Raw genomic sequence first — 144179 nt, 5'->3', positions numbered from 1 at the left:
TCTGATAAGAGAAATTTGATAGAGAAGGAAAAAACATACTCTAGGAGTGCAGACAATGAAATGTGGTGGAATACTTTCTTTGAAGACCAAGCCTTCATCCTTGAATGGTTCAAGAGTAACACTATTATTTTGTATTGCCAACATCTTATCCTCGTTCAAAACAAGTTATACAACCTTAGAGTCTACCACCTAAGGTTGAATGTTTAATAAATGTACCTACATGAGAGATGTATCTTAGTGCATGAAGATCTCATCAAAGACAAGAAGAGATCAATCAAATGTGGGTAGGTTTCATACAAGATTTGAAGGTTCGATCCATGATTGCAACTCTTGCTCAAGAGGATCCTCTCAAACATCCATTTTGGATTGCCAAAGTGTAGGTAGAAATTCAAAAGTCTATGCAAGGGTAGGTATCTTCCATTGTTGTGCAATAGTTCAGGACTATGCATGCTAATCCATTGAAAGGAAAATATTCTCGTGAAATAACTGCATGTCCAAAAAAGAAAAGGGCGAGAAGAGACACCAAAACCAACCACGATTGGATGTTCTTAAATTTGTTGGAGTCGACATGTTCATGATTTTCAACTTACAAATAATGGATGCCTAAGGAAGAAGACAATAGATATCCTCTTTGAGAAGGTTTCATCCTATGCAACACATCTTGTTGGACCCTACTCCTGTAGCCTTCACATCATTGCAAATGGAAGGGGCACTAGATTTTCATTGGGATGAAGAGAATGTTCTTGTTGATAGTCTGTAGGAGGATGGATCATCCACTTTTGGATCATCATCAAATCATAACAATGACATTGATGATGATGAATATGTTGATACAGAGGAGGATGCACTTGTAGAGCGAGACGGTGCATACACAAGCTTTGGTTATATAATAGGAATCTCCTAATGTTCATCTTTTTTTGAATATCAGTGTATCTAAAAATTGCCAAATTCTCAATTCCTCTGATGAAGCTAGCAAACCATAAGGACTATGCATTGTGTTCTTTAAAATTATCTAAATGTTGACAAATTTTAAAATTGCTTTAAAAAATACTCTTAATAAATTTAGGATGTTCTTTTGCATACTTTGTTTTCCATAGTGATAGTGTGCAACAATTTTTTAAAATAAGATTAAAAAGTATCAAATTTTTGCTTTTTTAAAAGGAATATTTCATTTAGTTCCCATTTGTGTGCAATGTTACCCACTTTATATGCAATAGTGTTTCTCATTGACGCATATATGAATAATATATCAATTTACAAAGGCCTTTCATCAAATTGGTATATCTTCTAGTTCCCTTTATGCGGTGTTTATTAACACTACCAACTAGTGTTTATCAACACCCCTAGCAATCCATTGCATCCTCAAATAGGATTTATTAACACTGCCAAACATATGATTTTCAATCCCTCTTAATGCTCCCTTGGGTTGCCAACTCTCTTTAGTAAGCAAACCCATCAAAATCTTGAGTATGAGATGAATTTAACAATATGTCATGAGTAGAAATTATTCAAATTAACATAGTTGTGTTCTACACTAAAAGAGCTTCAAATATGTCTTTACACCTTGAAATTCGGGTAACACATGAAAAAGTTACATTACTTTGAAAGGAGATTGGTTTTCATATTTTAGTGTATTTTTTGCTTTATCCCTCCTCATTTAAAAGCCCCCCTCCCTTGGGCGTCACATATTATGAAAAATATGTACAAATCTTAAATCTTGCATATTTTTCAAGGCATATACCTTATATTTGAAGGGTGGGGGGACATGAATTTTTCATATTTTTCCCTTGCATATTTGAAATTTTTAAAGGAAATCCATGCATATTATATATGGACTTGTTCTCCCATATCCTAGATTTTAGATGAGGGTAGTAACATATTACATATTGAGTTAGCGCCCCAGGATTACTCCATGCCAATGTCACTATTACATTTTAGTCCCTAGAAGTAATGAAATTTCTCACAATTAAAAAAGTTGCCCATAACAAACTTATTTCCCATAGTTAATGTAAGATTCCTATGATCAATGCAAAATTTCAAATTTAATGAAATCCATCCAATTTTTAAGATAATTCCCAAAATCAAATTTTTTTCCAACTTTGTCTAATATGGTTTTTAATGGAAGGACATGGAACAACTCACACACAATAAGCCAAGGAATAGGAAAAAGCAATAGTTAAACTTAAATGGGAGGATCTTCCTTAGAATGCTGAAGGAAATAAGACGAGGTAAAATGCAAAATTCAAATTGTTTTGTGATAGGTGCAAATTTAAACATGTTCCTTGATCTTATAATTTTTAGAGAGGGATTGCGCCAACACTCCCCCCACACAAATGAGTGATTATGTGCTAAATATAAAACACCGTGTACAAAATGCAAAGTGCTATGTGTTGAATGCAAAGTGCTATGTACTGAATTCAAATTGCTAGGAGATGTGTGTTGAATGCAAAGTCCTTTGTGTTGCATTCAAATTGCTAAGTGCTAAATTATGTGTTCTAAAAACAAAACATGTGGTTTTATGCCAAATTTATGAAATTGAAATAAATAAATCGTCTATTAACACAACCACTTGCCATATCTAGTTTTTAAAAAAACCTTATATTTAGAGAAAGGGGTAGAAATTAGTGTGCCGATGAAATTATATGGCTGGCCTTCAAATTTGAGGGTTGGACATATGTGATGAATTCTTTTGTGTGAGCTTTAAGAGCATGTCCCCATGTCTTAAAATCCCAACCTCGACGGGCCTGAATCACCGATAGCCCGCTATGAGAGAATCGAACTCCCACCAGTTGCTCTACTGCAAAGGAAAGTCCCCAAGGCAATCAGACAATGATTCCTTTATTCCTTTTCTGATGGAAAGCAATGGAGTCACTTACCAAGGGGTGCCTGAGCCTACTGTGACATGAAGTTGGGGGTAATAAACTTCACATGTGCACCTCTTTACTTCCTACTGCTTTTGAACTGAGTGACAAAGATATTTATCATTGAGGAAGGGACATTAAAAAGACGCTTTTATGCCCAAATACCACACCATACTTTCCTCCCTTAGATGAAAATGAAGATGGTAACATCCCAAGTGATGTTGTACTCAAGCATAGGGAGAAGGAAAGGATCAACAGAAACCATAATGTTAGCAAGCTGGTCTGCGCTAAAGAGAAGAGCGATACATTGTTGAAAGAAGATCTTGCGCCTCAACATGACATGAACTAATATATATCGAGGAGCTTGAAGGGGCTTATTGGGTCAGATGGGTAGGTTTCGAGGAAACATTGCACCTCCTTCATAGATACCTTTACACTTAGCTCAAAACACTCTGTAAACTGTCATTAGACACAGAGGCCTATGACTTTCGATATAGACATGATACCAAAGATTCAAACACATATAGAGTGCACCTTGAGATGGGCTTCGCGCTGATATACATTTCGTATGAAACAAAGAAGCGGACAGAAAGTTATGGGCAGTTTACTAGACGGGGGTAAAAACTGTCATGAAAACAGACTATCAAACACAGAGACTCATAACTTTTTGTTGTAGTATCTGATTCAAGATGTAATAACATAGAGACATGTGCCTTGAAGAGAGCTTCGCACTGATATAAGTTTCATCAAAATGGAACTAACGAGCGGAAAGTTATGAGCAAAACACTAACAGCAGGGGGTCAAACTGTCATGAAAACTGCCCTCCACCCATGCTAATTTCGCCTAAGCAGGATGCTCCTTCAAGACTCCACCTTTATCAACGATCCACCGCTCATAGATTTTACCTAGAAAAGGGTAAGTAACTCCCTTGGTGGCTCAGGAAATGGATAGACCATGTGTGTGCAATGAGCGGCCAAATAGAAAGAACTTTTAAGGCTTTGAAAGAAAGAAAAGGGAAGAGAGACTCAAGAGAGGGAATACGAAGTGATCTTCATTGTCAATAGAGTGAGACTCCACTCCAATGCAACTCAAAATACTACAAACACAAGGGAGAAGAAGAGGTTTCATACGTACAAGAGGGAGCAGAAGCTCCAAACCTACTCATAGAGAGAGAATGCACTAGAGAGAGATGGACTCAAGAGTCTACATAAGAGAATATCTACAAGAGGGAGAGAAGGCTCATGGAAGAGGCTGGAGGAGACTAGAGCTACATCAACATGAGGCCTAATGGTGGAGAGATGATGAACAAGGGAGAGGAGGGCTCCTTTTATAGAGATTTTATCACCCTCCTTCACCCATTTACAATTGCTCCTGTAGATTCCTTTCCCCATCAATCACATAAGCCCGTATGTCACCATCCATGTCCTTTTTGGCTACTCTTGCCATGTGTCCCATCAAAAGATGCTCAAGACTCTTGAAATATTGAGAAAGTCAAGAGTCTCCCCACATGGAGCCCATAGGGACCCTCTCTTTTCCATATGTCCACATCCTCCTTATTCCACATAGGAATTCTAGTAGGATTCCTCTTGATGCCACACTCCTCCACATGCCTTCCACACACTTGGCATGTGGCCTCTCTTATATTATTGGAACACATGGACATGAACCCACCTCTTTATATGACTCACTCTTCCTATTTTATAAAAACCCCATAATATCCCATACACAAATAACTCTCACCCCATACCAAGGTATTTATAATTCATACCTATGGTATTTACAATGATCCATTCCACTCATTCTCTGAATCCCATACAATATCTTAGAAAATAGAAATAATTGAGAGCCGCTAGGCTTTCACTTGATACCCAAACTCTTATCAAACATATAAGAAAACAATACCAATGCCAAATAAAAAATATCAATTTTTGGCGTCAGATCTTTCTCGCCCTAGCAGATCCTCTCTAGTGACAGAGAGGGTCTGCTGGCCCTCAAGGTGGTCGAGCATAGAAGAATTTAAGGTGATACTCATTGGTGCATCCGGGTATCACCATGCCATCAACATCCTCAAGCTGATAGGTTCCATTCGTGAACTTCTTTTTGACTCGATATGGTCCCTCCCATCGGCCGATAAACTTTTTGTCTAGCCACTTATCCAGACGGCTATTAAATCTCATGACCAAATCTCTTTCTGCAATATCTTTCTTCTTGCGTAATTTGGTGTCAAAACGGGCCTTGCGCCTTTTTTGAGAAGCTTCCAAGTTTTGTAAGGCCTGTAATCTACATTCATCCAAGGCTTCTAGCTATACCAAGCATTGAGCATAGGCATCCTCTTGTCCTTTTCTTGCAACAACAGCAGTGCGAGACTATGTATCTCCAATTCAATGGGCGAAATGGCTTCTATTCCATACATTAGTTGGAATGGTGTAAACCCAATAGCTAGCTTGTGTGTGGTTCTGTAAGCCCATAAAACTTCTTCCAAGTGCCTATCCCAATGTCTTTTCTTGGTGTCTACAAGCTTTCCCATTGAATTGCACAACAATCCATTTGTTTTCTCAGCCAAGCCATTACATTGGGGATAGTATGGCATGGACATGCTATGATTTATCTTTAGCTTATGCACCACATCTTCAATTAGTTCATTTCTAAATAAGGTTTCTCCATTAGTGAGAATTTTCAAAGGACAACCAAAGTGTGAACAAATTTGATCAAAGAGAAATTTTGCAAAACTGTGCTTGCCTTGCTATTGATTGTGGCCTTGGCCTCTGCCCACTGAGTCGCATAATCTATGGCCACCAATAAATAATACTTGCCCTGAGATGAGCAAGGGAGTGGTCCCACAAAGTCCAACCCCCACCTCTCAAATGGTCCATATGCTGGAATAGGCTTCAAGGACCAAGGAATCAACTGTCGCCTTCCAAACTTTTGGCATACTTTACAACTTCTACGCCATTCATATACATCCTTATGGAGGCGTGGACAAAAGTAACCTGTATTAAGAATTCTCCTAGTTGTGCTTGCTGAAGCAAAATGACCAGAGCATTCATGACACGTTTCTAGGATTCTCCTAGTCTCCATGGGATGGACCACTCGACGGAGCACCTTATCTTTTTCCAATTTATAAAGAATATCATCAACAATAGTATAGGGACAAGCCTTCCTTACCAATCTCTACTTCTGTTGTGGAGTTAACCCTCGAGGAAACATGCCTTGTTTCACATATTTCTCAACATCTTGCAATTCTAGCCATTCAGTGTCTACCAAAGAAACCACCCCCCGGTCTTGTACTACAATGGCTTGAGTAGCTAACTCATTTGCCCTTTGATTTTCTTTTCTGTTTATATGAACAAACTTGCAAAAATCAAATTGACTACATAGTGCCATAGCCTTTTGATTAAGCTCCTTCAAATGAGGACAAACTAACTTATTATGCATAACCACTTATTGAAAACCCTCCACAATGTGATCCTCAACAAAATCTTCAAAAATAAGTGACCAACCAACACCATGAAAACATTGTGTATACATGCATTCAAGAACCACCCTTCTCACAATTGGAAGTGCACATAATAGCTTCAAGATATTATACTCTTCATCATTTGCATAGCAAAAGAAGTTAAAAAGCATTGAGAATCACCACTCCACTGTTATAGTCAAAAACTACCCAAAGACTCAACTCTTCTCTTCGCACCAAGCTGCCAGTGCATGAACCAATCCCCAATATATCATTGTGCCTGCTGACGACGTTGTCGATTCACCAGCATATTCAAGAGTGCAAACATAAAGGATATGATCATGATGACCATGCGAATAGCTTGAGCACCACCTTCACAATCTTCTAGTTCTCTCAAATGTGCTGCAATCTCTTCTAACGGAGTTCTTTCAAGAATCTTCTTTATCACATTAGAAAACACATGCCTATACTAGGCATAACATCATGCAATCATGTACACCCTAGACCGTTTAGTAAGGTGGGATGAATCCAATACCAAACGTATCCGGCGTCTCCACCAAAAGATGTGACATGAAGTTGGGGGTAATAAGCTTCACGCACCTCTTCACTTCCTACTGCTTTTAAACTGAGTGACAAAGATACTTATCATTGAGGAAGGGACATTAAAAAGAAGCTTTTAGACCCACATACCACACCATACTTTCTTCCCTGCAAGCCGGTCTGCGCTAAAGAGAAGAGCGATACGTTGTTGAAACAAGATCTTGTAGAGCTTGAAGGGATTGATTGGGTCAGATGGGTAGGTTCTGATGAAACATTGCACCTCCTTCATAGATACCTTTACACTTAGCTTAAAACACTATGTAAATTGTCATTAGACATAGAGGCCTATAACTTTCGATATAAACATGATACCAAATATTCAAACACATATAGAGCTGCTCCTTGAGATGGGCTTCGCGTTGATATACATTTTGTATGAAACAAAGAAGCGGCCAGAAAGTTATGGGCGGTTTACTAGACGAGGGTAAAGCCTATCATGAAAATAGACTGTCAAACACAGAGACTCATAACTTTTTGCTTAGTATCTGATTCAAGTCTGATAACACAGAAACATGTGCCTTGAAGAGAGCTTCGCGTTGATATAAGTTTCATCAAAATTGGACAAATGAGCGGAAAGTTATGAGCAAAACACTAACAAGGGGTCAAACTGTCATGAAAACAGACTCTCAAACACAGAGACTCATAACTTTTTGCTGTAGTATAGGTATGATAACATAGAGACATGCGCCTTGAAGAGAGCTTCGCGCTGATATAAGTTTCATCAAAATCGGACTAACGAGCGGAAAGTTATGAGAAAAACACTAACAGGGGGTCAAACTGTCATGAAAACTGCACTCCACCCATGCTAATTTCGCCTGAGCAGGATGCTCCCTTAAGACTCCACCTTTATCAACGATCCACCACTCCTAGATTTCACCTAGAATAGGGTAAGTAACTCCCTTGGTGGCTTGGGAAATGGATGGACCATGTGTGTGCAATGAGTGGCCAAATAGAAAGAACTTTTAAGGCTTTGAAAGAAAGAAAAGGGAAGAGAGACTCAAGAGAGAGAATACAAAGTGATCTTCATTGTCAATAGAGTGAGACTCCACTCCAATGCAACTCAAAATACTACAAACACAAGGGAGAAGAAAAGATTTCATACGTATAAGAGGGAGGAGAAGCTCCAAGACTACTCATAGAGAGAGAATAAACTAGAGAGAGATGGACTCAAGAGTCTACATAAGAGAATATCTACAAGAGGGAGAGAAGGCTCATGGAAGAGGCTTGAGGAGATTAGAGCTATAGCAACATGAGGCCTAATGGTGGGGAGATGATGAACAAGGGAGAAGAGGGCTCCTTTTATAGAGATTTTATCACCCTCCTTCACCCATTTACAATTGCTGCCTGTAGATTCCTTTCCCCATCAATCACATAAGCCCGTATGTCACCATCCATGTCCTTTTTGGCTACTCTTGCCATGTGTCCCATCAAAAGATGCTCAAGACTCTTAAAATACTGAGAAAGTCAATAGTCTCCCCACATGGAGCCCATAGGGACCCTCTCTTTTCCATATGTCCACATCCTCCTTATTCCACATAGGAATTCTAGAAGGATTCCTCTTGACGCCACACTCCTCCACATGCCTTCCACACACTTGGTATGTGGCCTCTCTTATATTATTGGAACACATGGACATGAGCCCACCTCTTTATATGACACTCTTCCTATTTTATAAAAACCCCATAATATCCCATACACAAATAACTCTCACCCCATACCAAGGTATTTATAATTCATACCTATGGTATTTACAATGATCCATTCCACTCATCCTCTCAATCCCATACAATATCTTAGAAAATAGAAATAAGTGAGAGTCGCTAGGCTATCACTTGATACCCGAACTCTTATCAAACATAGAAGAAAACAATACCAATGCCAAATAAAAAATATCAAATTTTGGCGTCACACTATCTCTTAGAATGAACTTCAATTTTTAGTAGTGTCCTCTTGAAACCAAGGGCGAGTTGCGTGGGTTCCTGGGTTCCTCATGGGGACCTGTAAGCAAGCTCGAAATAGGCAAATACAAAAGCATCCTCAATGCATGGGACCTCCTCAAGAGTCTAAAGGAACTTCATGCTTCCTTTCAATGTTCAGGAAAACAAAGCCTAAGCTTAGTATGAAGCCAATTAAAATTTCAAAATTTTGGGTGGTTGGATTCTGAGTCAATATTAAAGACTCTTTAGTTATATTGAGTCAATATTAAAGACTCTTTAGTTATATTGCTGATAAATTCCGATTGACATTTCATATTTCCGGTTTGATTGCCATTTAACATGGAAAAGAGCAGTACACTTTCTTTTTTGTTATAGTGCAAAAGAAAGTTTATCTCCAGTCAATTTTCGGTTGCAATTTCAAATTCGCAAGGTTTCTTTCAACCATGGCTCGTCATCCGAGCTTTGACGATTAAATTGTCAAGTCTCTCGAAGATCAAAAGTTCCATTGAAATTGGTCCGTAGTTTGAAATATGCTAGTCACCGACGTGCAAGGCAAGCTTGCATCTGCAACCAACCCCTTTGCTCCTTGTAGCTTCCGACGATTATACAGAAACTCTCTTGAATTCAGACGAATACATGACGAACTCCACAGTCGTAAGCAGCTCGATTCCGAGTGCTACCAGGGGACTTGTAATACTGAGTAACATCTGGCAGAATTATGGTGGCTTGTATGGTGATTACTACGCATTCATATACGTCGCAGACATGGCTGTTTTGCCCATACTTCTGATAAGAAAATGGGCTCCCTGGCTTCACGAGCCCCTGGAAACATGGTTTTTATCTACTTTTAAGCTTGAGCTGGATGGCATAGCACTCTGGGCGACTCAAAATCTTGACACGCACCACCAATTCCTCGTTCTCTTTTGTGTTGTTGCTGCAGCATATCAGAGGTGGGCGTATATTTCTAGCCCATTTGCATTTTGCACGCATGCAAATGAGCTTCTATACATCTCTTAATTACTGGATTCTATTGCCTTGCAGGTTCAAAGGAACTTGGATGGCTTCGCCCGAGGTCCAAAACCTTTGGTATGGTGTATTCTTGCGACTACTGTCCAGAGCAAGCATGTACACCTTGCTGTTTGCAATCTCTTTCCAATATATTAGGATTCCTCGTTACCATCTCCTACTCTGCTGTGTCATCATATCATTGAGTCGCACCTATGAGGTTTTCCAGCCATGGCTTGCTTCGATTGATTCGCCTCGCACAGTAAGCAAACAGATTAAAAGTGTTGCGGCAGAGTTTGATGAAGAAGCATCAAGGATCCTATTTTATGGTGCTTATGTCTGTTGGCCGTCAGACTTTTCTACTGTCACTCATGCGCGATTGAACGACTTCCAGAGGAGGCTCAGGCCCTCTGGTATGTTCGTCTCGTCAAATTTACTGGACAAGTGCAGTCCTCCAGGCGATTACCAATGCCGTTACTGTTGGGTGGATGGTTCGGGCTTGCTAGTACTCAGCACCGTACTTTGGAGTTTGTTGGGTCTTCGTGATATAGCCATGGCCGAAGACATCTCGCTATTCTGGAAATTTGTTGTTGGATCCTTATATTCGATACGATTTGTGTACATGTCGCTACAAGCCTTGCCGGTATGGGTGATTGGGATGGGAAGGCTCGCACAGATGGTATCAGATTGCGAGAGGGAGGAGGCAGATGTATGGTGGACTGAGCTGAATTCTTGGTGGTTTGAAACTAAAGAGTTTCTGGGATTACTTGTGATGTCTGGCTTTCCATTCAAATACCAGGTGACGCTGCTAGGAACTCGACAATCTGTTTTCCTGTGGTATCTATTGAGCCGTCTAGAGGGTTTAGAGTTGGCAACATACGTTTGCTTTGCAGCTTGGCTCAAATACTCTGTGGATCTCTTGCTCTACAAGCTAGCATTGCTAACAAAATATATTGGATTAGGCGAATACGTCGGCTTAGCTTGCTCCACATTGGAGTCTGCACTTATCAAAATGGTCGTCACATGGCATATGGCCCCTGGATTCAGCTCCATAGGTGTGGAGTTGCTCAATGCAGAGACAGCCCTAGCATCATTGAGGGTGTGCAAGACACGACACCACCAGTGCATCAAAACTGTGAGAGTGGATGATTTGGTGATCAAACTAGAGAATGTTGTCGCAAAGAAAGGTGAAATCCAGGAGCCATGCACATTTTTTCTCTACCCACGCCCTCCAGACATGAATTTAGAGTTGCCTCTCCAAGAGCACCTCATGAGGCGAGCCATTGCCCTTGGGCTAATGAGATGCGCAAGAGTCTCCCTTGAAAACTTAAGGAGGGCAAAAATTAAAGATTCTAAGAAAGGGCTACAAGCTTTGCAAACTCTATTGCGGCTAATAATGGTGTACACCATAGATAGTGATGTTCCTAATCCAAAAACTACCAAATCCATTAAAGCAGTTTCCATTCTAGTGCATGATCTAGTAATGGAATCTGTTGCCCATTGCTGGGCAAGATACAAGGGTCGAGATGAAAACCTTGAGGCAGATCTTTGTGTTTGTATTTCAGACAAAGATTCGTTAATCTTAATGGCTCAATTCAATGTCAGCATGCTTCTAGCATACATAGGGTTGCACAGCACATCTTTGTATTGGCCTTATGTGCAATTTGAATGTGAAGCACTCCGGGAGTGGGTCATTAGTAGGTTTATGGTCTCTCCTAGTGTAATGGAATGTTGCTTTGTATAAACATCATTGGTGAATTGTTTGTGTTGTTTTTGAAATTATTCATTCTAGAGCACTATTTTGGGACCAACCCTTCGATTAACATATTTTAAATAGCATACCTTGTACATAGGGATTCATTTTATGGGAACCCCATCTAATTTAACAAGATAACCATATTATATAAGATTGTTATCCTAGTACCGAAAAGATCAATCACCTGCATCTTTTGTTTTAAGAAAACCGTATTAAAAAATAATAAATATATTACCATCACAATTTTTAAGCACATAAGTCAAACCTATTGCTCCATGAATCTATGGCATTCCATTTTCTTCTACTAATTTTGCAATCTCAAAGATGGGCTTTTGCACTCTCTACGATGATATGAGATTGATTGTAGGCAAGTTCTTGAGCTCTTAGCATTGCTTCCATTCAAGCCATCTCACCTTTATTGGCCACATTCTTCTTAATATTTTTGATTGTTTTCCAATGAGTTTTACTAGTGGGTTGTCTTTGTTCTCCATATTACTTTTATCTATTTCCATAAGGAGTACCTAGATTCAATGAGTAACTAGATTCCATGAGAAGTAATCATGAGGAGAACATAATGGGACTGATCGACTAACTGTTTCTTCCTCCCTTCGACCACTTCTCCCTTGTTCCTACTCCTAACTAGGCTAAACTCCATGGCCTAGCCTACGAGGTTAGATCTCAGTTTGGAGCCTTCATGGAGTTCAGCTTACTCAAAATGAAACTTAGGGGGTCCTTCTCTAGCTTTTATTCATTCTCAAATAATTTTGAAGTTATATCATGCTACTGGCCTTGGCTAGCTGTTTCATAGGCAAAGAAACAAGCCATGGGGCGGCAACTCCCTTTAGTAAGAATACCTATAAAAATTTTGAGTATGAGATGAATTTAACTATATGCCATAAGTAAAAGTTAGTCAAATTAGCATGATTGTGTTCCACACTAAAAGATCTTTCAAATACATCATTACAGCTTGAAATTTGAGTAACATAAGATTATTTTACATGATTTTGAAAGGAGTTGGGTTTTTTATTTTAGTGTATTTTTGTTTTAACCCCCTTATCCAAAAGAAACCCCCCCCCCCCCTTGGGTCTTATAGATTATGAAAAATATGTACAAATCATAAAATCTTTCATATTTTTTAAATTATAGACTTATGCTTTGTGGTAGGGAGGACTTTGAGATTGTCATATTTTTCCCTTATATATTTAAAATTATTTTAATAAATCCATGTGTATTATATATGGGCATTGTCTCGACATACCCTAGATTTTGGACAAGGATAGTAACATAACACATATTGAGTTGGCACCCGAAGAAACAAGCACAATTCAAGGTTTGATTGGATCACTTCAAAATAGAAAGAATTTTTATTTCTTAAAAGATAAGTTACATGTTGGTCTTCTACATCAAAGACATTTTGTGTCATTTTGGCGCCTCCGCTCTTACAAGAAGGGGGATCCTTTTTCCTTGCATCCTCTATACATAGTTTCCCCAAGAGAATTAAAGCATTTTATCACATCATTTTTAGAGATCATTCACCACAAATGGATAATATTTTTTTGATCTTTGAAATTCTCATCGCCATCTTCATATCTTTCTAGACTGATACTATCAATTTTTGTGGCACTAGGTGTCCTTGTGTTTTAATGACTAGAGAAGGATCATTTCGCTATAATTCCGACTAACCTGATCATTTGATTCTATTTCCTTGTTTACCTTCCTTCCTAGTAGTTTTCTTGGCATTCCATCCTTAGTATTCTTTCTCTTGTTTGGGTTCTTTCTGTCCTTTAAATCTCTAGGATTCCTGACAAGGGACCTTTTTCTTTCCTTTTTTGTCTTTTATCCCTCACATGACCCCAGTTCACACTATGGACTCCCTAAAAGATGTCTTCTACACTATCTATCCCACAGTTCTCAAGTGAATTACTCTCTATCTTTGCCACAGTCTTCTACACTATCTATCCCACAGTCCTCAAGTGAATTACTCTCTCTAGTCTTGCAACCCAGCCTTTGGATAGGATGCCCATAGTTCTGAATTCTTATATAGTCATATGAATTATATCATACAATTGGAGTGGGGACCTCAATGCAATGCACTTTGTCCTCTCTCTAAATCACATTGTAAAGTTTCTCTTATCTATCTACATCTAACTTTAAATTCATGTCCACAACATGGCCGTCACCTTTATAACCTCTGTAATATATTTTATGATAGAAATGGACATCATGTAGTGCTATTCCTTTGAATGGTTCTATGACTTGATGAACCATGGGGCAATGACAATGAATGTATCCTCTTGAATTTTATTTTTTTTCCAAAAAGTATCCTCTTGAATTTTTACCTTTGGTGTAGCTTTACTTTATCTTCTTCAAGTACCATGAGGGTATCAATGTCTTTAATCCATTAATTTAAAAAAAAAAGCTCAAGTTTTACACACACAAAATAAGTACATTCAAGACATTCAAAACCATCATAAAAATTATTGAAAACATCATTAAATCTAATGTACCAAAATAGTAGAATTAGCACTACCTATATCCAAGCACCGAGCACACTGGTCAATTAAGAGGCGAGGAGAAAAGAACATTGACACATGTTGTACCTATCAATGTCCCTCCATTTAAAATGCATTAGCATGAAGTAAAAAAGGTGATGACTTTGTACATGTTCTAGTTATGACAAAGCAATAGGAGAGGTACATGTGTCTTGAATCTACTACCACATAGTTAATTTGAGTTGGTCTATTGCAAGAAGGAATGGGAAGGAATGCATTGTCAAGAGAGCTATGTGCACACATCCTAACATAACCTCCTCTATCCTCATGAGCAAAAAATTGGCCACATGGTTTATTTGAAAAGGATTCACCAAAGTGATGGATGTCTTAATTTGAGTTTATTGAATTTACTATTTTATGGTATTGTATTCTTGCAATCTATTGTTTCAAAACCATATGGAAACAAGTGATCAAGCATGCACAAAGAATCACAAGATTCGTAAGAAACCAAAACACCATAGTCCAATATTTGTATTATTAAAATAGGCCTTGATCTGATACAAATAGCTACAGCTGCAAAGGTGCTCATGCAGCAATTCAGTGAGTAATATACAGACCATTCACCTTGTCTTTAGGCACCACACTCATTAAGAGAAGACCCTCACCTTGTCTTTAGGCACCAAACTCATTAAGAGAATACTCTCACCTTATCTTTAAGCACCACACTCATTAAGAGAAACAAGGCTTAACCCTATATAGCCTACTTGATTTAGACTCAGACAATCAACAAAACAAGAACAAGATCTAGAGTCTAGACCTAAAATACTCCTAAGGCTCTAGACAAGTCAGTTTTGGTGAAGCACCTTCTAAACCTATCCCTAGGAACTCGCAAAACTGCTACCCATAATTGGCTCCATGAAGTGGCCTTGCTAGCTCCTCCTCATTTCTCAAAGGCATGCCACTTAGCTCATTGATCATAGCACTCGAGTTACCAATATCTTGTTATCCAAACTTGGATTGAGTTGGTTGGGTAACTAGAGGCTTAAAGTTTGCCTCGTATTTAATGCAACCATGCACTCACGGTTCTAGTCCAACTCAAACTAGCCATTCCTCAAAACTAGGCAGCTAGAGAGTAGGTTTGCATGATGAGGCTAGAGGTGGCCTTGTGTTGCTTCATGGGGAGCTGTCGACGTTCAAGGGACAAGGGAGGCCAATGCAGTGAGGTTGTAGTGGTGGGTTGGAGAACCTCTATTGGAGTTTGTAGGATGAGACAATTAAGGAAGCCGGTTTGCCGCCTAGGATCCTGTCCTAGTGCTCAAGGTTACAGGGAAGTAATATTGATCAGCTCTCATTCTGTGTGTTGTATCCACTCTTCTTCCAATATATAATTTCTTGCTAGAAGGCACACATTTGGGTCAATAATGCCAAGCTCCTCAAATTTGAGTCTATAACTTTTGAATTTTGCAAGAGGTTTGAGCCCACTCAGTGATTGGAATCAGTCAAACACCCAAGAATTCATGCCAATATTTGTGGCCTCAATGATAGCTAAACCAAACAAACATCCAAGGAGTCATGCCAATAGTTGTGGCCTCAATGATAGCTGAACCCTTCAATTATTCCACCAACCACAAGAGCTCTATGTAATACACTGGTAGGATGTCCATGGTTGGCCTCAAAAGTTCCCATACCTTGTCCAATATTTCTTCGCATTCATTTCTCATTGGTGCTTGACCTTACCTTTTGTTGCCAGGTCAAAATCATGGAAATCCCAATCAGATATGGGTACTTCTGCAAGTGAATCTCCTAGTGGGTCCACCAAATGCAAAGTCTCATGAAGTTTGAAAGAAGGTTCTCCTAAACCACTTTCTTCTACAATGGCAATGCCATGGCATGGTAAGACAATGGAAAATAGGACCAACCACGTATCACAAAATTCCATTGGGAAAAATGGGTAATACCGAGTCCTATGAAAAAGGAAGTGACTTGGTGAGTGGTAAGCACTCTTGGGACATTTGTTTATGTACCTATTTTAACACAACAACTAGTGAAAGAAGAACTAGTAGTAATGAATGTCATAAGGCAAGGCTTAGGGTCCGTTAACAAAAGAACTTGTGCCATCATTCAATCCTCCAAGTCATCGCCTATGATTTACTTGGTGATAAGAGGCTATGAGGCTAACCAAGGGCCACTTTCTTAAAAGCTCTATGCTTGTTGTCATCTAGGCCCATGCATTGGGTAAGCTTTGATGGGTGCTCCTCTAATGCACATGGCTTTTGTAATGATGCCTGGATTTGTTCCACAATGGCCACCTTTTCTAAGAGAGTCACATTCTCTTAGTGCATATTGTTCTGATGATAGTAGTAGATGGGGCAGTTGACTCCATCTTTTGCTCATTGAGAGTGCTCTCAACAGAAGCAAGAATAGAAGAAGGAGAGAGAGAGACAGAGAGCCACACAAGTTTGGTGGGTGCAGAACACCCTAATCTTCTTTTTCATTCATTTATATATGTATTTGAGTATTGTACATAACCGGGGTAAAGGCACAGTGACCTTTAACCCCCACAACCTCCCACTTAAAGGACAATGTGCCTTTAAGGGAGAATAACCAGTGAGCATACTATCCAATGCCCATCAATACACGACAATACTCAAACTGCTGACTAGGTAGACTCTTCGTCAGCATATCTGCAGGGTTATCATCTGTATGAACCTTGACAAGCTCTATGCGCTTGTCCTCAAGTACCTCCTTGATGAAATGGTACCTGACCTCAATGTGTTTGGTCTTTGCATGAAAGACCGGATTCCGTGCTAGCTGAATAGCACTCATGGAATCACTATGCAATGTCGGTACACCTGTATGAATCCCCAAATCTCCCACTAGTCGATCAAGCCATATAGCCTCCTTACAACCCTCTGTGGCTGCAACAACATACTCAACCTCTGTGGTAGACAAAGCAATGCACTTTTGTGCACGAGACATCCACGACACTGCACCACCTGCAAAGGTGAACACATAACCAGAAGTGGATCTCCTACTATCCACATGCCTTGCATAGTCTGAATCTGTGTACCGAAGCACACGCATGTCTCCTCTACCAAAGCAGATGCACATCTCCTTGGTACCCTTCATGTACCTCATGATGCACTTAATTGCCTCCCAATGCCTCTTTCCTGGATTAGCCATATACCGGCTAACAACTCCGACTGCAAATGCAATGTCTGGTCTAGTAGCTATCATAGCATACATAAGACTCCCAACTGCTGATGCATAAGGAACCTTGGCCATCATGGTTCTTTCCTCATCTGATTTGGGACTATCCGTATGAATCAGTTTCACATATGGAGGCAATGGAGTACTCACTGCCTTCCCCCCCTCCATATTGAAACGCTGCAATACATTTGTAACATACTCTTTTTGTGAAAGCCAAAGGAGTTTCCTACTCCGATCATGCGTGATGCGCATACCAAGAATATGACCTGCAAATCCCAAATTCTTCATATCAAAGGCCTCATGCAACTTGGCCTTTAATGCATCTAGCTCATAAGTATTCTTGCTAGCCAATAGCATATCATCCACATATAGTGCCAAGATTATCAGGCTATTATCCTTAGCCCTTTTAGTGTAGAGGCAGTGATCAATTTCACTCCTAAAACCTTGGGACCGAATGAAAGCATCAAACTTCTGATACCATTCTCTAGGTGCTTGCTTAAGACCATAGAGACTCTTCTTCAACTTGCAAACTAAATGCTCTTTGTCCTTTTCTTCAAAGCCTTCCGGCTGCACCATGTAAATTTCCTCATGCAAATCCCCATGCAAGAAAACTGTCTTGACATCCATCTGGATAAGCTTCATATCCTCTGATGCCACTAGTCCAAGCATGCATCTAAGTGTGGTCATCTTCACAACTGGAGAGAATATCTCATCAAAGTCCACACCCTTCTCTTGGTTGAACCCTTTAGCGACCAAACGGGCCTTGTACCTAGGCATATCATCACCTGTGACCTTCATTTTGTAGACCCATTTACATGGCAATGCTTTCTTTCCATGTGGCAAAGAAACCAAGTCCCAAGTCTTATTCTTCATAAGTGAACTCATGTCTGATTGCATAGCATACTCCCACTTGCGTTGATCCTCGTGCATCATAGACTCTCTATAGCAAGAAGGCTCCTCACAATCAGTAAGCATCACATAGTCTACCCCTGGAACAAACCTATCAGGCGGTCTAGATACTCTAAATGATCTTCTCAAGAGCATTTCAGCTTGCTGTCCCACTTGCATATCAATCACATTTGGCTCATCATTTCCACCAATAGATGATTCATCATCTACCCTTGATTGTATACCTGTGGGAGTACTTGGTGGTACTATTTCTTGCACATTTGGTGCATGGACAGCTTGCTGTATATCAACATATGCAGGTGGATTCACATCTTGGAAAGTGATTCTCCTCATTTCCACATCCCTCATGGGTGCCTTATGCATCTTCTTCTCATTGAAGACTACATCATGGCTGCGTATGATCTTCTTTGCTTCTGGATCCCAGAGACGATAGCCCATCTCTCCACTTTCACCATAACCCAGAAAGATGCATTTCCTAGACTTAGGATCTAGCTTCTTTCGAAGCTCTCTTGGCACGTGCATATGCCTCACACCCAAATATACGCAAATGAGAGTAAGAGGGCTTCTTGCCACGCCATGCCTCTTCAGGAATACCACCATCCAAACTCTTACTAGGTGATCTATTGATCACATGCACTGCAGTCTTCATTGCCTCAGCCCAAAAACCACTAGAAAGACTTGCATTGGAAAGCATGCATTGCAACCTTTCTTGAATGGTACGGTTCATCTTTTCTGCAACTGGATTTTCTTTGGAGTACGAGGGGATGTAAGCTCCCTCTTAATCCCACGTGTATCACAGAAATGCTAAAAGTCATGAGAGAGATACTCTCCACCATTGTCAGTTCGTAGGCATTTAAGCGTTCTACCTGACTGATTCTCTCAACCAAGGCCAGCCATTTCTGAAATACCTGGAACACATTACTTTTCCGAGCTATAGCATAAGCCCACACTTTCCTAGTTGCATCATCAATGAATGTCACATAGTATTCAGCCCCGCCTAATGACCGTGTAGGCATGGGACCACATACGTCTGAATGCACCAAATCAAGCTTTTTAAACTCTTTCTTTTCCCTTCTTTTATGGGCTGATTTAGTCTACTTCCCATAGAGACAGTGCTCACAAAATTCAAAATCAAAGAAACTCAAATGCGGTACATAACCCAAACGGCATAAGAGTTTCATTCCATTCAGGCTCATGTGCCCCAACCTGCAATGCCACAAAGAAGTGCTTGGCTGCTCGGTTATTGCAACAACATGATCAAATACCCCTGATACATGTAAGGGATACAAAGTCCCACACTTGGCACCCCTGGCCAAAAGCATAGAGCCCTTCTGAATTTTCCAAGTAAAGCCAAAAGTGGTGTGAAAACCAGCATCATCTAGCTGACCCACTCAAATAAGACTCTTGGTCAACTTAGGCACATGTCTCACATGTTTCAAAACAAATGCTGACCCATTTGCAAAAGAAAACTTTATGTCACCTACTCCCACTATGTCACATGCATAGTCATTTCCAAGATGAACACAACCTGTCTTTCCACTGTCATAAGTGGAGAACCATTCCCTATGGGGAGTAACATGGAATGAAGCACCAGAATCCAAAATCCAATCCTGGGAATATGCATCATCTGAAGTGGTAAGCAACTCTGCAGGTAAACTAGACATGAAGAGAACATTATTATCACTATCATGTGTGACTGCATTGATCTCCTCGATCTTCACTTTTCCTTTGTCCTCCCTTGGACTCTCTTCCTTTTGATTTGCACCCCAATTTGCATTCTTTTTCTTATCATTTTGCTCTCTTTTCAGCTTGTAGCAATCCTTTTTTATATGGCCCTTCTTGCCACAGTGGTAACACTCAATGTTCCGTGCCTTGGATTTACTATGAGACTTCCCTCTTTCTTGGGACTTCCCCCTGAATTGTGATCTACCCCTTTGCACATTTAAGGCTGCATCCTGCTTGTTGCCGTCCATAGACTTCCGTCTAATCTCCTCAGCCAATAAGCTACCCACAACATCATCAGTACTCCACCAAGTGCCGAGTTACTGACAGCTGTACGGAAGGTATCCCATGAGGATGGCAATGAACATAAGAGAAATATTGCTTTAGTCTCCGCATCAAAATTCATCTTCTGAGCCTGAAGCTGGCTGAAAATAATATTGAATTCAGTCAAGTGAGAAGCATTGGAGACCCCTTCCTTCATCTGCAGCTCAAACAACCTCTTCATGAGATAAACTTTATTAGAGACAGTTTCCTTTTCATAAGTGGCACACAGTTTCTTCCACAAATCTTCCGTAGTCTGCTCATTTACTACTGTGAAATAAACTGACTCTGCAAGATGAAGTCTAATAGTAGACTTTACTAATGCATCCAACTCATTCCAATCATCCTCAGACATATTTGCAGGCTTAGCCTCAATCCCTGCCAAAGGTTTAATTTGCTTCTTTTGAATAAGCACATCCCTTATCTGTTCTTTCCACAAAGAAAAGTTTGTCCCATCAAACTTTTTAATGTTGAAAAACTCCTTTTCAGACATGGAAGAGGATGCCATAATGCAAATAAAGCAAAATCCCAAATGTTAGTGCCTGCAAGAGAGAATCACACCAAATACTAGGTGCATCTAAATGTGTATGCCACAATAGAGTGAAATATCACCAAAACTCAAAGCTCAAAGCATCAAAAGATGCATCTGACTCATGTGCATATACTATGCATCCATATGAGCAAATCTGGCCCAAAAGAAAATGCCAACTGCAATGGCAATCCAAAATGCCAATAAGTGCCAAATGACTCAAGCATAAACACCGTCCACTGGTATATGCATCAATAATATCTCATCCAAGAGAGCATAGCACTATCAGTGCATCACCTGCAATGTGTTAAAGCTGTCTTTCAGCATAAAATAGCATCCATATGCAAAGTGTCCATAAAAATAGCATCCCACAAGGCAATTTGGGCCTATCAGCGCATCCAATAAGGACCGCAATGCATCCAAATGGCCTATAAATCATCCACTGCAACCCAATGCACACCACAAATGAGCGCACACTGCTCAAACTACACTGCTCAAACTGCAACCAGAGTGATCTACATAAGGTATACTCAAGAAATCATGGTCCCACGGTAATGACCGCTAAAAAAAATAGAACCTGAGATGCCTCAAAACATGGGCGCCATTGCATAATCGGGCTCAGCAAGAAAATCTACAAATATCTCTCTTCTGTCGGAATTCCAAAATCCCAACCAATGAGTAAGAAATGGGAGTCAACACTTATCCACTGCCATGTGGCATAAATCTAAGGTTTCAAAACCTTAGAATGAAAAATGCATAACAGAGAGACGAAATCGAATACACAGAGATCTATAACTTTGAAAATACTCCACCGAATCGCGCAAGAACTGATAGGTACGGGTTTTTGGGCGTTCGGAACGCAATGGGACAGACAGTTTTGGAAACCGTGGTCTCATAGAAGTTTTAGGACCTCTTGAGTCCACCGGAACTAACAGATCTGCAAATGGTTGCTCCAAACTTGAGTTCCAACACAGGGGCAGAAAAACGCAAAAACTGACATAGTGAGTCAGAAATCCAATAAAATGATCCCAGATTCAAGAATGAAGGTGTTTCCAAGCTCCTAAAGTAAAGTGGACACCAAAAGCAAGCAATAGTTGCCTCTACAAGTCAATACGGAGTCTCTGTCATCGAACGGAACAGGGAAAAGCTCAAAAAATGACTTTTTCTTTGAAACCACTTAACAGGCTCTCAAAACCACTTTGTAAAGTCAAAGTGACTTTTCCAAAGGTTCCTCCAAGGTCTCTGCACACTCGGATGCAAGTAAAGTCGCCTACAAAGCTTCCCACAGAGCTTCTCTTACCTTCCATTGAGCTGCTGAGCTTCAAGCATTCACGCACGCTCAGCTAGATCACCCGAGCTCTGATACCAATTGAGAATGCTCTCAACGGAAGCAAGAACAGAAGAAGGAGAGAGAGAGACAGAGAGCCACACAAGTTTGGTGGGTGCAGAACACCCTAATCTTCTTTTTCATTCATTTATATATGTGTTTGAGTATTGTACATAACCGGCGTAAAGGCACAGTGACCTTTAACCCCCACACTCATGCTATAGAATGACTCGCTACTGCATCTTGTCTTTGGTATAATACATCCTTCAATGTTGCTTAAGTCTCTTGGAGTTGTTCGGCCATTTCCCTATACTGTGCCTGCAACTTGGAATGGGTCTCCTTCAAAGCATTATTTCCTTCTCTTAGCTTTATGATATCTTCATCCTCGGCATTGAGCTCATCATGGAAATAATTTTGAGCTACTTTTCATATGCTTGGTGCTACCACTTGTTGTACCTTAAGCCTAGGGATTGCCCATAGCCTTGCAACAAATTGTCGTGCTTGGGTAGTAAGCAATCAAGGTTTCTTCCCCCAATGTGTGCAAGTTGGCCTTGATTTCAGCCATAGGGACATTATCATCAAATTAGATAATTCATCGATGCCCTCACATATCATGACCTTCTAGGGTGGTAGTAACATCTCTACATATCAAGGTTGCTCTGGATACGAGTTATCACCCATCTCTTCATCTTAATCATTGGGTTAATCAGGGGTGTTCCTGGCACCTTGGTCATCTAGTTGCTTGCTTGGATTGAACTTCTTAAACACACATTTGGCTGTTGGATCAAGCAGCTTTCAAATTATCTTCTTACCTTTGACATTAAAGCTCTCAACGGACTTAAGGCTAATGAGTGTCTTTGTTCTCCCTATTACCAAACTTCTCAATGACACTTGATTAGCTTTGAGATCTGGCATTGCCACCGTGTTGGGCTACTCATATTTTGTATTGTTCTTGGCCTCCTTGTCAATGGACTACTCAGTGATAGCTTGTGATGTTTGTTCAACTTTGTTACAGTGGTAGTTCTTGCCGTGGTTGTTCAACTTGTTGTAGTGGTTGTTCTTGCTACGGTGGTCGTTGTTCAGCCTATTGTGGCTTCGCTTTCTCTTATGTCTTCAGAGGGATAGATTAGTAAATAATCTATGAGGAGGCCCGTTGGTTTAAATGGTTGGCTTTCTCAGCAACTCTTTGCCCCCTTGTGCAAGTAGGAAAATGTGTGCACCTACTCAAAATGCTTTTTATTGACCACCTTTGATTTTTTGACTTTGTCTTCAATATGTGAAGTCATGAGCTTTGCCCCAATTCGCATGCCCTCCCGTTGCCACGTTCAATGCTTTCTAGACCTTGGCACGCAAGTGTCCAAGGTCTTTAGTTGGATCCTCTCAGATAGGAAGAGAAACAAATTTTCCAAAGTCTATTCCCTACTAGTGACATAGCTATGGCCTTGTAGCCACGCTCTATCTAAGGACAATTTGTCGGACTCTAAGTTCATTGGACCTTATGAGTGAACATCCTCAATGGACACTATAAAAGTCGAGGCTACTTGTATCTCAATGGCGGTGATTTTGTTTCCCCGTGACTGAGAATGTCTACCACAACATCATGTGTCAACGACACCACACGATTGAATGTGAGTCTCCATGGAAGGTCCGTGGAGTCCTATGGGATGAAGCCAATTGAGGGACACCAATGGCCAACTTCTTTCTAGTGGTGACTGGATGCTAATTTCCTTCAAGTTCTCCACATTGGTGCTTCATTCTTTTCCTTTGTGGATCCCATTGTTTTGGAAGGGATGTCACCATTGAAACTCGTTGGGTTGGTTGCTATGAGATTTGTGAGGTGATAAGATTGGACACAGTATAGGCACAAGCTCTTATGGGCGCAAATGGTGTTTGAATGAGAAAAAGAGGGCCTGAAATTGCAAGGAGCTTAAGTAGTGGAGTGTGGGGTTCCCTAACATGTCTGTGTTAATGTCATCATCATGATATTCCCTTGTTTTGGGGCATCGGGGCCAATGTAATGCTTCGTGCTTTTAGGAATCCATGGTTGGATTCAGTGTTTCTCCATTGATGATTATGCTTATTATTTATGGTGTTAATAATTTTATGTGTGGCATCCCCTCAAAAGTTGTGCTCATTCAGTGGCTCACCATATGGCTACTTTGATGAGTTGTGCTTATGGTCAAAACTCCTTCATGTTCATTCTAATGATTCACTTTGGAATTCATTCCCTTCTAGATACCATGCAAATACATATTTGTACTATAGAAAGTTTCTTGGGATAGGTCTAGTCCTTGATTTGAATCAACTTTGATTCTTCTTGAAAACCTGCATTGATTTTCTCGATAGCTTTTCCTTTGATAATTCGGTCTCACTATTACCAATGATTAGGTTGATGTGATATGCTGGCTCTTCTTTGACCAATGATTTGGTCGAGGTGATATTACTTCCACCTTTGTGGTCAATGGCTTTATTATGTGGGTCATTCATTGGTTGGGGTATTTTGGAAGAACTATGTGCAGTGGGGAGCAAGTTCTAGCAGATGCGTGATGGAAATATCACATTCAATTCCCAAAAATTCTTCTCGAGTTTATAAATAAAGCAATTCATCGTATGTTCTTGTCAAATTCATGATCTCCGTTTTTCTTAGAACTTATCATTGCTTGGGTTGCTACGGATTCTATGATCTCAATGAAGATCACCCAACATTCCATGTCTAGGTCCATTTCTCTCTTTTAGATGTTGCTTTTTAGAAGCCTAGCATGCTCTTGCCACAATTTGCATTGTGATTTCATGTACCCTTCATTTTCATAAATGAAGCACTTAATTTTCCCTTTCCTTGGTCCCGGTAACCTTAGCGCAATGGTCAATTGTGGATCAATCTTGGCCTCAATTGGGCTGGCATTCTCAGTGTCTACAACCAATGGATCCTCCTTGGACACTTGGTTAGATTTGATGGACCCTTACACTTGTACCCAAACCCTCCAATAGTGTGAGATGCTTGGATGAATGTTACATCACATAGCTCTTACACTTACTGCCCCACTTTTGACTTCATCCTAATCTTTCTGCAATCCCTAACTCCTCATCCTCGTTCCATACCAAATGGGTAGGATCTTAGCTACTCTGAGGTTTTCGTTCAATACTCACCTTTTATGGAGCTCCATTTGGCCTCTTAGAGCTCTTTTACGCTCAATTGGTCAATGTTACAGAGGGCCCTTCAACTTCCTTGGGCTTGAGTTATCTCTCATTGAGTCACTCATAGTCACAATAAGGCTATCATAGGTCCCACCACCTACCAGATTCACTTGAGGCCTTCTCGTGCCTCCTTTCGTGCTCAAATACGTGCCTCTAGTCTTTTTGCTCTTTTGAATATACACCAAGGTGGAAGTCTCCCTGATGACAACTTTCTCACTTCATCATTCCACACTTGATCAAAATTGGCATACCAAATGAATCCCACCCTAGGAACAAATTTAATAGAGTATCCAAGAACTTCCAACAACTTGAATACTTCCTCCTTAGGTTGCATCTCCACAAAACCAACACAACTACCATCATGATCACCAAATGTTGGTGGTGTATAACCTCAAACAGGTCCTTGCTTGCCTCAGAACACTACTTGCCTCTCGAAAGTTTAGGTCAAGCTTGTGCATGTTGTGTTATAAAAAATTTCACTCTACGTTGCTCAATGTTGCATCAAGTCTCACTAGTGTAAACTTTTCTAGAAAAAATGGTTTCTATATGAAAAGAATGTTAGGGATACTAGTATATTTTTGCACAGACAACCATTTGTCAACTAGTGGAAATTATGTCCAATAATAGCATTTGAGCACGTTTCTACTCATAGGAGTGATGCTTTGTGGTAGCCCTTGTTATTGATGGTGATCAAGCATCATCATCATGGCATCACCTTCCATGCAAGGTGTCTCATGCTTAAGTTACCATGTTTATTATATTGGGCCTATAGGGTGACGTTTGAAGCATAAACGTTCCCTCATGGGTCAAAATATCCCTTTTACTCAAGACAAAGGAAGGAAAAAAAACAATGAGGGGAAAAGTTGACAAAATTTGCTTATAAAACTCTTGTTGCTTTAAAAAATGTTGCTAAAAGAAAAGTCTGTCTCCACCTAAATCACTTGGTCATTTATCCCTTGATAACTCTCCACCTAAATCACTTGGTCATTTATCCCTTGATAGCTCTATTCTTATACATAACCTGTTTATGTGAGATCAAAAATATAGTCTTTGGATGCACCTTTAGAATGGTGAGAAATTTTACGCATAATATGAAAACGAATAAGGAGAAAATTTTCTAGTGAAATTCTTTTACCTTAGAATTCCTATAAAAATACTTTGCACTTACGATGAGTGTGCATTTTGCCATAACTGATTTGTGGAGACCCTGCAGGAGGTTCTAAAATTTCATCATCATAGTTTACACACATCAGAACAAGTCCATGAGGAGGCGCACTTGGTGCATATTTTGAAAGAATTTCACGGCTTTGTGTAGCTAAAATCTTACATACAGCTGAGGGAGGCACCAGCTCTTTGCCAATCTCAAGGAGCAAGCCTACCTGCACACACACCAAAGTAATGTGTCCAATCAACTCTTCACATTGGTGAAGATCATGGCAGTGGGGGGAAAATTACTTTCTAGGGTATCAACTCTTTTCAATTCTAAATTGAAAGTTATGCAAGTTCAAAGCTGAGCTGGAAAGCCAAAATTTTCTGCAAATTTTGGTACATTTTATGACATATATGATATGATGATCTGTGATGATGCCATGTCTTATGGCTTTAACCAACACTCCCCTTCTGACTATATATATCCTTGCATCCAATGTGTACATATTAAAGGACATGAAAATAGATCTTTCTCAGGGCAAGCATCAGTTAGACATTATGTTGATCAACTCACCAAGATTCCATCTAGCTCTGGAATTTGGACTAGCATCAAGAGTAGACTCACTCATTTCCTGCATGGGTTAGTCACAGAATCTACTGGTATCTTTGAATTAAGAGGCTAACAATTTTTAATCGTGTTTTTAAGTCAAGCATTGATATGAAGGTAGAGTGTGGACACGAGCTTAAGGAGTAAACCTAATGTACAAAAAGGTGGACGGGTTAATTGTCCTCCCTAAGAGGGTGACAAAACAAGGCAAGGTAGGCAAAAGAGGCTATTACAATATCTATATAAAACACTCACGTGGAAGCTGCAACCAAGGTAGGGTAGGAAAAGGAAGTGGTAAAGGGGATCCCATTGGTGGGACGTGGTGGTGCAGCAAAGGTTTGCAATGGAGAGAGCACTCTAGGCAGCCTAACGACTCTAAAACCAAGTTAGTTGGCCAACCCAAGGCAGACCTTCGGTCTGATATAAGTGATAGGTTGTGGGAGAGAAATTTAGCCCTCAAATTTACATGATTTTGTTGTCATACAAGGTACCAGAACAGCAAAGTGCTGCTGACTAATCTGGCAAAAGAGATGGCGGTGCTCTTGGAGAATGCTCTTATCTCAACCAGCTAGCCCAGTCACCGCCCTCCATTTTGCCACATTCTCCTAGTTTTGTACCACAGCCTTTTAAGTTCCAGCTTGGGCGAGGACTAGCTGACCCATCACTAGATGCCTGGGAGTCTCTGCTCATGGAGGCACACAGCATTCATGTACGCGAGGTGGAGTTGACTCGCTTCTCACAAGAGCAAACCCGCTTCACCTAGGAGCAGGCTCGTGCCATACAGGAGCAGGTCCGTGTCATTCAGGATCAAGTTAGCCTCATCCACAGGCTCAGATAGGATTATTGCAGCTCCGATAGGAGGTAGTAGCCATCCATGCAGTCCCAGGCAGTACCCCAGTGGGCAAGGCACACATTGCGAGCATGCAATCTGTAATCGAGGAGACATCCAGATGGGTAGACGTGGGCAAACGGAACCTACAAAGGCAACCGTTTCGGCCACCCTTATGGAGCAGCAGCAGAGAGCCAGTAAGGCTCTCAACATCAGAGTCAGTGGCATTCCATGCACCGAGGCTACAATGATGAGCAATGCGACTACATTTGTGGCCACTAATCTTGGGGTAGCTGAGCACACAATTGAGAGGGCATGGCGGGTGGGGAGAGACCCCAATCGAGAGCAACCCCTTATCATATGATTCCATGATGCCCAGGCACGACTCTCAGCTCTATAGCGTAGATCAGTCTTAGTACTTACGAGACCAACCATTGAAATCAATAGATGAGGATCTCACCCCCTTAAGGGTTGAGGAGAGGCGCACCCTGATATAGCAGCGGGATCAGGCCTGCAAGGATGGGAAGTGGGCAGTAGTTTGAGATGGACGACTCTTTATAGGCCTCCGTCGGGCATTTGCCCCTCCTCCCACATAGCGGGGTGGGGTCTACGAGACTCAGGATACCAAGACCTAGTCCTGTACCATTTGGAACTGTTATGATACCTTATGGTCAGAACCAAGGAACTTCTTGAAATCTTAACCAGGTCATGACATAGTCTTTTATACAGAGACACATCATAGTCCAGAGCACCCACTACAAGTAGTCAGCGGTTACACATGGGATTTTGCTTACAAAGATGAGACGAGGGACACAGGGAGTGCGAGGATTGGGAGGAGTAGTAGTTCTTTACAAGTGCGCCCATCTCAGTAGAGCAGAGAGATACACACTCCAAATTTCTCTGGATCCGGATCCGACAAACAAACAACTAGGAGTTGTTCGTTGCAATATGCTACTTCCCTCCCAAGACCTACTTTGTTTGAGATGTCTGAGAGGAGACAAAGACATCACCATATGCAGCTCTCTACCAGGACATTTTTGACTTCTCAAGCCGTGGGGAAGTCCTCCTAGTTAGGGACTTCAATGCAAGGACAAGGTCCGTCAGGTACCACTTCTCGATTTCAAAGACAATTCCATTTTACTGCTAGACATTGATCTTGAGGACGCAAGTATGATACGAGTTTCAGCTGGCAGATGAGCGAGCTCCAGTCACATCTTACAGGCAGGCTTCGTTAGATCTAGGCAGGATGCATGATCTTATTATTTATAATGGCCTTGATAGATTGGCCCTCCTTAGGTGGTTTTACCTACTTCCCACATGGAGGAGGCTCTAGCGTTGTTGATTACATCATGGGATTCCTTGCCTTCGCCTCTCATATCACTTGTTTTACAGTTGCACCCTATTCTCCTAGGGTTGATCACACATACCTCTTCTTTAGTATCTCTACACCCCATCTCACAGTACCTCCCACTCCACAAATCACTCACACTACTTATCATGACATACATTTCGACCGTAGCCTCTCACCTATATATTCAGCTCGCCTTTACATACTTCTCACATATATTGACTTTATACCCTTACTAGAGGAACATTGATAGGTCAAAAAATGTAGTAAGCTCTTCTTCATTGTACATAATAAGGGGTAGGCTCATAGGTACACTTAGCTAGCAGATGATGGGGCTTTTTTGTTCCAAGGACATTTTTCAAAAAAATATACATGATGTGTATGTAAATATTTTTTTAAAGTTGAATAAAACTCTACAAGGGCCCCAATGGGAGATGATCAATCTCCAAGTGGTACACCAATCACATCAGGGCAAGGGTATCCAAGGGTCATGTGTTGGGGGTCACATGTCCAAAATTATGTGTAATTGTGGGGTTTTTTCCGGGTCACCGTGTTAATGATGAGATGGGATTATGGGGTTTTTTTGTTGCCACATCAAGGGGCTTTTAAGTGGTTCATGTGGGTTTGCATACATGGCAAAATTGCATGTGAAAAGTGTGTGTAGAAAGTGTGCCTAGAGGACCAAATGTGCAATTATATTTGCCATGGGGTGATTCTATGTAAGCAAAGGAGAGTGGTACAAAACCTTTGGAGAAAAATGAGAATGTATGCCAAGGTCACTCCAAGCAAGAAAGAAATCGAAAATGATACGTGGGTAGAAGAATTCCGAAAACATGTGCAATGTGGAGAAGGATGATCAACGTGCTGATTTCAGTGCACCTGGGGGAAGAATCGACACCTGATGTGGTTGCTGGAAGCCATGCAATGATGTTACCGATTGTGGAAGATTGCAAGGAGGAATTGTGGGCTTGATCAACATCTCTTACCAAAGGAGGCGGCTTTTTTTCTTCATTCTTTGAACACTAGCAAGAACGTGAAGCCATGGCTCATCATTTCGATCCTAAAGGTATTCATCTCTTGATATGTACGTGGGTTTTTGACGAATGAAGTAGCTTGCTGGTCTGCATCAATTTGCTGCTACAAAGAGGGCATGAAGAGTTCGTCAAGAAAGAGGGAACAAGAATCTAAAGGAGCTGATTCCCATTTCTTTATGTTGATCGAGCAAGTTGTACGAGAGTCAGTTGTGATTGATGTTGATCAGAGAAAGCGTTTCGATTCTTCTAGGCCGAGTGCTTCTAGTTGATGTTGCGTTGAAAAAGACGTTTGGGCCTTGGAATCGTGTATCTACTTGTTGCTATTCTGTGATTCTTGGCAGTCAGGAGAAGGATCGTTTGTCGGTGTGAAGCTGCTGACTTTCTAGAATCAAATAGTTTGATTTAACTTATCTCTGGCTGGAGTTCTCATTTGGTGTTGACAGGCTAGAGTACCTTCAAATCTGCAAAGGATTCACTGTTTTTTTCTGAAGTGACATCTTGGGAATTTTGATCGTACGAGTGGGATTCATTGGTGGATTGAGTGCCCTCTGTTCTAGGGGATGTTTTCCTGAATTAACAGCAAGATCTGTGTTGTCTTGTGGTTATTTGTTGTGAGAGAGTCTTGTGGTAGTGGTGCCCTGATACCTTGCTCTGAAGTGGTGTAAGCGCTCTAGTCTTGAGAGCCTCACTTGGCGTTCTGATCTACTTGGTTCCTGGCTCAGTTCATTCATTCCAAGGTGTACTTCAGAAGTGGCGTGATATATTTATTCCTTGAGTTACGTCCTAAAGTACATGAAGTGTGCTTTGGAGTGTTTTAATCTTGTAATGAAGAGACCATCTCTTGAATAAATCAAGTGTATTTTATTTGGAAACCTGTCACCTTTTTTCCCGTTAAATGATTCACTCTTGGATAAAATATCTGAAGTCTTGTTAGTGAGGGAGCATTTCCTTTGGTTTGGAAGGAGTGGGCAAGGTCATCGAGCTATTCTAAATTGCTTAGGGGCTGTCCGATTTTCCCCCTTTTCTTTTATCAACGTGCTGCTCTGGTCACCCGCTCACTACACGAGGGTGCCCTTCACTCTTTCCATCACACTACTCATTCCACTCGTCCACCACCACCTGGGACTATCCCTTGTCAGAGCTGGTACGATGATGAGAGCAAGGCTTTACGCCGTCAATCTAGATTTGAAACCAAAAACCACCTCCCGAATGAGCCAGAGATGCTACGTTAGTACCATCAATCGGTACGTAGGAAGAAGTTGGATTTCCTCCGTCGAAACAAGAAGGAACTACTGAATATTCTATTTAGTAACAACTAAGACTTTTAACAGAGATTTCTAGAGGGGCAGTCCCCTTCACCACTCACTGATACTCAAGTCTTGCATGATTATGCCACACACTTTATGATATTCCAAATCAGCCAGCTCCTGACCTCTCACACATACCCCACCCCACATCTTGCACACACTCTTCACTAAGGGGGAGTGAAGGATGCCGTGATGAAACTTCATAATGGCCGAGTGAAAGATCATGAGGGCCTATGCACTGAATTCGTTGCATATGGGATTAATCTCCTAGCCCCCCTCTTAGCAAAGCTCTTTAATGAAGCTATTTGTCTGGTGTTCCCACGCACCTAGATTGTTAACACTATTTTACCCATCCACAAGGCACGGGATCTCATGAGCCCAAAGAACTACAGAACCATATGATCGGACATGTCATGTCCAAGATTGAAGCATCAGTGCTTGATTGTGAGGTCAGTCGATTCGTAGAGACGTAGGGATTTAGAGCAAATAGACATGCTAGATTCCAACGTGATCATGGGACCATGGATCACATCCTCACACATTGAGGAGGGGAGGGCACGGAAACAAAGGGTTTTTTGTTACTTTGTGGATTTCCGCAAAGCCTTTGATACAGTTCCGAGAGCCCGTCTCATTAGGCATCTCCAAGACTTGGGTTATGACCAAGAGATCATTTGGGCTTTCATGGCACTTTACGAGAGGGTTTCAGGCAAAGTTCTGTTAGGGTCTGGATGGACAGATGACACGACCCCGTAGAATCTGACCCTATCACTAACCTAGAATCTCATCCTTGATTCAACCAGAATCATAGCGCAAGTGCCTTGATCCTCCCGACCACCCCCGAGCAAGTGGGCTACAACTCGACTCATCCATAGGCCCGTACCAGGCGTCCCATACCACCTAAGCCCATCCAAAGGACCTTCGATACACCACCTATGATTCGCCATGTAGATGGCCAGAGTCCCGACTTGGGTCCAAGCCCCATCCATTAGTTGAGGAGTGCTCAACTCATCTACACAATAGCACTGGCCCTCCCTCTATATAGAAGGAAACCTGCTATAGATAGCACAATGCTATGAATAGCTCCCTCCATATAAAGCGAGCACTATATATGAATCAATCTCTATATATAGCAATCTCGCCTAACAATAGCCATCCAGCCCTATGCTATCCTATAACCCACGTTAACCTGCTATCCAACCCTAGGTACACCATGCACAAGACATACTCCCCTTCCTCTAAGAACTCACTCTTAAGTTCACTAGAAAGCCTGAAAACTCTCTACACAATAGCACTGTGGCCCTCCCTCTATATAGAAGGAAACCTGCTATAGATAGCACAATGCTATGAATAGCTCCCTCCATATAGAGCGAGCACTATATATGAATCAATCTCTATATATAGCAATCTCGGCTAAAAATAGCCATCCATCCCTACGCTATCATGTAACCCACGTTAACCTGCTATCCAACCCTAAGTACACCATGCATATGACATACTCCCCTTCCTCTAAGAACTCACTCTTGAGTTCACTATAAAGCCCAAAAACTCTCTGTGAAGATGAGTCAATGCCAATAACTATACTCTGACTATCAATTTGAGTGTGCTATACGTTCCATGAGATTCAAATCAAAGAGAATCTAAGGCCAAAGCCACAATCTTTGATAACTAACCCAAGGAAAGTAAATCTCTCAATCTAAACGAGGTTACGTATCATCGAGTATTCTCCTCAAGAGATCCAGTAACGCCTGAATCCACAGAGTTAGTTCCGTTTACATATCCGTACACAAGCATGGTAAAATCTGTACCTGAAGGTAAATGATTCTATCAACCTTATCTATTGAGTATCCTTGAACTCAAAATCTTAGGTTGAGATCGAGGAATCATTGTTTGAACAACACCATCAATTGAGCCCCTCGACGGTCAATTTTTGGGTTGCAATTTCTATCAGCCCTAATTCTTGAATTACTTAGTATTCAAAAAACCCCTCAACAAAATACCCTTGTAATTCAAATTCTTGGGTTGAAATACATGACAGACTTTCCATCGCATAACAATTAGGTATCCGTTCATAACTCATGATGGAAGAATCTTCATGGAAGTATCAATGGGCAAAATTCTGACCAAAGATATGGTCCCCTTGATCTATCCTCGAAATGCCCCTACATGAGGATAATCAGTAAAAATTCAGTTGGCTATATCCAGTCGATGAAACTGTTCTAGACATGTATATAATCAACCATCATAGGAATAGCATCCTATGTGATCCAAAGACTACGGAAATATACAATCCGAAATCTCTAAAAATAAGATCCACTATCGGGTATCCTGTACAAACTTGTGCACAATAAACCGCTCCTATCACAGGATCATCCAATTCTTAGGATCTCTTATCTAGGAACACCAGGTTCCAAACAAGGCATTGACAGACCATCATCAGAAGAGATGCGGTAACCCTCCCTGAAATTGAGTCTAGACTATGGAGCTCCAGGGTTGAACCCCAAAAAAACATGGCTTCTCTCAGGGTAAAGAATCTTAGTCAGCCCTCCTAAAAAATCTAATCAGGTTGCCCCCAATTCAATTCAGCCTACTTGTACTTCACCCTAGTGGTCCTTAGGTATTATTTCACACTGGATTATACCACCACATCAGAGAATCTTAAATGTAACAAACCTTAGTGTCCCATACCACCAAAGTATACTGCAAATAAAAAACTCAATGGACAATATGAGTAAATCAGGTAGCCAATCCCTCTTCAACTCAGATGATCCCAGATTGAGTCAGGGTGGCAAATCCATTCTCAATCCTTTTCTTAATGTGCTTATATCACCCCTTGTGTTACAATACCCCAACCAATAGGTCAAAGAAGAAAACCCAGTAGGTAGTATCCCTAACAACTCTTGAATCCTGACTATCCATGACCTCGGGCTAAAAGAGTGAGAATCAGAATAACCATGCCTTTGGACATGATTCAAAGAAGGTATCCAACAAGACTCATCCTAGTCTAATCAATAAGAACCTTCATATGTCCAAACGGTAACTCGAAGAAATGTCATAACTCACAATGACACCGAGATCAAAACTTCAAATAGAAACCAAACAAGAATCTACACACCAAGATTCGAGAAAGGGAAATCCAATTGTCTTAGTTAAGTCCAGTTTAAGATGTAACAAAGTCTCAGGCATCTTCAATGTACCATATACCTAAAAAAAACTTCAAGATATATGGAACAAAGGTACACATTATATAATTTGAAAAACCAATCAAATTATAAATGCCACTTAGTTACAAATTAAAACCAAATTAACAAAAACCTGGTCAATTTAATAACAAGACACTTTAGAACATAATTCATACAAAATTAGGGAGCTTCTTGAACCAAGAGTGGTTTAAAAGATCCAGTCGAGCAAAAAATAATTAGATGTCGATCAAAACTGAGGATTTCAACTTCTTCATCGCTTCTCAATATAAAGACTGTCTACACTTAGAACAGCATGAGCCTTCTTCAATATATTTCTGGTACTGAGGGGTTTTATAGTAGTGAAGAGCTGCCCAGAGTTCATCCATCAAGGAATCCATCTCTCGTAGTAGGTCATGAGGTCTACGAGGAATAACCTCCGATGTAGCCTCATCCTCCATCTCAATAAAACAGTAATCCAATGTAGGTGTCTCATTACTTTGATGTCCTTCCATGGCTAGAAAATATCTCGCACAAGAGAGGGACTAGAAAAATAGTTGTCTAAACACGTGCTCTTCACACTAGCAAAAGAGAATCTGTTGCAGCATGGAATCAAGGAAGAAGGCGGGTAGAGGACAGCAAGAAAGATGGCGGAATCTGATAGGCTGATCTCAGACGGAAAGTTCACCTTCATGCGCTGAAGTGCTGAAGTGAGAGAGAGAGAGAGAGAGAGAGGAATCTCGGGTATATAAATAGCCACGAAGGGCCACCAAAAGCTAGGCGAATTTAGGGTGGGTGCTTGATTTAGAGCAAGTGCTTTCCTTGCTAGAGAAAAACAAAAAAGCAATCTGCTTTTTTGACCGAAAAACAGTCTCACTTTAATAGATCTGGTTCTGCTTTTCTCCAGCCAGCCAAAAATAGCCAAAACGTACTAAAATCAGGCGATACACTCCTTCCCTAAGCCAAGCGCTTGCCCCAATCATATCGCCCCTATCTCTGATGCCCGAATTTCCTACACAAGCCGTTCTCTGGCTTACAAACGCCCTCTCTTTCCTCCTACTTCTCAACTGCAGCAAATCTAGGTCTCTAGGGTAGGAATCTCATCCTTGAGAACCTAGAATGAATTCTTTCCCTAACCAGTCCATTCTCACGCGTCCCCACACATCCAATCACATCAACAACCCAAGCGTGGGTAGTTATAGGTCAGAAACGATCCATCCTCATATCTCTTGTTGAAAGCATCAAGTCTTCTCATTGCCTACCCTTCTTAGGGAATCACAATTTCCAAATATGTAGAGAGCACACAGCCTATGGACTTCTATTTCTTCCACAACTCTCCCAATCATGAGCGCACATCATCACCCAACGATTCAGCCCATATATGAGCGGGAATTCAGTTTTGCAAGAGCAACCTCAAAAAGCGTACCTGGAAGACATCTTTTCTGCATACCTCGTGTTGAATTCAATCGTGATAGGACGGCTCTGATACCAATATGACACGACCCCGCACGATCTGACCCTATCACTGACCTAGAATCTCGTCCTTGATTCAACCAGAATCATAGCGCAGGTGCCTCGATCCTCCCGACCACCCCCGAGCACATGGGCTATAGCTCGACTCATCCATAGGCTCGTATCTAACCCAAGCGTCCCATACCACCTGAGCCCGTCTAGAGGACCTTCGATACACCACCTATGATCCGCCATGTAGATGGCCAGAGTCCCGGCCTGGGTCCAAGCCCCATCCATCAGTTGAGGAGTGCTCAACTAATCTACACAATAGCATTGGCCCTCCCTCTACATAGAAGGAAACCTACTATAGATAGCACAATGCTATGAATAGCTCCCTCCATATAAAGCGAACACTATATATGAATCAATTTCTATATATAGCAATCTCAGCTAAAAGTAGCCATCCAGCCCTATGCTATCCTGTAACCCACGTTAACTTGCTATCCAACCCTAGGTACACCATGCACATGACAACAGATGAGATCACGAGTACTATTGGGGTCAAGCAAGGTGTCCTTTATCACCAACCCTGTTTGGCCTCTACATTGATGAGCTTGAGACAGTTATGCAGACACTGAGGGGGAGGGATGCTCTCTCGCTGGCACTCTGATTCAGATCTTGTTATACGCAGATGACGTGGCACTCTTATCTTCCTCAAAAAAGGGTCTCCAGAGACACCTAGATGCACTATAGTCCTTTTGTGATTCCCATGATGAGATTGTTTCATCATATACATACCTAAAGGTTCTCTTCTCTAGGCCTATCTTTACTATGAGACCGGCAATACAGACCCTACTAAGCAGAGGATACGCTTCATTGGTCAAACTTTAGAGGCAGTGCTTCCGTTCACATTTCCAGGATCCGCACTTGCTTTTTGACTCCTTGGCCCGCCCAGCGAAGATGTATGGCAGCCCTAGTTGGGGACAGGATTTGTCAGATATAGAGTGGGCTCGGGTGGAGATGCTCTCACGGATGATTTGCAGTAAGCTGTCAGTTCCTCATCAGATCATTCACGCTAAGTTTTGGTCATCTCAACTACAGCTTGATGCCGCATTTTAGGTTATCACCTACCTATACCGGGTTAGGAGGTACATAGATTGCACTTTTGGATGCAGCAGATTACTGTGGCTAGCATTGTCCTCCTCTATGGCACTATCAGTAGCAGCAGGTGATCAGAGATGCTGGTTTGCACGCATAGAGAGACGGTTTGAGTGACTCAAACTCCACATGGATAGACTCCCCCCCTTCCACTATAGCGTTGACGCGCATTTCTCCCCTCTCCTGTCTCATGAGGTCAACCACGTCATTCGTGAGAATCTTTTGTAGCTACACACTTTCAAGACCTGGTTGGGACCAAGCGAGCTTCCACTGAAGCTCAGCTTCTACTAGGATCATTATTTAAATATCACAACGGGAGGGTTTTATCAACCCACTAGGATATATGCAGATCCACCTACCCCACTCACTCAGGATCTCTATTGGGTAGTTTTGGGTCTCTTCACATAGACTTCGCATTGAAAGTGGGAGGGCTGATAGTTTGCCCAAGGAAAGGCGCATAGGCACATTATGTGACACAGAGGAGATTGAGTCGGTGCAGCATTTCTTTTTCAAATGCCCAGTATATACAATGAGATTCGAGGACGCTTCTATTGCCTCTTCAAAGATAGTTCTGGAATATTGTCCCGCTTTCTCTCCTTTTGGACTAGTTGCCTTCATTCACGAGGCAGTAAACTTTCTTTCTTTCTTTCTTACTGCTATGATTGTTCATCATCCACTAATCACTTCCACCACATGAGGGAAGGGATGATGTAATAAAGGGGAGAAAGAGGGCTAGTTAGGGGCTGCTCTAGGCGCAAAAAAAGGGCAGTTTGATTGGGCTAAAAAGAAGAGTAGGGAGTACTATGTTAGCCCTATTTTCCCTCTTGTGTGGGCATGTTTTTTATGTGACCTTACACTCCTAATCTATTGAAGTCTCCTCCTATTTCTCTGCAAAACCAATCTCTCTCTCTCTCTCTCTCTCTCTCTCTATATATATATATATATATATATATATATATATGAATGGATGGAGCCTTAAAGTGGGCATACATACATATATATATGATGTTGTATTTGTCTTGAGTACTGATGCCCACTTTAAGGCTCCATCCATTCATCTCTCTCAAGTGGAGGGTTGACACACAGATCATGCTTGGAGACATTCCCTCCTTGTTCAGAGTAGGAGCATGACCAATAGGGGTCATGGTCGCACTCGTCAGACGTAGAGCTGTGACCAGGAGACAGCGCACGACTAAGCCCATAGGCAGCTGACAGCATTATCTCTAGTTTTATGCTCTCGCTCCCCCACCCTTGATGAGTGGGGATAAAGTGGACCACACTTGTGATGTTGGTGCATATCTCACTTTGTGTTCAGATGGCAGGCTATCTGATGATGTTTATGATGTTAGTGACAATGGAGATTACTATTGGTCTGATATGACTATGTAGCATTTACCTTTTGTTTTTATGTATGGGTGTTGATGCTTGTTAGTAGCTCCACCCTTTCAGCTTGCTTGTATCAGGTTTTTGACAGTCTCATAGACCCTTCCGAAGACTTTAATAAACTCTCTTTCTATTCTCTCTCTCTCTCTCTCTCTCTCTCTCTCTCTCTCGGATCAAAATACTCAAAACTTAAAGAAATATTCAATTGTCAACCATCAAAGATGCCAATTACCTATACAATTTCAAAAAGATACATTACACAAAGATGCAAACAAATGCTGAGGAAGACACCAACCATGTTCCGTACTTGCTTGTAAAAGAAACCGCTCCCTTCAACTTCAAGCACCAGATATGATTCCTGAAAGTCAAAGAGGCACAAGCCTTGAGTAAACTTTCCGTAATTGACACCGAATTCCAGAATCTTTATGAATTCAGATTTGTGTTTGACCCAGAACTTCCTCCCAATCTTCCAAAAAAAGACTAAACTGTAGCTTCTTTACACTTTCACAGGTCAAAAGAGTCAAGCATAAATCCTCTGCAATTTGACAGTACTCGCATTAGACCTAGCCCTAGCATAAAAGTAATTCACCTTTTCATAAATTTCAAATCTGTAAATCTCTCTGATAAAGTCTCCTTTCCTGATCTGTCTAGAAACGTTTGCAAAAGCCGCGAAATCATGCTGGCCTATAAAATGTCTGGCAGCCTCTCTTATGGCTTCAATATTCAATTTATCACGAACATGAAGGGCATAGCGCCACTGAAATGGATCCATTACTGGACCACAATAAACCTTGTACTGGTAGATTTTCCTCTTAGCAGAGTAGCGTGCATGGAACTGTTGCTGAACAGCAGCAACTTCCCTGATCTGGATGTCATTGGGAAGTAGCCCATTAAGGGAGGTATGCAATCTTTCCAGCTCTTCCAGCGGAGATGGAGTCTTGAAGTGAGCCACCTGAAAAGAGAGAACAAAGAAATAACATGTAAGGGACTAAAAACAAACTACACAACACTCCTTAAAGGGTAAAGAACAGAAACTACAAAGCTAAAATAGTAAATGCATGTATAACAGCGTAGGAGAGTAAAATACTGAATCAAGTTTACCTCTTCACATGGAATCAGATTGCCAGTTGAGCATTTGACAATGTCTGGCTTACACATGGCAGCCCATTGCCCACTTACACAAAAGAGCATGGAAACCTCCAGTTATAACCTATGATGTACTACTCTTTGGGCTTTGTTCAACTCTATAATCAATTCGACTAGTAAACAACTTTGTGAGACTCAGCTAAACTCTTTTCTTCTATTTATGGAACAATACATAGTGTTGGTTTTAGTGGGAGGTGGTCGAAGGGAGGAAGAAGAAGTAGATGTACACCTGCTAGAGCCAAATAATCTTCACTGAACATACTACAATGCGGTGGTCTTCACTTGAACCGATGGTTGTTTGTGATTGAGCTTTGGGATAGTTTACTCAGGGTTGGACTACTTGCGTCCACCAAATAAAAAAACATGGAGCACCTAAGTTTTCTTCAAAGAACGCGACACTCCTAGTGGCAATCAAGCGTAGGCTCCAGTACACACACAACTACATGATTGGTCTTGTTCCTCCGACAACCACAATGTGTGCAATGCACGAGCTGCTCCAGACACCCCACTATCTCAACATAACAACATCTGCTGGAACCCAGATTGGATGGACCACATGACCAGGCTGGAGCTTGCCCTAGGTGTTGTTGAGGATGCGGCTACAACAAAAACGTGCCAACCCTCGGATGACTCAATTCAAACAGACACCTTGGTCCACGGCATCTACACAGCCCAGCAAGTTGTCGACTTCCAGGACAAGTCCATCGTTGTTGCTCCATCTGAAGGCTTCCCACCATTGAGCATATTCAAGGATAGGTACAGCGAGGAAATGGGATTCCCAACACTGTTTTTCGGCTGCCCACGTGCCTATGACGTCCCGGAATCGACAAACCAAGATAGACGCTTCGCGCTCTGTGTTGACAACCTCTTCTTCAAAACAATGAAGATTTTGGTTTGGCAAGTTTTATCTTCGACATGGGTTCGCATGCGGAAAGCGCAACTGAGGGGGAGAACACTGCAAGTGAGAGACGCTCTTCTCAACACAAACATTGAGAGGCTCCTCCAATCTAAGATTGGGTATCACGACTTCACATGCCTACGAACATCTATAGACTACAAACTACGGTTAAAGAAAAACTTGTTTGCAATGGTGAGGCAGATCGGCGGGCCCAGTTTCTTCGTTACTTTTTTGGATACAGAGCGGTTATGTGAGCCTTTGCTTGGCTATTTGGCTTCATTATGACCACCTGAACCAATGGATCACCGGCAACTCAGCCCGGCACAATTTCGGGACTTAATCCAATCAGATCCCATAACAATTGTGTGGTACTATGTCCACAAGTTCTGAGCACTCAAGTCTTTATTGAAGAAAGATCATTCGATTCTGGGTCCCCTCATTAACTACTTTGTGTGTGACGGAGTTCCAAAATAGAGGGAGCCAGCATGACCACGGGCTGCTATGGTGCGAAGACGCACCAACTTTTGGATGCAACACGGATGACGAAATTACAACATACATTGACCGCTACATCACAACAGACCTCTCGCTCCTTGAACTCCACGAAAAAAAATACAGACCCACAGGCATAGAAAGACACGCAAAAAAAGGTGCAAATCGTGCAAGTTCGGTTTCCCGCGTCCACCAATGCTTGAGACAACAATTTTGCATCCAATGGCACATGATGCACACACGAGCATCGCCAAGGGCGACCTCAAGACAATTTCAAAAATCCTAGAGGACCCACTCACACTCACACTCGATTCGGATACATTCTTTGAACAATTAACGATATCATGTGAAGCATACATCAACGCATTGCGGAGTGGCATCTCTCTGCCCACAGTGCTCCTTAAAAGAGAACCTAGGGATTTATACACGAACAACTTTAATCCGACCATCCAACATAGACATTCAATACGTGTTGAACCCACATGTAATAGCATCCTATTGCACGTCATACATGACAAAGGCTAACAAAGAGACTATAGATGCAGTGAAAAAAGCTTTAGCGGCAAGCCTTATCCTGCCAACGAGCGCTTGCACAATGTTGGAAATGCAATCCTGAACACAACACACATCACTGCGCAGCCCTAACTAGCGCAAGCAGGGATTTCTACTATATCAATACAAGCCCAGCAAAGGAGCGCACGATGTTGTTGAAGAGGCGTTCACAACTTGAGCGCTTGGAACCAAGGAGCATTGACATTTTCTTCGACGACATTATCAACAAGTACATAGCCTGAGACCTAGCATCTGAGTGAATGTGCCCTGCGAGCGAGAAAACTATCACCAACACTAGGAGCGTTGCAAGAAGGATTCGATTTAATAACTACAACAAAGCTAGAGATCCAAAAAATTATTATAGGGAGCTTTGCTTGCTGTACCTACCTTTCCAAGACAAGGAGCACTCCCTCTCCGAGGAGGTGCTCACATGGCATGACATGTACTATTTCCATCTCGATGAGATTGAAGCAAACCATGCTCTCTTTGACAAATGCTCCTCTTAGCCCACCACAATAGAACATTCTACTCCCAGCACCTACAGCAGCGACAACGCTTCCGCAACAGAAAGGAAGTCCTTCAACCTAGGCGTGGAAATGGACATGTACCAAAGAAATAAGCCAGCACATAAACAACATCATCCACAACAAGCAATAATGCCAAATAACGAGTACTACGGTAATGAACTGCGGCCAACGTGCGATCCTTGAAGACATCATGCTCAAAAAAATCAGGACTCCTAAAAAACTGTTCCACCTTTTCCTCTCTGGGGAGGCAGGAACAGGCTAAACTTTCATGCTACTGCTCTTGGTGCAAGCTTTGCTACACTTTTACATGCATAGAGAGACTTTCGATATTGAACTACCCATGGTTATGCTTCTTGCCTACACGGGCAGAGCCGCTCACGCGGTCGGAGGTATGACTCTACACGCAACACTGCACCTGCCGCTCCTGCACTCAACTTACACAGCACTCTCTACAGAGAAACTACAAACTCTGACAGAAGGGTACAAGGAGATCCAACTGTTGGTAATAGAGGAGATCTCCCTTGCTCGACTTAACACATTCATTGTAGCGGACTCTCGAATGCGAGAGATAAAGCACAATCATGACCACCCATTCGGTGGTGTTGACATCTTGCTTTGTGGAGACCTATACCAAGCAAGCCCCACAAAGGACTCCTGGGTATTCCTTGACGAGAAAGCTTCTTCAGCCACGGTACAGACATATTGGAGGTCCACCCTACGCTACTACGAGCTGCGTGAACCAATGCGACAAAGCGACAAGACATTCCTCGCCCTACTGAACAAGATCAGGATTGGAGCACAATCCGACAAGGACCTTCAGCTCATCAACAACTTACGCCTTGAAGACCCGCCGCAAAAGGGCAGTGTCCCACACCTCTTCTGTACAAAGGCTTGCAAGGATGCCCACAACAAGTACGTGTTTGACAGCTTCGAAACACAAGCTCACATCCTGAAGGCAAAGACACAAAACATAAATCATGCAACAAGACCGTCCGACAAACTGCAAGCTGATGGGCAGCCTGCACAACGTTCTTCGCCTGAGGCCCGGCATGATCATAGAGATATGCTCAAGAAACTTGAACGTTGCGGACGGGATAGTCAACAGGGCGGATGCAGCCTTCATGGACAGCCAAATGGAGTGCAAACCATATGTGGTCTGGGTCAAGTTCATTGACGGCAAGACAAGGGTCGCTACACAGTGGGAGAACAAGCACCTCTACAAGAGCAACATGCCCACAACCTAGACCCCAATACTTTGCGTCATCCGTGACTTCCAATTTGGGAGGAATCACTTGAATACAGTCTCGCAAGAATAATTCCCGATCCAGCCCACAGTTGCCAGAACCGTGCATCGAGCACAGGGACTAACGATGGACACCCTTGCATTCGATCCAGGAAACATACGCACACATGGGTTGGTCTCCACAGCACTCTCACGTGTTTAGAACCCATCAAATCTGTTCTTCCTCTCAAAATTGACACATAAGCACATCAAAGTAGATCCAATGGTACAACAAAAAATCAAGAGGCCGCAGAATACGTGTCACTGGGAATTCGAAAACGGTGTCGGGATTGCGACATACTACAACCAAAAACTCAAGATTCTTTGCCACCAGCAAACTTGCGACGTAGGGTCCCAATGCCTACTGGCCTTATTTCGACATCATGACCACGAGGATCTGACCATCATTAACCTGTACAAGTCCCCTTCCTCCAAAATGGGGGCAATGCTCAAACAACTCCATAACTTGCTACAACTCATTCCGCGCTCCACTCTGACATACGCACTAGGCGACTTCAACATTGACTTCTACCATCCCTCACCCGCCTTGGATAGACTACAAGACTTCATGACCCATCACAACGTGATGCAACTGGTCAACTCGCCAACAACGATCTACGGGTCCACACTTGATCATATCTGGACCAACATGCGCGAAAGCATAGGACAAGCGACAACAAGGTTCGTGTATTGGTTGGACCACTTGCTCGTCTGCGCAAGACTTCCATCTTCCCCATGAGTTCCAACCTTCAAGCGGGCCCATTGAATAAAATTCACCTTGTCTAAAAATACATCGTTTTGCGATGCTTTTTTAATTGAAAAATTACATTGTATAATGATGACCCCAACCACCGTTTTTTCCCCTTGGGTATGTTAGTGCCTAGCTGCAGGTTTCTTTCCTCCCGATGAAAATTGCACCTGTTGTATGATATCTTCTCCAAGCCATCTAATCCTCTCTATCTTTTTTTCTCTCTCTCCATATTATCGGTCAATCTTCTATCATCCAACGTCATTCGTGTCTCCATTTGCTATTGGAGTGCATCTTCAATCAGGTCATCTTTTTCTTTTAGTTTGTAAGTACATTTGATCATATATATTGCTTTACATGAAATATTACGTTGTGTTGCTTGTTAAATTCTCTATTTTTTAACTTTGTTATATTTAGTGTGTCTTCAATTCAAAAAAAAAATAGCAATACCCAATTGGGTCTAACCACATGTGCCGACTATATCTGCCCGACCTTTGCTCCAATTTGGACTGCACCTATTGCTGTTAAAGTTGCTCATTGCCAAGCATTTAAATAGGCCCGTGTAAAAACATGTGTGCCTCAGGATCTATGGAGCGCTCTAAGGTGGATGAAACCTTTGTGGAAACATGATGAAGAGAGTGCTCATGACATGTACCTCAAGTCAATTAGGTTCCAAGATAGATTAGCTTGGACTCATAAACAAAATCTTGAGTGTATGTGTATTTCAACAATACATTATAGGCTTTTTATATAGAGAGAGCCTTTAGAATAGTCAACACTTGTGGGATCTTCTGATCCACATCTCTCCTAGTGGATGTCCTTGCTCCACATCTTCACATCGTGTAGTCTACATCCTTGGGTGGCTACTTTAATAGATTCCTACACCATACCTTAGCCTCTTATTTATGTGCTCATGGCACCATATTTCAACACCTCCCCTTTGCTACTTTAGGTGGTCAAGTATGTTTTCTACGTGTCAATACCTCCCCTGAGTGCTTGCATGGCTACTTGCAGGTGGTTAGGATTGATTACAAGAACATAGGCTAAAGGTGGAAAGACTTTTGCTTCAATACATGTTGTCGATGGAGTTCTCTTCTTTGCTTGATGTAGCTTGATGCATGATGCTTTGTTCTTCTTGTGCCTTTAATGCTTTATGTGTAGATGCCATGTTCTGTGATATGGTCATCTCACGCACTTGTGCTTTCGGCATGCTTTTTGCATTCATGTGTTGCTTTATCATTTGTTGCAAAGGTCTTACCATGAGCTTAGTTTTGTTTCAATGGCAATATCTAATTGCAAATAATGATTCTAACTTGACAGGTGCGTAGAGCTCCAAAAGGCAATCGTTTTCTTTTTTGAGCAAGTTTTATAAAGAAAGAGTGGGCATGATGAGGTGGCATAGGAGTAGGAGTGCCGTCCGTTGAGGTGGCCGACTATTGAAGACGATCGAAGCAAGTGAGATGCTCTAGATTCGTCCTCCGTCTCAGTTTCCCTGATGCCAAAGCCAAGATAGCACAGCACTGCATGCAAGCCGAGGTGCCGTGGTCGTCCAACCGCAAGGAGCTACCATGGTTGTCCAATCGCCAGGAGTTGCCGTGAGTCGCGGGTGTGGGGAGCCCGCGGAGGCGATGAGGATATGTTTGTCACTGCTGTGGTCGAACCTTGTTGTGCCTCTTTCTTGCTAAATTGCTAGGCTATCGGGCTTGTTTTGCTTGCATAGACGTAGCCTTCAGGTTGCTCTGTGCTCTTCTTGTCTGATGCTTTGCTCATCCCATTGTCGTTGCCTTCATGCAATCTGGCTTTGGTTTTTCTGCTTGGAGTTGCTGCTTCGTTGGATTGTAGAGTTACTTGATAGCTGCTAGCTTCCGGTCTTGCTAGGTCGTCGTTGTGCTTGTTGAAGTGGTGTCTGCCTTATGCCAAGTCTGCTTGTCGTTGTACATTGGAGCTTCGTCATTATGCTTGCGTGCTATAGCTGCGTAAGAGTTGTTGTTGCTGCCGAGTTGCTCTTTTGCTCGTAGATGCACTGCGTTGCATACAATACCTATGGCAATGATGCTTGGAGTGCTTGTCAGTCGCATTGAGTCTTTGAGGGAGTCGCCTTGCCTTTGCCCTAGGTTGTGGCTTGACTAGCCGTCACTGGTTTGCTGCCGTTGGAGTCCATGTCTTTGTGTCGCCTGGGTTGCCTCTTTTGCTCTTAGAAGCTTGGGCTGCCGACTATTTGCATGGCTTCTTCTTCGTTTTAAAGCTGCAATTTAATGCAATGATGCTGATTTTTCAAGAAGCAAAGAAGGGACTAAACTCAAAGAAACTTAGAGAACACTCTCAATGAACTTTACAAGAATCACTAAAACTAAAATTAACCTAGGAGAAAACATGCGCTCCTAAGACGTGCCTAAGACTAATCTAGGAATTTAGACCTAAGCTCTGATACCATGAAAAAACATGCGTGCCGCACAATCTATGAAGCGTTCTAAGGTGGATGGACCCTATGTGGAACATGATGAAGAGAGTGCTCATGACATGTACCTCAAGTCAATTAGGTTCCAAGATAGATTAGCTTGGACTCGTAAACAGAATCTTGAGTGTGTGTATTTCAACAATACATGATAGGTTTCTTATATAGAGAGAGCCTTTAGAATAGTCAACACTTGTGGGATCCCCTGATCCACATCTCTCCTAGTGGATGTCCTTGCTCCACATCTTCACATCATGTAGTCCACATCCTTGGGTCGCTACTTTAATACATTCCTACACCATACCTTAGCCTCTTATTTATGTGCTCATGGCACCACCCTGGCAGTGCAGTTTACTAGCTGTCATATTCCCCTGCTGCCACATACCTGATGCTGTGGATCCATCGCAGCCTTGTAGCACCTTATACAAATGTAGATAGTCCTCTAAACAAGTCTTACTGCTGCCCAAATTTTTGCATTCACAGCCCGTCATACTTCCTTCACATGCTGCCACATCAGCAACATAGCAGGACAGATCCGGTAGTACAGAATTCAGCACGATAGAAAGCAGGTCAAAAAACGTGAGTAGACTTTTTTGGTCAAAAGTGAAAGTTGACTTTTGGTAGACTTGGGCAACGGTTGGAGTTGATCAACCGACCAAGGTCGACCAGTCAGCAGTCCTATTCCTATAAAACCCACCAGTCCTCTCTCATTCTTGGATCATCCTCCTGTGTATCAGCAGTTCCTCCAACTTACTCTGAGTTAGCTCCAGCAACAGCCTTCATAGCAAAAGCAAGGTGGTTAAGTTCTGGCCCTTGGACCAGCAGCATCAGCCCCAACGTCAGCAGCAGGTCCATCTTCATCCACAGATCCCCAAGGCCCAGATCCGCACAGTAGAAGCTCCAACAAATGGAGTGTTGGAAAAGTCACCTCCCCATCAGTAAGCCCTCGTATGAGGAGAGCAAGTGGGAGGTGTACTTACGGTTTATGTGGCTGCCACATGGGCAGCACCTAGGCTGCCATGTGGGCAACAAACTCAGAAGGAAACCCCAGGAAATGGGGCTACCACATGGGCAGCACACAGGCTGCACATACAAGAAAATGGCAGGATGGAGCTCCTATGGAGGACAGATCTGGTACAGAATCAGGTCGCCTCTGGGACGGACTGTTAAATGTTTGCAGTAGGTATACGGGTCTAGGGCAGAGGTCCCAAGGCAGGCAAATGCCCAGGAATGGCCCGGGACTATTGGTGCCTGCAGGAGTACTTTGCAGGGACTTGTACAGATCTGCAGCAGGAGTCTTGGAGCAGGAACAGGTCCTGACAGAAGGCGGGACAGATGGTGCTGGTAGGGGAGTGGAGAAGCACCAAACTCGGCCTGAATGATGTGATGTGGTACAGACGGTTTCCCCCGGATCATCCGTGAGAGCATGAGGATCTGCAGGCGCTCCACCCGTGTCCACTCTATCTCTGACATGTCAGGTCCCTAACAAGGGTTGCCATACATACCGGCTGGTCGGACCAAGAAGTTGAAGAGAAAAGCCTTGGTCCGAGGGTCCTGGAAGTGGGAGTGGAAGCATTGTCTCTCTAGCCGAGCAAGTGAGGCGTATCCCCTACTCAATCTGGCTTGCATCGCTAGTCTCATCGTGAAGATCGGGCCAGAGAAGATGACCCCCAAGTAAGTGTATGAGGATACGATCTCAACTGGTGACCCACCGAAAATGAACTGCTTTCGTTGCATGTTTGCTCGAGAGGTGTTAAAGATCATGACCTTGGTCTTGCCAAGGTTGACCTCCAAATCATGGGATAAACAAAAAGCCTGCAGTGCATCCAGGTGTCGCTGGAGCCCCTCGAGTGTGGACGACAAGAGTGCCACATCATTTGCATAAAGAAGAATCCTGATGATGATGCCGGCAAGTGAGCAACTAGTCCCTGCGCACGCCCCCATGAAAGTCTCAAGCTCATCGATCGCGAGGCCAAACACGGTTGGTGATAAGGGACAATCCTGTTTGATCCCTATGGTACTCAAGATCTCATCTGTCCAACCTGCGCCTCGGTCTGAGACTCTCTGATACAGTGCCATGACTGCCCGGATGATCTCCTGATCAAATCCCAGTGTCTGTAGGCGTGTGATGAGACGAGCTCGAGGTACTGTGTCAAAGGCTTTGTGAAAATCCACAAAGCAGCAATATACCCTCTCCTTCGTGATCTGGCCTGCTCAATGACACTCCTGAGTGTGAGTATGTGATCCATAGTCCCATGGTCTTGCCTGAAACCGGCCTGACCCTCGGCTTTGAGCCCTCTCATCTCTGCGAACAGGCTGACCGACGCATCCAATACAGCTGCATAGATCTTGGACATCACATGTCCAATCATAATAGTCCTGTAGTTACTCGGGTCTATGGGATCCCCTGCCTTGTGGATGGGGGTGATGGTGTTGAGTGTCCAAGTGCGGGGGAAGCCAAGGCAAATAGCGTCATTGAATAACTTTGCTAGGATGGGGACTAAAGTGTCGATTCCATATGCGATAAACTCAGTGCATAGCCCCTCGTGATCCTTAGCTCGGCCATTGTGCAGTTTCAATGTCGCGTCCTTGACTCCCCCTCTGGTGAACAACGTGCAAGTGGTGGGGCGAGGTGTGTGTATGAGATGTGGAGTGGACTCGTGTGGGACATCATAAAGATGGTGTGCATACGTGTGCTAGACTCTCGTGTTGGTGAGGGGTGATGGAGACCTACGCTCAAGGAATCTCCGCAAAAAATCCTTAGAGTTGTTGCTGTACAAGATGTTAAGCGACGACTCCTCATTTCGACGAAGAAATGCTTGCTTCTTTCGACATACAAGACGTCGGTACTTGCGTACTGTGTCTGGTGTGTTCGGGAGGTGACATCTAGTTTCAAGTCGAAGCTGTCGGCGATAAGCCTTGCACTCCGCATCGTACCAGTTGTTGCAGGGTATATAACCAAGAGATGGTGGTCTAGTGGACCGTGTGGGGTGTGGGAAAAGATTTGGAGGGCAGCCTCGTGGAGTGTGTGACTAATCAGGGCAGCACGGTCCTCTATGAGTGGTATGTGATCGATGTAGGTTAGGAGTTTGTTTAGGCATCCAGAGTAGGCTAGTGAGAGGCTGTGATCAAAGTGTATGTCATGGTAGGTGTCGTGCTTCCTATGTGGTGTGGCTAAGCGTGGGGTGGCGATAGTGAAGTATAGGTATGTGTGATCAGCTCCTTGGGGGAGTGGTGCTACGGTGAAGTTGGTGATATATGAAGTGAAGGTAGGGGATCCCAGGATGTAATCTACTACACTAGTGCCCCCCCCCCCCCCCCCCCCCCCCGTGTGGGAAGCAAGTAAAACCACCTGAGGAGGGCCATAGGTCAAGCCCATTGTAGATGATGAGATCATGCATCCTGCCCAGATCAAGGAGCGTGTGTCCATATGGTGAAACAGGCCCGTGTCAGTCCGATGAGGTCCTGGTCATACCTGCTCCGTCTAGGTCCATGTCTGGTAGCATGATAGAGTCGTCTCGAAAGTCCAAGAGTGGTGCCTGGCGCGTGCTCGTCTTGGCGTTGAAGTCCTCAACCAGGAGAAGTTCCCCGCGGGCTGAAAGGTCTGGGATATCCTGATGTAAGGGTGCATATGGCGATGTCTCACCCTCTTGTGCCACTCTGGCGAAGTGGGATGTGTCTGGCGGGAAGTAGCGTATTGCTATGAAAAGGTCACAGGTTTCTGTGCATCGGATCCGGATCCACATGAATCGGGAGTGTGTGTCTTTCCTCTCAATGGAGATGGCTCCAGCGAGGGAAGACCTGTACAATATTGCGACCCCGCCTGATTCTCGGACTCCTCCTGTATCCCTCATCTCATCCTTTGGGCCTGGCAAATACTGAAGCATATTGAGATAGACATTATGCTAAGCTACTATCTTTCTTCTTCATACTTTGGGCTTGGCAAATACCAGATAACCTTTTATAACTGCCGATCCTCTTTGAAGATGGAATCCCATTGAAGGGCTATAACTGTAGGGCTGAGGCTGAGCTGACTGCAGCGAGGCTGAGGCTAATTGCGGGTAATTGTGTCCAATGAAGGACAGGCTTGGGGGCTGCTGAGGTTTACATGGGGAGCTACAGCATCTGCTGGAGCTGCTATTGTGTGGGTCTGAGGAGCTATGGATGAAGATGGACTTGCTGCTGATGTTGAGCTGTTATTGCTGGTCCAAGGGCTGGAACTGAGGCACCATCTTTTGCTGCTACGAAGGGTGCTGCTGGAGCTAAGCCTGGGTAAGCTGGAGGAACTGTTGATGCACTGCCGATACAGGTTGCTGGTCAACATTGGCCATTGACCAGGCTGGCCAAAAGTCCACACGTTGACTTTTTGACTAGAAAAGTTTTTTTTGACCTGCTTTGTCTTCTGCTGACTTTTGTACTGCTCAATTTGTCCTTCTGTGTTGCTGATGTGGCAGCATGTGAAAGGAGTATGGCATGGGCTGTGGATGCCAATGACATCCACTTCTTGAAACTGAAACAAAGGTTAAATTTGTAAACCCCTATTCATGGACTATTGGAACTTGTGGATGGTATTGAGTTGTGGATAGATTGGCTACTAATTGGGATTGGATCAACGTGGACACCATCAAAAGTATCCGAGTCTCCTTGACTGGATCCTGAACTGTAATGTTGTGGTCTTGCCGCGTGGTCAGCAAGCCATGGTGCAACAAGGACCCGGGGATGCTATTAGCTGGGTCTAATGAATCTGAAACACTGAACTTGACTGTAACATGGAAAGATGGATCCACGATGGAGCCTCGACTGCTATTGTCGCGTTGAGCAAATCCTCCAAGCTGCCTACCTGAAAAAGGATGGTGACCTTCTTGCCTGCTACTTGTCCATAACACATGAGAACCCCTTTGATGGGTGACTGGGGTGCTGTCCTGCTGAGTTTTGCACTTGTGGATAGCAGAACTACTCCTGAGGCTATGATGGAACGAAAGCTGTAATGGATGCGATGGCTGGCGGATGCAAATGAGGGCAATGCCTCGTGTTGTGGTCCTTCTCATAGCAAGGGTACTACAAATGCTCTCTGTCATGTCTCAGCTTCTCCTCTAGGTTGAGAACCCCTCCAAATTTGTTGTTAAATATGGGCTGGCTACCTGCTGTGCCACTGCTGTGGAACTAGAGGTCTCATGGGTCTTCTTGTTGGGAGGCCCTTTTGGAACTGGACCCCTTGCTCATGAGCTCATAAGCATTGTCAAATCCTATGGGCCTGAAGTTGCCAACATACCATTGAATGTTTACTTGCAAACCATGAAGGAACTTCAGGGTCTTGTCACGCTCGTCTGTCTGTAGCTGGATGGCAACCTCAGTGAACTGTTGACTGCCTCTGTGGGTCCTTGTTTGAGTTTGAATAACTGTGTCTCTGACTGATCCAAGTACTGAGTTGGAAGAAATTTTGTTTTGATTTCCTTCACAAACTCCGTCCACTCATGCTGTGGCTGCTGTACTCTGCATCATAATAATCCTGGTGCAGCTTACGTACCAAGTAATTGCCTATCTTGTGAGATGCATTGATGCAAAAGTACACTTTTCGTTGTCCTCTATGGCTACAAATAATAATAACTTAGGATTGATTGAGCTACAAAATCAACACTAAAGGGTCTGTTTTACCATGATCACCTTAAGTAGTTTAGCTTCCTATGAAATGATAATTTTCTGGGTTGATGGACCTTCTCGATTGCCTCACCTCCTTGTGGTTGGAGTCAGACATGAGAAGATAGTGGTCTCCTTTGCATACAAAGTCTCATGCTTGGCTTCTTGGACTTCATGCTCATGTTCTCTGGCTGTGTGCACCCAATCCTCCCGCATCTGCTAAAGCTGCAACATGTGCGTGAAAAGGGACTTGGACTGCTGTTGTTGAAACTGCATCCATTTCAAGCATGGTCGATGCAGTCACTGGGGCTTCTGTAGTTGTAGGTACTGTGGGCAGATTTGGTATTTCTGTGGGTCTTCCCTCCTGCATACTGGGTTGTGAAGGCTTTGCAAAGCTCATGGTTTCCTTCTCGAATCAGGTGTCTCCATATATCTGCTGGTTGTACTAGATCTCCCACCAAGGAAGATAAAGGGAAGTCATGGAGATGCCACTCCTTGCTGCTCCTCCTGACCTCAGGGAAAATTTTCAAGCTTTGATACCAATGTATAGGCATGAGCCTAAGAGTTTCTCTCACCAAGTTGAGCCTGTCCTGGAACCGTGGAAATGCTAACTAAGAGAGAGATAGGGAGAGAGATAAACACTCGCATGTTAAAATAGACATGAACTCAGAGTTTATGCTAAGCTACTTAGTACTATCTTCTGCTTCATGTTTTGGGCCTGGCAAATATCAGATATCCTTTTACAAGTGCTGATCCTCATTGAAGAGCGCTGAAGGTCTATGATGGAATCCCATTGAAGGGCTATAACTGTAGAGTTGAGGCTGAGCTGACTCTGAGGCGAATTGAGTGTCCATGGAAGGACTGGGTAGGGAGCTGTTGAGGCTACATGGGAAGCAACTACACATTAAAAATAACCCCAACAGAGTGTGTATGCAGCGGAAGATAAGAATAGCCAGGAAGTCACTCTGTGGTGTATCCAAAACTTATTTACTTTTGTGTGCTCAACATACATGTGCAAACCAGTAAATAGACAAATATAGAACCAACAAAAGTTATATTTCCGTCCATGGGACACAATACAAAATGAATCCAGGGTCCCACTAGAGAGTGGTCTGTCCTTACCAAAAGTGTTGTCCTACTACATTATGGCACTTCTGGATCCGTAAGCCTGCATGCTCCCGTAGAGCTTCAATAGACTTAGACACCGTGCCTTGATCCCACACCTTGCTACCCTTGAAGGCAGCCAAGGGTGAAGCCCTTCCTTGAGCTCTTCTACAGCACCCAACTCCTTTTTAGTCCTCCTAGATGTAGGCCCAAAACCCACTGGTCTGCTGCTCCAGTCTGCTCTTCGAATGCTGCTGCAGTGGATGACATATGAGCCCAAAAGGCTCCGTTGTATAGGTCTAGGAGCCCCCAAATTTGGCAGACTTGCAGCCTCCAAGTTACCAACCCACCCAGTCTATAAATTCGACTGGGCTGGTCTGTAAAACCGACCAGTAGGCAGCCTTGTTTGCTGCCCTCCCAGATCCGCCTGGCCACATGGCATACACCCGCCCAATTCGTGGTCTGTTCCTGGCCAGAAACCTGCTCCACATAGGCAAGCTAGATGCAACCTTTCAAACCATCACATATCTACACCGGGTTAGATCATATGGGGAATACACATCAGGGAGACAGAGGTTGCCATGGTTGGCTCTCGATTCCTCCATGAGGTTGGCAACAAAGGGAGACGAGTGATGCTGGTATGCACGGACTCATAGATGGTTTGTGAGACTAGGGTTTCACATCGATAGGATACCTTCTTTTCAGTACAGTTTAGATGCCCCTCCGATATTCCCACCCACCATCCCAATCGGGCCACACACCAACCAGGTCATTCGAGAGGATCTCCTGCAACTACACACCTTTAGGACCTAGTTGGAGCCGAGGGAGCTTCTAGTGAAGCTGAGTTTCTACCGAGATTACTGTCTTCGTATTTCGGAGGAGGGATTCATCACACCACCAGGGTACACTAAGCTTCATATGCCTCACTCACTACGGGTCTCCATCGGATAGTTTCGGGTATCATCACACCGCCTCCGCATAGAGAGCGGCAGAGCAGAGGGAATCTCTAGGAAGCATCGCTTATGCATATTGTGCGACTGTGAGGAGGTTGAGTCGGAGGAGCATTTTATTTTCAGGTGCCCAGTGTACTACAAGATCCGAGGTCGCTACCACTATCACTTCAGAGACGGCTCTAGGCTCCTTTCCACATTCCTCGCCTACCCAGATCAGAGATGCCTCGCTGCCTTCATTCACGAGGGGGTCCGACACAGAGAGTACTTACTCAGGCGATGGGGCTTGGCCACATCATCAGACACCTCTCAGAGCAGGATCACAGAGTTCTTCCCATCGAGTGACATTGATCGTCCAATCTCTTGCCACAGACGTGATAGAGACCCCGACCCGACGACCGTAGCACGACACACGAGACATCAAGGGGATACACAAATCACTCTGGGGGACCTCCCATCATTGTTTAGAACCAGGATAGGTTCCACGGGGGTCACGGTGGCTCTGGTCTTGCGTCGAGTCTCGTCTCGGAGACCGAGACGCACGGCACTCCTTGACGGGCGCCAGCATCCCATCACCGGCTATGCACCAGCCAGGGCGACATGACATACGGATGATTCTGCTCCACTCCAGTCTTTCTCTTTTCATTGTTACATCTAGATGCATTTGATTATGTATGATCAGACTTAGGATCCAGCACGGGTGATGATGCTTGTTTCAGTAGCTCCTCCCTTACTGTGATTTGTATCAGGTTTTCTTTCAGTCTCATGGACCCATCGGTCTTCCAAAGACTCTAATAAAATTTCTTTCTTTCTTTCTTTCTTTCTTTCTTTCTCTCTATGGGCTTAAACTTAGTGAGATAGACATTCTTAAGCCCCCATGCCCATTACAGTCAACATCGTTTGGTGTCAAACAATAATCAAACTTATTCAATATAGAAAATATTCATTTGTCAAAACGAGCAACAAAATGTGAACCCAACATATTTTATATTAAGCAACCCCCCCCCCACCCCCCCAAAAAAAGCCTCATTTTAGAAACCTTTAAACAATATGGAGTTATGAAGAAAAAAGCATTAATTCGGGCTTAAACTTAGTGAGATAGACATTCTTAAGCCCCCATGCCCATTACAAGTCAACATCATTTGGTGTCAAACAATAATCAAACTTATTCAAGATAGAAAATATTGATTTGTCAAAACCAGCAACAAAGCATGAACCCAACAAAGAAAACAAATAAAACAAGATTCGCTGCAAGAGGAAGTATTGCCTGGCCCCAAGCATGAACGCCAGTGTCCGTACGACTTGCTGCTGTCAGCACCATCATTTCTCTAGATAACCCAGTGATCCTTGTCAAGGCTGTCTCAAGCATTAACTGCACTGTTGGAGGCCTTTGTTGGAGCTGCCAACCTGTGTTAGGTTGAATTACAATATGTCGTTTACAAAATCTCTCTCTCTCTCTCTCTCTCTCTCTCTCTCTCTCTCTCCAAAAGAAATATGTCCTACAGGTTGACAGCACCGCTAGACAAAAGGAGACCAACAAACAAACAGCTCCAAACCCCACCTCAGCCTCTACATCAGCTTCCACAGCACTATCATCTCCATCCTCGGGATCATCTTCTTCTTTATCACCATCATCTCCATCATATTTGGAGGTGGCAGCACCACCAACCCTGGGTGTGACAGTGCAGAGGCAGCACCACGATTGCCAGACACAGTAGTGCCAACAGTTGCAGCAGCATTCGTTGGATTAGTGACAGATATCCACTCTCCTCAGTAGTCTCTCCTGTTGCCCCTACCTCTCAGTCACACAGCCCTTCTTCCCCTCCTCAGCCAGTCTCACCATACCCATGCTCCAGAGACCTCCCATTACAAATCAGCTCACTCAGCCACCTTTTGTACCAGCGCATTCGAGTTTCAGCCACCACGGGGACCCGTCTTTCCCAGGGCCATTCCACCTGATGCCTGGGGATCCCTCTTGATGGAGATACACAATATTCGAGTGAGAGGGGTGGAGCTGACCCGCTTCACATAAGAGCAAGCATGCCTTGTTTAGGAGCAAGCTCGTATCATACATGTACAGGGTGCTGTATGTGCAGGGTGCCCTCATCCAAGGGCTCAAACAGGATATCATAGAGTTTAGGCAAGAGATGACCACCCTGAGGACAACCCCACGAGGCGCACCAACAGTGGCAATATAGCCACAATGCGGTTGGCCATCGCGGAGACATCTAGATGGGTGGATGTGACGAAATGGAAACCTGCAAAGGCAACCGTTTCAGCCACACTCTTGGAGCAGCAGCGGAGAGCCAACAAGGCCCTCAACATCAGAGTACATGGGATTCCCTACACAAACCGCATATCAACAGATGATGCGATGGCTTTTGTGACCACCACTCTAGGGGTCCCAAAGCATGGGATTGAGCTGGCTTCGGAGTGGGGAGAGATCCCAACTCGGAGCAACCCCTTGTCATAGGCTTCCGAGACACCCAAGAAGGACTGGCAACACTTCGACGTAAATCTGCCCTACGTGATCTCACCCTATGATATCCATGGATGAGGACCTGACAACCCTAAAGATCGAGGAGAGACATATCCTTATGCAGCAACGGGACGTGGCCCGCAAGGAGGGGAGTGGGCTGTGGTTCGCAAAGGTCAACTCCTGACTGGCCCCCATCCGCTCTTCCCCATAGGGGGGCAGGGTCTATGAGACCGAAGATACCAAGTCCCTCTCATGCACCATTTGAAACTGTAAGGGTACCTTATGTTCAAATCCAAGGAACTTCTCAGAGTCCTACACAGGACGAGACATAGTCGTCTACACAAAGACACATCAGAGCCCTAAGCAACCATTGCTGATTGTCTGTGGATACACATGGGAGTCAAACCTTCAGAGACGAGACGATGATAAGACAAAATCTGTATCAAGTTTTTTAGCACTGTATATAGCTATGGATAGGCACATAGTTGTACACATCTAGGGTAGGTGTGGGCTTTTGGCATTTGTGGATTTTTCTTTCACAAGCATGATGGACTGATGTATATATTTATATTTTTTTTGAGATAATAAAGCATGTTTTGCAGGGACTTCATGGGAAATGATGAAATGCAATGTGGTTGTACCAGACTTCCAGAGCAAGGGTGTCCAGTGTGTGGTCAAGCGAAATGTTTTTGAGGTCATGTAAAGTCAAGTCATGAAGGGTTTTTTTAATATTTTTTCTGAGTCAATGTGCATTTGCATCTTACAGGAACTTGATGTGTTCTGGTGCCCATGTCCAAGGGCTTTTCATGTATGTGTATGGGGGTGCATGCAAGCTTTAATGTGCATGCTAATGTGTGTGGGAATTGTGTAACTAAAGGTCCAAAATGTGCATTTAATGTGATTTGGGGGAAATGTCTTGAGAGTGGTAAAATGTCAATGATGAGGTGGCAAATTAGGCTGAGGTGGCTGAACTGATTGGGAAGGCATCCTGGTCATGCATGTGGCTACGTAATAGAAGAGGGAAGCTTATCGTCGATGAGCAAGCATGGTACGTGGAGCTTGGGCTTGCAGAGAGGGAGAAGTGGCAAGAGCGAGCGGAGAGACCTGGGCTGCAAACAGCTTGCAGGCTGGCTGGAGGCCATTGCGATGGTGGGAGGCTCGTAGGGTGAAGAGGAGAGAGCAGCTGAAGGAGTGCAACTGCTAACTGGTTGAAGGGCTACACTGTAGGAGGGGGGGTTCCATAGATGAAAGAGGGTGTGTGTGCATAAGCAAAGGGCTGAGTGCCTATGAAGAAAAAGGCCTACCTATGTGATGAGACGGGGATTTCCGACTGCATGCTTGGCAAAAAGGGACTCCAGGTTTGGAAAGGATAAGCTTTGGGTGCTCCTGGGCTACGGCTACGTGGTGAATTTAGATCCAATGGGAGAGAAGGGCTATTGCGGACGCTGTTAGTTATCTTCACGTAAGGGAGTTTGTGAGCTTGTGTGTGCTGAGAAGACCTTGGCGCTGAGGACCTCCAGACATAGCGAGCTATTTCGTTGGCTGAGCATAGCTACTACGTAGGTAGGACAGTCGTTTGCACGTGAGCTGATGCAGAGAATCGTGGTCTGGTTGAGATCATATGAAGGGCTCTGTTTTTTTGATTGAGGAAGCTACGTGGCTGTGTGGGTGACGCCATAAATGTGAGTTAATCTCTCTGTGAGAAATGAAGGCAGCAGGGCTATTGCTAAAAGTGTCTTCCGTTGGATTTGTGCATAGTTGGTGATTATCTATGGATTAGGACAGCTTAAGGCACAGCTGTGTACCGTTGTCTGCTAGCTAAAGAATTTTGGGCAACAAAGACTCCATGAACTCCGTATGCAAAGAGATAGAGGGACCAAGGAGTCGCAGGCTAAGGCGCAATGGATCGTGACGTTCATCGATGATGGTTGTCCTAAAGGAGCTGGGCAATTGATGCTTGCTGCAGAGGTTCGTCAATCACTGATCTTCTGCCTTGTGAGGGAAGAGAAGCTATCCTAAAGGAATCAGAAGTCTCTTTGACATGGTTGTGATCTTAGGTTGATTTGAGTGTGGGAGATTTTTGGATATTGATAGAGAGGGAGAAGAGGAGGCGATGTTGCAGCTTTGTGGGAATTACAAGCTGTTGTTCTTGATGGAAGCTTAGGAGTGTGGGCTGTGGGTTCATAGTATTCTGAGGCTGACTGTTTTCTGAGTTTTTATGGGGGGAAGTTCAGTTCTGAGTTCAGTCTGTTTCGGGCTGTGTAGGTTTTTCCCCTCTTTCAAAGAGTCTGTGTGTATTCTAGTCAGATTGTGTGGAAGATTGACTTGTTATTTGTGTGCTCTGGATATCTACTTTGGAATCTGGTTCATAAGCTCACCATCTACGAGCCCACATTGCAGCTGATCCCTATGAAGTCTCACCTATCTAACGTGGTGAAGTACATAATTCCTGGTTGTCTTTCCATTTTTTTCCCTTATCATCTTTTTCGGCGATCCTGCTGGGGATAGGAGGAGTTTTGAATTGAGATTGGGTACTCAAGACAAAACGGCCGAGAAGAATTGGCTGGGGAATGTTGCTTGAATTTCTGTGTGGTCAGGGATTGAAACTATGAAGACAAAGCCTGGCATGAGAGTGGTTCATTGTAACTTATGTGGGGAGTGTGGACACAAGAGAGAAGATGCCTTGATGTTGAACTTCGGGTGATATGTCTCCGTGCTAAGATTCAAAAGGCTTTGAAAATGATTGCTCTTAGGAAGAAGAATGCCAGTCAGATGCAGGGTAAGCTTTCTTCAGTAGAGTGATTATTTTTTGCTTTCTTCCCAGAAGAGGTTGGGTGGTATTTCTGGTTGGAAGTGTGTTTGAGAGAAGTCAGTTAAGAGGAGAGACGGCTCATGAATTTCCTTGATTTCACAGGTTGCCCAATGAAGACCCAGGAGATTTTTAGAGTGCTTGAAGTTCACAGCTCTTATTAAAGATAGGAATGCTCCAAAAGTTCTTCTTCAGATTCTATCCTTTTGTATGTTGGGAGAAGCGAGAACTTGGCTGCAGACTTTCTCTGCAAGGATGCGTGATGATCACGGTGCTCACAGAAACCCGACTTATCCAGAGGTGAGGACAGCTTTCCTGGATAGGTTTATGTGTGTTAGAGATCCTGATGGCATTTGGAGAGAACTATGTTTATTGCAGCAACAGCCGAATCAGTTAGTGGATGAGTATGTCGGTAAGTTCACTGTGTTGTGGAATAAATGGCAGATGGCCTTATTACCTGAAGTTCCTCCCAGAGTCATAAAAAAGGATAGGTTTGTTGCTGGTCTGAAGTCAGAGATTAGGATAAAGATTGAATGTAAAGAGCTGGTCACTTATGAGGATGCTCTCAGGGTAGCAAAAGAGAAGGAGAGGAAGCAGATAAGATTGTCACAAATGATGCAAGAGATGCCAATGGTTCAGCATGTGCCTGAAATTCTCTCTCATGTGAAGCCAGAAATACAGAAGCCTGAAGTCAAGGAGGAGAATATGAAAGAAGAAATTCATTAAATGTCGGAGCTTATGAAGAGTTTGAGTTTGAACTTGATGAATGGTAGGGGAAGAGGTAGATCATCGGGTGGTTATGGTAGAGGCAGCATGCCTTCTTCAAATAATCCAGGCCCGTGGCAGGCAAGACGAGGTCAAGGGTCATTTGCACCTTGTGTCCAGTGCTTTAATTGTGGAGAGTGGGGACATTACAGCACACACTGTGATAAACCTCCTCATGCTGGAGGTGATGTTTATCCATTGCCAACAGAGTTGAATAATAGGGTGAATGATCATAGTGTAGAAGTAAAAGATGCAGGTCAGCCTAGTACCTATCTATAAAGCCACTGCAGAAGAGAAAGGAAAAGGTAAGGCAGTTACATTTGGCTTGTTGGAGTTGGAGGAAGTTAAAGATGTCATGCCATTAGGGAAGAGAGATAGAGAAGAGGAGGTTGGTCTGAGTGCACAGAAGGGGAAGCAGTCTGAGGAGATGATGACCTACCAAAAGAAGAAGAGCAGGAAACCTAGAGGGAGGTACAGAACTGCAGATTATCCCATGGGGAAGGAGCAAGGAGATTATGATTTGGTGGAAGATCTTTCAGCGAGGAAACCGGACATTACATTTGCTCAAATGATTGGTCTATGCCCAAAGCTTAAAAAAGAATGGAGGTGGGCTGTAAATCCAGCAAAGAAGAATTCTCATAAAGGTACAATTAAGCTGATGTCTATCTCAGAGTTGCCGGATCTTATAGAAGCCTGGCATAAAGGAAAGGGTTTTGGAGAGGCCTATATAGATGGAGGTGCATAGATTTGTGTGATTACCCAGGCTTGTGTGGAAAGATTAGGATTGAAGATATCCCGCTCCTCTAGTTATCGCATCAGAATGGCAAACCACTCCAAGGTGAAGACTTTAGGGATAGTACTTGGTCTGGAGGTTGAGGCATTCAGTGTTTCATGTCGAGTAGATTGTCATGTAATGCCTGCAGGGCTGGGAGCCTATCCTTTGCTTCTTGGAAGGCCATGGTTGAGGAAGGTAGGTGCAATTCAGAATTGGCAGAAAGGAATCTTTTCAATACATACGAATGGGAAGAAATTGGATTTCGATATGGTAAGCAGGGCTGAAGTTCCAGATTCAGCAAGTGAAGAGGAAGAGAGAAGTGAAACCAGCAGTGAGGATGAGAGTTCGGTGACTTCAGAAAGTGATGAAGCAACAATAGCATCGGTGGATTTCGTAGATGAGGAATCACATGTGGATTTTGTGAGAGCAACAGGATTCAGTGAGGAAGAAGTGGATAGGTTTGAGGTTATTGAGGATTTAATGCAGCCCAAATGTTCTCAAGAATCAACCCAGTTGTTGATTGAGAAATCATTGAATCCTGATCTCAATGTTGAGGAGAAAGAAGAATATTTAAAGATGTTGCAGAAATACCCCAATTTGTTTATCACTTCTTATGAGGAGATTAGGGGATTTAAAGGGAAGCCTCTGAGGATTGAGCTGAAGGAAGGTGCCAAACCTGTTTTTCAGAAAATAAGAAGATTAAGCACGGAACAGAGAGATGTGCTGAAGGAAGAAGTCGATAAGCTTCTCAAGGCAGGAATAATTTATCCTGTAGTTCATTCTGATTGGATAAGTCCTGTGGTCATAGTGCCAAAAGGTGTAGACAAATGGAGAGTCTGTGTTGATTACAAACCTCTGAATGCAGTGACAAAGAGAAACCACTATCCTCTGCCTTTTCTGGATGATAGTCTTAATAAAGTGGCGGGTCATGAAATGTACAGCTTGTGTGACGGATATTCAAGGTACTTCCAGATAGCCATAGCCCAGGAAGATCAAATCAAGACTACCTTCATTACCCCCTGGGGCTGTTTTTGTTACAGGAAAATGCCTTTTGGAGTCACCAACGGCCCCTCGCACTATTAGGAGAATTCAGATCTGATTTTATCACCCTTCTTGGATAAATTTTGTAAAGTGTTTATTGATGACATCTGTGTGTACAATGGAAGAAGGGAGCACTGTGGAAAGCTGGATCAAGTATTCTATGAGATTGATAATAATGGTGGTCAATTAAATCCTAAGAAAACTCAGTTAGCTCGGACCAGCATTAAAATATTGGGGCATATTGTATCTGAGAATGGGAATGGGATTGAGCCGGATCCAGCTAAAGTAAAAGCTTTGGTTATGCTGTCCTCTCCTGAGAATACCAAGCAGTTGCATACCTTTCTCTAAAAGGTGAAGTATCTGTCGAGATTTATTCATATGTTATCTAAGATTTTGTATCCCGTTCAGCAGGTGGTAAAATCTGAGCCTCTCAAATGGACGACAAAGAGTGAAGAGGTATTTGAGGTAGTTAAGGAATCCTTGACTCATATTTCAAGTGTAAAGCCACTAGATTATTCCAGGATTTTTTATGTGAATCCGTCTGTGGGACCAGATGCTATTGGTGCTATTCTTTTGCAACAGGGAGAGGGTTCCAGATATATGAGGCCAATCTACTATGCCAGTAGGGTGAAGAGTGAAGTAGAAAGAAAGTATTCAGCGGCTGAATTGGTCCTGGCTAGTCTCTTGTATGCCTGTAGGAGATTTCGGTCTTATCTATTGTCCAGGCCTTTTGTAGTTCTCACTTCATGTTCACTACTGCCTCATATGTTGAATAGTACAAACATCTCCAGGAGCATGATTAAATGGATAGTAGAGTTACAGGAGTACTCTTTTACCTTCTTGGTTGAGAACTCTACCAGAGCTTCCTTGGTTGATCTCCTCACCTATAAGGAAGGACCTATTTAAGTTGAAGATGTGGAGAAGAATACTGACATGAATGAAGAAAAAGTGTTAGAGGATGCATTTATTTTACACTTTGATGGATCTTACATAAAAAGTTTAAATAAAAGTACAGGAGGAATTGTCATTTATGATCCTGGAGGAAATGAGATTCGGAAATTCGGAATTCAGCTTAAAGCCAACAGTAATAATGAAGCTGAATATGCAGCCCTCTTCAAAGGTTTGAGAGTATGCATTAGTCTAGGTATTAAGAGACTCATGATTAAGGGAGATGCTCTGTTGTTTGTGAAGCAAATTTTAGGTGTTTGGAAGGTTAAGCATGTTCATTTGAAGAGATGGATAAGTGCGGTGAGGAAACTGTTAAATCAATTGGATGCCTGGACACTCCAGCATATTGAAAGAGGTAAGAATGTAAGTGCACATGATGCTGCGCAGGAAATTACAGCAGCTTATGTTGATGCAGTAGGACTGCAGGAGCCCTTATACAAAGGAAGGGAGACATTAGCTTATGAGGAAAGCTTCCTGTTAACTGGTAAAGTGCCTGAAGAAGTTCCGAGACAAAGAAAATACAGATTTATTAAAAGCTGTACTTCTTATTGTCTGATAGATGATGTTCTTTATATGAAAGGGGCTGATCTGGTGCTCAGAAGAATTCCTTGGCATGAGGAAGTTTTTTATATTCTACAAGCGAATCATGAGGGAGTATGTGGAGGACATTTTGCTTTTAAAATCATGCTAAGGAAAATACTTACAGAAGGATATGTGTGGCCATCCCTCCAGAGAGACATAAGACATTGGTGCAAGTCATGCCTATAGTGTCAGCAAATGAGTAAGAGGATCTTACATCCAGAACTCAGAAATATCATGCTTGCTTATAATATTTTCGAGAAATGGGGAATAGATGCCATCGGTCCTCTACCCATGACAGCCAATGGAAATTGTTATATGCTGACAGCTGTGGATTATTTGACGAGATGGGCTGAAGCACGAGCAGTACGGGCTATCAATTGCAAAATCTGTATGTAAGTTTGTGTATGAGGATATCTGTTGTAGATTTGGTGTACCATTGGAGTTGCTTTCTGATAGAGGTCCACGTTTCAGGAGTGAACTGATGGATTCATTATGTGGTAAGCTGAGGATTAAACACAAATATGCAAGTCCGTATTACCCTCAATGTAATGGGATGAATGAAAAATTTAATGGTTTGTGTACTAATATTATGGGAAAGATCATGAGAACCTATGAGAAGGAGTGGGATCTTGCTTTGCACTGGGCTTTATGGGCTTACAGAGTTGCAGTAAAAGAAGGCACCCAGTTTTCACCATTTCATCTTGTTTATGGGAAAGAAGCTCTATTGCCCTTGGAAGTAGAAATTCCTGCATTACATATGTTAATGAAGATAAATGAGGATTCAAATTCTACTTTCTAGAACCGGTTATTGGATTTGCAGGAAGTACAACTAGATAGACAAAAGGCGGTGGAACATTATGCTTTAGTTCAAGAGGAGAATCAGAAGAGAGCAAACAGGAAATTTAGGGATAAGAAAATCGAGGGTGATCTAGTTTTGAGATACAACAGTACTCTGGATTCTACCTTCAAGAAGAAATTTGTGACCAAATGGGATGGACCTTTTCGTGTGATGAAGAAATTCAAAAATGGATCATATCAACTTGAGGATTTGGATGGCCAGCAGCATAAGAATAGAGTTAATAGAGGATATCTCTGAATGCAAATCTTATATCCCTCTATCTGCAAGACATGAATGTCTGCAGACTTGGGGATGGGCAAAATGATAGGACAAAATCTGTATCAAGTTTTTTAGATCTGTATATAGCTGTGGGTAGGCACATAATTGTACACATCTAGGGTAGGTGTGGGCTTTGGGCATTTGTGGATTTTTCTTTCACAAGCATGATGGACTGATGTATATATTTATATTTTTTTTGAGATAATAAAGCATGTTTTGCAGGGACTTCATGGGAAATGATGAAATGCAATGTGGTTGTACCAGACTTCCAGAGCAAGGGTGTCCAGTGTGTGGTCAAGCGAAATGTTTTTGGGGTCGTGTAAAGTCAAGTCATGAAGGGTTTTTTTAATATTTTTTCTGAGTCAATGTGCATTTGCATGTTACAGGAACTTGATGTGTTCTGGTGCCCATGTCACGGGGCTTTTCATGCGTGTGTATGGGGGTGCATGCAAGCTTTGATGTGCATGCTAATGTGCGTGGGAATTGTGTGACTAAAGGTCCAAAATGTGCATTTAATGTGATTTGGGGAAAATGTCTTGAGAGTGGTAAAATGTCACTGATGAGGTGGCAAATTAGGCTGAGGTGGCTGGACTGATTGGGAAGGCATCCTGCTCATGCATGTGGCTACGTAATAGAAGAGGGAAGCTTCTCGTTGATGAGCAAGCATGGTAGGTGGAGCTTGCTTGCAAAGAGGGAGAAGTGGCAGGAGAGAGCGGAGAGACCTGGGCTGCGAACAGCTTGCAGGCTGGCTGGAGGCCATTGCGATGGTGGGAGGCTTACAGGGTGAAGAGGAGAGAGCAGCTGAAGGAGCGCAACTGCTAACCGGTTGAAGGGCTACACTGTAGGAGGGAGGTTTCCGTCGATGAAAGAGGGTGTGTGTGCATAAGAGAAGGGCTGAGCGCCTATGAAGAAAAAGGCCTACGTATGTGATGAGACGGGGATTTCTGACTGCATGCTTGGCAAAAAGGGACTCCAGGTTTGGAAAGGATAAGCTTTGGGTGCTCTTGGGCTACGGCTACGTGGTGAATTTAGATCGAATGGGAGAGAAGGGCTATTGCAGACGCTGTTAGTTATCTTCACGTAAGGGAGTTTGTGAGCTTGTGTGCGCTGAGAAGACCTTGGCGCTGAGGACCTCTAGACATAGCGAGCTGTTTCGTTGGCTGAGCATAGCTACTACATAGGTAGGACAGTCGTTTGCACGTGAGCTGATGCAGAGAATCGTGGTCTAGCTGAGATCATATGAAGGGCTCTGTTTTTTTTGATTGAGGAAGCTACGTGGCTGTGCGGGTGACGCCATAAATGTGAGCTAATCTCTCCGTGAGAAATGAAGGCTGCAGGGTTATTGCTGGAAGTGTCTTCTATTGGGTTTGTGCATAGTTGGTGATGATCTATGGATTAGGACAGCTTAAGGCATAGCTGTGTACCGTTGTCTGCTAGCTGAAAATTTTTGGGCAACAAAGACTCCATGAACTCCGTATGCAAAGAGATAGAGGGACCAAGGAGTTGCAGGCTAAGGTGCAATGGATCATGACCTTCATCGATGATGGTTGTCCTAAAGGAGCTGGGCAATTGATGCTTGCTGCAGATGTTCGTCAATCACTGATCTTCTGCCTTGTGAGGGAAGAGAAGCTATCCTAAAGGAATCAGAAGTCTCGTTGACATGGTTGTGATCTTAGGTTGATTTGATTGTGGGAGATTTTTGGATATTGATAGAGAGGGAGAAGAGGAGGCACTGTTGCAGCTTTGTGGGAATTACGAGCTGTTGTTCTTGATGGAAGCTTAGGAGTGTGGGCTGTGGGTTCATAGTATTCTGAGGCTGACTGTTTTCTGAGTTTTTTTGGGGGGAAGTTCAGTTCCGAGTTCAGTCTATTTCGGGCTGTGTAGTTTTTTCCCCTCTTTCAAAGAGTCTGTGTGTTCTAATCAGATTGTGTGGAAGATTGACTTGTTATTTGTGTGCTCTGGATATCTGCTCTGGAATCTGGTTCATAAGCTCACCATCTACGAGCCCACACTGCAGCTGATCCCTATGAAGTCTCACCTATCTGACGTAGTGAAGTACATAATTCCTCGTTGTCTTTCCATTTTTTTTCCTTATCAACGAGGAAGACAGGTGGAGTACGAAAATCTGGAGGAGGGGCAGTACTCTACAGATCATCTCTCATTGGGGCCATCTCAGTCGAGAGGAGAGATGTACATTCGAGATTCCCTTGGATCCAAATTCGACGCATAGATAGTCGCGACCTCTTTATAGCAGTGTGCTACTTCTCACCTGAGACATCCCATTTTGCCAGGGACACACCCGAGAAGGGTGAGACATCGCCATACGCATCTCTCTATCTAGACATCCTAGATCTCTCGAGTCGTAGAAAAGTCCTCGTTGGGGACTTCAATGCGAGGATGGCACGTCAGGTACCGAATTTGGACTTTCGGGATGATTCTATACTGCTGCTCGACATTAACGTTGATGAGGCAGGTATGACACAGATATTTGCTGACAGACAAGGACTAGTCACATCATACGAACATGCACTTATGTAGGATATACGATCTTGTCATCTATAATGGTACTATGGCCCTCCTCAGGTGGCTTCACTTGTTTTACACATGGGGGGGGCTCTAGCGTAGTTGACTATTTCATGGGATCCCCCACCTTCACATCACGCATTATGGATTTCACTATATCACCACCCCCAAGGGCAGATCACCTATCTCTTCTTCAACATCTCCACCCCCGTCTCACGGTACTACACACTGCACCGATCAGACACACACCACTTATCACGACGAGCACTTCGATCATGACTTGTCACCCACATAACCGCCTAGCTATATACACTACTCATATACATTGGTCACATACCCCTACTAGAGGACCATGATTAGTGTGCAATAGTTGGTACGATGCAGAGTGTAAGGCTCTTCGCGGATAGCTCCGACTTGAGGCCAAACATAGCCTTTCGAGAGAACACACACAATACTTGCACTTTGTTCACCAAAGGTGGTGTCAAGGATGCGGCACTCAAGCTCCGCAATGGCTGAGCGAAAGATCATGGAGGCCTTTGTGATGAGTTTATTGCATACAAGATTGACATCCTAGCCCCCATCTTAGCAAAGCTATTCAATGAAGCAGTTTGCCTTGGCTTTCCACAAACATGGACCCTTAACACTCTCACAACTATTCACAAGGCAGGGGATCCCATGAGCCTAGAAAACTACAAGACCATTATGATTGGGCATGTCATGTCCAAGATCTATGCATCAATACTTGACGGAGAGGTCAGCCGATTTGCAGAGATGCAGGAACTCAGGGCAGACGGGCAGGCAAGATTCCGACGTGACCACATGACCATGGATCACGTACTCATGCTCAGGAGTGTCATAGAGAAGGCCAAGGTACGAAAGCAAAGGGTGTACTATTGCTTTGTATTTTTTCGCAAAGCCTGACACGGTCGCATAGGCCCGCCTCATTAAGCGTTTGCAAGAGCTAAGGTATGACAAGGAGATCACATGGGCTGTTATGGCGCTCTATGAGAGAGCCTCAGGCCGAGTTAACGTTGGTCTTGCCAAGGTTTATCTTCAAATCATGTGACTCACAGAAAGCTTGCAATGCATCCAAAAGTCTCTAGTGGCCTACGACAAAGTAGGACATCAATACCACGTCATCTGCGTACAAGAGGATTTGAATGAGAGTACTGGCGAGAGAGCAATGAGCCCCCCATAGTGCCTCCATGAAGGTCTCGAGCTATGTAGAGGCCAAACAAGGTTGGTGATAGCGGCCAACCTTGTTTGACCCCAATGGTGCTCATAATCTCCTCTGTCCACCCGACACTTGTCTACACGTCATGAGCAGCCATGCATAGGGAGCAGTTTACCGATAGATCACCGGATGAGATTGTCTCCTCATATACCTACCTAGGTGTTGTCTTCTCTCGCCCAATTTTCATGATGAGACCTTTAGGCCATCTTCTCCCAGTCGTATTGATGCCCTCTGGGCCCTGGTATGTGCCATGTAGCTTTAGTTATTGGCATTTAGGTCACCTAGTACTTTTAGTGTCTTATGACACCTAGTACTAGTGGTACCACTAGGACACTAAATCCTAGGGTTCTCTTTTATAGTACTTTGTACTTTCATTTTCATTCTTCTAGTTGATGTGACGGCTTTCACTTCTTGCTCCACTCTTGTGCATCCTTTTGCTTCTGTGAGCCTACAGTGGTATCAGAGCCTTCCTTCCCGGACCTGCTCCCTACTCCTAGCTTCCTGCTTCTAGCTCCAGCTCCCGCACTTCAGCTCCATCGTCAAGCTCAGCTACCGGACATCCCGCACAGCTCCGATGCGACCCCGTGACCTGCTGTCCGTATGATTCCGTATAGTCGTACAGATTTCTATACGGTGTATCACGTCGTTCCATACAGTTGTACGGATTTTTCGTACTGCACGTCAGGAAAATATGCCCGTGCAGTATTGTACGGCTGTCCGTACAGTCCAAATAGAGCGTCAGAAATTTGTCCGTACAGCGTGTCAGAAATCTGTTCGTACAGCGCGTCAGAAATCTGTCCATACAGCATGTCAGATTTGACCGTACAGTTGGATCCGTATTGTTTTGTACTTGCAGGATTCATTTGCAGGCTCAGCTGTGCATTCAGCCATTGTTTGGCTTCGATTTTGGGAGTAGACATTACAGTAAATCTGCAATTTTTTGTGACATTTGGGGCTTTTGCATTCATGCTACGATTTTGCAGGTAGATTGCAGATTTGTAGACAATTTGGGGCTTTTCCTAAACTTGTCCCATTTTTGGCTCAATTTTGCTCTACAAATTGGGACTTTTGGGTCTATTGCCGGCAGATTGCATGATACTTTCAGATTTGCACTGAAATTGGCAAGAAATTGCAAGCCATTTGATCACATTTGCAAATTACAAATTAATTTGGGGCTTTTCCAGATTTGGACAGCAAGTCCTATTTTTTGCAGTTGCAAGCCTTGAGGCTATCTTTTGGGTCACTTTATCAGTGCTTTTTGACTTGTCCCATTTGCAATGGTTGGCAACAATCATGATTTATTTGGAATTCTTCATGAATATGATAAGTTGGATGGCACCAACTATCCGATGTGGTCTTATCTCATGAAACATATTCTTGTTGCAAGGCATTTTTGGAACATTGTTTCTAGGATATTGATCTGAGGCCAGCCAATGCTACAGTGGCTGCTCTTACTGCTAGTCCCTCTGCAGAGGGTACTCCTCCTGATGCTTTATGCTCTAGCACGCTACTCTTCCAACTCAGGAACAAACAAGATGGGATGTAAGAGATGCAAATGCACATTCTTGTATTGCTTTATCATGCAAGAGAATCATTATTCCACACATCCGGTCATGCAGGACAGCAAAGGATGCTTGGGACAAATTGGCTTCTCTTTATCAGATTTACAATGAGGCATGTGTTGCATATTTAAGAAGGCAATTGCAAGAAGTCAGCATGAATGAAGATGACTCTATGGATGCAGATTTGACAAAGGTCAAGGACCTCATGGAACAACTTGCCAATATTGATGAGGCGGTGCCAAATTCTCAACTTGTCAGCACCACATTGAATCTGCTGCCAAATACATATCAAGGGTTTGCTACAACCCTTCGACTAGTGGCCATGGGTAATCCAGACCACTACTCCTTTGATTCAGTTAGTCACTTTGCAGGAAGAGCAAAGTCGTGCTAATAGGCAAGCTACTATTCTTGATAATGCATTTGCTTCACAGCAGACAGGAAAAGGCAAGGCTTCCAAGCCTATGGGCAAGCCTAAATATGAGCCTAACAATGGCAATTCCTCCAATGCATCTCAAAATACAGCAAATAAGTCAAAGAAGAAAAGATGCAACTATTGTCGCAGCCAAGGCATGAAATTTCAAAATGCAGGAAGAGCATTGCTTCGGAGAAAAAGAAAGCAGGATTGACAGTCAATGCCTCACATGTAATTGAATCCCATGAGCCAGCAGATGCCTCACATGCACATGCTCTCCAGGATGATTGGGCATGGGCTGTCCATTGCTGTTTTGATCCCTCCAAAGTTGATGCATTCTTTACCGCTAATGATGCTCAGTCTTGGTATTTTGATAGTGGTGCTTCTAAGCACGTCACCTCTTGCAGACAGTTGTTTCATTCCCTAGCTAATGCACCTCGAGGGGGGACTGTCACATGTGCTAATAATGCTTCCTATGCTGTAAAAGGAATTGGAGATGTGCAGCTCACATCCATTTCAAGCCATCCTGTCACTTTGACAAATGTTCCTTTTGTGCCTGGAATTGAAGTCAACTTGATTTCAATTTCAGCAATTGCCACTTCAGGTTTCAGAGTGATATTTGATGGATACAAATGCTTAGTATATGATCTTCGTGATGACAATGCCATAGTTCTCACTGGCACTTTGAAAAAGGGGCTTTATCACCTTGATTATCACTCAGCTGCACTTTCTATTGAAGCATTTGCTATTTCAGATTCACAGCTTGCTGAAACTCATCTTTGGCAGGAGAGAATGGGTCATCTCAATTATAGAGCTCTTGCCAAGTTACATTCACAGGGCATGGCAAATGATGTACCTCAAACTCACATAGTTTCCAAACATGTGTGTGAGGGTTGTCTTTTGGGTAAGATGCATTGGTTTCCTTTTTGTAATGAAGGTGGGAAAAAGAAGGATTTTAAGGGGGAAATAGATGGGAGAATAGTAGGGGAAATGTGGGAACTGTGGGGGACTATATAAGTCAACCCAAAAGGATTGTAAGGGACTTTTTGATGTGACATCTAATCCTATCTACTCTCCCTTCCTCCTTCCTGCCTACGCTCACTCACTCTCTCTCTCCCTCTTTCCTACTCCCTCTCAATCTCTCCCTCTCTTCCTACCTCATTCTCTCTCTCCTACCCTTCCTCTCCCTCTTCCCCCCCTCTCTTTCCTCTCCCACTTCTGCTCCTCTATTCCCCTTTCTCCAAATCTGTCCCTACCCCCCTTCTCTACATTGGTATCAGAGCATCGACTCTGGCACCTTTGCTTCCCCTTTCACCTTTCACTTCAGCTCCTACGCGAACCGTAGAGCGGTGAATCTGGCCAGAGAGAACAACTATGGTCTAGCGAAGTACAGATGTAGGAGTCAAGAGTTCAGACTTGACTAAGGTTGTCTGCGTCAGAGGCTTCAATTTGGAAAGACAGCGCTCCACAGCAGCCCACGAGCAAAGAGCAAATCCACGAGCAAACAACTAACAAGAGCCCTCTGACCAGAAGCAAACAGCAACTTGCCTGATGACCACGAGCAAACAGCAGATCCACGATTCTACCACAACTAATCCGGAGCTCCACACCTCTGTCATCGACGGCAGTCTTGCCCTCGAGCTGCCCGTCGCCACGCCCTTGAGCTGCCCATCCCATCAGACCACGCGACAGACCTTGCTCTGCTGTGCGCCATCAACGTGATCTCCGAGCTACCAGTAGCTTCTGACCATTTCGGGGCCGCTCTCCTCTGTTGGGCTCTGCTTGGATTGCTTTATGCGTGGACCGTTGTGGCTGTGACCTCCGAGCTACCCATCCATCTTCTTCGCCACGCTCTTGCTGTGCTGCCATGACACCCGTCCCCCGTTGTGCTGTGCCGTCGTCCACCGTCGCTACCCATCGCTACCCGTCGCTACCATACTGTCGCTTCTTGCAGTTATCAGGTTAGTGTGACTCGGGTTAGTCAGATTAGTTGGTCAGGGTTAGTTAGCTAGGTTAGTTTGGGTTGGTAGGTTTGTTTGGGTTCAGTTAGTGGGTTAGGTTAACCTAACTAGGGTTTAGTTAGTAGGTTAGATTGGGTTAGACTAAGTCCTTGTACTAACTGTCATAGGGGTCTTAGGTTAGTGCTGTCCTAACAGTCTTAGGCGACAAAGGGACCCCCCTTGGGAAGGGGGCGGGAGGTGAAAAAGGGCAAAAACTCAGATTCCAGCCTCTTCACCGAGCTTTCTTCGAACCTCTTCAACGACTGCATTTGAGCCTCTTTACTGACACCTCTCGAGCCTCTACATCGAGCCTTCGACACTGGGCACATTTTCCTCGTGTCACTCATGGCACCCAAACGTGCACCCCAGTCGGATGAGTCATCTCAGCACGGTGACGATGTTGCTCAGCAGGAGCAGATGCCGGTCCCAGAGGGTGCATCTCCTTCACAGGCAGTTTCTGCTATGCCTACCGACACGCAGTTTCTAGATGCATTGGCCTCGATGCTTCAGGGGGCTTTTCAGCAGATGGGTCAACAGTTGGGGCAGCAGCTCACCACTGCTATGGCTATGCACGATACAGCTATCACCCAGATGGGTAAGAACCTTGGGCAACAGATCACTACCGCCATCAGTATGCACGATAAGGGTAAGCAACCCGCACCCCAGCACGGGGATCAGTCGGATAGCCAGAATGATTTTCCTGACCCACACAAGGGATTTATGGCTGATGGCCATCACACTTATGATGTTGGTTCTATGCATGCACCCCAGCATGGGGATTATGTTGATTTTGGTGATGCCTTGCCCGTGCCGCCAAGCACTTCTCTTATTGATTCCAGGCCTCCATTTGGCTCGCAGATTTCATTGGCTGAGCCATCCATTTTGGGCCGGCCCATCGGCACATTTTTGCCAACGGCGAGCATGCCTGGATTGGGTGTTGGGTTTCAGGGCAGTTGGGAGAGGGGCCAGTCCTCTTCTCAACCTTTTTCTATGCCACCCACCCACCGAGATGTTTATGGCAGGCAGACTCAGCAGGGATTGCATGCTTCAATGACACCTCCTGTTAATACATTCAGTCAGACTCAGCCTGCGTATCAGGGAGGTAATGCTTTCAGTCAGACGCACTTTATGCATCAGGGGAGTGGTTCTCCTAACCAGCATGATGCTGGAAGTGGGCAGCATGCAAACATGGATGATATGCTTTCAGATGCCTTACGTTCATATAGGGCTTTGCCTGAGGATGTTCGTAATGAGATGTCCTTTTCACAGTATGTGAGCTTCAAGCGTGAGTATGCTGGTAGTCACTATAGGAATAACGCAGCCAAAGATGTGAAAGATAAAATCTCTGTGCATAAGTTTAAGGGTGACACTCGCACTCCCAATGAGTTGGAGGAGTGGCTCACGAAGCTTGAAGATTATTTCCGCTTCTACCCTAAGAATGATGAGGAGAGGATCATTTTTGCTGGCATGCATTTACAGGATTATGCACATACATGGTGGTGTTACATGCGAGAGTCACCTCAGAAGCCTACCACCTGGAAACAGTTCAAGGAGCTTATGGTCACGACCTTCGTCTCGGCCCTGATCCTTGAACAGTACCTTGCTGAATTCTATGCACTGTCACAAACAGGTACGGTCCAGGAGTACTTGCAGCGTTTTTGGAGACTTTCTTTGTTTGTACAGGATATTTCTGAGAAAGGGAAGTTGCTGCGTTTTATACAAGGCTTAGATCCCTCTCTAGCTGCTGATGTGAGAGCTCACAATCCTCTAACCATTGAGCGAGCAGCCCAGCTTGCTGAAATGTTTGAGCCAAAATATGCTGGCAAGTACAAGCATGTGTCACATAGCTTCTATGGTACTGCTTATGATGCTGACAGGAAGACAAATTCTGCTGATTGGATTGATAAGAAACCAGCAGCTGCTTCCTTCCCACGATATCCAACAGTTTCTGGAAGTAAGATGCCATATGCAAAGCCATATAGGCCCATGGATGCAAAGACAGGTGTCAAACCCAGCGCTGGTTTTGGCAAATCAGAAGTTAAACAACATTCCAGAGCCATAATGGACAATAGGAAGAAGGCAAATTTATGCTTTAGGTGTGGAGAGAAATGGACACCTGAGCACCGAGATGTGTGCAAAATGAAGAATGTCAGCTCAGCCAAACTCAGCATGATAATTGAATTATCTGATGATGATGAAGTGGCTGATGTAGCAGACCCCCATGATGTCTCTCATGAGGAATTGACAAGAGTTCATGATGTAGATGAGTCTCCTGACACAGATGCCACAAAGGGGACTGTTTTTCCTTTTGATCCGGGTAGGGCTATTGAGCAAACCACTCATGTGATGCATGAGATTGATATTCAGCCTACATGTAGCAGGAAAGGCCGTAAGCCAACACTCTCTGTGTTGGAGCATCAACCTACAATGCCTTTTCCTGTCAGAGGTGATGCTAATGGTAATGTTCCTGTGGATGATGAACAGATTTATTGGGATGCCCAGCCTACACTGTATATCATCTCACTACATGCCTTGATGGGTGCCAAAAGTGCTGACACAATCAGGTTGAAGGGACTGATTAATGGCAGATGTGTCCATGTATTGGTAGACAGTGGTAGCACTCACAGTTTCATTAATTGTAGAACATTGCAAAGATTGGGATTAGTTGCTACAGAGATAGACCATGGTCTGAAAGTGGAGATCGCGAATGGACAGCACATGATCAGCAGACATTGTTGCCAGGATGCCAAGATCAAGTTTTCTGATCATTATGAGTTTGCAGGTGATCTTTTGGCATTGGATATGGGACCCATAGATGCTGTCCTGGGTTGTGATTGGCTGAAATCCCTGGGGAAAATCAGTATAGATTTGAATGCTTTATCTCTTGAGTTTTTCCACAAAGGTAGAACTGTTACATTGCAGGGCATTGTGAATCAGAAATTGCAGGTCATTTCAGCAAGGCAGCTAGCTAGGGAGCTCAAGAACGAAAGTGCCATTTATGCATTGAATGTCTCTGTACCTCAGGAGGGTGGTATTCCCCATGTGGATAATTGTGAAATGCAGAAATTGCTCTTAGAATTTGGGGATGTGTTTGCTGATATGCCATCTCAGTTGCCCCCAAAAAGAGAGGTTGATCATGCCATAGTCCTGGAACATGGTAGTAAACCAATAAACAAGGCCCCGTACCGACTCTCTAAGGTTGAACGGGAAGAAGTGGCAACACAGGTGCGAGATTTGCTTGAGAAAAACTTCATTGCTCATAGCACCTCGCCATTTGCATCTCCAGTACTCCTGGTGAAAAAGAAGGATGGCTCTTTTCGTATGTGCATTGATTACAGAGAATTGAATAAGACCACCATTAAGAACAGGTTTCCTATTCCCAAGATTGATGACCTGCTGGATGAACTCAAGGGTGCTCAGTATTTCACGAAGATTGATTTGAGGTCAAGTTACCATCAGATCAGGATGAAAGAGGGTGATGAGCATAAGACTGCCTTTCGTACAGAAAGAGGATTATATGAGTTCAAGGTGATGCCTTTTGGTTTGACTAATGCACCAGCCACCTTCCAGGCACTCATGAACAAGATCTTACACCGCCTTCTTTTCAAATGTGTGCTGGTATTTTTCGATGACATTCTCATTTATAGTAAGGATGCACAGGAACACATTGACCATGTCTGACAAGTGCTAGAAATCTTGAGAATGCATCAGCTTTATGCCAAGGCCAGCAAGTGCACATTTATGGCAGAGAAGGTTGAATATCTTGGTCATGTTGTAAGCAGGCACGAAATCAGGGTAGACCCAGCTAAGGTGAAATGCATTAAGGAGTGGCTGCAGCCACAAAATACCACGCAGCTCAGAGGTTTCTTGGGTCTTGCTTCTTTTTACAGGAGATTCATTAGGCACTTTGCCAAAAGGGCTGCCCCTCTCACTGATTTGCTGAAAAAGGATGCCTTCCAATGGTCAGAAGCAGCACAACTCAGCTTTGATAACCTCAAGAATGCCCTTAGCAATGCACCTGTATTGGTGTGCCCTGATTTCTCACAGTCTTTCATTATTGAGACGGATGCCAGTGGCAAAGGTTTAGGGGCTGTCCTAAAACAAGAGCATGGTGTGATTGCTTTTGAGAGCAGGAAGTTTAATGCCAGAGAAATGAATTATCATGTTTATGATCAAGAGATGCTGGCAATCTTGCATGCTTTTGCAAAATGGCACCACTACCTGTACGGTAGCAAGATTAAGGTCAAAACGGATCACAGGACACTCAAGTACTTCTTAACGCAGCCTAATTTATCCATGAAGCAGAAGAGATGGCTGGCTGCAGTTCAGTCCTATGATTTTGACATTGAATATAGAAAGGGGAAAGAGAATGTGGTTGCTGATGCCTTGTCCAGGATGTGGTCATGCAAACTGTCTGCCATTTCCACGCTTCATCAGGAGTGGATACTTGGGATTCACGAGGAATACATGCAAAATTCTGATGCAGCTCCTATTTTTGTGGAGTTACAGAGTCCGTCCACAGCCAAGGACATGTTCGATTTCAGCTCCGCAACGGACTGTTATGGTGCAGGGACAGAATTTATCTTGTGCCAGACTCCAAGTACAGGTTGATGGTATTACAGGAAATGCACTCATCCCCTATGTCAGGGCATATGGGTATCACAAAAACATATGAAAAAGTCAAGGAGAGCTTTATTTGGGATGGTTTGTGGCGAGATGTGGTTAAGTTTGTCAATGAATGTTTGCCCTGCCAACAAAATAAAGTGGACAGCCGGTTACCCGCAGGCCTTCTGCAACCGCTACCCATTCCTGAAGGCAAATGGACTCACATTGCCATGGACTTCATTACAAGCTTGCCTTCTACAGATAAGGGTTGGGATAGCATATTTGTGGTGGTTGACAGGATGACTAAGCAGGCCCATTTCATACCGACTAAAACTCGGTACTCCGCTTCACAGGTTGCCTGGCAATTCATTGAGTATGTGTTCAAGCACCATGGTTTTCCTCAGGAGATTGTCAGTGATAGAGATGCTAAATTTATGGGTCACTTTTGGCAGGAGTTATTCACTGCAGTTGGTACTTCCCTTGCGCCTAGTACTGCTTATCATCCACAGAGGGATGGTCAATCAGAGAGGGTGAACAAGTGGGTGGAGGAGTATCTAAGGCATTACTGTCATGACACGCAGAAGTCTTGGGACAAATGGTTAGCATTGGCTGAATTTTGCTACAACAGCACCAAACACCTCTCTATTGGCATGAGTCCATTCGAGGCTATGTATGGATGCAAAGTGGGAATGCCTTCTAGGGTTGCAGACTTGGCTGTGAAAAATCAGCAAGCAAGGAATGATTTGGAGAGTATGAATGCCCTTCTGCAGTTGGCTAAGAGGAATATGCAGGATGCCCAAGCCAAGCAGAAGAAGTATGCGGATGAACAAAGGAGGTACTTATCTTTTGAAGAAGGGGATTATGTGCATTTACGTCTCCATAAGAATCGATATTCCTCGCTGAAAGGTAATACCAACACAAAGCTTGCCCACAGGTATTATGGCTCCTACAAAATCATCCGCAAAGTTGGGCAGGTAGCATATCAGTTGGAACTACCCAATACCTCTAAGATCCATAATGTTTTCCATGTATCCTTGCTGAAACCACATGTCGGACAGCATGTCCAGGTTCTTCCTGAGCTGCCTCCTATGGATGAAGAGGGCCACATAATCTATGTGCCGGAGCAAATCAAGGGCTTCAGAGATCATGTACTCAGGAACAAAGCCTACACAGAATACCTCATCAAATGAAAAGGTTTAACGGAAGATGAGAATTCTTGGCAACCTGAGAGCATTGTGCAGGACTACCCCTTTCTCCTACAAAGCTGATCAGTTTCTATTGCATCCTTCTCATCCAGGGCAAATTCTTTGGGAAGGGATGGCTGTAATGAAGGTGGGAAAAAGAAGGATTTTAAGGGGGAAATAGATGGGAGAATAGTAGGGGAAATGTGGGAACTGTGGGGGACTATATAAGTCAACCCAAAAGGATTGTGAGGGACTTTTTGATGTGATCTAATCCTATCTACTCTCCCTTCCTCCTTCCTGCCTACGCTCACTCACTCTCTCTCTCTCCCTCTTTCCTACTCCCTCTCAATCTCTCCCTCTCTTCCTACCTCATTCTCTCTCTCCTACCCTTCCTCTCCCTCTTCCCCCCCTCTCTTTCCTCTCCCACTTCTGCTCCTCTATTCCCCTTTCTCCAAATCTGTCCCTACCCCCCTTCTCTACACTTTTCAAAAGAATTGTCCAAAATTCTCACAAAGGAAATTGCAGCTAGTGCACAGTGATGTCTGTGGCCCAATGAGGACAAATGCCTTATTGTCAGTAGAGATGTAATCTTTGCTGAACATTCGGCTTCTCCTCTTGTGGACTGCAAAGCTAAGCCAGAAGTTGACATGTTTGATGCCTTTGACTCTTGGTTACCTCTGCTTCCCTCAGAGGGGAATTTCGACCAACAACATGAGCCTCCTGCAGGCCCTCCAACAAGCAACGATCAGCCAGCACCCCATGCTGATTTGCAAGTTCCTCTTCCAGCACAAAATGATCCCACTATTTATGATGCAATGATTGAAGAAAGAGCTGTCAATAGACAGCAAACAAGATCAACCTCTTGCTGCCCGGACAAGAATAGGGAATAGACAGATGCATGGTCACTTTCTTGAGTTTGCACTCCTTGCTACAGCTTGCAATGAAGAGCCTTTGTGCCATAAAGATGCTTTTGACAGCAAAGAGTGGATGGATGCAAAGAGAGCTGAGTTACAATCTACTGCCAAAAATGACACATAGGAATTAGTAGATCTCCCTCCCGGCAAGCATGCCATTGGTGCCCGTCGACACAAAGCCCGTCTTGTTGCAAAAGGGTATGCCCAACAACAAGGCATTGACTTTGAGGAGACCTTTTCTCCCACTTCCAAGCTTACTACTATTAGATGTGTCATTGCCATTGTAGACCATCACCATTGGCAAGTGCACCATCTTGACATCAAGACTGCCTTTCTTCATGGGGATCTAGAGGAAGAAGTTTATGTGACACAACCTCCTGCCTTTGAGGTTGTTGGCTCTGAAAACAAGGTATGCCGGCTGAGAAAAGCCCTTTATGGTTTGAAGCAGGCACCCCGAGCATGGTATGCTAAAATTCATGCATACTTACTGTCCCTTGGTTTTAAGAATAGCCCCACATGAAGAGAGTCTTCAAATATCTCAAAGGCACTCAGGATTTAGCCCTCTTCTATGGTGATCAGGGTTCACTTACCATGCATGCTTACACGGATAGTGACTGGGCAGGTTGTTCCGACACCAGAGTGTCACATACCGGCAACTGTTTTTTGCTTGGCAATCTATGTATCTATTGGCTCAGTAAGAAGCAACCAATAGTTACCACATCCAGCTGTGAGGCTAAGTACAAGGCAGCCTTCACCGCTACAGTAGAGTGTGTCTGGCTTCGACAGTTACTTACAGATCTTGGTATTCGCCAGACATCCTTCACTATGGTCTACACTTATAGCTAGAGTGCTTTGGCCATTGCGTGTAATACAGTGTTTCATGTGCGTACCAAGCACATTGAAGTTCACTATCATTATGTTCGAGAGCGGTTATCAGTAGGAGACAGAGTTGTCCTACCTACCCACAGAGGATAACATAGCAAATATGTTTAGAAAGGCACTTCACTTCCAAGTCTTTCGACAGGCTTTACACTTGGTTCCCTTTGTTACATGATCTGGCATACCTTGTACATTCATAAGTGGCTATATCCTTTTGGATGAACATGTGCCACCATGACCAGAAAATACTAGGTATTCTCAGACGTTTCTAGAATACTTTAGCCCACACCATGGCCATCTTCTCCTGGTCGTATTGATGCCCTCTGTGTTGGTGAACTGAAGGGAAAGCATGAAGTAAACACAAAATGAGAATTCTTGCTTATGGAATGAAGAAAGGTGAGGTCCTTACATAGGCACCTCTTACATGATCACTGACATCACTGATGACCTCTGAGCTCCACAATCATCTCCTCAATCTGCTCCTAGATTCTCTCAATCATCCTATGTGGCTTCTACCACCACCTAACAGTGCTTATGGGCACCTAACTGTGCCTCTAGCACACACACATAGAAACCAAGGTGTGCCTGGGGCATTTTGAGATATCCCATCATACCTCCCCTCAAGGGAATGCCTCACGCTATGTCAAGGATACATCTAGTCTCATAGTTTCTCATGCCATCTCATGGTGGTCAAGGATAAATCTATGGCTAGGTTCTCATGCTAGCAAGGGGTTCCCAAGGATGTGAAGTAAACAAAAGGGATACAAAAGACCTTCCAATGGTTATCTCCCGTGCATGTACATGCACACAGGACGTACCATGGAGCAAAAACACATACACATGGCCTACATCATATGGTGACCAAAGGTGTTTACAAAACACACAATAGTTTATTTCATTCATTTTGGAGGACTATCCAGGCTGAGTATCTTGACTCAACATAAAAAAGAGAGATCTGGAGCATATATGGAGATGATTCAAAAAGCATAATCTTCATAGGATGCCTCATCTTGTGGAGGCACATCAACTGAAAGTAGATTAACAGTTTCTAACTTTGTACTTGCTTCCTTTTTGGCTCTACAAAACTTTTCATGATGATTGTTTTTGCCACAGTTTTTGCATGGATTGATCTTGAAGCAGTCTTTTGAGAGGTGATTAGTCTTTCCACAATGTTTGCAAGGTGAAAACTTGCCCTTCTGAATTTTTATGGCATAGGCTGTGTCATTGCTCTCCGGAGTTCCATGTGCCTTTCTTCTTCTTGAAGAGCAGAAATAAGACCTTCAAGATTAGGATTAGGAAGATTTTTCAAAGTGGTAACAACATGATCATAATCTTCAGGCATACTCTTGAGCAACACTGTCATTGCATCATCTGTAGTGATTGGAGAGTTGATAGAAGCAAGTTGAGTCATGAGACTCCGCATGTAATTGACATGGGTAGCCAAAGGAGTGCCACTAACCATCTTCAATTCAAAGAAAGCAATCTTAAGTGACAATTTTGAGATGTGAGAGCTAGCACCAAAAATAATGTCAAGCTTCTGCCAAGCTTCTAAAGGAGACTCTAAGTCAAAGATGTAATGAATATAGTCATCTCCTAAGGCAAGAGCAATGATGCCATAGGCTTTCTCCTCTCTAGCAGGATCTCTTGCCGAGCGTGTCGGAGCTGAGGATTCTCCAGCATTGGAGGCTGTTGAAGAAGAAGTTGAAACCGGTTTGACAAGCCCCCAAAGGTTTTCCCTCATCAATGCAAACTTAACCTTCATCTGCCATGTGTGAAAGCCCTTACCATTGAACTTATCCATATTCAAAATGGTAGCCATGAGAGGGTCTAACACAAAATGGGCAGTGTCTACTCTCTTACAAGGCTAGAAAGAGTTGAAGAGCTTCAAAATATAAGCATTTAGAGTAGCAAAGGCTTGCAACCAAAATCCATACTACAAATCAATGATGCTTTCATTTGCATGCTTCATAGAGGTGACTAAATGAAAGTATTCCAAGCAAATCCAGGTATAGCAACTTAAAAGAAAGTTGTAGCCACAGTTGTACTGATGCTTTTCAATACTTTAAAACCTCAGAAATGCTAAAGTAGCATCTAATGTAGCATCAAACTCATAACCTTGTCAAAACTGTCCAAAACAGAGGACTGAACTTGGAGGGCTTGTATCTCACTCTTCAAAGCAAAGAAAACAGGGCTTTCTGAAGCAAAAGAAAGCTCATATACCAGAGAAGATCCAGCACAGAGGTTGGGCAAAATGGCACGCGATATTGTTGGCTGGAGCGTCGTCAAAATCGACTGGTTTTTAGCTCTGTTCTCCTTGAATATGCAACCATTGCTGCTCATATTTCAACACAAGATAGCCCAAGGTATGGAGAAGCTTCCCCTGAAAGAAATTAGAGAAAGGTGGAGCAGACATAGAGAAAACGTAGAAGACAATTTTGACGATTTTCATGGAATGGCGATTAGCAGCGACAACCTTTCTCCAATTGCTTGCAGGTGGAAGTTCGCCCAAACGAGGGGTATCTCCAGCAGGAAGGGCTTGGATAATGGTAGAGAACCAAGGGAGAACAAGCTTTAGCAAGATTTGGGAAGAAAGGGAAGAAATGGTGAAGATGAAGAAGAAGAAGATGGAGAAGAAGATGATGTGGCACAAGTGGGCTCAAGGAGGATCAAAGTGCTCTGATACCATGTTGGTGAACTGAAGGGAAAGCATGAAGTGAACACAAATTGAGAATTCTTGCTTATGGAATAAAGAAAGGTGAGGTCCCTATGTAGGCACCTCTTACATGATCACTGACATCACTGATGACCTCTGAGCTCCACAATCATCTCCTCAATCTGCTCCTAGATTCTCTCAATCATCCTATGTGGCTTCTACCACCACCTAACAGTGCTTATGGGCACCTAACTGTGCCTCTAGCACACACACATAGAAACCAAGGTGTGCCTGGGGCATACACCTTGAGATATCCCATCACTCTGGGCCCTGGTATGTGCCATGTAGCTTTAGTTATTGGCACTTGGGTCACCTAGTACTTTTAGTGTCTTATGACACCTAGTACTAGTGGTACCACTAGGACACTAGGTCCCAAGGTTCTCTTTTATAGTACTTTGTACTTTCATTTTCATTCTTCAAGTTGATGTGACGGCTTCCACTTCTTGCTCTACTCTTGTGCATCCTTTTGCTTCTATGAGCCTACAAGACCAACGATGCAGTCCCGTGTCTGAGCAAAGACTATGCCTCGCTTGCCCTACTAGAGAGACACTGCTTCCACTCACACTTCCAGGACCACCGGACCAAGGCTCTTCTCTTTGACTCCTTGGTCGAACCAGCAGGCATGTATGTTAGCCTTGTTGGGGGCCATACCTTTCAGACACGGAGTGGGCTCAAGTAGAGCGACTGCAGATTCTCTTGCTCTCAGGCATGATCCAAGGCAAGCCATCACTGCCACATCATATTATTCAGGCCGAGTTCGGAGCTTCTCCACTGCAGCTACATGTGGCATTCCAAACCATCAATTATCTACCGCGTCAGACAATATGGATCTTGCACATCAGGGCGACGTAGGCTACCATGGCTGGGTCTATGCTCGTCCATAGGCCTCTCGGATGGAGGGGATGAGAGAGGTTGGTATGCACAGACACACAGGTGGTTCGAGGGATTGGGCTCCACATGGACATATTGCCTCCCTTTCAGTATAGCTTAGATGCCCCGTCTATCCCACTTGGGTACCACGAGGTCAACCACGTCATTCGAGAGGATCTCTTATAGCTACACACGTTCAAGACCTAGATTGAGCCGAGGGAGCTTCCAGTGAAGCTCAACTTTTACACAGACCACTGCCTACACATCTCTGAGGAGGGCTACATTGTCCCCCGCCACAGTACACTTGGATCCACTTACCGCATTTACTAAGAATCTCCATTGGACAGTTTCAAGTCCTCATCGCATCGACTCCACATTGAGAGCGGGTGAGCGGAGGGGATATCCGCCTATGCATGTATGCGATTCGCAGGAGGATGTGTCAGAGGAGCACTTCGTACTCAGATGCCCTGTGTACTATGAGATCCGTGGTCAATATCATTGTCTCTTTAGAGACAGTTTTGGGCCCCTTTCCAAACTTCTTTCATATCCAGACTAGGGGTGCCTTGCTGCCTTCATCCATGAGGCAGTTCGACATAGAGAGCATTTACTCAAGGTGCAAAGACAAGCCTCAGGCACACTGTTTGACTCATCTCAAAGCGAGATCACGGAGTTCTTCTAGTCAGATCATACAAACCGCATGGTCACTGACAACTACTTGACAACAGACGGACACGCAGATCACACTGGGCGACCCCCCATCCATGTTCAAATCTACGGTGCGACCCACAGGGATCACAGCAGCCCTGGTCAGGAGCAGATTCATTGCCAGGAGACGGAGACAGGTAGTGCCCATAGACAATCGCCAGCGCCCCATCACTGTTGGCTGCATATCAGCACGGCCTTGCACCCCCTCGAGCCCTCCCTAACATTTACACCCCTCTCAACCATAGATGGTAGCTTAGGAAGAACTTGGACATGCTGTCCTACATGCGGCTTCAGCAAGGACACATGAAAAACATTATGAATCTTAGAGGTATTGGGTAGCTCCAACTCATCTCAAACTTTGCGGATGATTTTGTAGGGACCGTAATACCTGTGAGCAAGCTTTTTGTTCGTGTTACCTTTCAGCAAGGCATTGTCATGGCAAGAGAAATGATTATTTGGTTAATTAATAGTCATTAGAATCTTATTATTATTAGGCGCCAATTTGATGGTGCGGTTATATGTTTGTATTTATGATCGATCAAGCGGTGTAAATAGTACCGCCAAAACTATGTAACATTGGCCAATGATTAATAATAAAGATGTGCACACACTTGTCTAGGTCCTAGGGGCAATAGGAAAGGGAAAGGGTGCATTAGAGTGCATTGAATGGTAGGTGCATGGGTCATAGGATAAGGGTAGGTGTAAATGGGAAGATGGAACTTGAGTGATCTCAAGGGACATTAATGAAAGGGTATCACCCTTTCATTGTGAATCTCACGTAGCATTCTCTCTACCACATTGCATTCATCCACCATCTCTCCCCCACCTTGCATGTAGGTCGAAATAGAAACAAGTACTCTCACGAGGGGGCTCTTCCCCATTGGAGGGCCAATTGGCATTCAAATTCTGCATGCATTGCACACATTTGCATTCTCGAAAAGCCTGGTTTTTCACATTTGGTATCAGAGCGGCGATGGTCCACAAGCGGGACGGGAAGAGGGTGAGAGAGCAATGTGCAGAATCGTGGCAAAGCACTAGTGTGGGGAAGGCAGGGCCTGTGACAGTCGGACGACGGAAGAGACGGACGATGGGAGAAGACACGGAAGTCGCAGACAGGGAACACGAGACAACGAAATCTGACGACAGAATTTCGACAACATGCATGTCTAGCATAGCAAACTTTCCGGGCTGCAAACATCTCCTTTCTGACCAACCCTGAATTGTTAATTGTTGAGGCAAACATCTCCTTCTCGACCAACCCTCAATTCCAAAGGTTCTGTAACAAGGGATTTTTCTGAAATTTTTTTGCTTGAACGGTAAATGGGGTGTCCTAACGGGGTGACTCCCCCTCCCCCGTGTGAATGTACCCTTAAAATCCTTAAACCATGAGGAAAAAGAGCCCCCCCATTCTCCCCAACGGAAAGTCAGATCGGAACAAGATTTTAAGGGGGTGATCCACCCATCAAGTACCCCCTGTAACGGTATCTAGAGCTCCAATACGCTCAAAACAAGTAGCCCCAATACGCTCAAAACAAGTAGCCCAAACGGAGCGTACCATAGAAATACAAGAAGAAAAGCTTAAAAGAGAAGGAAGAGGAGGTCATTTGAAATGTCTTCTCAACACAAACGAAGCAGGAGTTGGATAAGTACCACCAACTCTACAACACTTGACTTTTGCTGTGAAATAAACCCCTTTTTTGAAATTACAGCAAGTCATTTTCTCTCTTGTATTACTAAAAGGAAAGAATGGAAGGGGAAGGGAGATATAACAATGAACTTATATCTTTTCCTCCATTACCCCAAGGAGAGAGAGAAAGAACACCTTCACCCCCTCCTGAAGAGGATGGATTAGGTGAGAGTTACACACATCTTGAATATGATAACCCACAAATAGATTTACAGCAGTCTCTCCTTCAAGAACCTCTTGATAGGGAGTTCTCCTTTCGTAATGAAAGAAGAAATGAGACCAGCCAAGAACAAGGTGATGAGTTTACGCCTTCAACTCAAAACCCAGCACACATGGATTATAATCCAAGTGCAAGAGGAAGAGAGGAGACTCATGTTGATAAGCTGATTTTCCAGCTTAGCAATATGATTGAGCAGTCCATTATGACAAGATTAGGGACTAAGAGGACTTTAAACTTTGGGGATGAAGAGTTGAGTACCCCTTCTAAGAGGTCCGAATTCCAACCATGAGAGAGAATTGAGTTCTCCAAATATGATGGGGCAAGGGAGGCTGACAAAATACTCAATTGGATTCACCATTTTGAGCTATACTTTGCCCATCAAGATAAGACCGAGCAAGAGAAGCTTGCTCTTGCCACATTGCATCTGCAGAAGGATGCTCTAATGTGGTGGTCTTTGTCACAAACAGGAAAAGAGCCTATTCATGAATGGGCTAAGTTCGTGGAGCAACTGAAAGCCACCTACCCAAGCAAAAAGATTGGTAAAAAGAAGGGTAGATTGTAATCTTGTGTATATACGGGATTCACGAGATCTTCATATCTCAAAAGAAGATCGGAAGAGAAATAAGTTCCTTAGAGCTTATGAGGATCGATTTTCAAGGGATGACTCATTCGAATTGCCTATGGAGAGAGAAGATAATCATGCCATAGACTTAGAGCCAGGAGCTTCTCCTCCATGTAGAGCCCCATATAGGATGAACGGGATAGAAATGGAGGAGGTAGAAAAACAAATTGAAGATCTATTGCAAAAAGGCTTGATTCGACCAAGTAGTTCTCCATTTGGAGCACTTATATTATTGGTTAAGAAGAAGGATGGATCGTATCGTATGTGTATAGATTACCGTGCTTTGAATAAACTTACGATTAAGAACCGGTATCCGATTCCAAGAGTGGATGATTTATTGGATATGCTTAAAGGTGTTAAAGTTTTTAGCAAATTGGGTTTGAAATCTGGTTAGCATCAACTTCGTATGAAAGCTGGGGATGAACATAAGACTGCTTTTCGCACTCTCACTGGATTATGAGTTTTTTGTCATGCCTTTTGGCCTAACTAATGCTCCAGCCACTTTTAGTACGATGATGAGAAGGGTTTTGCGACCCTACTTGGGAAAATTTGTCATAGTCTTCTTTGACGACATTTTAGTTTTCAGCCAGAATGAGGAAGAGCATAAGGATCACCTTGCTAAGGTGATGGAGCTCCTAAGGAAGGATCGATTGTTCCTAAGTACCAAGAAGAGTGAGTTCTTCAAGACAGAAATAAAATATTTGGACACATTGTGTCTGCTGAGGGAATTCAGGTTGACCCTAAAAAGTTCAAGGCCATAATCGAATGGTCAATACCCAAAAATATTCATGAGGTGAGATCCTTCCTAGAAAAATGTGTGGTTATTATCGCAGATTCATTAAGAATTTTGCACGTCTTACTTCTCCACTAATAGATTTGTTGAAGAAGCATTCCTTGTATGAGTGGGGGAGAGGTTCACCAAGTAGCTTTTAAGGAGCTTAAGAGAACATTGGTCACTGCACCAGTGCTTCCGACATGGACAAAGAGTTCTTTGTTGTATGTACAGATGCGAGTGGTACCTTGATTGGGGCAATGTTGATGCAAGGAGGGCATCCCATTGCTTATGAAAGTAGAAAACTTCAAGGGGCTGAATTGAAATATATCACGTATGAGAAGGAGTTACTAGCAATCATTCATGCTTTAAAGTTATGGAAGCATTATTTACATGGTTCTGCTTTCGAGATTAAGACTGACCATCAAAGTATCAAGCACTTGTTTTCTCAACCCATTGTTTCTTCAAGGCAAATCAAATGGGCTGAATATATTCAATCCTTTGGGCGACCAAATATTGAATATCAGCCAGGAAAGGAGAATTTAGTAGCTGATGCTTTCAGTAGATGGCCCCAAGTTAATCACATTTCTGTGATTAAGAAGAAATCATTAGGAGCAATGGTTGAAGCTTATCCTTTAGATGAGGACTTCGCTGACATTTATGGGAAGATTCAGCGTAATGAGGTCAGGGGTTTAGAGGCTTATTCCATCGTAGATGGATACTTATTTTTGGGACGTGCCATATGTGTACCCAAAACATTTCGGTATCTAGTCATGAGTGAGTTACATGCGAGTCCATATTCTGGACACAGAGGCATTAGAGGGACAATCGACAATATTGAGAGATACTTCCATTGGCCTAAACTTCGCAAAGAAGTTTTGACCTTTGTTCAACAATGTAACGTATGTCAGCGCATTAAATCTGACACAAGTAAGACTGCTGGTCTTTTGCAGCCTTTGCCGATTCCCTCAGAAAGGTGGAAACACATTACAATGGATTTTGCGTCAGGTTTCCCCAAGGTTGGTCAGTTTGAGCAGATTTTCATTGTTATAGATAGGCTGAGTAAACAAGCTCATTTTATTCCCTGTAAAAAGGAGTTGTATGCTCCTGAAACAGCAATGTTATTCATTAGAGAAATCTTTAGGTTACATGGGTTACCAAAATCTATTGTATCCGATAATGATGGCCGTTTCATTAGCAACTTTTGAACAGCCCTATTAGAGAATCTCGGAACCAAACTGAAATTTACTACAGCCTTCCATCCTCAAGGAGATGGACAAAGTGAGAATACCAATCAAACCATAAATACTTTACTTCGAGCTTATGTCCATGACCAACCTAGATGGCCAGAGTTCTTACCCATGTTAGAATTTGCTTATAATAACACTGTACATACTTCCACCAAGAAAGCCCCATTTGAAATCATCTATGGGCAATGTTTACCCACTCCAATAACACACTTGGGGGAGCAAACCAGTTTGTTGAGGATATGTCACAGGTTATTGAGTAGGTTAAAGAACATATTAAGAAGACCCAGGTTCAACAATCCAAGGCAACCAATAAAAAAAGAAAAGAAGTTTATTACAACGAGGATGATTGGGTTTTACTGAAGATTGATAAAAGAAGAATAAAGTCAATGAGAGGAAGTACAAAACATGTAAAGTTAGCACCGAAGTTTTATGGTCCATTTCATATTTCAGCAGCTTTATATCCAGAAGAAGGATCCAGAGTGTATGAGCTGAAATTACCAGCCCACTGGCGTATGAAGAATATCTTTCATGTGAGCAATTTGAAGAGATACCATGGCGATACTTCTGCATTTTTGGATACTCAGCATCAAGAAGAACTTGAACTTGAAGATGGGACTGAAGTTCTTACTCCGGAACAGATCGTGTACCATAAAGAGGAGTACTCATGGAAAGAAGAGAGATGTATTTACTAAAGTTTAAAAACCAGCCAGCTAGTGATGCATAATGGATGGAAGAAGAGTTCTTTACAGATTTTCCACAGATACTCGCAGATTATAAAGAGGCGATGCAACTGCAGAAGTAACAAGAGAAAGTGCACATAAAAGGAAGAGACAAGCAATAATCCAGAAGAGGACTTCTGCTCATTCAAGCAAGAGGGAGTGTCATGACAAGAGAAATGATTATTTAGTTAATTAAGTCATTAGAACCTTATTATTGTTAGGTGCCAATTTGATGGTGCGGTTATATGTTCGTATTTATGATTGATCAAGCGGTGTAAATAGTGCCGCCAAAACTATGTAACATTGGCCAATGATTAGTAATAAAGATGTGCACACACGTGTCTAGGTCCTAGGGGCAATAGGAAAGGGAAAGGGTGCATTAGAGTGCATTGAATGATAGGTGCATGGGTCATAGGATAAGGGTAGGTGTAAGTGGGAAGATAGAACTTGAGTGATCCCAAGGGACATTAATGAAAGGGTATCACCCTTTCATTGTGAATCTCACATAGCATTCTCTCTACCAAATTGCATTCATCCGCCATCTCTCTCCCACCTTGCATGTAGGTCGAAATAGAAACAAGTACTCTCACGAGGGCGCTCTTCCCCATTGGAGGGCCAATTGGCATTCAAATTCTGCATGCATTGCACACATTTGCATTCTAAAAAAGTCTCGTTTTTCACAGGCATAACGGTTCTTATGGAGGCATAAATGCACACAATCTCCTTCTTCAAAAGACAGATATCTCCTGCGTTCATCCCCATACTTCTTCAGCTTGGCTTGGCATCCTGCATATTCTTCTTAGCCAATTGCAGAAGGGCATCTATTCTCTCCAAGTCACTTCTTGCTTGCTGATTTTTCCACAGCCATGTCTGAAATAAAAAGACGGCATCCCAACCTTGCATCCATACGTTGCTTCAAAAGGGCTCATGCCAATAGAAAGGTGTTTGGTACTGTTGTAACAAAATCAGCAAGAGCCAACCAATTATCCCACGACTTCTGTGTATCACAACAAAAGTGCCTCAAGTATTCCTCCACCCATTTGTTCACCCTTTCTGACTGTCTATCTGTCTCAGGGTGGTAAGTAGTGCTAGGTGTGAGGAGAGTACCCACTAATGTGAATAACTCCTGCCAAAAGTGACCCATAAATTTTGCATCTCTATCATTGACAATTTCCTGAGGGAAGCCATGATGCTTAAAAACATGCTCAATAAATTGCCAAGCAACCTGTGATGTTGAATACCGGATCTTAGTGGGTATGAAGTGAGCCTGTTTTGTCATTCTATCCACCATCACATAAATGCTATCCCATCCCCTCTCTGAATAAGGCAACCCTGTGATGAAATCCATAGCTATGTGAGTTCATTTGCCTTCTGAAATAGGTAATGGCTATAAAAGACCTAAGGGTAGCTGGCTGTCCACCTTATTCTGTTGGCAAGGCACACATTTAATGACATATTTAACCACATCGCACCACATGCCATCCCAGATGAAGCTCTATTTGATATTTTCATGTCTAAGTGATACCCACATGTCCTGCCATAGGTGATAAGTGTCTTTCATGCAAAACCAGCAGTCTTGCATAAGATAAATTCTGTCCCTGCAGTACAACAGCCCATTATGCAGCTTAACTTCAGCATGCCCTTGGCTTGAAGGTGCCTATAACTCCAAAAATATGGGAGTTGCCTTTGAATTTTGCATATATTCTTCCTGAATCCCATGAATCCACTCCTGATAGATGGTGGAAATGGCAGATAAACTACAAGCCCACATTCCAGACAAGGCCTCAGCAACCACATTTTCTTTCCCCTCCCTATACTCGATGTCAAAATCGTAGGACTGCAGCCAACCACCTCTTCTACTTCATGGACAAATTGCGCTGCGTAAGAAAGTAGCGTAAGAAAGTACTTGAGTGTCCTATAATCCGTCTTAACCTCAATCTTGCCACCATACAAGTAGTGGTGCCATTTCTCGAAAGCATGTAGGATAGCCAATATTTCTTGATCTTAAACATGATAGTTCAATTCCTTGGCCTCAAATTTCCTGCTCTCGAAAGCTATAACTCCATTCTCTTGTCTCAGAACAGCCCCCAGGCCTTTGCTACTTGCATCTGTCTCTACAATGAAGGGCCATGAGAAATCAGGGCATACAAGTACAGCTGCATTACTCAAGGCATTTTTGAGGTCCTCAAAACTGAGTTGTGCTTCTTCTAACCATTTGAAGGCATTCTTTTTTACCAAGTCATTGAGAGGGGCTGCCCTCTTCGCAAAATGTTCAATAAATCTCTTATAAAATGAAGCAAGACCTAAAAAGCCTCCGAGTTGGGTGAGATTCTGTGGCTATGGCCACTCCCTTATGCATTTGACCTTGGCTGGATCCACCCGAATTCCATCCCTGCTCACAATATGACCAAGGTACTCAACCTCTTATGCCACGAAAGTGCACTTGCTAGCTTTATAACATAAAGCTGATGCAACCTCAAAATTTCCAGCACCTTCTTGACATGTCTAATATGTTCCTGCTTCACCTTGTTGTAAATGAGGATGCCATCAAAAAATACCAACACATGTTTGTAAAGAAGCGGCTGCAAAATCTTGTTCATGAGTGCCCGGAAAGTAGTCGGTGCATTGGTCAATCCAAAGGGCATCAGTTTGAACTCGTATAAACCTCTCTCTATGCGAAAGGTTGTCTTGTGCTCATCTCCTTGTTTCATTCTGATTTGATGGTGGCCTGACCTGAAATCAATCTTCCTTTGGGGCAACTATAAAGACACATCAGCAAACACATCTGCAAATTCTGAGAGCAATTTCTGCATATCACAATCCTCAACACGGGCAATGCTACCCTCCTAAGATACTAAAACGTTTAGCGCATAGATGGCACACTCCCTCTTGAGCTACCTTGCTGAAATGACCTGCAATTTAGGGGTTGCAATGCCATGCAATCTTACAGATCTACCCCTTTGGACAAAGCTGAGTGAAAAAGCATTTAAGTCCATGCTGATTTTGCCCAATGATTTCAACCAATCACAGCCAAGGACAGCATCTATTGGGCCCATATCCAATGCCAAGAGATTACCTACAAACTCATAATCATCAGAGAACTTGATTCTTGCATCTTGGCAAACATATATGCTGATCATATGCTGTCCAATTGCCACCTCTACTCTCAGCCCATGATCTATTTCAGTACCAATCAGTCCCACCTTCTGTAAGGTTTTGCAATTAATAAGACTGTAAGTTCTATTGCTGTCCACCAACACGTGATGATAATTTCAGCAATCATAGCACCCATCCAAGCATGAAGGGAGATGGCATAGAGTGTTGGCTGGGCATCCCAATGAATTTACTCTTCGTCCACAGGAGCATTACCACTAGGATCCTCATGTGCAAGAAAAGGCATAGCAACCGGATGCTCCACAAGAAAAGTGTTAGAAATGACCCAACAGAGGGTACGCATAGTGAAAGACTGATAGTAATGCCCAAGAGCTCACACAATGTGCATGTGGGGTGTGGAATCACAAACTTCTTATTAATGTGCAAAGATGCGCAAGCCAATAAATAGACAATGCTCAGAAACAAATATAGAAGCAACTCTTTATATTTCCGTGCATCCACAAAGTAGGACAAGATACAATACCAAAAGGTTCTCCTACTAGATGTCAAGCACTTCTAGATCTCTCTGAGCCCGCGTGCTCCACCTCAAGCAAATGTAGACTCTCTGTCTAGAGTGTTCTTCTCAACCTTGCTGCCCTGAATGTCAGCCTAGGTAGGCAGCCCCTGCCAAGCTTTGTCTGCAGCACACAAGTCCTCTTGGTCCTCCTTAATGTAGGCGGCAGTACACCTTCCACTCTCCTTCACCCCCAGTGTGAGGCCCAAGGGAGTGGCTTCTAGCTGCTCCTGGGATGCCTATGTTCGACGTACGGGACGCTCCGTATGTTCCATACAATCCCGTACGATCGCCTGTTTTTTAGGGCTTCGTCTGATTAGGGTTTTCGTTTTTTGCCCGTTTTTGACCGTTTGGGGCTAACCACTCCTCCAAACCTGCATATATACCCCTCTCACCCCTCCCCCTCTCCACCAAGCACTCTTCCCTCTCCATCTCCCTAGCCATCAAGCAATCCGCTGCCCACCTCTCCATCTCCCTCTCCCTCCCTCTCCCTCTCCCTCTCTCCTCTCCATCTCCATCTCCATCTCCCTCTCCCTCTCCCTCTCCATCAAGCTCCCCCTCCATCTCTATCTCCCTCTCCCTCTCCATCAAGCTTCCCTCCATCTCCCTTGGGCCTCTCCATCAAGCTCCCTCTCCATCTCTCTCTCTCTCTCCCTCTCCATCAAGCTCCTCTCCATCTTCCTCGGGCCTCTCCATCAAGCTCCCTCTCCATCTCCCTCTTCCTCCCTCTCCATCTGCATCTCTCTCCTTCTCCATCTCCATCTCTCTCCCTTTCTCCAAGCATCAAGATTCAAGCCTCTTCGTCCTTCTCCCTCCTCATCTCTCTCTCTCTCTCTCTCTCTCTCTCTCTCTGTGTCTCTCTCTCACTGCCCGCAATGCCACCAACTATTCATGAGGCCTTTTTCTTGCATTGTGCTTACTTTGAAAGAGTGAAAGAGAAGTCCAATGTTTGCAAGTGGAGTTGCAAGTATTGCCCCAAGGCCCAGTAGTGTGACCCGCCTTCTTATCCATTTGTGTAAATTGGGTGGGCAATGCGAGAAGACCTCTATGACACGAGAGGAGATGGTGTGCCCAGATAATTCCTCATCCGAAGCAGAGGATGAGGCCTCTCAATCCGTCTCCGTTGCCTCCGTTGGGGCTACTATGTCCTCCGGTACGGCATCAAAGAGAACAAAGACAAGTGATGCACCAAGGAGGAGGCAAGCCACTCTTGCCCGATGCTCCATTCTCTTCGACGGATGGTGTGATAGAAAGTCATCAACATTCTTGTCTCTTGCCCTCTTGGCACATACTTCTTGCGGACTGTGGATGCGAGAGAGAAGGGAAGAAAAACCACCGCATCCTTTATCTATCATCACATTCGGGATGCTATGCTTAAGGTAAGTTGAGACTCGAGAGTCATAAGCAAATCTACTTCTTCTTGAATCTTACAAGCTGAAACTTGTCATGTAGGTCAGTCCACCAAATGTGGTGCAAGTTGTAACGGACAATGCCTCCAATTGTAGGTCCATGGGTCGCATGCTTGAAGGGGAGTTTCCCTCAATAGTGTGGACTCCATGTGCTAGTCATTGCCTTGACCTTCTCATGGAGGACATTGATAAATTGCCATAGGTAAAGACCATTGCGAGTGATGCTTGCTCCATTGTGAGCTTCACAACTCCAAAAACAAGTTTCTTGCCATCTTTCGTATCTACTCTGACCTGGAGCTCAAGAAGCCATGAAAGACACGATTTGCTGCTATGTGGCTACTTCTTGAGCGGCTCTATGATGTTCAAAACAAGATCCAAAAGACAATCGTGTCCGATGAATATAAAGAACGGCTTGAAGGAGAGTCGAATGCAACTCAACAAGATGCTAAAGACATTCAACGACTTTGCTTGAGAGAGTCTTTTTGGCAAGGGGTAAAGGCCATTGCTAAAGACTTGGAGCTCAAGAAGCCATCAAAGACACGATTTGCTGCTATGTGGCTACTTCTTGAGCGGCCCTATGATGTTCAAAACAAGCTCCAAAAGACGGTCGTGTCCGATGAATATAAAGAATGGCTTGAAGGAGAGTCAAATGCAACTCAACACGATGCTAAAGACATTCAACGGCTTTGCTTGAGAGAGTCTTTTTGGCAAGGGGTGAAGGCCATTGTTATTGGCATTACACCCTTGTACAAGGTATTACGCATGTCGGACATGGAGGGGGCTACTTTGGGGCTTCTCCATCACTTCATGAAAGAAGCCATTGCAGAGATTAGCGCCTCCACCAATCTAGATACATAAATTAGTCCGTCATGATAACTTACAAACCTACAATCTTAATATCGAATCTTGTTTCTTTGATTTTGAATGTTAATTAATAATCTCTTGAGTCTAGACTCTAACTTATCGTTATGCTTTGGATATTAGTGATATCTTGGATACCACACCAAAGCGGGATGATATCCTCTTTCATGTCAACAAGAGGTGGAAGTAGATGAAATGACCCATCCATGGTGTTGCTGCCCTCATGCATCCCGCTTTCAAGGCCCCCTCTCTCTTTATGGACTCGGAGTTGGCCTCTGATAGAGATGCATATTTTCCTAAAGCATTGCATGAGGACAAGCATGGCGCATTTCTTCAAGAACTTATTAACTACAATGACCAAAGGGGAACCGCATTTGCTTCCACTGTGTGTTGGAAGAGGGACTCATTGGTCAAACCTCTTTTTTTGTGGGAGTCTTTTAATTGCCCCATCTACAAAAAGTAGCTATGAGGGTTCTTGCACAAGTAATTAGAAATCTAAAGCTAGAGCACGTTACACTACACTCTAATATTTAAATTCATACGTCTAGGCTCTTCAATCTTGAAATCGTTTACTTAACATTAATGTTTGATGTACATTACGATTGCTCCTCTGGTGCATGTGAGAGGAATTAATCTGCCTACTCTCTCATTCACACAAAGATACGCAACAAGCTTAGCACAAAACAATTGGAGCGGCTTATTTATTGTCGCTCTAACTTTCGTATGTTACGCAATATGCATGAGATGCCTATGGCTAGACAAGTACGACTTTTCAACTTCATATATTGTAAACTCATATTTGCTCTCCATACTAGGAAGTTCTAACTACAGTCCACACGTCAAATTTTCAGGTAAATGTGGATGAGTGCAAGCTATCTGCAGATAAGCTTAAAAGTGTTACCAGAGAGCGTGATCCAGAGCAGGACCAAATTTTCAGGGACCTCTACTTGAAGCTGGAGAAGATAGATCGACGAGTGTCACGCACTCGCATTGGAAGAAGGGTCACCATTCCAGTTGGTGGCACTCGTGGTAGCAGAGCATCCACACCCCGTATTAGGACATCCGTGCCATCGACTCCCCGAACCTATGTGAGGCGCAACTCCGAGAGCATATCAACCACATCCATTGCTAAGGACACCCCTGTGGCTAGAGAGCCATAGTATGATGGGGAGGGCAATGTTCTTAGTGAGGGTGACTATGGTGAGGGGTCTCATGGATCCTCATCATCATCCTCTAGTGAGAGTGATCATAGTCTTGGATTTGACAGTGATGGGAGTACCTAGAGGCTAGGACCTAGCGCCTAGGCCCTAGGCTCTTGCCTATAGTAGTAAAGCTTTTTGTAAAACTTTTTGCATCTATATTAGACCTTGGTCCCTCTTTTTGTACTATTTGTAATGATATATCTTCAGTCCTTTTGACATGAATCATGAATCATGATATATCTTCGGTCCTTTTAAGTTTTGCAAATTGCATCTATGCAATGTGTAGAATGTTTGTGTTTCAACTTTCAAGAATCAAGTCATGGACATGTTTGTGTTTCAACTTACTCTAAAACTCTAAAATATCCCTTTTTTTTTTGTATCGAACGTACCATCGGACGTACACCTAAGATTTTTTAGTTCGTTTAGCACCGCACTAATATCGAACGGTACGCCCAAACGTGATTGTATGTGTCAACCATGGTCTGGTCCTTTTCTTGCTGGATAGTTGGATGATTGTATGAGGCATAATCGCCTCCTTTTATAGGCCCAAGGCCCTTCCCAAAAACCGACCAGTCTGGCCCACTTTTAGGGTCTGTTTGGGCCAACCCTGGTCTGTAGGAATATATGCTGTAGACAGCCCCTTTTAGGGCCCTTTTTTCCAGGGCCTTTGGCCCACACTCCAAGGGCTTTAGCCCTCCTTCCAAGGCAGGGTCCCAGCCGCTTCTGTCTGCCTATATAAGGCTTGGTTGGCTGACTCCAACCAGCCCAACCAGGATGGCCGACCCTGCTGCTGGTACACCCGCCTCTGCTGCGCCCCTTTCTGGCACCCTGTCCTGCCCACATGCGTGCGCCTTTGCTGCGCCGCATGTCCCCTCAGTCCGCCCTCCTGTGCGCCTCGGTTTCCAATGCACTTGAAATAAGTCAATCCCTGGAACTTAATGTAATAAGCCTCCCCTTTAGACAAATCTTGTCCACCAAGAATTTTCATTTATTGGACACTATAGGTTCCGCCTGCTCTTTAGATCATCAAGAATTTCCATTCAGACATAGCAAGGCGTTATAGGACACTTTATAGATCCCGAATTGCTTGGCCAGTGCCACGGGTGCGGAGATTGCGCAGCTCTAGTTGCTATCTCAAACTACTGTGCCTTACAGTATCTCCATCCGCCCCAAGATTGTTGCCCTCAAATTTCTCAATTCAATTTACGACAAACTATTTTTTTTCATCTTCTTTGCACTCGTTCCGCGTGAGAATTCATCCCGTCATTCCATCAATAGCACGTGTGTTAAGTTGTAATTCTTTCCAGCACTCCTACGAAGGCACAGCATTGTTAGACACTCCAAGAGGTCCGCACACTGCGGAAGTCCGTGATGAGACATGCATAAACTAACACTTCAGAGCTAGAGATCAAGGACGTCTACTTACAAAGCTGGTGACGCTTCAAGCATTAACAACTGTGTCCTGGTACGATAGCAGGACTAAGAATGGAAGGAAATCAACTGCGAGATGACTGGACGATTCCATCACTCTTCAACAGGAGCGCTCAAAGAGATGCGAAGAAGATTGAAGGGTGAACCTGAGTATTGGGTGCCGTAAACCATGCGCCGTTGTGCTACAGACTATTCCAACAAACGATATTCAAGCAGAAGGGTGAACCTGAGTATTGGGTGCCGTCGTATGCCATGAGCAGCCTCCACCGGTAATGCGGCTGCTCCTCGTCGTCGTGGGCGACATCGCAACATGCGGAATTGTTGTCGATATCGTCTTGCAGAGGTGCAATCTCGCTGAGGGAGGGCACTGCCTGCACCCATTCTGCAGAAAGAGAGTGAGGCGATTGAGAGCCACATAGAATTGACACAGCGAGGAGACAAGCATGAGAGCGTACCCTGCCAAGGACTCGAGCTCTAAGAGCAATAGTGGGCGGAGAAGGAGTTTCTAAAAGTGAAGAAATGCCAGGTGCAAGCATAGCCATGGCTCTCACTCTCAAAGGAAAAAGAAGATAGTAACTCACGGATTAGCTCAACTGATGAGGAGGATGATTAGCTCAAGTGATGAGGAGGAGGATAGCTCTACAGATAGCTCAACTCCTAAGGAGGAGGATTAGCTCAAGTGATGGCTCTACAGATAGCCATGGCTCTCACTCTCAAAGGAAAAAGAAGATAGTAACTCACAAATTAGCTCAACCCATGAGGAGGAGGATTAGCTCAACTCATGAGGAGGATCATGAGGAGGATTAGCTCATCTGATTAACTCACGGATTGTTAATCACAGATTAGCTCAACTCATGAGGAGGAGGATAGATCTACATTCCATGAGGGGTAATGAACATAACAATATGAATTTCATTCATGTGCGCTCCAGGAGATGGGGCGCAAAAAAGGGGCGAATTGAAAGCGAGAGAGAGAGGGGGGGGTAGAAGATGGAGGATTTCAAGGGATACAAATAGCAAGTGCAACTTAGCAAAATTGAAACACGAATTTTGAAAAAACAAAGTTTTTAGCTTCTCAAAGTGGAGCCTCCAATTGGACCTTCCCATGGGGTAGGCCAAAAACACATAAAGATGGGAGGGATGAGTATCATTGAGAATCGAGGAGGTTCCACTCCTCCTGGGTGAAGGCCAAAGGCAAGAAGTTGTTCATCACGTCGCTAATGTTATAGAAGAGGAAATAGGAGCTTGGAAATTAAAACCCAATAGGTCACCCAAAGTCTCGGAAAGTGGAACAAGGAAGCAAGCCTTACCTATAGAAAGGTAATGACAAGCTAGAACCTACTAAGGAAGAGTTACCAAGAGGCACTTGTGACTTTGCATTTGTAACCTAGTCAAGGACCAAGTATTGAAGAGTTAAGAGCATGGTAATCACAAGCTTTGATCTTCAATGTAAAACAAATATTGGAATAAAGAAATTACTTTTGGCTCTCATTAATGTGTGCACCAAGTACAATGTTTTTCATTCGTTTTGATATCTTTACTTTCATTAATGTGTATAAAGATTGTTTATGAGTTTGATTTATATTGAAGGTGTATTTTTACACCGAGAAGCTGTATATGTGCACCGCCTTTCTGAGAGAATTGATGTTCTTAAGAACTGATAGTTCAAAGTGCAATGTTCATGGAAAGTTTTTGACTTGCAGCAACAAATATAAGTTTTATTTTTAGTTTAATCATAGCATTTTGGTAAGTATTTTTGTAATCTCAACAAGTATTTGGTTATCAAAGCACACGTTGGTATTGAAAGTTATCTTTAAAAATCTCTTTGGCACGTTAGTCATCGTTAGCACAATATTCATCATAGGAAGTATTTACATAATCTTAGTAAATACTTGTTTTTTCATTCAACTTCGGTTTTAAATTTTAGCTCTAAAAATAGCATTACAATTGTATTCATTATTTTTGGACTTTTTTAAAATTCTAGTTCTGAAATCAGGCTTTTCACAAGACAATACTACTTCCCTTTCCCATTCAAGCACTCACCCAATTGGATACTTAGAGGCCATGAACTGGGTGCCTAGTCACTTAAACTCATCATTTACGGCATGGACTACTAGGGTATCTAATCATGTTTGCTCCCCAAGCTTTCGCACCCCAGTGTCAGTAGAGACCCAGAAAGTTGCCTTTGCTATTTCGGCGTTCCTTCGTATATCTAAACTCGGGTTGAGCGCAAGTTGACCCAAGGTCAATATTGTCTCACTTTTCTCCCTCTTCCCTTGCCTTTGCTTGCCACCCTACATTAAAAGGTACATTGCCCAAACATCATTCAGAGATACATTCAAGGGAATGCGAGGATGTAGTGGATGGGGGGAGGACCGGAGTGGGGACACAAAGCACTCACATGGCTTTTACAAAGCATTACCACAAGCATTCACAAAACAATATTGTCGGCTTTCACAAAGCACTACTAAGAAGTTACAAAGCAATTTAAATTAACTACCAAGATGTTAGCACAAGTGGAATACAAATTAACTTGTCAAAAATATACATGATCCATTGGTTAAATAATTACGCTCATTATTCAATTCATAAAGTACATGATCTAAGGGCTTAATAAATATACTTCATACATGATATAATTACTGTATGCAATTACACTTCATTTAGTCACAACCTACTACCCCCATTGGGGACTAATAAGCTCTTGTGGCTCATAGAAGCAGTCTTCTCCAATATTGGGGATGTCACCCATCCTAGACATACAACAAATTTTCTTGCAACTAGTAGGCTATCGTTGTCTTCCCATGACACAAAATGGTATTCAAAAGTAAATGCAACCGATCCTCTAACAATTATCATCGCCATAACCATGATGCTATGTGTCTAATTAGAAAATTTTCTGCATATGTGCAGGGACTGATGCCATCTTTGGAAGTATGATTTCTAGCACACTTGTAAAAGCTATAAGAAGTATGGTCGAGGGCTCATTGTAAAGAGGGTATTTCTCCCAAAAATACCAAAGGTGCTTGTAGCTCCCTTCCCCAAAAGGTGGAATAGAATGAGTCATAGTAGGCCTGATCCACACATCCTTAAATCACAGTCTCCAAGCTAGAAAAACACCATTTGAAGCACCATCTCAAGTCGTGGGGATGTTGCAAGCTCCATATGTACACATTGAACCATCAAGGTGCCCAACACAAAAATACATTTACACGTTTTGGAACAAGAAATGTCACATCAACATCATTCCTTGTTCTAAACTTGCGTACTTGCCATGCATAAAGATGCCACCAAGGCTAGAATAACACATTTGCATAGTTGCATGTAATGAGTAGTACAACATTCATGTCTAGAACAAGAGTGTGGTGTTCAACTCAAGAATCAACTTAGGTGTAGGGGGAGGTAGTACAAGCCTACTCTCCCAATTTGGGAGTTGTATGAAAATATCATTGCTAGGGTGAATGATTGGCTACATAAGCCCTGTGCATTCTCTTTTGCTTATCTGGATATGACCCACATGCTTGTACAACACTCATCTTGGGCCGAAGTTTGAAAGGGCCTTTCACATATGTGACTAACACAAATTCTGGAACACTTATACAAACTGTGATATGATTGGGATTTGCATTTGTTCATAAAGCTACCTCACTTCATCTCCTACTCTCTCCTAAAATTTTCAAAGACATGTTTATGCCCTGTTTATGCATGCGCATAGATATCTACAACTCTCCCAAATTTTGGAATAAAAAGATGTTTGTCATTAAGGTACAAGCCTTGAAAGAAATATTTAGTTAATTTTTACAATTCCTCTCCATACTTTTAACTTCTTTCATGAAGTTAATAGGCATGGCATCTTTCAAAGGCTCCTACTCCAGGGGTTCAATAAATGTAAATCCTCTATATCATGTGCATTCATGGCCTAATTTAAAAAGTCCCTTAGTTGTGAAATTTTCATGAATAAAATGCACTCTTTTTTTGTTCAATCTTTGAATACACCCTTTAAATGGTACCTTTTTATATGTTTAAAAAAGGTGCAAAAGAAATATTTTAAAACCCCTTTTGTTGAACCCACATGCTACACTTACATATTTATGATTAACCCCCCTCCCCCCCCCCCCCCTCTTTTCTTCCCAAGACCTCCTATAATTCACTCTAAAATTCTTCAAATTTATGTATGATAATATAAAATATATGTATGCTAATCAAATATTTTTAAATATATGTCAATACAATACACTCTCACACAGTGTTCACTCAAAAAATATTTGGATGAGAACTTTGATTACGTTTGTAGATTTCAAAATACATCGATTTGGATATCTCAATGACTTTTGTAACATGACACTTCATTACATGAGGGTACAACCCAAATTTCAACTTAAAAGTATAGCTTCTTGGAAGCCCATGGCCTGTGAATGGATGCCATACGTTTTTTCAACTATGTCACAAGACTCACAACATTCTCGGCAATTCTCGAGGTATTAAGCCTTTTCCCTAGTGTTAGAAAAATGAGCATTTGATGGAATTGCCTCCTCCTCCAAGTTCTTTGCGGAATTGTGCTTTGATAAGCCCTTTAACCACTATCCCATAGTCTACCCTTTGGACTAATCTCCTAGGTGGTAGATGCAACCAAAGTATTAGGAGATGTTGCACCCATGTTAACCTCTATCTTTGTGTCACCCATTTGTGTGTCTATTTTGTCTTCCAAGTGAACTACACTCTCTTTTGTAGTTTGAAGCATAGGCCTTGGGCTTACTCAATAGCCTTCTCATGTAGTGTGTTGCCAAAAAGGGTGCAAGTTCACCAATTAACAATTGCACAAGTTCACGTCTTCCATGCTTATTTGATGACCCCGGCTACAAACTATCATGGAAGAGGCATGGAAGGCCTCATCCAAAAAATAAAAATGAATTGTAGGCCCGATATTTAGCAGGATAGTATTCTCATGTTCTATGATGTCCAGAGTATATGTAAGTGCAGTAGTAAATGTGTGCACAGTTTTGCATCTTCCAAGCAATATTAGATGACCTAGCCTGCAAATTATCGCTAAAGACTACATCCAAAGAAAGAACATGTCAAATTTCACATGGATATTTAATCCTCTTTGCAAAAACACATATAAGTTAGTGCCAAACATAACATAGTCATGCAATGACAATGAAGTGTCAAAACAAATACAAAGCAAAAATACATATAAGGTAGTGCCAAACATAACATAGTCATGCAATGACAATGAAGTGTCAAAACAAATACAAAGCAACACCAAAGCATTTTAGAAAGATAACACAAAGCACATGCAAAGACATAAAAAAAGCACAAACAAATAAATCACAATGCAATGGCATGCGACAAGCAAAAGGAAATGATGATAAAGTAGTCAAATGCAGATGCATAGTAGCCGTTGAGGATAAACTAGTCATACAATGCCATTAAGAATTGCCAAAAAACTTATAAAGGACGGTTGAAGCATTCACAAAGCCATCACAAATAACATCTAAAGCATTCATAAATAATATGCAAAGTAGTCACAAATAGAGAGGAATATAAGAGTAGTCAAAGTTGCCATTAAGCATAATTAGTCATGTCATGACAAAGTAATGCCATAATGCAGACAAAGGAGTGTTAAAGCATTGACAATGTAGTCACAAACCACATGCAAAGCAATCACAAAGCACATAAAAAGTAGGCAGAAAGCAGTCACAATGTAGTGACTTGTGAAAAATCAGTAGGAGGTAGTGATAAAGTAGTCAAAGTAGCCACCATTGATCTTCAAAAAGTCATATAGTGACAATGCAACACATGTAAAGCAAGTCTAAAGCACATGCAAACTAGACATGGGAGGTCAAAACATTCGTAAAGCAATAATAAAGTAGTCAAATGTTTGTTGGTTGTACTTCTTGGTGAATCATCATCCTCTAAGCAATTAATTTCAATATCATAGTCAAATGAAGTGACAAAGTAGTGCCAAAGCACATACAAAGCAATCTCAATGCAGTGTCACATGACAAAACAAATAGAAAGCAATGAAAAAGGTAATCAAATGCAAGGTCAAAGCAATCATAAAGCATAAACTTAACTATCACAATGGCTCCTTCTCTTGGTTTAATTTCTTTGGGGACTAACCATCCCCACGTAGCGATAAAATAGTGACACAAAGTAGTCAAGAAGTAATGAGAAAGTAGTTACAAAGCATCCTAAAAGCAGCCACAAAGAATTAACAAAGCATTTCAAAAGCACCTGCACTCGAAGAAGTCATAAAGTAATGACATTACACACACAACCTAATAAAGCTTGCTATAATATTCTAGCAACAACAAAGTAAAACATGGAGTGAGGGCTACCATAGATTTTGCTACCATTGGCGATTTTTTTGAAGCACACCATAGATTTTGTGCCAGCTGCCTTGCATTGTGATTCTTCTAGACACATTTTGAAAATAGGACTAGTGGTATCATGGTTGTCTACACACAATCATGAATACACATAACAACAATTTGCTTCATGTCAATACGAAAGCCATAGCTAGCACAATCCTATGTAATATTGAGACATGGGAATTCTTAATCTTCTATAATTAAGACTATGGGTGGGGATGGGAAAATAGAAAGAGGATGATTTCACTAGATTTGTTTTGTCATCCTATTGGAGAAAGAATATTGCTACTACATCCTCTCAAAAAACTGCAAGCTTTTCACATAGCTCCACCTGCAAGTGAAAAACACAAGTTAGCATAATTACCTTGTAGGACATGACACATGGTGTATCTATGAATAGTTTCACCTCCAATTTAAGTATGTTAATTTGGAGATTCTACATTGAATCCAAGGATATCAGATGTGGTAGTGAATGAGGAAATGTCTAACTGCAACTTTTTGTAATGCTTTAAGTTAGCTGCCAAATCCACAAAACTGGCACTTGCAATGTTGTCCTTAATGGTTGGACAACTATTGGCATCTTCTCCTTGGATAGCTTGTCTTGCGATGGCTATGCCTAGCATGAAACCTATAATGATAGTTTACTAGCTCAGGCATTGTGTAGATCACAGATGGTGTGCCACAACCATGAGAAAATTGGGCAGATGACCGTGGAGTGTGCATAAAGGAGTAACATTTCATTTCCCCCTACCCAATGAACCTAGGGGCATTTCAATATCTTCAACCACTACTATTCCATCAGAGGGGTCAATAGAAAGATTGTTCTTTTTTTTGAAACAATTGATTTTGCACTCTATCTTGCCCTATTGCTCGACTGTGCACATCACACTTTCTATGAATTCGAACCTTTCACAGTGTAAGATTCCCTCATGGTGGCATTTCTTACAACCTTTGTAATGCTCAAGGGCAACATTTCTTCCAAATGAAACCCCAAATTGATTATTGGGGGGAGCCTCCCGATAATGCAAAGCTATAGCTTCTTGTAGAAGGTCATGTTCATAAAGAAATGTTTTTGAACTTCATTCTATAGTCCTTGTTCTCTCTATTCTCATTGAACACAGTGATCCAATCTTGTTCTGGGAGGTCCATGTCTTTGAGATTTCATAGGTTCTTGCTAGTTATACTCAAGCCATAGGCTACTTCTCTAAACTGGTTTTTCCACAAACAAAGAATCAAGCATAGATTTTCAAGGTTTGCTCAAATTACTTCAGAGTAAAAGGAAATTTTGTTTCTTAAAAGATAAGATACATTTTTTTCTTATGGGTCAAAGTCAAAATTTGTTTCATTTGCACGATATTATAATTGCAAGCAGGGGGTCCTAGTAGTCTATGATTGTTTCAATGAGTGACTGAAAAACAAAAAAGCTACCATTCTACGCTGCAAGAGTAGCATCATCTCTTCCCCCAATTCTAGGCAAAATGAAGTCATCCTCCTTCTCCTATAGTAGCCTCTCCTTCTCAAGAAGGAGAATAGTGAGCCAAAAGACATGTTTTAAGAGCTAGAAGAGAGAGTGAAAACTGATGAGCTCAAACTTAACAATCTAAACCCCAATGTAGTTTTAGATGAGGAGCTAGTCTCAACTCAGATGGAAGAGTTGCACAAGAAGATTAAGGGAGTGATTCAAGAGAAGTTGCACATAGGTTCAAAAGGAAGTAAAGGAGCAAGCCGAAAGGAAACTCATCTCAAAGAAAATAAGGGTTGGAGGACTACCAGAGACAACTAGAATGTAGTAGAAGATAGTGGGAGAGAAACCTTCAAAAAACTCAGCAAAGCTCTACTAGGAATTGAGTGGGGAGATGTAGATTTCGACATTGGATAGGAAGGAGCTCATGCAAGTCTCACTTTCAGAATAAGAAAGAACACAAATTCTTAGACAGTCTAACAAGTTGAAAGGACTTCCAGTGTGGATTGCAGAGGAACTCACAAAAACTTAGCCTTAGAGCAAAGCCTCAGAGCTTGCAAATGTGAAGGCGGCTAGGAAGGAAGAAAAATGGGCTATCTACCGAGATGGCAAGGCATTGATCAAAGACTTTAAAGCAAAATCAATAGACCCTCAGTCTACAATTGATGTATGATCTTCATTTTCTTTCCCTTTTTCTATTTTAGTTTCTCAAATGTACTTGTGGAACCAATTGTAATTAGAACTTTATGTGATTATATGTCTCTTGAGACATAATACAAAAAGCTTTTTTCTTGCCCAAAAAATAAACCCATGAAAGTATCTAATACTCAGTTGATTAGCAAGACAATTTTGTCATTCACAAAGTCAAAGTGGTGACTAGAATAGCAAGTTGGAAAGCAAGAAAGCACAAAGGCTTGCTAGCTAAGAAAAAAGGAAAGTAGGAAATCAACTAAGAAAGCATGCGCTTGCACGCACACATGCACACACATACGCGTGCGTGCGCATGTGTGTGTGTAGAGAGAGAGAGAGAGAGAGAGAGAGAGAGAGAGAGAGAGAATAAGAAGAAGTAGAAGAAGAAGAAGAAGAAGAAGAAGAAGAAGAAGAAGAAGAAGAAGAAGCCGTAGAGAAGAATTTTTCGCATGTGCTCTGGGTAGCCTTAGCAATCATTCTCATTTTGTAAAGTAGAAATTCAGATTTTTAAGGATTAATTTGCTTCTAAAATAGGTGTGATGCTTTGATTGGCTGCCGTCATGTGTGGGAGTTAAGTGCACTAATGGCTTTGAGATGAGTTTGGCAATGACTGTTCAAGACTTAGGGCCCCTCATTTTTATTGTCATTTTGTCTCTCTCTCCATTCATTACCTCCTTTGTTTACATTTTGGGAAGACCTTATGAATGACAAAGGTCATTCATTTCTTTCACTTGTTTAATGTCAGGCCACAAGGCAAGGCCCTTGCAGGGACATCAAGCATCGACCCTATGGATTGACTCAACACACCCAACAACACTCCCATAGCCAACTAGTCTACTCACCAAGAACGGCAGAAAGAGACTATATTTATTAGAGTAGCAAGAAGGATTTAGCAAGTGAAGCAAAAGAGAGAGTTTATTCAAGAGAGATAGGCCCAATATATAGGCACCAGTTACATCTAGTAGTGGCATCAAATGTGAGCTCAGTAGAGCATCTAGATCCACAAATCTCTCAATTAGTTCCATGATGCTCTCAATCACACACCACACACCTAGATTCACTCAATCACACCTACTGACACCTATCCAGGCACACCATGTGTTCATACACTCACAACCTTAGAGCTTAGGACTCTAGGTATGATCCCATTACATCAATTTGTCCTTCATTCCCCCCCACAAATTGATGACCTCAACCCTAGTAGTAGTCCATGGGAAACTTCATGGCTTGCCCACCTCTAGTGGCAACACACATGATCCACAACCTGGTACTCACTCTAGTTGCATCAGTAGTAGACTCATTTGGGCATCCTCATCCCAACATGATCTCACTCTAACTTTGTTCTTTTGGTTTACAATTAGGAGATAGACAATGACTATGCATGGGAATACCCTTAGATCCAGTAAGGTAAAACATAAGACTAACAATCATTTGAGGGGGACATCCCAAGGTAGAGAACCCTTATTGACCACACACACACAAACATTCTAAGTTGAAGATGTGGGGAAATACCCCCCTTTGATGGCATGTCTTGTCCTCTTCCAAGATACCATAGTGTGAGGTACATTGTCATTGGAGAGGTTCTTGGTGTAGCCCTTCTGATCCTTGTCCTTTACTGCATTTGCAACAATCATCTTGGTCTTCAGATCTTTCCCTTGATTTGTGAGTAATGAAACCAATAATGGATTACCTCCAGCAGTCATAGGGAAGGTCTTACCTTTGTAGGCAGTGTCTACTCTCTTTACAAGTGGCACAAATGCCATGATTATGTCATCCAAATATATGACATTCATTTCAAGCAACAATGGAAGATGATCAAAACAAACATTCATCAAAGATAGTCAAACAGTTGACCATGAGGAAAAACTTGATTCTAGTTTGCCAATCTACAAGTGTCCCTCTCTCAAACTTATCAAGTTTTGAATAGAAGTACCTTGAAAATAATGATGATTCTAGACTTGTCATGCACATCAATTAGTGAACAACTGCTTCAGGCAACACAAATAGTCAAACTTAGTCAAATCTGCCAAAAAATGGTTAAGCTTCATACAAAGATCTTGGAGGCCAAAATTGAGGTGATAGAGAGTAGCTCTTTGAGGGAATTTGGTGTGCAATAAAAGGTTTATTGATGGAGAAGACCTACAACCAAGCTTGGGCAAAGAAATGCGTCAGTTCACCATAGCCAAGAGCTTCAATCCCCACTAGTTTTTCCATCAGTATGCCTCAGATAATGGACCATTGGCCTTCAGGCCGCCTAGTCATAGCTCAGAGCATTTGAGCAATGGTGGCTCTAGCAGGCTTAATTTTACAAAATGGTACAGCCTGAAGAAGGAGGAGGCACGGGTTGTAGAAGCCTCTATCTTCTAATTCCTCCTAGCTAGAGGTTTGCCTCATCAAGGAGATGCTTGAGCTGAAAGGGCATGGGGAATGGTTTAGAGATGAAGGAGAACAAGCTCAAGGAAATTTTGTGGGAAGAAAGGGGAGAAAAGCTTCAAAATCCTTCATTGTGAAGAAGATGATGACTTGGCACTCAAGGAGGTCTCAAGGAAGGTGAACCAATGCTCTGATACCACATGTTGGAGTGGCAAGAAGGATTCAGCAAGTGAAGCAAAAGAGAGAGTTTATTCAAGAGAGATAGGCCCAATATATAAGCACCAGTTACATCTAGTAGTGACATCACATGTGAGCTCAGTAGAGCATCTAGTTCCACAAATCTCTCAATTAGTTCCATGATGCTCTCAATCACACACCACACACCTAGATTCACTCAATCACACCTACTGACACCTATCCAAGCACACCATGTGTTCACACACTCATAGCCTTAGACATTAGGACTCTAGGTATGATCCCATTACATCAATTTGTCCTTCATTCCCCCCCACAAATTGATGACCTCAACCCTAGCAGTAGTCCATGGGAAACTTCATGGCTTGCCCACCTCTAGTGGCAACACACATGATCCACAACTTGGTACTCACTCTAGTTGCATCAGCAGTAGACTCATTTGGGCATCCTCATTCCAACATGATCTCACTCTGACTTTTTTTTGGTTTACAATTGGGAGATAGACAATGACTATGCATGGGAATACCCTTAGATCTAGCAAGGTAAAACATAAGACTAGCAATTATTTGAGGGGGACATCCCAAGGTAGAGAACCCTTATTGACCACACACACACACAAACATTCTAAGTTGAAGCTGTGGGGAAATACTCCCCTTTGATGGCATGTCTTGTCCTTCTCTTCCAAGATACCATAGTGTGAGGTACATTGTCTAGATCCACAAATCTCTCAATCAATTCCATGATTCTCTCAATCAAACACCACACACCTAGATTCACTCAATCACACCTACTAACACCTATCCAAGCACACCATGTGTTCACACACACAACCTTAGACCTTAGGACTCTAAGTATGATCCCATTACATCAATTTGTCCTTCAATATTTACACTGAAGAGAATTTTTTTTTAATGTTAAACTGCAAGGCAAAGCCTTCATGAGGTCTTCAGATGTCAATCCTGGGGATCGAGCTCAACACACCCAACAACAAGAGTCACTCCCCTAACCAAAAGGCAAGGTATGCTCTCTCTCTCTCTCTCTCTCTCTCTCTCTCTCTCTCTCTCTCTCCCCCCCCCCTCTTTAGTGTGTATATAGTCTCATTCCAGCCAACATTTTTGCCGCTCTTGGTGAGTAGACTTGTTGGTTACGAATTGATTCTTCTTGTTGGGTGTGTTGAGTTTGATCCCTGAGATTGACCTTTAATGATCCCATGAGGGGCTGAGAGATAAGGCTAGGTTATTAACCTGCAGAGAGAGGTAGTGGAAAGAGGGCATCTACAACTAAAGAATGTGTCATGATGTTTTGAAAGTATCACTATATTTGGACATTTGAAACATGCAAGATGTCTATCATACTTTTTAAAATCCCACTAAGTTGTATTTTCCAAGCACTCTTGAAAAGTGCCAAGAGAATGCTTTTTAAACACATGCTTTTAAGCATAAGAAGTGTACCAACCAAACATGCATACACCCTATGGCAATAAGGTCTAGAAATAACATGAAGCACAATGTAGGATTTTCCCAAAATCTTAGTAGAATTATATTTCATCTCATTTCTAAATTGTATCCATTGCGACCAATAGTTGGACAATTCATAAGCACACTTAGAAATATATATTCATATGAATGCTTACAACTCTTGGTTTTAATAAATCATAGCATGTCCACTCCATTCTATCCCCAATGTAATGGCTTGGCTGAGAAAACAACTGGATTGTTGTGCAATTCGATGGGCAAGTTTGTAGACACAAAGAAAAGACATTGGGATAGGCACTTGGCAGAAGTTTTATGGGCTTACAAAACCACACACAAGCTAGCTATTGGGTTTACACCATTCTAAGTAGTGTATGGAATAGATGCCATTTTGCCCATTGAATTGGAGATACATAGTCTTCGCACTGCTGTTGTTGCAAGAAAAGGACAAGAGGATGCCTATGCTCAATGCTTGGTATAGCTAGAAGCCTTGGATGAATGCAGATTACAGGCCTTATAAAACTTGGAAGCTTCTCAGAAAAGGCGCAAGGCACGTTTTGACACCAAATTATGCAAGAAGAAAGATATTGTAGAAAGAGATTTGGTCATGAGATTTTTATCCGTCTGGACAAGTGGCTAGACAAAAAATTTATCCGCTGATGGGAGGGACCATATCGAGTCAAAATGAAGTTCACGAATGGAACCTATCAGCTTGAGGATGTTGATGGCATGGTGATACCCGGACACACAAATGAGTATCACCTTAAATTCTTCTATGCTCGACCACCTTGAGGGCCAATAGACCCTCTTTATCACTAGAGAGGATCTGCTGGGGCGGGAGAGATATGATGCTAAAAATTGATATTTTTTATTTGGCATTGGTATTGTTTCCTTATATGTTTGATAAGAGTTTGGGTATCAAGTGATAGCCTAGCGGCTCTCACTTATTTCTATTTTCTAAGATATTGTATGCGATTGAGAGGATGAGTGTAATGGATCATTGTCAATGCCATAGGTATGAATTATAAATACCTTGGTATGGGGTGAGAGTTATTTGTGTATGGGATATTATGGAATTTTTATAAAATAGGAAGAGTGAGTCATATAAAGAGGTGGGTTCATGTCCATGTCTTCCAATAATATAAGAGAGGACACATGCCAAATTTGTGGAAGGCATGTGGAGGAGTGTGGCGTCAAGAGGAATCCTTCTAGAATTCCTATGTGGAATAAGGAGGATGTGGACATATGGAAAAGAGAGGGTCCCTATGGGCTCCATGTGGGGAGACTCTTGACTTTCTTAATATTTCAAGAGTCTTGAGCATCTTTTGATGGGACACATGGCAAGAGTAGCCAAAAAGGACATGGATGGTGACATACGGGCTTATGTGATTATGTTTTATGTTTTAGATTACATTAGCTTGATGATATCTCTTTAACTAGTAATTAGTAATTGGTGTGAGTTTCAAAGCTTCAAAGATAGATAACTATTACATAGTCTACATATAATTTACACTAGTATAAAATATAGAGTACTATTTACTATAATTTTTTATTTCTAAATGTATGTGTATTTTATCAATATCCTATTTACTTATATAAATATTCCATTTATATATGATATTATCAGATTGTAAGCTTTTGCTTGTTTGATGTTTAATGACATAAATGTTAACAGTATTAATGCTAAACTCATATGTTATTTTTTATTAAAGATGAGCTTACACATTATCCAGTTTAAATATAAATTGTTAATCTACATATTATATTACAAGATTATAAGCTTCTACTCATTTCTTATTTAATGATATCGATGTTAACAGAGGTAAAAATCATGAATACTACACAATTTGTTTATTTAGGATTTAAAATTCATTTACGATCTATTCATTTGGGAGGTTACATAGATTCTTGTAGCGTTATTTTATGACTAAAATCCCATTCTAAATTCTAGTCATAAAATTTGATGGGGAAAGGAATCTATAGGTAGCAATTGTAAATGGGTGAAGGAGAGTGACAAAATCTCTATAAAAGGAGCCCTCCTCTCCCTTGTTCATCATCTCTCCACCATTAGGCCTCATGTTGCTATAGCTCTAGTCTCCTCAAGCCTCTTCTATGAGCCTTCTTTCCCTCTTGTAAATATTCTCTTATGTAGACTCTTGAGTCCATCTCTCTCTAGTTCATTCTCTCTCTATGAGTAGGCTTGGAGCTTCTGCTCCCTCTTGTACGTATGAAACCCTTCTTCTCCCTTGTGTTTGTAGTTTTTTGAGTTGTATTGGAGTGGAGTTTCACTCTATTGACAATGAAGATCGCTTCGTATTCCCTCTCTTGAGTCTCTCTTCCCTTTCCTTTCTTTCAAAGTCTTAAAAGTTCTTTCTATTCGGCCGCTCATTGCACACACATGGTCCATCCATTTCTTGAGCCACCAAGGGAGTTACTTACCCTATTCTAGCCAAAATCTATGAGTGGTGGATCATTAATAAAGGTGGAGTCTTGAGGGAGCATCCTGCTCAGGCGAAATTAGCATGGGTGGAGGGCAGTTTTCATGATAGTTTGACCCCCTTTTAGCATTTTGCTCATAACTTTCCGCTCATTAGTCGATTTTGATGAAACTTATATCAGTGTCTCTATGTTATCACACCTTGAATCAAATACTACAACAAAAAGTTATGAGTCTCTGTGTTTGACAGTCTGTTTTCATGACACTTTGACCCCTTGTTAGTTTTTTGCTCATAACTTTCCGCTCATTAGTTTGATTTTGATGAAACTTATATTAGTGCGAATCTCTCTTCAAGACACATGTCTGTGTGTTATCATATTTTGAATTAGATACTACAGCAAAAAGTTATGAGTCTCTATGTTTGATAATCTATTTTCATGACAGTTTTTACCCCTGTCTAGTAAACTGCCCATAACTTTCTGGCCACTTCTTTGTTTCATACGAAGTGTATATCAGTGCGAAGCCCATCTCAAGGTGCATCTCTATTGTGTTTGAATCTTTGGTATCATGTCTCTGTCAAAAGTTATAGGCCTCTGTGTTTAATGACAGTTTACAAAATGTTTTCAGCTAAGTGTAAAGGTATCTATGAAGGAAGTGCAATGTTTCCTCGAAACCTACCCACCCAATAAGCCCCTTCAACCTCCTCAATATATATCAGCTCATGTCATGTTGAGTTGCAAGATCTTCTTTCAACAACGTATTGCTCTTCTCTTTGGCGCAGACCAGCTTGCTGAGATTATGGCCTCTGCTGATCCTTTCCTTCTCCTTATGCTTGAGTACAACATCACTTGGGATGTTACCATCTTCATTCTCATATAAGGGAGGAAAGTATGGTGTGGTATCTGGGCATAAAAGCTTCTTTTTAATATCCCTTCCTCAATGATAAATATCTTTGTCACTCAGTTCAAAAGCAGTAGGAAGTGAAGAGCTACGTGAAGTTTATTACCCCCAACTTCATGTCACAGTAGGCTCAGGCACCCCTTGGCAAGTGACTCCATTGCTTTCCATCCGAAAAGGAATAAAGGAATCATTGTCTGATTGCCTTGGGGACTTTCCTTTGCAGTAGAGCAACTGGTGGGAGTTCGATTCTCTCATAGCAGGCTACGTGAAGTTTATTACCACCAACTTCATGTCACAGTAGGCTCAGGCACCCCTTGGCAAGTGACTCCATTGCTTTCCATCCGAAAAGGAATAAAGGAATCATTGTCTGATTGCCTTGGGGACTTTCCTTTGCAGTAGAGCAACTGGTGGGAGTTCGATTCTCTCATAGCGGGCTATCGGTGATTGCGGCTCGTCGAGGTTGGGATTTTAAGACATGGGGACATGCTCTTAAAGCTCACACAAAAGAATTCATCACATATGTCCAACCCTCAAATTTGAAGGCTGGCCATATAATTTCATTGGCACACTAATTTCTACCCCTTTCTCTAAATATAAGGTTTTTTTAAAAACTAGATATGGCAAGTGGTTGTGTTGACAGATGATTTATTTATTTCAATTTCATAAAATTGGCATAAAACCACATGTTTTGTTTTTAGAACATAGAATTTAGCACTTAACAATTTGAATGCAGCACAAAGGACTTTGCATTCAACACATAGCCCTTAGCAATTTGAATTTAGTACATAGCACTTTGCATTCAATACATAACACTTTGCATTATGTATATAGTGTTTTATATTTAGCACATAATCACTCATTTGTGTGGGGGGAGTGTTGGCGCAATCCCTCTCTAAAAATTATAAGATCAAGGAACACGTTTAAATTTGCACCTACCACAAAACCATTTGAATTTTGCATTTTACCTCGTCTTATTTCCTTCAAAATTCTAAGGAATTTTCCTCCCATTTTAGTTTAACAATTGCTTTTTCCTATTCCTTGGCTTATTGTGTGTGAGCTGTTCCATGTCCTTCCATTAAAAACCATATTAGACAAAGTTGGAAAAAAATGCGATTTTGGGAATTATCTTAAAAATTGAATGGATTTTATTAAATTTGAAATTTTGCATTGATCATAGGAATCTTCCATTAACTATGGGAACTAAGTTTGTTATGGGCAACTTCATTAATTGTGAGAAATTTCATTACTTCTAGGGACTAAAATGTAATAGTGACATTGGCATGGAGCATTCCTGGGGCACTAACTTAATATGTAATATGTTACTACCCTCATCTAAAATCTAGGGTATGGGAGAACAAGTCCATATATAATATGCATGGATTTCCTTAAAAATTTTTAAATATGCAAGGGAAAAATATAAAAAATTCATGTCCCCCCACCCTCCAAATATAAGGTATATGCCTTGAAAAATACGCAAGATTTAAGATTTGTACATATTTTTCATAATATGTGATGCCCAAGGGAGGGGGGCTTTTGGATAAGGGGGGATAAAGCAAAAAATACACTAAAATATGAAAACCAATCTCCTTTCAAAGTAATGTGACTTTTTGTTACCCGAATTTCAAGGTGTAAAGACATATTTGAAGCTCTTTTAGTGTAGAACACAGCTATGTTAATTTGAATAATTTCTACTCATGGCATACTATTAAATTCATCTCATACTCAAGATTTTGATGGGTTTGCTTACTAAAGGGACTTGGCACCTCAAGGGAGCATTAAGAGGGATTGAAAATCATATGTTTAGCAATGTTAATAAATCCCATTTGAGGATGCAATGGATTGCTAGGGGTGTTGATAAACACTAGTTGGTAGTGTTAATAAACACCGCATAAAGGGAACTAGAAGATATACCAATTTGATGAAAGGCCTTTGTAAATTGATATATTATTCATATATGCATCAATGAGAAACACTATTGCATATAAAGTGGGTAACATTGCACACAAATGGGAACTAAATGAAATATTCCTTTTAAAAAAGCAAAATTTTGATACTTTTCAATCTTAGTTTAAAAAATTGTTGCACTATCACTATGGAAAACAAAGTATGCAAAAGAACATCCTAAATTTATTAAGAGTATTTTTTAAAGCAATTTTAAAATCTGTCAACATTTAGATAATTTTAAAGAACACAATGCATAGTCCTTATGGTTTGCTAGATTCATCAGAGGAATTGAGAATTTGGAAATTTTTTGATACACTGATATTCAAAAAAAGATGAACATTAGGAGATTTCTATATCACCAAAGCTTGTGTATGCACCGTCTCACTCTACAAGTGCATCCTCCTTTGTATCAACATAGTCATCATTATCAATGTCATTGTTATGATTTGATGATGTTCCAAAAGTGGATGATCCATCCTCCTACATACTATCAACAAGAACATTCTCTTCATCCCAATGAAAATCTAGTGCCCCTTCCATTTGCAATGATGTGAAGGCTAGAGGAGTAGGGTCCAACAAGATGTGTTGCATAGGATGAAACCTTCTCAAAGAGGATATCTATTGTCTTCTTCCTTAGGCATCCATTATTTGTAAGTTGAAAATCATGAACATGTCTACTCCAACAAAATTAAGAACATCCAATCATGCTTGGTTTTGGTGTCTCTTCTCGCCCTTTTCTTTTTTGGACATGCACCTATTTCACGAGAATATTTTCCTTTCAATGGATTAGCATGCATAGTCCTAAACTATTGCACAACAATGGAAGATACCTACCCTTCCATAGACTCTTGAATTTCTACCTACACTTTGGCAATCCAGAATGGATGTTTGAGAGGATCTTCTTGAGCAAGAGTTGCAATCATGGATCGAACCTTCAAATCTTGTATGGAACCTACCCACATTTAAAACCCTAGCTTTTCTTATATATACTCTCCTCCTCTCATTGTTTCTCCTATTTTAATAAGGAAGAGCAAGAGGAGAAGCAACCTTAGGTGGTAGACTCGAAGGTTGTATAACTTGTTTTGAATGAGGATAAGATGTTGGCAATACAAAATAATAGTGTTACTCTTGAACCATTCAAGGATGAAGGCTTGGTCTTCAAAGAAAGTATTCCACCACATTTCATTGTTTGTACTCCTAGAGTATGTTTTTTCCTTCTCTATCAAATTTCTCTTATTAGACATGCACCTTTCATAGTCAACATCCCTTCCTTGAGCTTGTGCCTACTTTACCTCACTCTCAATTACTAGAGATTCTTGGACTGAAGCATGAATCTCAAATATTGGAATGAAAGATACAAATTATAAGCCATCCAAGGGTACCCAATTTAGAGAACAAGCATATAGATATGTTCTTAATTTACTTTTTTCTTTATGAGAAATTGATGCTGAAAGATCAAGTCATTCAATCTATTGATAGAATATTCATCATGTGGTCCATCTTGAGTAAATCTCCTAAAATTTTAAGTCTCTCCCAAGTGATAAAATTCAAGCCATGGAGTATAAGTTTATTTCACAAGATCCATCATCTCTACCAAAGTGAATGAATCATTTCTTCTAAGATTCTTGGAGAATGTACTAAATATTTTATCTATTTGATCATGAGTATGACCAACCAATAGGAATCCAACTTTGATCTTATCTACAACTCCCTTATCCAAAGCATACACATGTACACAAGAAATGTCTAGTTTTTGTTTTCTCTTGTTGTATTGTCAAGATGGGTATATAGTTTTCTTGGAAGGGGGGCTTACCATGATGTGAGTATGAGAGGAGTTATTGTGATTGATAGATTTGCATCATCATGCAAATTTGGACAATTGAAAAATAGCTTAGCTTGGAGTTTTTTGGGATACAAGAGACATTCCATGAGATGAATTTGCACAAATGTCCATTGTCTTTTCATTCACATATTTAGAACTCACATAAAGTGAGGCAAATTGGTCTTGTTTTGATCCTTACCATTCATAAAGAGACCAAGATACTTTGCAAAATTCTTCAAGCACTTTCTTCTATGCTTTGCTAACTTTCATCGTTCTTGGCCGAGTTGCTCTCAATGGTGCTTAAGAGCACTATTGATTTGATTTGCATTTTAAAGTATCAATGTTTGCTTGGGTGTAGCTCTTCTTGATGAGTTTTAGGCCCATTTTTGTATATATGTACCTTGCCTGATCCCTCCTGACCCATAACTTATGCATTGCTTAACAAAATTTGGTAAACTTTGTCTTTAAGTTGTAGTACACATTCCAATCTTGAACATGAGACCACAACAATATGGAATAAGGGCTTGTTTGAAACAAGATCATAGTACACTACATGAGCTTCTTCTCAGCCCAAGGACACACCTAATTGAGAACCTTAGGTATGGTTTAAGGGGAAACCAATGTTGTGCTAAAATTATGCACACCCATTCGATGGCACGCTCCATAACTTTTTCTTGATTTGTTGAAAACCAAAATGGATTGAAAATTTGGAATCCAAACTAGTGGGACTACTGCAAAGTGGTGCTAAAATATTGATGATTGGTGATATTAGTATCTAGATGGAACAATTTGAAAATGTGCAATTTATGCATGTGTAAAGTTCTTTTCATAAATGTAATATTATTTATAATTTTGTATTGGTCCTTTTTCCATGTACTTGCTTGCTATATGGCTCATCATCATGTTAAAGGTTGTTACATTCATAATATACACCATCAAACCCGATAGCATGTCCTTTGGCCTATTTATATTTGAAAGCAAGTTGAGTCACATTGCACTTGCTTGAGAACAACTAGTATATCCAATTTTCCTGATGTGTATCACCAGAGAGGGAAAATCATGGCAGCTAAAAGTTTGACTATACCCGGACATTTAATTTTTCACCTCTCTCGAATATTAAAGTGCATCCTCATCCTACCACCCAAGAAAGTACATTCTCCTCCTTCCACCTTGCAACTTGTCACATGCATAGGTAGCTCGATGTGACGTCATTCATTTTATTTGACATTATCTTCTTTAGTCAAGTAAGTCGTCTTCTATTCTTTGCTTGGCTCACAAGCTAGTTGGTCTCTATTTTAGTGGTGGTTCACTGATTGTCTCCATGGCGTCAATGGCAAGATGCGGCTTGTCATGGATTGCAAGAGAACCAACCAGAGGCTACAAGATAGTAACGCTAAAAAAGCTTTGATCAAGGCACAAGAAACAAGTAGCAAGGTAAGGAAAGAAATGGGCCATTATCAAAATAGAAATAGAAGGCACTTTTGCAACGTTTGCGGAGGGAGAAACAATAAGAAGAAAGAAGACTCCCTGTAGAACAACAATAAGAAGTGGTTGCATATGCATACATTCAATCATTGCCATCAGAGCAAAGAACACAACCTGTGGCTCATATTTGGTGGAAGCATTCAAAGCAACAACATTAGGGCATTTAGGTGAATATTGACCTCAAGTCTTCACAAGCTTTAGCCTACATCATAAAATTCAAAGAGTGACAACCCTACCAACACCTTGGGAGATGCATGCCTAAGAGATGATGTTCTCTAACCTAAGAGATGGCCTACAAAAAGTAAAATAGGTGCACAACTTAGATTAGCTAGTTGCAAAGAGGATGATATTAGCTATGTTTCTATCCTCTAAAACAAAAGATGGTAACAGAAGATCCCCAGATTATGATGAAGTGAAGGCTGCCTTTTTGGCTCATTTCCCTTGTGTCAGGGATGCTGATGGTTTGTGGAGAGAGTTGTGTGCTTTACAATACCAAGCTGATCAAACAATGGATGAGTATTTGGGAAAGTTCATAGTGCTTTAGAGTAGATGGCTGTTTGCTTTGATTGTTGAGGCGCCTCCGAGCATAATTAAGAAAGACCTATTCATAGCAAGATTATGGTTTAAGCTCAGGGTAAAAGTGGAATGCAAGGAGCTGGCTACATTCGAGGATGCCATGAGGGTTGCCAAGGAAAAGGAGAGGAAGTATAAGAGGTTGATTCAATTGGGTTTGAGTATGCCTACAGTACTGCACATTTCAGAGGGAGCACCATCTGTGGTGGGGGAATTATCAAAGTTCGAGCCTAAGAAAGAGGATACTATGAAACAAGAGATTCATGACAAGTCTAAAATAATGAAAAGCCTCAGTTTAAATTTGATGACTGGAAGAGCAAGAGGTAGAGTCATGGATGGCTCAGATTCAGTAGTGGCAGGAGTGTCCACTTCAGGTACAACTAGTCATGGTCGAAGAATGTTTGCACCGAGTGTGCAGTGCTTCAACTGCGGTGAATGGGGACACTACAGTTCCCATTGTGACAAACCTCCTCATAAAACTGGTGATTGGGGAACTGATAGATTGATAATCCAAAATCACGACACCGTAATACGAGTCAATGTGGGGACAGGAGCAATAAAACCAATTGTGCCTAGAGTGTTGGATGAAACCTCTTCAACGACTATCTCAAACAAATTATCCCACCGCAACAGCATGCCTTAGCAGGTGATACACAAAGCAATGTCAACAATTGGATCCAAGCATTGGCGACCATTGACAACTGCCATACACTAGATTGCATCTTCTCGCAAATTGATGCTAAGGTCATGTAGGTTAAACCTCCACTCACACATGAAGAACCAATCGATCCAAAGGTGCCATTCTTTATGGTTGACCTTGAATGGAATAGAGAACCTGAAGAAGCTACCCATTTCAATAAGACTCATATTTTCCTTGGGACCTTAAAACAAGGCTAAAAATGCTCAATTTGAAGGCCATATCTTTGACAATGATTTAGCCATTCTCCATGTCCTAATGGCAATCAAACTTCCCAAAGTTGAAACTCCAAAGTTGACTAATAGCAGAAGATTTCATAAGAAAGCTAAAGGAGGACATCGCCACCGCAAAGCCAAAAGGCCAACCACTTCAATGAGATTGAATGAGTCCAAACTAGGCTTGTTGAGTTGTATCTTACCAAGCTAGCTCCCCCAAAATCTGAGCCACCTCCTCTTGAATGGTCCCCTGATGGACTTAGAGTTTGCACAATAAATGAACCATTACTTGGGAATACTTTACCAGTGGAAAAGTTACCCAACAGTTCCCAATGTAAGAAGTTTCGAAAGTTTAGGCCACATGTGCGGATGAAGCTTGATAATGAGACTTTAGAAAAAGAAAGTCCACAAGAGCCTCAAAAATTGGTTAATGATCCTATGCCAACCAATGCCCATAGCCCATGTCCGGCTAGTTCAACACCATCAGAGGCTAATCTTCAAGAAGTGCTAGAGTACTTCAAGAACTACACAAGTGGTAGTGTCCCCATAGCAATCCCAAGGCCACTAAGAGAATCTGAATTTCAAGAAACCAATAGCATTGGAGAGACTCCGATAAAGCTCACCCTTGAAGGGGAGGAAGAGAAATTGGTATTCATTGGAAAACAACTTACACAAGAAGATGAAACAATGCTCAAAGGCCTCCTAATGGAATATCGAGAGTGCCTAGCATGGTCATACAAGGAAATGAAGAGAATTTCACCAAAAGTGGCAACACACACGATACCTATTAGGGAAGGTGCCCACCCTAAGGTATGTGGACCTTATCGAACAAATCCAAAATATGGCACCATGGTCTATGACGAACTAGTAAAACTCTTAGATGCCGGAGTCATCTATGAGATAGAACACATTGATTGGGTTTCACCTATCATCATCGTGCCTAAATGCAACAAGAAGCTAAGAATATGTGTCAACTTAAAGAATGTGAATGCCGCCACAACCAGGGATCACTATCCCCTACCCTTAATAGAAATGGTGCTGGAAAAGCTGGTTGGTTCAGAGATATACAGCTTCCTAGATGGCTTTAGTGGCTATAACCAAGTGTAAATTGCTCCTACCTGTGCGGGTTAAAGGTCACTGTGCCTTTAGCCCAGTTATGTACAATACTCAAACACATATATAAATGAATGAAAAAGAAGATTAGGGTGTTCTGCACCCACCAAAACTTGTGTGGCTCTCTCTTTCTCTCTCTCCCTCTTTCCTTCTTGCTTCCATTGAGAGCACTCTCAACTGATATCAAAGCCCGGGTGATCTAGTTGAGCATGCGTGAATGCTTGGAAGCTCAGTAGCTCTGTGCGAGGAAGGAGAAGCTCTGTGGGAAGCTTTGTGGGTGACTCTACTTGCATCCGAGTGTAGAGAGGCCTTGGAGGAACCTTTGGAAAAGTCACTTTGGTTTTGTGAAGTGGTTTTGAGAGCTTGTTAAGTGTTTTCAAAGAAAAAGTCGTTTTTTGAGCTTTTCCCTATTCCATTCGACGACAGAGACTCCATATTGACTTGTAGAGGCAACTATTGCTTGTTTTTGGTGTCCACTTTACTTCAGGAGCTTGGAAATACCTTCATTCTTGAATCTAGGATCATTTCATTGGATTTCTGACTCACTGTGTCAGTTCCTACGTTTTTCTGCCCGATTGTTGGAACTTAAGTTTAGAGCAACCATTTGTAGATCTGTCAGTTCTAGTGGACTCAAGAGGTCTTAAAACTTCTATGTTGCTCATAATTCACACTCCGGTGGAGTTTACAAACACTTCTATTTCCAAAAAAGTTTTTCAAACCGTGTGTTGGACCTAGTGATTGAGACCACAGTTTCCAAAACCGTCTATCCCATTGCGTTTTGGATGCCCAAAAACCGCTACCTATCAGTTCTTGCATGATTCGGTGGAGTATTTTCAGAGTTCTAGATCTCTGTGTATTCAATTTCATCTCTCTGTTATGCATTTTTCATTCTGAGGTTTTGAAACCTTAGATTTATGCCACATGGCAGTGGATAAGTGTTGACTCCCATTTCTCACTCATCGGTTAGGATTTTAGAGTTCCGACAGAAGAGAGATATTTGTAGATTTTCTTGCTGAGTCCGATTGTGCAATGATGCCCATGTTTTGAGGCATCTCAGGTTCTATTTTTAGTAGTGGTCTTTTCCGTGGGACCATGATTTCTTGAGCATACCTTATGCAGATAACTTTGGTTATAGTTTGAGCCATGTGCGCTCATTTGTGGTGTGCATTGGGTTGCAGTGGATGATTTATAGGCCATTTGGATGCATTACGATCCTTATTGGATGCACTGATAGGCCCAAATTGCCTTTGGGATGCTATTTTTATGGATGCTTTGCACATGGATGGTATATTATGCTGAGGGACAGGTTTGACACATTGTAGGTGATGCACTGATAGTGTTATGCTCTCTTGGATGAGATATTATTGATGCATATGCACATGGATGGTGTTTATGCTTGAGCCATTTGGCACTTATTGGCATTTTGGATTGCCATTGCAGTTGGCTTTTTTTTTTGGGCCAGATTTGCTCATATGGATGCATAGTACGTGCACATGAGTCAACTGCATCTTTTGATGCTTTGAGCTTTGAGTTTTGGTGATATTTCAGTCTATTGTGGCATACACATTTGGGTGCATCTGGTATTTGATGTGATTCTCTCTTATAGGCACTAGCATTTGGAATTTTGCTTTATTAACATCATGGCATCCTCTTCCATGTCTGAAAAGGAGTTTCTCAACATTAAAAAGTTTAATGGGACAAAATTTTCTTTGTGGAAAGAACAGATAAGGGATGTGCTTATTCAAAAGAAGGAAATTAAACCCTTAGCAGGGATTGAAGCTAAGCCTGCAAATATGTCTGAGGATGATTGGAATGAGTTGGATGCATTAGCAAAGTCTACTATTAGACTTCATCTTGCAGAGTCAGTTTATTTCACAGTAGTAAATGAGCAGACTATGGAAGATTTGTGAAAGAAACTGTGTGCCACTTATGAGAAGGAAACTGCCTCTAATAAAGTTTACCTCATGAAGAGGTTGTTTGAGTTGCAGATGAAGGAAGGGGTCTCCATTGCTTCTCACTTGTTGAATGAATTTAATATTATTTTCAGCTAGCTTCAGGCTCAGAAGATGAATTTTGATGTGGAGACTAAGGCAATATTTCTCTTATGTTCATTGCCATCCTCATGGGATACCTTCCGTACAGCTGTCGGTAACTCTGCACCTGGTGGAGTACTGAAATTTGATGATGTTGTGGGTAGCTTGTTGGCCGAGGAGATTAGACAGAAGTCTATGGACGGCAAGAAGTAGGATGCAGCCTTAAATGTGCAAAGGGGTAGATCAGAGTTCAGAGGGAATTCCCAAGAAAGAGGGAAGTCTCATAGCAAATCCAGGGCATGGAACATTAAGTGTTACCACTATGGCAAGAAGGGCCATATGAAAAAGGATTGCTACAAGCTGAAAAGAGATCAAAAGGATAAGAAAAAGAATGCAAATTGGGGTGAAAATCAAAAGGAAGAGAGTCCAAGGGAGGACAAAGGAAAAGTGAAGATCGAGGAGATTAATGCATTCACACATGATAGTAACAATGACATTCTCTTCATGTCTAGTTTATCTGCAGAGTTGCTTACCACTTCAGATGATGCATATTCCCAAGATTGGATTTTGGATTTTGGTGCTTCATTCCATGTTACTCCCCATAGGGAATGGTTCTCCACTTATGACAGTGGAAAGACAGGTTGTGTGCATCTTGGAAATGACTATGCATGTGACATAGTGGGAGCAGGTGACATAAAGTTTTCTTTTGCAAACGGGTCTGCATTTATTTTGAAACACGTGAGACATGTGCCTAAGTTGACCAAGAGTCTTATTTTAGTGGGTCAACTAGATGATGTTGGTTTTCACACCACTTTTGGCTTTCAGAGTTGGAAAATTCAGAATGGCTCTATGCTTTTGGCTAGGGGTGCCAAGTGTGGGACTTTGTATCCCTTACATGTGTCAGGGGTATTTGATCATGTCGCTATAATATTTTCAGCATTTCTGTGATACACGTGGGATTGAGAGGGAGCTCATATCCCCTCGTACTCTAGAGCAAAATCCAGTTGCAGAAAAGATACCCGTACCATTCAAGAAAGGTTGCAAAGCATGCTTTCCAATGCAAGTCTTTCTGGTGGTTTTTGGGCCAAGGCAATGAAGACTACAATGCATGTGATCAATAGATCATCTAGTAAGAGTTTGGATGGTGGTATTCCTGAAGAGGCATGGAGTGGCAAGAAGCCCTCTTACTCTCATTTGCATATATTTGTGTGTGAGGCATATGCACATGTGCCAAAAGAGCTTCGAAAGAAGCTATATCCTAAGTCTAGGAAATGCATCTTTCTAAGTTATGGTGAAAGTGGAGAGATGGGCTATCATCTCTGGGATCCAGAAGCAAAGAAGATCATACATAGCCATGATGTAGTCTTCAATGAGAAGAAGATGCATAAGGCACCCATGAGGGATGTTGAAATGAGGAGAATCACTTTCCAGGATGTGAATCCACCTGCACGAGGATCAATGCAAGTGGGAGTATACTATGCAATGCTTGGACTAGTGGCATCAGAGGATATGGAGCTTATGTAGATCGATGTCAAGACAGCTTTCTTGCATGGGGATTTGCATGAGGAAATTTACATGGTGCAGCCGGAAGGCTTTGAAGAAAAGGGCAAAGAGCATTTAGTTTGTAAGCTAAAGAAGAGTCTCTATGGTCTTAAGCAAGTGCCTAGAGAATGGTATCAGAAGTTTGATGCTTTCATTCGGTCCCAAGGTTTTAGAAGGAGTGAAATTGATCACTGCCTCTACACTAAAAGGGCCAAGGATAATAGCCTGATAATCTTGGCACTATATGTGGATGATATGCTATTGGCTAGCAAGAATACTTATGAGCTAGATGCATTAAAGGCCAAGTTGCATGAGGCCTTTGATATGAAGGATTTGGGACTTGCAGGTCATATTCTTGGTATGTGTATCACACGTGATCAAGTAGGAAACTCCTTGGCTTTCACAGAAGGAGTATGTTACAAAAGTATTGCAGCATTTCAGTATGGAGGGGGGGAAGGCAGTGAGTACTCCATTGCCTCCATATGTGAAACTGAGTCATACAGATACTCCCAAATTAGAGAGAGGGCCATGATGGCCAAGGTTCCTTATGCATCAGCAGTTGGGAGTCTTATGTATGCTATGATAGCTACTAGACCAGACATTGCATTTGCAGTGGGAGTTGTTAGCCGGTGTGTGGCTAATCCAAGAAAGAGGCATTGGGAGGCAGTTAAGTGCATCATGAGGTGCATGAAGGGTACCAAGGAGATGTGCATCTTCTTTGGTAGAGGAGACATGTGTGTACTTGGATACACAGATTTAGACTATGCAGGGCATGTGGATAGTAGGAGATCCACTTCTGGTTATGTGTTCACCTTTGCAGGTGGTGTAGTGTCGTGGATGTCTCGTGCATAGAAGTGCGTTGCTTTGTCTACCACAGAGGCTGAGTATGTTGCAACCGTAGAGGGTTGCAAGGAGGCTATATGGCTTGATCGGCTAGTGGGAGATTTGGGGATTCATACAGGTGTACCGACATTGCATAGTGATTCTATGAGTGCTATTCAGCTAGCATGGAATCCGGTCTTTCATGCAAAGACCAAACACATTGAGGTCAGGTCCCATTTCATCAGGGAGGTACTTGAGGACAACCGCATAGAGCTTGTCAAGGTTCATATAGATGATAACCCTGCAGATATGCTGATGAAGAGTTTACCTAGTCAGTGGTTTAAGTATTGTCATGTATTGATGGGCATTGGATAGTATGCTCACTGGTTGTTCTCCCTTAAAGGCATATTGTCCTTTAAGTGGGAGGTTATGTGGGTTAAAGGTCACTGTGCCTTTACCCCAGTTATGTACAATACTCAAACACATATATAAATGAATGAAAAAGAAGATTAGGGTGTTCTACACCCACCAAAACTTGTGTGGCTCTCTATTTCTCTCTCTCCCTCTTCCATTCTTGCTTCCGTTGAGAGCACTCTCACTACTAACCAATCAAAAATAGCATTTACTACAAAATGGGGTATCTTTACATATAGAGTCATGCCCTTTAGCCTATGTAATGCCCCGGCCACATTCCCAAGAGTCATGTTCACCATTCAAGTCATTTATGAATAAGTTCCTACAGGTGTTCTTGGATGATTTATGCATCCACTCAAACAAGAAACACCAATTAAAATGTCTTGAAGCACTTCTAATCAAATGTAGGGAGTATGGCATCTCCCTAAATCCAACAAAATTCTAGTTCATGGTCACCCACGGAGTTGTTTTGGGACATATTGTTTCTCAACATAGTATTGCAACTGACATGGACAAAATCAAAATCATCATGGCATTGCCTTCTTCTACAAATTCCAAAGGTGTGCAGGTCTTGATGGGATATCTCAAGGTGTATGCCTTAGGCACACCTTGGGTTCTATGTGTGTGTGCTAGAGGCACAGTTAGGTGCCCATAAGCACTGTTAGGTGGTGGTAGATGCCATCTAGATGTTGGCTAGATTCTAGGGGAGTAGATGAGCTCGATGGCCTTTGGTCAGAGGTCATCGATGATGTCAGTGATCATGTAGAGATGCCCTACATGTGGCTCTCATTGTTCTTCATTCTATGAGCAGTTCTTTTCATTGTCTATCTTCTGTTGCTTCCATGCTCTCTAACAATTTGGTATCAGTGCTTTAGGTTCTAGATCTCTAGCCTAGCCTAGCATTAGATGCTCTCTCTAGCCTAAACCCTAGCTAGGTGCCACATCATCATCTCCTTCCTCACCTCCATCTTCCACCTTCCCTCACTAAAGTCGATTTTGGAAGTGAGATTTCTCTTTAAGCTCGCATTCTCAGCCTCTCATCTTTCAAGAGAATCTTCCCAAGGCCAGGGCGAATCTACAAAATGAGCTATACATGCTATCTCACCATTTTTTAGGGTGGCATTGCCTCAGGAAGCTGTGTTGACCTTCTTCTTGGTTCTCACTATGGAGAGCAACATTGTTAAATCCCTTCTAGAGGGAGTTGGGCGACATCACTACCTTGATTCTCATCAAGTCTGAGCTCATTTGGAGCAAGATTTGGGTCGAATTTGTCAAAAATACAGTTCGGGGTTCTTCTACAGTGCTGGTCAACATGCTTATCATTTGCGAAATTCCTCTCTGAGGGAGAAGCCCTACATGTTTTCCTTCCTCCCCACTACAAAATCCCTCTGAGTTTCAGCCTCTACATGTCAATTTGGAGTAGATTTTTGAGCTGCCTCTTTGGCCATGGAAGCTTGACCATGCTAGTCTAAGTTTGACTTTGGGTAGTCAAAGTTTGACTGGTAGTTTGACCAAGACTTATTTTTAGTTTGCTATGCTCATTTTCTAGCATGTTCTTGGTCATCTTTGCTTGGACATCTTGCATAAATGTTGTGCTGACTAATTGCCTCATGCTTTTACATTTACTGAAGTCACATAGAGAAATCCAAGTCAAAGTATTCAAGTTGTCACTCTTTGAAGGATTATTTTTTTATTGCTCATATTTCACTTGTAAGGCACTAGACACTGCCCTCGGATAAGACCTTGCCATGGAAGCTAAGAACTTTTCTGATAAGTTTGATGGAACTAGTTTCCATACTTGGCAAACAAAAGCTAAGTTTGTGCTTATGAAAAAGGGGATATGGAATGTTGTGAATGGAAAGGAAACGAAGTCTACAAAAGAAGAAGCTAATTGGTTGATCAAAGACAAGAAGGCTCTTGCTATCATTGCTTTGGGATTAAGTGACTCATACATTCACCACATTGATGGCTTTGAAACTTCACATGTAGCTTGGAATCTCATCTTCTCACAGTATTTGGTGCACAAGGGAAATGCTTCAAATATATCTTGCTTATTAAGTTCCTTTGGCTAAAATTGGAAAAGGGAATGTGTTATTCTAGGAAGAAGAATAACTCCAAAGAGAATGAAGCATTTCTTGTGAAGAAGGGCTACTTTAACAACAAAGCAAATCTGGTTGAAGGAAGGACTCCATCAACAAATGAAGAATCAAACTTTGAAGATAAAGACTATGATTTTTTAGCACTTTTGTCTTTTGAATTTTTGTTTATCATGACTTGGTCGAATTTTGAGGTTCTCTGCCTGGAGTAGTACTCCAAAAAGAATGCCATATGTTTTGTCTTTTGTAAAATCACCTCTGGTTACCATATGATGTAGACCATGTGATATGTGTTTTTTTTGTGAACCTCACACCCTTGGGAACCCTTGCTAGCATGAGATCCTAGCCATAGATTTATCCTTGACCACCATGAGATGGCATGAGAAGCTATGAGACTAGATGTATCCTTGACATTGCAAGAGGCAACCCCTTGAGGGGGGGTATGTTGGGATAGGTGTGATCAAGGGCTTGCTCTATGGTGCATGTGTGCATCTAGGGGAGTCACATGTGTGTTTGTGTGTGTTGTAGAGGCACATCAAGTGCTATGATGTGTCTAGTGTGTGACCTAAGTGATGATGTAAGCCAAAGGTCCCCACATGGGAGGTTCATTTGATTTAGGCCAGTCCCACTGATGTAGGGGGCTGATTGCCACTGATGTAGGGAAGGTGTCACCTTCTCCCCATTTCTATAAGAGAGAGTCACCTCTCTTACAATCTATAGTGAACAACATTTGTGCACTCCGAACCCGTAAGCTCCTGCGAGCTTCCCCCTCCCCCTCCGTACCTCTACCTCCCCTAGCCCTCCTCCTCCTCGCCTCGGCTTCACCTCCCCCTCACCCGCTGCCGCTGCGCCCTCCCTCGCCATCCTCGCTCACCTCCGCCTCACCCCCCCTCGCACCCCACTCACCCTCCTTGCAACCCCGCCTCACCCCCCCTCACCCCCTCACCCCGCCTCACCCTCCCTGCCTCGCTCCGCCCCCCCTTGCCATGCTCACCCCCCCTGCTCCGTCTCTCCCCCTTGCCCCTCTGCTCCACCCCTCCCCGCTTCCGCTCCACTCACACCCCCCGCGCCTCTCGCTCTGCCCACCCACCCCTCGCCCCCCGCCCTCGCCCCCTTTTGCCTCACCGTCCCCCCTCCATTTCACCCCCGTCTCCCCTGCCCACCCACCCCTCGCCCCCCGCCCTCGCCCCCTTTCGCCTCACCGTCCCCCCTCCATTTCACCCCCGTCTCCTCTTCCCGCTCTCCGCTTTTTTTTTTTTTAAAATTTTAAAACCCTTCCCCCCGCCCCCTGTCCGCCTCACGCCCCACTCCGCCTCTCCCCCGCCCCCGCTTCCGTTCCCGCCTCCTCTCCACCGCCCCCGATCCCCGCCCCCACTCCTCCACCCCGTGCCATCTCCGCTTCCTGCCCCCCCATCCCGCTTCCTCCGCCCCCCGCCCTCCATCCTTCCCGCCACACCCAGGCTCCACCCTCCCGCATCTACCCCCCCCTTTTTTGGGTGGCAGCCTTTTCCTCATCGGAAGCCTCGCAGTTTGTCTTGGCGGTATGGCGGCCCCTTGCCCGGTACCGGAGGCCCAGACGGACCCTCCCTCTCTAGATGCCTACCGCGTCATCCTGACAGAGCAACAATCATCTCGGGTTCAGGAGGTTGCCAATGACTTTGCCCTTACCTCTGTTTATGGCAGAGTCATTGGACATTCCCCCTCCAGATCAGCCATCAGGGACTGGCTCCAGTCCACCCTCATGCTAGAGGACGGCCATATTGAGGAGGTGGCCCTTATGGGAAGGGGCATCTTCTGGCTCAAACTCTCCAATGCGAAAGCGGCGAGCAACCTGATTGCTGGCTCCCCCACGACTGTGGATAGAAAGATTGTCATGATAGTCCCGTGGTACCGCGGATTTAGCGCAGCGGATTTTGATGCTCGGTTCCGTATACCTCGTCATCCAGTGACGCTAGTTTTTCCAGGTCTTGCTGCTGAGCTACGGCCGATTGTCAGGGACCTGGGCTCCCACTTTGGCTGGGTTATGCACGATACTTTCGCCAATGCGGTGACTACGGTAGGAGCCCCCCGAGTCCGTGTGGCTGTGGCAGATCCTGCGACTCTCCCGACAGTGATCGAGATCGTGACAGATGCCGGCAGCATCACCCAGAGCATGGTAGTCACCGGACAGCCAGGGCAGTGTTTGAGGTGTCACGGCTTCGGGCACCTGGCGGCTGTTTGTCCACGCTTCGCCAGCTCTTCTCGACCCCCCCCGCCCCCCCCTCTCCGCCCCCTCCCCCCCCCTCCGGGCAACCATGCCAGGAGGAGCAGAGGTAGTCGGAGCCCGGACCAGAGTTAGCTGGCGGCTGGACTGAGGTTAGAAGGAAAAGAGGAAAGAACAAGAAGATCTCTGATAAAGGCAAAGAGGCTGAGGTTACCCAACCTGCAGCTGCACCTCAGAGACCTGACAGGCAGCCGCCCCAGGGACCTGGGAGAGCATCTTCTTCGACGGTAGCCCGCCCTCCACAGACTCAGGTCCCCCTCTCCTCCTCTCCCCAGCCTCTTCCCATTCAGCCCCAGGCCATTCCCCATCTGCACCCCATTTCTCCCGACCCGCAGCTTCAGCCCCCTCCTCGTCCTCCTCAGTCTTCTCCCCCTCCTTCTCAGCCCCAGTTCCAGATGCATCCCCATCCCTCCCCCTCGCCTCTTTCAGCTCTCCCGCAGAGCTAGTTGCACCGACGGTTCCTCAGCCGAGGGTAGCCCCCGCTCCCCCTCCTCCTCCTCCTCTACTAGTCGCCCCTGAGGAGTCTGTGTTGCCTATTCCCCAGCCTCCTCCCCCTCCCCCTCCGCTGGCAGGACACCCTGAGTCTACACCTTCACCGGAGCAGGCTTCTCTGTCCGCTAGCCCCTCAGTAGCAGACTCCGACGGGCCTCAGCTTCAGGAGAGAGAGCTCCCCCGCGACTTTTACAGATCTGGCCCCTGGGACTACTTGGATGTGGCCGACCTCGGGACTTTCCCTGCTTGCCTCGACATCAGTATCTTCCTGCTCCGCAAAGGGGCGGATGGGAAGATAGCCGCCTTGGCCCCCAAGGATGGCCCTAGCTTTGCTTTCACGTTCCTTAGCGATGGCACCGAGACCTGGACAGACGACTTGGTCTGGGAGGCTCTCAGGGAGCAGACACATGCTCAGGTTTGCTCCTGGATAGGCCCGTCCGGTGGGCAGCTTCTCGAGACTCAGTGGTCCGAGGGTGACGTGTGCTTGTGGTGGCGTTGCACCACCAAACGCTTCAGACTGATTGTGATCCTTAGGCCCCCCCTGTCTTGGCCCCTCCCCCAAGATGTCAGAGCCTGGACCCCTCAGAAACTCCGCGCTTTCTACGGCATGACCACCTCAGAGATCTCGAGCTGGCTCGAGAAAGCTTTCGTTCATGGTACCAAAGGCCTCTCGCCTTTGCTGAAGGTGTTGAAGGACGGGCAGGATGACCCCGCCTCCCCCTCCAAAACTTCCCATAAGCGTCAGCGCCTCCACTTCGAGATGTCAGCTTCTTCTTCGACTTCGACTGCGAGCAGACAGCTGTTTGTAGCCTCCCAGCCCTCACCATGAGCCTACACCTCGTTTCCTGGAATGTGAACGGGTTTCACTCTTCTGGAACCCGTGGTCCTAGGAAGCTCATTTTGAGACAGGAACTTCAGCCAGCAGTGATAGGTCGTTTGGATGTACTTCTGCTCCAGGAGCACAAGCTTTATACGGCTCACTCCCGCAGATGCGGGAAGATTCTCCCTGGACGTTCTCACACTTATTGGGAGCCCTCGATCGGCGCACTGGGGAGGAGTGGTGGTGTTTGTACCTCCGTGGGCGAGCAGCTAGCCCAAGGAGTTTTCGGTCATGGCACGCTGATACCAGGCCGTGCCCTTTGGGTAGGCCTAGAACTGGAGGGATCCAGAGTTGGAGTCTTCAACATTTATGCTCCCACAGATCTCCGTTGTAGAGCCACCTTCTGGAGGACACTTACAGGGATTCTCCCAGACATGGATTCCTGGATTGTTGGAGGTGACTTCAACAATCTGGAGACCTTGGAGGACCAGCGGGGCAGAGGACCGGAGTTTACAGGTATGTCTCAGGTAGAGCAGTCAGCTTGGGACTCTTTTATCTTTGTGACAGGAGGAAGGGATAGTTGGCGAGACCTGTCCTTTCCGACGCTGGCACGGGAGCTTGGACTTTTCGTGGGGCTTCCGCAGGGAAGGAGGCAGACTCCTGGAGAGGCTGGATAGATTTTATGTTAGTGATTGGGCCATCGGCAGAGGCGGTTAGGCGGGTATAGTTCTAGGGATGACACTGTCCGACCATACGCCTGTGTTCTTATCATTAGATTCGGCAGCTCAGTCCCTTCCCCCCTGCTCATGCCGGATTCTTGACTCCATTTTCTCGAGGGAGGATGTGCGCAGCAGTATTTGCAGTCTTTGGGATAGAGACTGGGGCGAGTGCGTGGATCTGGTTGGCTCGGTGGTGCAGGCTTTGCAGGAGTCCAGCCAGATCTGCCAGCTCGCAGCCCTACAGGTTCGACAGGATTGGTGGGGTAGAGAGAGAGCTCTTCGGAGGGACCTCGCCTCCATTTAGCGACTCCAGCAGGCTTCCCCGGGCTTGGAAGAGCTTCGGATCCAGGCCCTTCGAGCCAGAGCCCTTCTGGAGGAGACACTCCAGCATCGCTCAGAGTTTTCCTATCACGCCTCTCTCTCCTTCTGGGCCCGGAAGGGTGACCGGATGTGCAGGGAGTTCTTCAGGACGCATGGCCAGAGAGCTGCAGGTGATCAGCTTCGGAGTCTCAGGACAGCGGATGGTCACATCGTTACGGATCCGGGGGAGGTCTTGGGGTTGGCCACTGACTTCTACAGGACCCTCTTCCAGCAGGAGCCGCTTGCCCCTCATACTCGACGTGCCCATGAGAAGGTGTGGAGGCACACTCCATCCCTGGTCCAGCCTAGCATGCAGGCGATGTTGTTGGCACCGTTCACCATGGATGAGATGTTGGAGGCCTTGATGGCCATCGACGGACAGAAATGCCCAGGTGAGGATGGGCTATCTCGGGCATTCTTCACCTCCTTCTGGGACCAGATCCATCAACCTCTCCTTGCAGCTCTGCAGAGGATTTTCAGCAGCGATCAGATGCCAGAGAGCCTTTCCTCGGGACTGATTTGCCTCATCTCGAAGGGAGGAGATAGACAGGAGATCCGTCAGTGGCGCTCGATCACTCTCCTTACCACTGCCTACAAAATCCTCGCCAAGATGATCAGTGCCAGAGTTCGGCCTCTACTCCCAGACCTCATCCATGACACTCAGACAGGCTTTGTCCAGGATCGCAGTATCCTGGATAATGTCTTCACCTTTTCAGAGGCAGTGGAGTGGGCTCAGCACAGCGGATCACACCTTGCCATTCTACTTCTCGACTTTGATAAGGCCTACGATCGAGTGGACTGGTCCTTTTTGGAGGGGACTCTGGAGCGGCTAGGTTTCCCAGCAGGTTGGATTCAGGGTATCTCAGCTTTGTACAGGACAGCTTCTAGCAGGGTCATCATTGGAGGTAGGATGGGTGAGCGCTTTAGCTTGGAGAGATCAGTGCGTCACGGCTGCCCCCTTGCTCCTTACCTGTTTCTCTTCTTCGCCGAGGCTATGACTTACTACCTTCGGGCGAGGTCTACAGGGATCACGGGTGTTCGCCTTCCACTCCGGGAGGACACAGAGCTTTTGGACTCAGAGTACGCAAATGATACAGCCCTGTGTGTCCAGGACGATGAGAGGATGCTAGAGAGGGTGCGGATGGCCCTGGAGGTCTTCTACTCGGCCGCTGGTGCGAAAATCAACTGGAACAAATCAGTTGGTTTTCTCATAGACCCCGGGGCGTGTTCTCAGTGGGGGAGGTTTTTGGGTTTCAGATGGATCCCACGGGGACAGACAGCTAGATACCTTGGTTTTGGCCTAGACATCACGCCAGCTCAGAAGTTTCTCCCGGTGCTAGACTCCATCCGACGGAAGCTGGCTTTCTGGAGCACTGCTAAGCTTTCCCTTGCAGGTCATGCCCTGGTAGTTAACCAGGTCCTCCTAGCTACGGCTTGGTATGTGGCTTCCTGCTGGTATTTCTCGAGATCCAGCGTGGCACAGCTCAGGAGGCTGGTTCGGAACTTCCTTTGGTCCGGGGAGGATGGTCTTAGAGATACCAGAGCCAGGGTTGCTTGGGGACAGTCATTCTTTCGCAGGCTGAGGGTGGCCTGGGAGTCATCGATCCAGAGCTTCAGAGTCAGGCCTTGTTAGGCAAGCTTGTCATCCGCGGTTTGACCCCGGGGGGGCAGACGTGGAAGATGTTACTTCAGCAGGGAGTCGGTTCTTGTGTCCCGCGTCGAGGTGGAGAGTGGCTACTGTCCCTCAGGTGGATCTTCACTTCCGCCCCACTCACTCAGCCCCTTTCCCCACTCATTCGTAGCCTCCTCATGGTTTGGAGGCGGCTCCGCCTCAGTCTCATTCAGTCCCCTCCTAGCTGTCAGGAGGAGATCGATCGCCAGCCGCTTGTCTGGAACGGTCAGGTCAGAGATGCCGAGGGCCTTCAGTTGGGGGAGAGATCACATATCAGGTGGGATGGCTGGATGAGGGGGCCAGCCCGGTCCCTTCGAGTTTGGAGGGATACGTACAGACATCTGGAGACGGCTGATCTTGCAGACGCAGCTGGAGGTGCACGTGGAGCCCAGGCAAGATATGCACGAAGATCGACGGCGCGATCCCAGCTGATTGGTTGGTTCCACCTGAGCCTCAGGTCCTCATGCCTGGTGACGCCCGCTGGCTGGGACAGTTCACCCCCCGTGGCATCCCACTGGTGATCGCAGGACGTATGGACGACTCCTCTATCTCCTTCTTCGCGGTTTTTGGGGATGGACGACTCAGGAGAGAGGATGCGCTCATCGACCCCCTACTCCCATGGCAGAGGGTTCGGGTCGTAGGCCTTTTGGGGAAGGTCTGGCGTACCGATCCTAGCATCGAGCAGGACCAGATGCAGCTTTGGCGTCTCTGGCTCTGGGAGGGGCGGGCCTTGTCAGAGCTTGATTGGGACCCAGGAGAGTGGTGGTGGCCAGAGATTGTGACAGGACAGGGGCCGACCTCCTTCTTCGCCTACAGCACGACTCTGGGCAGGCGAGTTCTTTGGAGGATGCAAAGCCGCCCCCCACCCAGCGGCCTAGCTGGTATGCACAGGTATTTCGAGGTTCTTTTTGCAGGCATTCTGGAAGGCCTTGTGGGAGAGCTGGCAGCCGCAGAAGATCTCATACTTCCTGTGGCTTCTTGCCCACAAAGGTCTTCCAGTGGGGAGCTGGTTGTGGCAGATAGGCCAGGACGAATGCTGTCAGATTTGCCACGAGCATGAGGAGTCACCAAAACACTGCCTGTGGAGCTGCACTCGCGCCCAGGAAGTGTGGAGGTGGACTTTCGGGATTCTTACTCGCGCAGCACCAGAGCTAGGATTGATCACTTGGGGCGCGTTCTGTTGGTGCAGCACCGCACCTGGTCTTCATCACTTATTCGAGGCATGCCAGCAGGACCCCACTTTCCTTATCACACAGGGGACGTGGGGGCCGCTCGAGGGTATCCCGCAGCACCTAGCAGAGGCTGATACAGGAGTTCGGGAGAGGCAGCCAGTCTGGGAGATTATTAGCAGCATTGCAGGGTGGCACATCTGTCGCGCTGCGCGCAGATCCTCGGTGGCACCTCCTTATCGACTGCCCAGATCATGATGGAGATTTGGAGCGAGATTATTCATACCCTTAGAGGCCAGTGGGACCAGATTCAGGGAGATTCCCGAGCCGGTCAGGAGAAGCAGAGACGCTTCCTCCGGGCTTGGGACACACAGGGCCTCTTCTTCGAGCAGACTTCGCAGGGCCTTCGGTGGCACTACTCACCACCCCGATGGCTGTTCATTCACACTCATCTTATCCCTCCGTGAGAGTATGATTTATTTTGTTACCTTTTAGGGCTGTGTCCGATTTGTGAACGCAGCCCGTCAGCTACAAGCTGACCTTTTGTATCTTGTTCTCGAAGTAATATAATTAGCACTGTTTTTTCGGCAAAAAAAAATAGTGAACAACATTTTGGTTACATCTTGTGCTCTCACGCCTCTTCCAAGATGCATCTATTCTATCCTACGTGATTCTACAGGTCTTTATGGGACATGCCGGCTCTTATAGAAGATTTATCTTGCAGTATGCCATGATAGCCAGACCACTTTACAAATTATTAGTGAAATTCTGATGGACAGAATAGTGAGACCAAGCCTTTGAGCTTTTAAAGTGGCGCCTAATCACATCACCCATCCTTATATCTCCTAATTGGGATATTGGTTTTCATGTTCATAAATACTGATGGCTCCAAGTATGCAATTGGTAGTATGCTTTGCCAACCTCGTGAGAACCTGGTGAACATAAGAAAGAATACCCAATCTACTTTGCCAGTCGACAACTTAATGATGCAGAGATCAACTCTACCACCACAGAAAGAGAAGCCCTAGCAATGGTGTATAGTGTTAAGAAATTTCAACACTATCTATTGGCAAATGATTTTGTCTTCTACACCGACCACCATCAAGTATTGATTTATCATGTGAATCGTCCATTTACAATAGGAAGAATAACCAAATTGCTACTCTTGCTTCAAGAATACAATTTCAAAATAGTGGTCTGCAAAGGTGCGCAACACTACATTGCCGATCACATGTCTTGTGTCAAGTCGGGATAAGAAGCCACTAGAGTAGAAGATGACTTGCCAGATGCCACACTATTTCAAATAAATGCTATTCTAGAATCGTGTGCAGACATCATTGGGTACTTAATGGTAGGAAGACCACCCCCTAAAATGAAACCAGTAGATGTTAGGAAACTAATTTTAAAAGCTGTTTCCTATCAACTCATTCTAGGAAAACTATACAAGATGGGCAAGGACCAGGTTTTAAGGGGATGTTTAATGCCACATGAAATCATGCCAATCCTTAGTGAAGTCCATGAAGGCATTGCAGGAGGACATTTCCAAGGGGAAGCAGCAATAAGAAAAGTTATCCTCATAGACTACTGGTGGCCAACACTTTGGGCAGATGCCTATGAATATGTCAAAAGCTGTGATGTATGCCAATGGTCTACTAAACCATAACACAAGGACATAAACCCCCCTAACAACAGTTGTTGCAGAGGTTATCCAAGAACTCTTGTCTGGCTTTATGGTAATCCATAGAAAAAGCACACCATACTACCCCCAAGGGAATGGACAGGCCAAATCCACCAATAAAATATTATGCATTATCCTCACCAAGGTAGTAGAACCACAACTTTCTGATTGTTGCAGAGAAACTAAATCCAACTTTATGGGCATACTGAACCACACTCAAGGTCAATACATGAAATACACCTTTTCAATTGGTGTATGGCCTTGAAGCTGTGGTCTGACTAGAATTTGTAATACCAAGTCTACACATAGCAGTATAGGAACGCTTGGGAGATCATGCATCCCTAAAAGAAAGACTCTATCAATTGGAGAAGCATACAAAGACTAGATTAGTCGCCTACCATTCCATGACAACAAAAAAATGCAGACAAAAGGCATGGTTTGATAGAAGCCTTAAAGCCAAAGACATCAAGGAAGGCGACCTAGTCTTGCTATACAATGCCAAAGTCCAAAAGGGTAAACTCAAGTATCTAGGTCAAGGACCTTGTTGAGTAAGAAAAATGAATCTCATTGGAGATATGTTGCTAGAAACATTGGATGGAGTCCAATTCAACATGACCATAAATGGGAGTCGATTGAAGCACTACTACATCAACACACAAGCCATCCCCAACAATGATGAAGATTTGGAAACCCCAAGTATTCTTAGTTAGTATTAGATTGTATCACAAGCACTCACTTACATATGTACATCTTCACACATATAGGTAGCATCAACCAATTTCAACCTAGGGCTCATACCTAATACCTGAGTCCTAGCTGCTCTATGAAATTCCAGCAAAAATACAAAAAAGCATATAGTTGGTTGCATGAATAATTGTACCACACACTTTCATTCCACACTCTCAAAGCATGTCTAAACATAAGATCTCTCCCAACACACATACACAGGTGTCATACCTGCATACCAACTAATCTAATGATCAATGGTACACCATATGAACATCGATGCAGGTTTAGAAACAATGCTGCCACTAAAGAGAATGCAAAGAAAGAGCCCGTCGCCTCAGCCACGAGACCTCCTCCAAAGTTTGCAGCCATCTACCTTGTCTCAACCAAGGCGACCACATGCATTTGTGGTTCAGAGCAATAGCTTTGATGAGGATTTTGTGCATGACATGGAAACACAAGAAGTACAAATGCTACCCGAGTCACCACCGGCCTACATAACCATTGACAGGGCCTTGTCCTTGGAGCTTGTGTGGCCACCTACATCTTTCTTAGAGCATGGGGTCTCGGCAGTTTGTATGAGAGCCTAAAATTTTTGGAGGACATTCCTATAATGACCACGTATATTAGGGACTTTCTCCATTTTTACCACTCCAGTGATGCATATGTTGGCAAGTACGGCACCATCACTGTACATCAGAGCCAATACAATATTATACTCGATAGTACATTGATTTAGAGTGCCTTCTCACTCCCAACTCAAGGTGTAAAATACCCCACAAGGCTTACCGATGCTAAATTCTCAAAATACAGCCTCTCTTCTTGAAGGGCACCAAGTTTCCTAGGGACAGGATATTACTTCACACCATCATTAACCCTCGACTCAAGGAAATAGCAACATTCCTATCCACAATCCTGGGGGTTAGTGCAGCAAGAATCGATCCCTCCCACTCGTCGACACATTTGTTTTGCTGAGTAGGCAGCTAAAGCAAGACTGGATCCAACACTTAGTCATCTTCTTCACAAAGAAACTCGATGCTTCATCAGGCAAAAAATGTAAAATTCCACACTTATTGGCTATAATCATCAATAAAGAAATACATGAACAAGAAATGACTCTGCCCCAGTCGCCAAAACCTATTGTGGATTTGGACATCCCCTTCTCACTAGCATGCCATCACGACCTTCTCCTACTATCACATTGGCAAATGTGGATACCTCGGAAGAAATGCCTATTCTAGAGGTAGGAAATGAGGAATCGCCCCACAAGATGCTGCAGCTCGGTGCACAGTTGCAACCAATATATCTACATCAACAGAGCAGCCAAAGCTTGGGCTACATCGGCACTAGCACTGCCCATCAACATCATGCGAGTCAATGATCCACAAAGAGATCTAGTGCTAGATCATCAATACGACTACTGTACCCAAGTCGCTGACTTACTAGTGGAATTATCCCCAACAAGTACTACAAAATCATCAGGATAACTCCATGGGCACCAACTGTATCAACAGTATCGCCAATCCTCATCACCGTCTATCATTCTCCATCATCAAGCCAGCCAGATGCTCCAAATGTCAGAACTATTCACTAGCTTGTCCAAGGAGGAGCATGCCCTAGAATTAGAAAGACAGACTGTAGCAGCCATCCAAGACCAATTCCATGGAATCGCCACAGAGGTCACAGCACTTCGGGTGCAAATAGATGAGAAAGAGGTTGAAGAAGTGTGCATGAACCAAGCTCTCCAACCTCAAAAGAAGGCAATGCGGGATGTGACCTCCAACCTCCACCAAAGCCAAATACAACTGATAGCAGCAGTACAAGCTATGGCAATCCTATAGACCTCCTATGACTACTTGACTTCAGCACATGCTCAACAGGAAGAGGAACTGGCACAACTCGGCTCACTCTAATCCAAAAAGAAGAAGAGCTCTAGGATTGCCAAGAGATGCTTGATGACATGCAACAATTTGGCAACATGCACATGCAGCATTGAAGAGCTTACAAGGGACTTCCAGATCTTAAAGAACCAACTTACCATCTCCTTCTTAACCTTGAACCTCCCTCTAACTCTTAAACTCCTCCTAAACCCTTCAACCCCCAATGAAGGCAAAAGCCCTCATTACCCCAATCATGATTATGCATGCTCCTTTCACACATGCATGCACTATGTTTGCTTGCCACACTTAAGCCTACCTCTCTCACCAAAATATGACCTGAGTCCTAAGCTACACTTATACTACAAACGACGACACCGATATATCTGTGGGTGACAAAAAGCCTCGGAACCTTGCATACTGAGAATACCCTGCTCTTCCTAGAGAAGCGGTGGGAAAGAGCCAACAAAGATATTCTCCATTGCATGAACATGATTGGCTGCAACAAATTTTTGCCTACAGGAGACATGCAGTAGAGGGAGAGAACCAATACACATGCCAGCTTTTCTGCTAGCATCCATGGACAATGGTCTCAGAATCATGATGTACTACAAAGGCTACCTTCAACTCCAATAATAACAAAAGACCTTCACACATGGATGTGGGTGCTTGCTGACAATCTTCAGCAACAAAGACAATGAGACATTCACAATTGTTAACATGTACAAGCCACCTGCAACCCCAATGGCCATCACACTTTAAGCGCTCGAGAATACACTCCAGTACATCCCACCAATGATGCTCACATATGTTGTTGGCGACCTCAAGGTAGACTACAATGGCTCTTCCACCGCCAAGCAACATCTACAAGACTTCATGCCCCATTACGAGTTGAAGCAACTAATTACAGTCCCGACGACTATATATGGATCTACACTCAACCACACGAATGCAACATCGCCCGCGCTCACAATAGGTACTAAGTTCATGTACTGGTCACTCACTAGTTCTTGCAACAATCAACCACGCATGACTTCAAAGGCAAGGACAAAACAAGGGATAAAATCAGGAAAAATGATAAAATGTGCAAAATGGCATCACAAGATTGATAAGAAAGACATAACATGTCCATCTACCATCCCAAGACCACAACACAGGAACACAACAACCTCTCAACACCTCCCATCCTACATTGATAGCTACTCACACTACATACACAAACACTCCAAGGCAAGCTCAATTAATAATATTAACCTTATTTTAATATAAACATATTTTTTTTGCACACAAAAAAGAAGAAGAAATTACTTCCAAAAACTCTTTCTCCACGACTTAGACATATTCAGATGCAACTAGAGTCCACCATGACCCCTTCCACAATAACAAAAGGGTGCAATGCACCATGTATATACTATCTATCTTTTTCATTATGTATATACTTAGCGCACCATGCATAAACTCATATTTGGAATGTAACCCTCTCTAGCCCTTTCTTTGTGTTGGGAGGTAATTTTTTTCCTATAAGGTTATTGTCACCATTTGGTTGGATAGATTTTTATAAATATATATTTTTACATCTCATCAACCCCAGCTACGGTTTGAGAGTTATGAACATTTTTAATTCTCATCACATCTCCACTGACCCTTTCATTGGCAAAAGGATACTAGAAGGATGGAAAGACTTAATTTTCATTTCATGGATAGATAGAACAAAAAAAACATATTTTTCCTTTATTTAAAAACTTACTTTTGATTGCATGGTTAGATAGAGCACAAAATTTTCATCTTTTTTTCTTTTTACAACTCATCAATCCGAGCTACAGTTTGAGAGTTATGACCATTTCTTCACCATCATCACATCTCCATGGACCCTTTCTTAGGTGAAAGGGTCTTGGAAGGATGAAAAATGTCATTTTTAACTGCATAATTAGCTGGAGCATAAAAATTACATCACTTTTTCTTTTTACAACTTAGCAATCCGAGCTACGATTTGAGAGTTATGACCCATTTTTTACGTTCATCACGTCTCTATGGACCCTTTCGCCAAAGAAAGGGTCCTAGGAGGATGCAAAGACTTACTTTTGATTTCATGGTTAGATGGAGCCCAAAAATTCCATCTTTTTTTCTTTTTACAGATCGTTAATCCAAGCTATGGTTTGAGAGTTATGACCATTTGTTCACCGTCACCACATCTTCATGGACCCTTTCTCTGGCGAAAGATTCCTAGAAGGATGAAAAACATTATTTTTAATAGCATGGTTAGATGGAGCACAAAAATTACATCACTTTTTATTTTTACAGCTGAGCAATCCGAGCTACGGTTTGAAAGATATGATCCATTTTTTACATTCATCACATCTCTATGGATCCTTTCGCCAAAGAAAGGGTCCTAGAAGGATGAAAAAACTACTTTTGATTGCATGGTTAGATAGAGCACAAAAATTCCATCTTTGTTTCTTTTTACAGCTCGTCAATCCAAGCTATGGTTTGAGAGTTATGACCATTTTTTCACCATCATCACATCTCCATGGACCCTTTCTCTGGTGAAAGGGTCTTAGAAGGATGAAAAATATTATTTTTAACTGCATGGCTAGATGGAGGGCAAAAATTATATCTCATCATTCCGAGCTATGGTTTCAAATTTATGACCATTTTTTCACCACCATCATGTCTCTATGGACCCTTTCATTGGTAGTCTCGAAGAATAGTTTGAGACTCGTCACATATCCATGGACCCTTTCACTAGTGAAGGGTCCTAAAAGGATGCAAAATACTGCTTTTGACTACATCTTGGCTAAGAAAAAATCTCTCCTCGGATCCTTTAAAAAATAATTGTTGCCCAAAGAGTGAATAAACCAAATTTTCATAAGTTTTTAAGGCTCTTTAGTAAAAAATAAGTATTTAAGTTTAAGATGCATTCAAATTGAAAAGAAATAAATGAATTTTAGATTGGATGAAAGGGTCCTATGAGCTTTTTTTTTGTTGCATTCGAATAAAAAATAAGTCAATAAATTTAGTTCTTAAAATAGTCCAAGTGAATCTTGACTAGTGGTGGAAGGGTCCTATGAGCAACTCCTTTTTAATAAATTGAGGCATAATGCAACAAAAAAACACAAAGGACTTTTTGCCGACCAAATGGTCCTATGGTATTTTTTCAAACCAAAATTGATATTATTTCGTAAGGTTTAATACAACAAATAAAAAATCCAAGAGACCCTTGGGCCAACAAAAGGATC

The 144179-nt window shown here is 43.3% G+C and overlaps 2 protein-coding genes and 1 pseudogene across 5 annotated transcripts; 2 read left to right on the top strand and 1 right to left on the bottom strand.

Annotated features, from left to right (window-relative positions):
- Positions 1–9457: 9457 nt before the first annotated feature.
- LOC147885688 (uncharacterized) lies at positions 9458–11601 on the top strand. Its single transcript, XM_087396194.1, has 2 exons — positions 9458–9802; positions 9894–11601. Exons 1-2 carry the CDS (start codon positions 9489–9491, stop codon positions 11599–11601), a joined length of 2022 nt encoding a protein of 673 aa, XP_087252320.1. The 5' UTR covers positions 9458–9488.
- Positions 11602–26201: 14600 nt separating this feature from the next.
- LOC147885686 (Pseudouridine synthase family protein) lies at positions 26202–99295 on the bottom strand. 4 transcript variants are annotated; one of them, XM_087396680.1, is made up of 7 exons: positions 98965–99295; positions 98736–98891; positions 55820–55951; positions 39351–39713; positions 39057–39119; positions 26290–26697; positions 26202–26250 (listed from the first exon to the last, which is right to left on the bottom strand). In XM_087396680.1, exons 1-6 carry the CDS (start codon positions 99049–99051, stop codon positions 26464–26466), a joined length of 1035 nt encoding a protein of 344 aa, XP_087252806.1. In that variant the 5' UTR covers positions 99052–99295; the 3' UTR covers positions 26202–26250; positions 26290–26463. The 4 variants fall into 4 exon arrangements, with proteins under 4 accessions (XP_087252806.1, XP_087252808.1, XP_087252809.1 ...); XM_087396682.1 differs by having other exon boundaries at positions 98736–98880; XM_087396683.1 differs by having other exon boundaries at positions 99091–99295.
- Positions 94831–97159, top strand: LOC147885687 (uncharacterized; annotated as a pseudogene).
- Positions 99296–144179: the final 44884 nt, after the last annotated feature.

This window comes from Dipteris shenzhenensis, chromosome 25 (assembly GCF_047967505.1).
Source record: "Dipteris shenzhenensis isolate YYH24624 ecotype China chromosome 25, Dip_SZ_1.0, whole genome shotgun sequence".
NCBI lineage: Eukaryota > Viridiplantae > Streptophyta > Polypodiopsida > Gleicheniales > Dipteridaceae > Dipteris > Dipteris shenzhenensis.
The sequence above is the reverse complement of the archived record's forward strand: the minus strand, read 5'-3'. Positions and strand labels throughout refer to the sequence as shown.

Excerpts from the sequence above, each read along its gene's own strand:
- LOC147885688 (XM_087396194.1), top strand. The coding sequence starts at position 9,489 with ATGACGAACTCCACAGTCGTAAGCAGCTCGATTCCGAGTGCTACCAGG. Across the intron at positions 9,803-9,893 it reads GTTGCTGCAGCATATCAGAG|GTTCAAAGGAACTTGGATGG; the intron begins GTGGGCGTATAT and ends ATTGCCTTGCAG.
- LOC147885686 (XM_087396680.1), bottom strand. The coding sequence starts at position 99,051 with ATGGCTATGCTTGCACCTGGCATTTCTTCACTTTTAGAAACTCCTTCT. Across the intron at positions 39,120-39,350 it reads GATTTGAAATTTATGAAAAG|GAATCATATCTGGTGCTTGA; the intron begins GTGAATTACTTT and ends TTTGACTTTCAG. Across the intron at positions 26,698-39,056 it reads ACAAGCAAGTACGGAACATG|GTAGGCTTGCTCCTTGAGAT; the intron begins GTTGGTGTCTTC and ends GTGTGTGTGCAG.